General features: G+C 41.4%; 5 protein-coding genes and 1 long non-coding RNA gene across 10 annotated transcripts; 2 read left to right on the top strand and 4 right to left on the bottom strand.

The window, feature by feature from the left end:
* Positions 1–1,165: 1,165 nt before the first annotated feature.
* Positions 1,166–65,211, bottom strand: lrrc75a (leucine rich repeat containing 75A). Of its 2 annotated transcripts, XM_086216033.1 has the most exons (6): positions 64,884–65,211; positions 64,176–64,443; positions 49,525–49,653; positions 34,499–34,611; positions 8,648–8,921; positions 1,166–6,233 (listed from the first exon to the last, which is right to left on the bottom strand). In XM_086216033.1, the coding sequence occupies exons 2-6, from the start codon at positions 64,422–64,424 to the stop codon at positions 5,637–5,639; spliced, it is 1,362 nt and encodes a 453-aa protein (XP_086072159.1). In that variant the 5' UTR covers positions 64,425–64,443; positions 64,884–65,211; the 3' UTR covers positions 1,166–5,636. The 2 variants fall into 2 exon arrangements, with proteins under 2 accessions (XP_086072159.1, XP_086072158.1); XM_086216032.1 differs by having other exon boundaries at positions 64,176–65,211.
* On the top strand, positions 23,793–30,586 carry LOC147254413 (uncharacterized). Its single transcript, XR_015118040.1, has 3 exons — positions 23,793–24,173; positions 30,238–30,419; positions 30,507–30,586. It is a non-coding gene; the product is annotated as an uncharacterized LOC147254413 (long non-coding RNA).
* Positions 65,212–66,260: 1,049 nt separating the features above from the next.
* poldip2 (polymerase (DNA-directed), delta interacting protein 2) lies at positions 66,261–76,791 on the bottom strand. Of its 2 annotated transcripts, none has more exons than XM_086215139.1 (11): positions 76,567–76,791; positions 70,660–70,735; positions 70,292–70,389; positions 70,097–70,196; positions 69,382–69,457; positions 69,081–69,188; positions 68,749–68,885; positions 68,556–68,582; positions 68,327–68,452; positions 67,502–67,581; positions 66,261–67,370 (listed from the first exon to the last, which is right to left on the bottom strand). In XM_086215139.1, exons 1-11 carry the CDS (start codon positions 76,749–76,751, stop codon positions 67,256–67,258), a joined length of 1,128 nt encoding a protein of 375 aa, XP_086071265.1. In that variant the 5' UTR covers positions 76,752–76,791; the 3' UTR covers positions 66,261–67,255. The 2 variants fall into 2 exon arrangements, with proteins under 2 accessions (XP_086071265.1, XP_086071264.1); XM_086215138.1 differs by having other exon boundaries at positions 70,660–70,741; positions 76,567–76,790.
* A 447-nt stretch (positions 76,792–77,238) lies between these two features.
* Positions 77,239–84,492, top strand: vma12 (vacuolar ATPase assembly factor VMA12). 3 transcript variants are annotated; one of them, XR_015118039.1, is made up of 7 exons: positions 77,239–77,648; positions 79,031–79,104; positions 79,491–79,580; positions 80,466–80,551; positions 80,714–80,800; positions 81,017–82,158; positions 82,343–83,724. XR_015118039.1 is itself a non-coding variant. In XM_086215137.1 (6 exons), the coding sequence occupies exons 1-6, from the start codon at positions 77,465–77,467 to the stop codon at positions 84,201–84,203; spliced, it is 600 nt and encodes a 199-aa protein (XP_086071263.1). In that variant the 5' UTR covers positions 77,303–77,464; the 3' UTR covers positions 84,204–84,492. The 3 variants fall into 3 exon arrangements, 1 of the variants encoding a protein (XP_086071263.1); XR_015118038.1 differs by having other exon boundaries at positions 80,463–80,551; XM_086215137.1 differs by lacking the exons at positions 80,466–80,551; positions 80,714–80,800; positions 81,017–82,158; positions 82,343–83,724 and adding exons at positions 83,731–83,773; positions 83,893–84,005; positions 84,108–84,492 and having other exon boundaries at positions 77,303–77,648.
* A 2,722-nt stretch (positions 84,493–87,214) lies between these two features.
* On the bottom strand, positions 87,215–90,076 carry sebox (SEBOX homeobox). Its single transcript, XM_086215136.1, has 3 exons — positions 89,966–90,076; positions 89,125–89,330; positions 87,215–88,524 (listed from the first exon to the last, which is right to left on the bottom strand). The coding sequence occupies exons 1-3, from the start codon at positions 90,066–90,068 to the stop codon at positions 87,832–87,834; spliced, it is 1,002 nt and encodes a 333-aa protein (XP_086071262.1). The 5' UTR covers positions 90,069–90,076; the 3' UTR covers positions 87,215–87,831.
* A 1,319-nt stretch (positions 90,077–91,395) lies between these two features.
* smtnl2 (smoothelin like 2) lies at positions 91,396–116,030 on the bottom strand. The gene is made up of 10 exons (XM_086215135.1): positions 115,929–116,030; positions 114,830–115,739; positions 97,093–97,174; positions 96,576–96,827; positions 96,434–96,496; positions 96,300–96,360; positions 96,078–96,224; positions 95,351–95,474; positions 93,299–93,450; positions 91,396–92,184 (listed from the first exon to the last, which is right to left on the bottom strand). The coding sequence occupies exons 2-10, from the start codon at positions 115,487–115,489 to the stop codon at positions 92,058–92,060; spliced, it is 1,668 nt and encodes a 555-aa protein (XP_086071261.1). The 5' UTR covers positions 115,490–115,739; positions 115,929–116,030; the 3' UTR covers positions 91,396–92,057.
* Positions 116,031–121,896: the final 5,866 nt, after the last annotated feature.

Below are 121,896 nucleotides of genomic sequence, written 5' to 3'. Positions count from 1 at the left end.
TAGGATGAGGTAATCAAGAGCATAGCAACATGGGTGTAGAAATGACTCATCTGAGGAACGTGCAGAGACTTTTCCCAGCTGGGGTCTGAACTGGAGGAGCCGTGCGTGCCCTGAGGAAGCAGCTGAGTGATGGAGAGTCTTTGCAGCGCAGGGTGGTTACCTGAGCGCAATAGTCCAAACCAGGCGGTAGTGGCATCTGGCTCACTTCTAATCCCTCACTTTGCTACATACAGGAGACAATAGCTCCCCGACCATTCTGTCTTTGTCGCCAGTGACAATAAAACTCTGGAACTGCATCCACAACCGAGGATGATGAGCATGTGACCAATCTTTTTCTGGAATCTGATTAATTAAATCAGCAGTATTTCAATTGGTAGAGTCCACCAGATATAAATGTCAGCAGAAACGGAAAATAATATCCCATACTTTGGAGCTACTTCAGTGCCAGGAAACGTGAAACAACTCTCCTCTTCTTGGTGCTGCCTTAGGCAGATGTAGAGGATCACACTCTGGTACTCTCTCTTCAACTTGGCCTCTCAGTCAGTCAGAGAGTTAGTCAGTTAGTCAATCAGTGACCACAGCAGTTATTAAAGCGTGTTTCCTGTATAGCTTCCGTCATAGGCATGCCAGATATTGTATATCCATGAATGGATGGCTATTGGACAACTGTCAGGGGAAAGTAAATGGCTTACAGCTTAGCATGACCACAATGACAGCAAAGATAAATTTTCAACTGCTTTACATCTGCACCTCCGGACCACACACGACCAGCTAGGCAGTACTAAAGAGTAACATTTATGCGTATAGGATACCGGACAATCTAGTGCAAGAGGCAATGTGATAGCAAGGACACACTCAATATAATTAAAGAAAATCAAACAAATGGCAAACAGGATGCATCCATGATTAATTAAATACTGTATATAATGTGAGAATATTGTGAAAAGGAGAGCTTGGTTGAACTGTAGCATGAGCTTCTTGCCAGCTGAACCAGTGAATGCTGATGGCTGCTCCTCCACACTGAGTTCTGCTTGTGGGCCCCCACACTGAACATAACTAACACCTACAATCCCAATGTTCTGTGTGGATAACACATCTCGAACAGCCATGATTTTCCAACACAAAAGCAGACCAGCAGAGTATTCATTCTGATTTTATTGGTAAAGTTCCACAGCATAACGTTTTCATGTGTACATGAATGCACAGAGCATTCATTTTAGTGGCTCACCATAATAACATGGCATGTTAGGATTCATGAAGGCTTGGGGAGATGGGGGGTGAGCGAGGATGTATAGATGCTGTATAGAGAATAATACAGAGGTACATGGTAGATTAAGACAAATATATTGTATAGAGGAAAGATTCGTGGAGAGAAAACATCCAAGGCTATACGTGTCCCCTCTGAATTACATGACCATGTTTCCTGGTGCATCTTAAAACATAACACTGAGGACATACAAAGCATCTTAAAAACATCTTTTTCTTGAAGCATTCATAGTTCAAGGTAATCTCATGTCTTTCTATAGCACACAAACAAACTAGTCCTCTGCCGGTAGATGATGAGCAGAGTCTGCAGATACTTTGCTTGAAACAAGACACACAGGTGCATTTTGGGAGTAAAAACCACAAACATTTAGACATGTGGCAAGTATTAGTACAAGTATTAACACAGAATTGCAGTGAATGCCGTGCAGCTGACTGATATGTGGTTCATGAAACTCAACATCAGCCGGCCTCAGGTTCAAGCATAAACGCAGACAAGTGCATGGCTTCATGCAATTCTGATGTCCAACTCTCTTCCGTCAGAGGCCTGTTAAAAGCGGCAAGCAGAACACCACAGTAAACCTGAGAAAAAAAGTCCCTCCACTCTCAACTTTCCAGAGCTCAACTTGATGCGGTAACGTGCAAGGACTCGAGAACCGAGTCTAAACTTCCAACAGCACTGATAACTGCTCAGTGATCGCTGGCATACACACACTGACTTGAACTCACATTACCACATGCACACTCCGTCATACATGCCATGGCTTCAGTTTGTGGTTTTCAGGGCAAGTCCTCCTCTGTCTCATATGAACAGATGATATAGTTAAACTGTTTAAAGGGTTAATTCGGATGACCTCTGTGTGTGAAATTTTTTTTTTGTAGGGAAAATAGCTTGTAGTAAAGGCAACTTAAAGGGTATCTCATTGCAATAAGCTTCAAGTGCAGTAGCGCGATATATCTGCAGGCTGGTTGGTACATAACAGGTGAACAGGAACTGTGAACAACAGATGATCAATCTTTGAGATGAGTTTAAACGACATCCATAGTTTAAGATAAAACTTTAGGTGTAACGTTTTGAACAACCGCAACTCCAAATACTGTAACTTATGATAAAACCTGCAAAAAAAAGTGCTCTGATGATTAAAAGATTTGTAGCAATAAATAAAAGTTTCTACAAGGGCATGTAGGGTCTCTCTGGCCAACTGTTTTTATATTATTCATCATTGTATGAAATTGTATAAAACTGTATAAAACAGGTGTTGCTTGAGTTTGTCTGGAAAAGAATAGCATTGCATGGTAGCTCTGAGTAAAGTGTGTATTTCCCACAAGTGCTATGAAATACTTTCAAGATATTTCACCTCAATGGAGAACAAAAAATGACATAATCATAAAAATGTAACAATTAAAGATACAAATACATGAAAAATACATACATCTTTTAATGATAAAGGCTATTTTTGCATTGTTATATTTCTTTATTTACAGTTATAGATTTATCTTTTCTTCTTGTTTTTCTTCCCTTATTACATATCTTTTTTTCTGTATTTCTACATTTAATTATGCATTTTCTGTCCATATATTAATAATCAAAAATTCAGAGATAGCCTTTTCTCTTACCAAAATATATTCATCGCTCATTTATATAAGTAACTTATTAATTATTTCAGCATTTATTTGTCCAATTATGCTTATGTGATTTTTGTTCTCCATACGTTCCAGCATTTACTACCAAGCAGGTAGTAAATGCTGCCAGTCTACTTCTCATGAAGGATTTTTAAAGGATACTCCAGCAATGTAGTATTGCTCTTCCATACAATTAAGGAAGTCATCAGAGGCAGATTTAAAAAAAAAAAAAAAAAAGGCAGGAATTGAAGGTCTGAGATCTCCTGGTGTTTTAGTCACAAACACTGGATGATTTTCATTTCTGTGCACTCAAGCTTCAGTAGTTGTTGGACACAGCAGATTTTACTCTCTTCTGCTACAGCGACAGTGCAACGCTGGCTATTGTAGCAGTAATATTCTCTCCCGCTCTCTTTTCAATTGACTGCTTCTCATATTTCAGGTTTGGTTCAGGGGGAAGCTTTTTAACTTCTGTCGCACTACAGGTTGTTCTATTGACACCTGCTAGGCAGCTCTTTTCTTACTTTCAGACAAGAGCTACGTTGAAATTACTCTTTATTCTCTCTGGGAGCATTTTGCAGAAAAAAAAAAAACCATAGCTCACAATCAGAGCTTTTGATCTTATGTGGCACTTCAAGAGGCATCGATTTTGCTAACAAACAAACAGCTCCTCACATTCATCAGGCTGCAACCAGCGATCAATAACTCATTTCAGAATAAGAATACAAAAATATTCATCTGTGAGGCCTGTTGTTTTCATGACTCAGACCGCCTCAGTTCAATACAATAAAAAGAAGTGACAGGCAGCTCTGACACTCAAAACTCTAGCCCTGTTTTGTGACAATATCCATCAAAAACCAATCAACTCTACAGCAGATATGGATTTGTGACTGTGATGTATTTGATTTTTTATACTGTACTGTGTTCTAGCTGGGTTTTGGGCAGATGAACAGCAACTGTACCTTTAAAGGCCTCAATGCTTGACCTCAAACATGTTATTAGCAGCAAAAATGAATATATAGTATTTTACATTTACTGTATCCAGACTAATGAAAACTGGTTCTTCCATCAAGAGTTAAGATCTGACTAATATTTCGTGACCAAAAATATTGTTTGGCTTCTTACAAGCACAGAAGTTACTCTATAAAACTAAGTAATGACTCTCCAAAATGAAAACCTATACAGAGTTTGTCTAACATGAAGTTTTGGAGGCAGATGGAGGGAAAGCACAAACTGGTTGAGAGCTACATGAAGATGCCACTTTTTGTAACAATAGCTGGACAAAAAATTTTAGTTCTTAAAAGCAAAGCTGAATGTGTAAAACCTGTTTTTCTTTCTAATCACCAAAAGGATGTGACTCTCCTGGTTGCGCAAACTTTTTGGTTGTAAAGAGATCAGAACAAGAGCAGTTTATTTTCGGTGCTGCCTAAGTCGGTCAGTTTAGAGTATCCGATTAACCTAGTTCATTTAGTCTCTGTACATTCACTTTGGGAGCGGCTGCTGAATCAAATACAACAGCATTCAGTATTTTGGGGATGTCTGGTGCCGGGTTTTATTGATATCAAACTGGTCCGTGAATTTTAATGCAGAACCCCACTGATAGAATGGCAGAATAAAAATGTTTGAATCTAAATTACTCTTACCGAATCATGGAATTGGAGAATCATGCCACCTTCATGTATTTTAATCTGCACGGCTATGGTGCTGCAGCAGGTTAGAGGTTCTTTGCTATAGCTTCACCATCTATTCAAAATAAAGTCTTCTTTGATTGTAAAAAGCATCCAAAATACCGAGCTTGATGCTTGCGGGAGTCCAAAAACCACAGCTATGTCCACTTGCTTATCCTGTCCAGGGTTATAACTGAGGGGACACCATGCGTGGCTGTGACGAGAGCTGCAGCCTATACAGAAACAGTGCGGCAATCATGTGTTGCCCACATAACTCAGACGACTACATATCTTGAATCCTAACACTCTATGGGACACATAGCAGATAATTACATGCAGCCAAAACATCACATCCAGCTTTTCCTTTATAACATTTCCAAGCCTCTCCTCCATTACTTTTTAAATAAGTTGTTGATTTCTTTTGGTTTCAGCTGACTAATTCCCCCATAGCCCTCTTTCTCCTGTGTCTCATCTGCTACATCTGTTCGTTTCCCATGTATTGGCTGTTCCCACAAATCTGCTAGCTTGACTTTTGAGTCCTGTCCTTCCAATCCATCTGTCAATGTATGTGGGAGGCATTTTATACATTTCTCTTCATTTTTTTGGCAAGAGCATGTCTGAAACTTTTAAGGACCCTGACTTGTTTGTGTATTTCTACATTTTCTGATAGCTCTCAATGTGGCCACTCACTCACACACTCTTAACCAGTAACGGGATGTGTTACAGGCACATAGAGGTATTACCAGGGTTACCGAGAGGAAGGACCTGAATAGACATCACGTTTCCCAGTTATACATAGAAGCATCTTGAAGAATTAGTCTATTCTATATATTTGCATCCTTTAGCTATTAATACTTGAAACCACGGACAGTCATAATAGACGGGCGTCCTGTAGGGGTTTGGCATCCCCCTAGAGTCAGCAGGTCTCTCTGTGTCTGAAGGCTGGTCACTAATCTGATCAATAAAGGGTGTATCGAGTGATATGTTCATGTATCACATTCGTCCGACACATCCAGGTTCACGCCTTCCAGAAATGACTTGACACAGGAGGGGAAATACAAGCAGAAGAGAGAGAGGGAGCAGCAGTCAGGTCAAGGAGTCCGACTGGTCCGTCACCTTGTCTTCCTCCTCCTCTGCTCTCATTGGCTCAGCAGCTGCAGAAGAGTGTTGTGACTGGCTGGAGAATGACAGTCTGGAGGAGTGGCTCTGTGTGTCGTCCTCGTCCTCCACCATCATTGCTTTCTGCCCCGGCTTCTCTTTCCTTTGTGGCTCCTCTTCCCCTGTCCTCCTCATCCTCCTCCTCCCGCATTTCCTCTGTTCCTCCACTGTCCACATACTCTCCTCTTCGTCCTCCCTCCCCTGCACCTCCCGGTCAAAGTCCAGCAACTCCTCCATCATCTCCTCTATTTCCATTTCTCCATCCAGCTCCTCCTCTACCTCCGATCGCAGTTCGCCCATGCTCTCAGTACGGTTAGTGTCATCAGTCTCCTCTTCCTCTCCGAGCCCCCTCAGCTTCTCAGGAGGGTCACTGGCCTGACTCTCACCAAACTCCAGGATGGTGGGTAAGTTGCCCTGCTTGGGACACCGCTTCCTCAGGCTGACCAGGAAAGGCTGTGGCAGTGAGAAGATGTCCACATTGTTACCCAGGTCGATCCATGTCACGCTGGGGAAACTACCTGGATCCTAGAAAGGAGGAAAATCACATTATGAACTTTTGTCCTTTTTATTATATCGATCTCTATTTGTATTTTAATATATATGATGATTCCTCCATGGGCTTCAGTTACTCGTGGAACTTCACAAAGGTCATGCTAACACTAAGCTAGCCCTGGAGGAGCTGCAGTGATTGTTTCAGGATATTCTAATCACACTACGACCATCATGCCTAAACTCCATAAAACATTTAATTTCCCAACCAGAGATTAAGAATTTTTGACCAGGTTCATACAAATATCCTGGGAGAATACAAAGCTGCTCTGCATGCACACCTGGGGTTATCAGACCATAATACACTGAAAGTGACTCCATCCTACAGACTTCTGCAAGCAAAGGTGCATTGATTTACACTGACTTCTGCACTGAGACTGGACTTAGAACTATCATGTTTGTATCGTGTTCCAAGACCAAAAACCATGGTTGTTCTGGAATTTATGATCTCTTTCAGGGCAAGAGATGCTGCCTTCAAATTAGGGGGCATGCTGGCTTACTGTTAGGCACAGAGAGATTTGAAAAGGGCATTTGAAAACCCAATCCCTGATACCAGCAGCACACTGAGGGACACTTTGAAAGCAACAACCCCTGCAGCATGTGGAAAGGTGTTAAGGCAGTAACAGCCTACAAGTGCAGCACCAAGAGAACACCAGACATGATGACGCACTCCCTGAAACTCTGCACAAAATCTTCGTCAGCTTTGACAAACAGGACAGCAGAGTGAGAGCTCAGAATGACACTCATCCTTCAGTGCCACCAGGTGAGATCCACTCTGATGAAATCTGACATCACTGAAAGCAGCAGGATCAGACAGGGCATCTATCAGGCTGCACTCTGAAATCAAAGACTAGACACTAGCTACTATGTAAGATGTTCGAGTGTTGTGAGAGACTTGTGCTATCTCACATCAAGGCCAACAATCTGAACAGCCACCAGTTTGCACATGTCAGGATGCTATTTGTGGACTTAACCCATGCTTTCAACACTACAATCCCCCATAAACCGGTAAACAAGCTTAACAACAAGCCACTACACAGCGTTAATGAATTCATGACTTCCTCATCAAAAGACCACAAAAATGGCAGAAGTTGGCAACCGCATAAGAACCAGGAAAACCACACACACCCATTACCATATTAATGGTAAGGAGGTGCGGCAAGTCGAGGACATCGAAACCCTGGGAATCCACATCATGTCATAAAGCTCAGAGCCTTTTTCTCTGAGGAACCTAAAACAAACAAAGTCTCCCTCTCAGCTACTTTTATCGTGGTACATCAGCTGCAATGGAGAGAACTGGAAAGATGATGCCAAGACAGTTAAATCTGAATGACCAGCCATTTTTCTGTAACTAAACTTGCCATTTTCTTGTTTTATTTTAAGAGGATTACTGAAAAGAAATGCAGTCAAGATTTTCAAGCATCTACCAAGCAAGAAAGAGGTATCTTCTTGGTTTAAGCCCCGTCCCCCATTGTAAAGCATGAAGTCACCTAAAGAGTGTAATTTGTCTGTCAAGCACTCTGTTATGTGTCTTGATTTTATAACCATGTTTTTCCACCTGCATGATTTCTTGATGTCTCCAGAGGTCAGAAAACCACTGAATGTGCGAGCCGGTCACACTTGTTCACGGTCATGTTGAACCCGAGTGCTCTGGTTTGTTTTTACTTAAAATCAATGTTTTAGTGGATTATTGAGTGTGAAGCTAGAAAAAGAAGACACGGAGTGTGTTGGAAAAAACAGCTGAGAGTTTGTAAATGGATGTTTTAGATATCTTTGCTGGTGTTAGTCATCAGTCTCATTAGCTTTAAGATGCGTCTGTTGTTTCCAGATGTCTGCAGTTACCAGGGAGCCTCACAGGAGGGCAGAAATTTGTTAGTTCAAGACACCTAACGGGGAGTCATTGAAAAGCAAATTACACTTTTTTTGACAAAGTATCACTGTAACTAGAAATATCTACAACTTCTTTTATGAAGTGAATTGCTATAATCATGTGTATATTTGTATATGGACAGTTATTCTTAATAGGGCCTCAGCAAAGTGGTTATTTCACATCTTTGAAGTGTTTATTCTGTTTGTTTCTGTTGAAAAAAAACTTTTTAGCAAATTGCTTATCATTTCTGCTGCTTAATTATGATTTTTCAAAATGATTAATTCAAAAATAAAGCATTTATATTTTAAGGAAAGTCCATTTAGAGGCATTTTATATGACTGATCTCTTTTGATTGCTGGCTTGTTTTCCCCAGCAGCAGCAGCAGCAGCAGCAGCAGCAGCAGCAGCCAGGCTTATTTCACTTTGCCAAATTTAAATTATGTTGGTTGCGATAACTGTCAAGATGGTAACATCAGCCCAATAGAATCTATAAATGCTTGTGCAAGCAGTTCAAAGTAGACCTTCAGGGCATCAGTCAGCTCTTTCAGGATCATTCTGGTCAGTCTGTTTCCGTTCAGTGCCAGGGTCTCCAGGTGAGGCAGAGCGGCCAGCGTAGGCAGAAGCAGGAGGAATGCCTCGTCGGTCAGCTCAGTGAAACCCAGCTCCAGGCTGACCACCATGGAGGCATGGCGCTGCAGGTGTGCACAAAGACGCTCCATATCCCGAGCTGCCAGGGGGATACCAGACAGATCCAATGCGCCGCTGGATGGAGGTGCTGACAGAACCGCCTTAAGACTGGAGACAGACATGGGACAGAAGCAATCGCAAGTTTTTATGGAGTCAGCACTAATTGATTTGGCACATTTCATTGGCAAAAATCATGCCACAACAATAGCCTTTGCTGTTAGGAATATTATAGGAATTAGGAGGCACTGAATGTTGAAAATGTGTGTAAAGGTGGAAGGAAGTTTTTCAGCTGGAACATGCCACCAAATTATATTGCAGAACTATGTTGAATAATGTAGCATTTGATTTTCATCAGCCGTGATGGAATGCCCTTCTATTTCCTTTAAATTTGCACATATAAGGCAACATGCAACAGTTCATAGGTGTTTAAATTCTTTTGAGGAATTTTTTAAAAATTTTGCTAGCTACTAAAGGGTTTAGCACTGCTCATTTCTCATTTTTCAAAATTGTCTCAGCTCTACTTACTAGCCTTTCCTGGACTTTGATGCTGAAATCCCAACGGTGCTGTGAATCAAGTCCTAATGGCTTCAACAGACACATCTCCATGACAACTGTCTCTGCTGATGGATGGGATGAATATGGGATGTGACTGAAAACTATATATACTGGTATAGCAGCAACTTTCATTCTAAAATGTTGCAGTCAGGATGGAGTTAAGGATGTGGCATAGAGACAGACCACACAGCAGGAGGAGATGCACACAGAAACTGTGGTTTTAGCTTGGATGCTAATGGAAAGCACATACACAGTATACTTGAGAACACTACAGTGAAAGGGAACTCTAGGGCAGGGGTTCCCAAACTTTTCCACGCCCCCCCCTCCAGCAGCATTAGCTTGCGGCCGGGGACCCCCTTTGAAGACCCACTCACAATGCTACTAAATATGTAAAGAAACATAAACTTTTAGAATGATTTTCTTAGTTTTATTCACTATTCAATATTTTTTAAGTTGTTTAGCATGTGAATATTATTAACAACATATTTTCATCACTGTATTATATATGTATTATTTTTCTTATCTTCCCACCAATTTTCTGAAGCCCCCCTAGTGCACCCTGGTGGCCCCCACTTCGAAAGCCACAGCTCTAGGGGACATGCAGAAGAAGTGACACTAAGGGGATTTAGGGCTTAAGACACTGAAGTTTAGGGAATAAAAAATGGCTGCTGAGCAGCAAAACATTTAAAGCTATACTGTCGAACTGCTCTGAGCTAAATATAAACCCCAGGATTTGGAGAATTTGTTGGGCTGAGCACAAAAGGCAGATCTGGAGTTTCTGATCCATGAAAAGAGCAAAACTGAGATGAGACATTTAATTTTTTCCAGCTTAAAAAGGGAAACAATGGTCATAATAAAGACTAGATGCAAGGGGCAAATATCGCCTACAAAAACCCTACATATGCAAGTGAGTTTTTGGGACACATTCACAAAGGAGCTTATTTAGGATTAGCCCGCCTGCAGTAAATCTGCTTCTCCAGAGGATGTACGTTGACAGTAACGTGAGCTATGATGAAAAGCTGGAGTGCTAAGAAATGTGGGACTGTGATACAGCTGAATTCATTCATCTGTTTCACATACAAGGGAGGACAGACATGAACAAAGATGTGAACATGAGTCAAACTTAGCATTCCAAAAAAATACCCTATATGTTCCATTAATGTTTGGATTTCACTGCAAAGCATGCAGCAGCTTCTCATTCATCACCATAAGTAGTCTCAGAGGTGGTTAAAATCATTAATCATGTCGATTCTTGGGGTAGCACTTTATTCACATGTAAGACATGAGTTAAAGATGAGCAAATCATGACTCTAACTCTATAAAGTCACAGGAGATGTACATAGCTGTAATAATTTCAATAAAGGTGTCAGGGTTGAGGTATTGTGCATTCTGCACTAGCTACGGAAACACCCTTCATTTAACACCTATGCTGTGCCAAGTCAATATGTGGGGTGTGCAGACGGCCAGCCAGCATGCTTCTGAATCCTCTGTAGGAAGAGCTGAGCATGAGAGTGTAACATGAGAGCTGTTGCTCATGGTGATGAACCTACTGAGAATTATCATCCGATTTTGCAACTCCCCTCAGCTTTCAACATCCCATAGTGACTGTCAGCTCATTGGTAGTTGTCTGACTGGAACTTCACAATTCTGGTTAGCGAACGCTCCTCTAATAGGACGTGTAATAGCACTATTTTTGGCCGCAGCTCTCCACTGTACATTAACAAGCTGGCGTGCTTACTGGAGCAATTAGCAGCTAAAAAGCCAGATATTTAGCTCAGGAGAAAAGAACTCAACCAAAACCAGACAATGAAAATTGGTCAGATGGATAGACCTCAAAATATACAATAACATTGGTCTGTAACCAACAGATGTGTAAATAGGCAGCTGTTTTTGCTGGGCATAAAAGAACTGCATAATTCTGGAAGTATGAATGGAGTTTTTAACATATTTTTTTTTCCTGCTTACGCATCACCAAGTTCAAACACACCATCTGGTAATTAGAAAGTGAGCAAATGAATAAAATAGAACAGATGGAAAAGAAAGAAATCCAAAGTGAGGGGGATTAAACCTTCCTTCTTTCAAATAAATTGCAGGGGGCACCTGTACTACTCTAGAGGACTGATAGTACAGAAGTCTGAGAAACTGCCCCTTTTCTCACCTCTGTATTTATTCCAATCGAGTGTATGAGCTCAATCACTACGTTCAACACACAGCGATGCATGAATTAGTAAATTATGGTCACTACCATGGCAACCTGTCTGTGTCTCAGTCAGATCCATCACTCATTTCTCTCCAGCTCACCTTCAGTTGCACAAACCTGAGATGGTGACGGTACTCAAGGATTCCAAATGTAGTCAACAAACTAATGGATGCTTGTGTACTCATACCAAACTAGTGAAAAAACAGTGTTTTCACAGACACCGCTGCCTTGTTTTCACCATCACTGCCCAAACACCCGTGGGTTATATTTAATCACCTGCAACAGCTGTTCCCTCTAACACTGTGCTTGCAAATTCAGCAGATCTCAGTCACATCAAAACAGATTTTTATGTGTAGCACAAAACCCAACAAAACATCATGTGGAGATGAAGGTGTAAGGGAACTGACTAAGTTGATGCAAAAACAGTGGGAAGGTATTTGTACTTGTCTTTAGTGCACAATAGTAAATTGTTAATGTCTTTGAGGTACTTTTTGGATAGGAAAAGTGATTTAATTTTTATTGTGTATTTAAATGGTGATTTAAGTACATTTTAGGGAAATAGAGTCCTATGTTCTTCTTGTCATTTAGGATCAGGCTTCAGCAGTACAGCTGTTTTCTATAGCACCGAAAGTACTAAAGACACCATCAGTGCTGGAGAGAGATAATTGTTAATAAAACATCTGTAATGGCTGCAGCAGGTGCAATGTTAACCAGAGAGACTCCGGAAACAGCAAGCTTTTTACCACTCTGGTATCCCCAAGTATGCGGTCCAGAGAGCAAGTGTTGGTGAGCATGACATTCAAGCACGGTGATGTTTCTTTTCTTCTGAGATCTGAACTAAAACCATTACTGATCAGTGACATGATGCTAATGCCAAACTCTGATGTGTATGTGTCCAGCTGAGGGTATTGGTTAGTGAATAAATGCTAAACCCCCAAAAGACCCAAGCCGAGTTACACCTACTTCCATGGAACACGCCATCATTTTTTTGGTAATATGGTTATCTACTTATTTCCTCAGACCCAGACAAGAAAACAGATCCCCTTTTCTCCTCTATGCGTACATTAAGGAGCTGAGGCCCAGAGTGCTGCAGATCAATACGGGTGTGAATGTGTGTGAAAATGGTTGTCCCTGTATTTTGCCCGTGTGATGGACTGGTCAGTCCTGGGCTGCACCCCACTTCACGCCCCAGTGACAGCTGGGATAGGATTTGCAGGCCCTGGAACCCTGAAGAGGATAGCAGCGTAGACAGTGGACCGACAGTCTCCTGTGACGAGACAAACTGTCACTCATCTAAAGCCCAGTTCACACGAGGCGTTAGGCGTTGGCGACGTTGGCAACTTCCCTCCCCCAAATCGGGGTGAGGCACTAACGACCGTTGCGACAAAAGTAATGAGGTGTGAACAGCTCGAAGACAATGGACTGGGAGGTCGCATGCAACGTCGACGACAAAAAGTGGACATCTAGCACTGCTAGATATCCAGGACTTGTCACAGTGATGTAAACGGAGAAGCAGCCAATGAAAGCAGACATAGGAGGTACCGCGAACCCAGACGAAAAGAGCTCTGGCGAACAAGAACAACAACAAGAACAACAACAAAACGACGAGAGGCATGGATTCTACAAAGGGTTCGCGATATCCGTGGACACAGAAGGATGTGGAAGGCTTGGTCGAGCAACCCTGCCTTTACGCTGTCTGCGTTTGCCAATCCATACCTTCGCCCACACTCTCTTCCTCTTTTTTGTTTTTTTCGCTACATAGCAGCGCACAAACGACCTGGAGTTCTGCTCCGCGTCCATGTTTACAATGAAAGGGGCGTGCGCTCTGTTCAAGAGTTTCCTGCTCAGCAGGGCAGTCGGCCACGCCTACTGACGGGGAAAATCGCGTAGTCTGAACACTCCCGTCTGCCGACAAATCTTGTAGTGTGAACAGCAGCCCGATTGACCGTTGGGTGGTGTGAACAGCAGGGCGTGTCGCCAAAAAAAAAAATCATGTAGTCTAAACAGGGCTTAAAAGATTGCAAAAAGTTCTATTCTTGTAATGTTAGTAACCGAGATGGAGGGTTGATCATAAAATAAAGATTTTCATCACCTGTTGTCACACAAATTTTGCATTTAAAGTGATGTGACATGTCACCTCTTACATGTAAACACAAATGAATTGTAAAAACGGTTGGAAGCTTTCCCTGTCTCTGGAAAATGGTCTCAAACCACTTTCCTCAGAGGTCGTTGAGGTTTCTGCAGCGGCCCATTTCCTCCTCTCAGAGTGAAAGTGTGCTAATTAGCCAACACAGCTGGTGCTGTCGCGGTCTTGCCTCTCCATTACTCGTGTTTGGGGATGGGACTGATCTAATCGTCATGACTGATATTCTCCTCAAATGCACGCCTGCTGCTCCTCCCCTCTCCCAGCCCCGATCCATCTGTCTGTACTCAGCAGACACACAACAGGGTCTACATGATTCCATAAAGTCTCAACCTGTAGACGATCTCCCATCGTGGGATGAGTCATTAGCATGGGGAAACATTCCAGACCGTCTTTCCCATGCTTCACTCCTCCCTTCTAGCTCTCCACCCAGACTATCCACCACTTCTTCCCAACATGATATTGCCCTGCTCCTTTTAAAGCAATAAACAATAGAGGCAAGACTAGTAGTGTGCAAATAGAAAGCAGATGAGATGCTGAGAGGGTTCATGAGATATTTGGCTTCAGACCAAAATCCCACGCTGCAACATGAGGCCTCACCCCCAAGCTGAGGTCACCCGCCTCTGGCTGAAGAGCAATCGAGACTTTGATAAGACTTACTGTTCCTAGATCTGTTCAGCTTTTCCTTTTTTTGCACGTGCAGTTCACAAAAACAACCACTTGAAATTCCTCAGTTAGAAAAAAACAAGTCCTTGAGTTAAGAAAGAAGTTTATAAAAATAGTTTTTGATTTCGAGGAGGCAGATTTTCTCAGTTGTAGCTAATCAAGATAACAACAAGACACAGTGGTCTTCCGCCGGGTCAAGAGGAAAACCTGGCACTTACTCAATTTCCTCTGCTGCTATGTTTTCGAATGCGTCTGTTCATTTGCGACTCTGGAGGATCGCACGCATTTTTACAAATGAATTTCCATCACTTTTATGACTTGTATATCTAACCAAAATTAAAGATGAGCTACATGCTGAGATGCAATATTTTCTCAGTCAATCTTAACAGAACTACATGAGGTATTTTTGAAGCACAATACCCTTTTGAATGGATTTATTTTATTATTTGTTGATGACTCACTTGCATGTTTTATCCGTGAATATTGATAATTTCACAGTTTTTTTTCTCCCTCCCTATCATTTTCAGCGTTTTGTTCTTTTCACTCAGTTCAGCTTTGCCTCCTGCTTATGAAAATTCTGGATTCAAGTTCCTTGTTTTTTTCCTCCACCGCCACCATGAGGTTGACATTTGCCACCTGATTTCACAGAGATAGAGTGCCGTGACATTTGGAAAAGACATTCATGTCCCAAACAGAACAAAGTGCAATGTCAGTGGCGATTTTACGTCGGTGCCATCATCACATCAGTATCTCAATTTCATGACCATCCTCAGCTGGGGTTTTGATTTGATGATAATTAGGAAATGTTTTCACATTATAGCTCTGAGCTAAGATGCTGAAATGAGGAATTATATCGGCCTGTTAGCATTGTCATCACCAAACTGCTCCAGGGAACATCATCAATGTGGACATCACATCCTTATTGAGTTACACTAGTGACATTACAGCCTTACCTACTCCGACAGACAAATGCAGGATGGTCGTCAGTGCATTTGGAAGTCCATGGCAAAATCCACAATCTGTGATAAGTTTATGAAACTTCTCATTCTTTTTATTTGAAGTCCAGCATTTGTCTAGAGCCTGTTGAAAATTTTAAACTTTTGCTCTGTAAAAAGTTAAAATCAGCCCCTCGTTATGGGTTTCTCTGAAGGCATTCCAATAGCCTTGAAGGGGCATAATCGCTATATCATAAACAATTACGGACAAGATGTAGGCACAGCACCTTGGACCTCACCAACCAGGTGCTGCAGGCATAATTATGCTGTGTTTTTATAGTAATATTTCTGACCGAAGGGCTGGAGCTAACATTAATGTTTGTCAACCCAAATGAGGCTGAGCTGGAAGGTCTAAAATGTGGGCTGGAGGAAAACACCTTCGTCAACCTTCAATGTCTCTGGCCCAGAAAGAGCTAACACCCGCTATCTGGATAATTTTCTTCATTTGTCTTTTGTTATTTTGTATAACTTCCTTACTCTGTTATTGTCACTTGTCTCGTTTTATCTCCGATATATTTTTATTTTTGTACGGTCATATAAAAACCACACGGATGATCTATCAAGCTGCACTCTCAGAGATTTACTTGCATACCAAATGAAAACCTCAAGGTAGTTCCTGATGCAGAATCTCTGAAAATCCTCTGTCCAATACATTAAAATTAAAAAATCCATGCTTGTGCTTTTCCTCCTCTGCCTCATCTCACCTTCTCACAGACAGACTGAATACGCTCACTTGCTTTCTGACTCAAAGGATGAAACCAAGTGAAAATGACTGCGTTTCACCAGCAGCTTCCTTTTCCTACAGCGGAATTTAAGGGACGTGAAGAACATGACAGCACACTCTTATACAAGAATAATGATCTTAACAATGTTCGCTCCATTTGTGGCTCCATTTGTTGCCCTGCTGTCTCCTCTACCTGCCTGCGTGTCTCCAACCTCCTGGAGAATTCATTTATCACCCAGTCAGCCAGTGTACATGCCAAAACACAGGAACTATAGGTCTCCCTGTAACTTTAGAATTATATTATTCACATCCATTTTCTACCACTTATCCTATGAAGGGTCACAGGGGGGCTGGAGCCTATCCCAGCAGCCTTCGGGCAAGAGGTGGGGTTCACCCTGGACGGGTCACCAGTCCATCACAGGGCCAACACATAGAGACAGACAACCATTCACACTCACAGTCACACCTACAGTCAATTTAGAGTATCAATCAGCCTCGTCCCCTCTTGATGTCTTTGGACTGTGGGAGGAAGCCCGAGTACCCGGAGAGAACCCACACAGGAACAGGGAGAACATGGAAACTCCACTCCAGTTTCGCGGGACTCGAACCCGGAACATTCTTGCGGTGAGGCGACAGTGCTGACCACTGCACCACTGTGCTGCTCCTTTCGTCAAAGTCTCCGCTTGTATTACTAGCTTCATTCTACTCAGTAAATGTTTCATACTCACACACCGGGCTGCCCATATTATTATTCACAGAATTTCTGTAATTTATTTTTGTCCAATAGGCTTGTGCTATCGCGGAAGCTTGTGTTTATTTTGGATTATTTTATTTTGTGCAAACGAATGTACTTTTATTTCTAAGTCTCTGCTCAAGATTACATTGGTCTCTTCAGGCTGCTCGTGTAATTGAGACTTGACAAGCAAGCAAGCTGTAAGCTATCAGCCGTGCCAATGCATGAAACATAAAGTGTCAAGCCTAAAGTGTAAATTGTGAGTTTGGGTCTTCATCTGACATGAAGACCCAAAGACAATTCAAGTTGCACGCAGCCAACGAGTGTTCACTGTGGTTTTGGGGAGAAATCTTCAAATAAACATGTCGCAAGAAAGCCACTTGTATCTACCTGTGCTTGGGGGGAGTTACACTCCTTTTGCTTTCTCCTTCCATCCCCTCTACTGTTTCCTGACAGCACAGGTGAGAAAACACCTACATCTCCCTCTTCTACCATGTTACTAAACTACCATGGAGGGCGTCAAGTGACAGAGGAGGAGGAAGAGCAACAAGTCTTCTGGGATGCTATCATATCAATACAGAGTCAGTCTCTAATCAGTGCATCTGATTAGAACAGGCAGAAGAGGAGGAGGAGCGAGGGAATGAGCTGCTGGAGTGTTAACAATTTATGACACTGATTGGACACCAACAGCTGCCACAACATCTCCTGCTTAAACATCAAGTCCACTGTTCACTCCTCTCCTGATGACCCGCAATCGTATCACTCTGTTGGGTTTTCACAACCCACAGACATCTGACTGGCACTTAGAAAGATTAATTGGTTTTGTTCTTTCGGGTGAAGAAATTTGGGGCATGTGCACAATAGCAATTTCCTGACTAAGAAAAACCTAAAAAAAAAGAAAAAAAAGTAGTGAAATAGTGAAGGAAAACTTCTGCATGGAATGAAATGACGTGTCATGAAAGAACCATTCGTACAGCAGGTGGCCAGAAACATGACCCCACAGTCGATCCAACCACGTCACAACTTCTATTGGAGTCAGGTTTCCATCCAAATGAATAACACATTTTAACAGAATCAACAGCAGATGGAACACTAATTCTCCTGTCTACTACTGCAGAGAAAGAAGGTGCACCGAAATGTCGAAATTCAAACCTGAAATGAAAACTGATACAAAATAACAGCGTGGAGATAAACCGTGTTCACATTCATCTTTTATTTCTACACCAACTTTACTGCCTCCCACAAAAAAAAGCGAACAAATGACCTGGATGGAAACCTATTGTGTCCTACATATTGCAGGGTTTGCAGGGAATGCTGCTGCTGTAACTAACGTTTTTCAAAAAACAAAAACGAAAACAAAACAAAAAACAATTTTGGCCGTGTTTTTCTGCTTTCTTCCTTTCATTCCAAACCATGACCAACGCCAGTCTCACGTCTCAGCAAAACGCATTAAAAATATGTCATGAATTGGAATAGAATCAGTGTTTCAAATCTTTAAATACAGTGGGTCTGTGTGGTTTGCTTCTGGATCGTGGGATGCGTCAGAACAGCGGCATTTGCTGGTTAAACGTCACTGCGCTATGTCGCTATCTGTCATCTTTCGCCAACATCTGGGAAAAAGAAAAGTAAAACTTCCCGGGAAGACGTTCATCTGGAACTTGGATAGCTGACAGACCCTTATTCATCTTCTATTTAATATAATAATTTTCTTAATATTTTGTGTTTATTAAATAATTGTTCAATTTAGTGCGGAGTCTGCAGTCAATATCGCACAGCATCGCCCCTGCACAACACCGCCACCCAACCTCCTGAACGAGCAAAATTTCTGATATCAGTATTGCTGCTCTGACCAAAAGAGGTACAACAGCGCTACATGGATGACAGGCAGAACATTAGAGCTAACAGTAAAAAACACACAAGGAGGCACGCTGTTGTACTAGTCACAGTGTAGCAACAGCCGTTCTGACATCTCCATATATACAAATTTAAATTAAAAAATTTACAACTGAATCAAATCTTACATAAGAACAACATTATCCATGGTGTAATACAAAACAAGCAATAAATAAATCAATATGTGCACATATTGGGTCACCTCCTTCCCCCTGCACTGAGGAGGCCGACGGCTGAGGGAATGTATGAATGTTTGTATCCGTTGGACTTAACTGAGGGGAATCAGAAACGGGTCCCAGAGGTGAGGGACTGAAACTCCTGATGAAGAGGGTGAGGATGGTCTCATAATAAAATAAATAAAATGTATAAAAATAAAATAAAATAAAATAAAACTGACTTGAAACAAATTCAACCCATTTGTGTTGAAGTGTTCTTTCTATCTCACACAAGGTGTAAGTTGGTGCTCGGTTGAGCATCATTCCTGCCGTCATTTCTAGTTTCAGTCCAGTGCAAATGACCGAACGCCCTTTCACCAGCAACTGAACTTAAGCCGAGCTGTTCTGGCTCATTGCTGTTTTGGGACACTACAAAACAGTTGCACCACAGACCAAGAAAGGCTGGTCTTTGGTCAGCGATGTTTCCAGGCTGCATCGATCAGATGAGCAGATGCATCCATTTCCAGAGAAGAAGTGCTCACTTCTGCCGAGTTGAAATGAGTCTGTTGAAATCACAACACGCCAAGTGCTTGTGCCACCTGTGCTTTTAGAAGGAATGACTTGGCGCACTCTGATTGGTTTGATTGATGTCATTACCTAAACACACCTTTGAGTAATACGACGTCTAATGACTGTTTCTTTGTTCCATGCATTGTGGTCTGCATTCCGATTATGTGTCCTCTGAACACCCCCTATACTTACATACATACATACATACAAATAACGCCATCCTCCCGCCAGGCACCATGGATCACTTAATAAGGGCCCTCAAAGTTGGAAGAACAGACAGAGGCTAAAAATACAACAAAATCATGTCACTGTCCACCATGCTGAGTTTCCTACAGCTATCAAAGATTGTTTATAAGCCAAAGTTGCTCCACTCTTGTGCTGTTTTAATGACATCGTCGACATTGCAGTGCAGTGCAATGCAAGGATACCAAAACCGATACAACTCAGACTTCTGCTTTAATGAGTGTTTTTTGGTTTAGCAGCCGTTACTGTGGGGATATTCCCAGGAGACGGCGCTTGCGGCGCTTAAATTGACAGGAGCTAAAACTGAGCTCACAAACAGCGATGGACAATGTGGAAAAGTGTTGTAAAGCACGTCAACCCAGTCTGAAATCGAAGTGTGAACCTGAACCTACATTTCAGGAGCAGCATATTCTGACTTGTCTTCATATCTCTGAAGGAATGTATGATTATGTCACAGTTTTTTGTTGTTGTCTTGAACGTAAATGATGTGAAGCAGAAACCAAAAGTTGACAGAGGCAGTTGGCTGCAATTCATTCATTCAACTACTTAATACATGGAGAACAATCGAGAATTGCACTGTACACAGTGCCTTTATCTGTGTCAGCCGCAGTGGGGCCCCGTGGGTAATACTATTATTCACACAGCTCTGAGAGGTCACTGGTCCAATGGGAATAAACATGAGTCACACTGAGATGAACACACAAACGGATGACGAGGTTGTACTGCGGAGGAGGCGGGGCCACCAATCTGAATGGAAAGCATCAACCCAATCTAGTAGGATTCTGGCATTTATATATTCATACATTTTATGCATTCAATTTGAGTGGCAGTAAAGTGGCATGTTAAGATCTCACTGTCCAGTTACACACAGTAAAGGTTACATTTGAATGTATGAGATTTATCACAGTAAATGTACTGCAAAATATGAGACAATCATATTTCTAAGCATGTTTTCTAGATGATTGATTTTTGTTCTAAGCTATGGAGCCCTGGTGTCCATGGCCCATCTGAACCATGTCTAGATTCGCTATTGACCTCTAGTTTTGGACTCTTTAGTATATTAGTGACTGTCACGAGTGTTTCTTGTTTTTCACGAGTGTGTTCCTACCTGTGTATTTGTTCACCCTGGTCATTTCCTGTTTAATTTTGAAAGCTTTTCATTCCTGTCCCACAGGAGAGGGTTTTTTTTTTGTGGGTATGAAGAGAAAAAATATATTGAGAGATTTTGAGGCAACAAGATTTAACTTGTTCACTTAATCAGGTTATTTTGAGGCTATGAGATATTAACTGATCATTACATTTATTTATTTTGAGCCCACAGGACGTATAACAAATGTTCTAACTTTTGGGATTATTAATACCAATACTGGTTTTGCTATTATCTTCATAGTAATAAATAGACATGTTTGTGTATTACCTTTTGATAATACTACATGTTTTGTAATACCAATTGTTTTCTTTCTGTTTTACACTTGATAGACGGACACTAAAACATTCTACTGTGCACAACGACGCCCTTTACTGGCCCTTGTGCCCGAAAATCCTCAGGATTCAGACGCAGACGTGAGTGATGATGACCCTACGGATGATCCAGATTATCTGCCCACACCAGCAGATGAGAGCGGGGACACTTCTTTTGATTCTATGGATGAGGAGGCCGTTGCCTCAACGAGTTCATCCTCTAAACCACCGTCCAAAAAGAGGAGAAAGGGGGAAAACTCCCTCAAAACAGTTTCTTTGGCAGAGCTAGGGGACAAACCTGACCCTAAATCACGCCCAGGTACAAAGCAAGGCACAAGAAGACGGTGGCGGTATGAAGACATTGAGGCATTCCAGGTTCCAGGCTCAGGTTTTAACCCCCCGATGCTATGAAGACACCCTTTCAGTATTTAAGACAGTCTTCACTGATGAGATGATTGAACACATCTCTCAGCACACCATAAATAGAATGCATCCCATGGCCAATAATACAAGAGAAGTGCTGTTGCACCTCTGACCACAGTCATTAGCGCGGTTGCTCTAAAGGTCAAAAGCCATTTGTGCTGTTGCACAACCAAAAAACATCTGTACTGTTGCCATTAAGGACATGAGCAAATTCTATTCATTCGCTGGAGAAAATGAGCACTTTATTGACTTGTTCTCAATTTTGTTTTGTATGCATAAAGGTATATGATACTTTTACAATGAACAGACCTCTCAACCGTTTCAGAGGCCTATATCTAAAAAACTGGGGGGTCTGATTTTGGAAAAAACAGTTGATTTTTGTTATTGCTAACCCTAAGTGAATAAAAAAATGCAAAGAAAATTTTTTTCCATTGCTTTTCCTTGGTGTGGACCTTAAAGGGTTAAAAAAAATTATTTGACCCTTATAAAACTTATTTTTGTTGCATTAAGGTGCCTAATTCTGTTCAATAACCCCTCTGAAACGATATGTCCAAAAAAAAAAAGTCCTTACCTTTGAAAAATTCCACCAAATTGTGTCCTCGTGTGTCGATGCAATTTTCTCGTTCTCACTTCCTGTTTGAAGGAATGCTGATGAAGCATATCTACCACCTACACTGTTAGCCCGGATTTCAAATGTAATTACAAAATAAATTACAATCTACTTACATGGTTTAAGTTTTATTGTATTACTTTAAAATGTGAGCATATGATCCTTGCTTACTATCAAATATCAGTTTATGAGACTTAAGTTTGACAGAAATGCATGTGTCAACAACTTTACATTACATCAGCTTTAATTGATCAAGTTTTAGCCGTGATCACTTTCATTCATTGAGTTATCTTTTGACAGGCATTGTGGGAAAGAGAAACACCCCGTTTTTACCGCCCTCAATTTCGTCGCCGTTGGTCAGTTGTTACAATTTGGAAAGACCGAAAATTTCAGGAATTGAAAAGTAGTTGGGAAATGTGGTTTATCGGTTAGTCTGATTATTTTGACCCGCGGAGTTGGACACCGCCTCTCATCGACCGCTGGAGCTGGACCCCGCTGTGTACCCGCGCTTCCGCCGAGGAAAGAGGAGGTTAACGCCGCGACGTCCTTACCACAATCTGGCGGGCGCCATGACGTTACTTTAAGCTAACGTTAGCGACCGTGTTAGGTTTTCAGATGGCCGTTGATTGTAGTCACCTAACTTTTCACAGCTGCGCTCCTGGAGTTTGGCTTTGTGTTTTCCTCACGAACAGTGATTTAAACGGGTGAATTTGAGGTACAGTTGGTGAGAATTAGGAGCTCGTGTTAGCCAGAAAGACATTTTCACCGGCCCCATTTCTTCCTCCGCAGTAAGGACATCAGTGGGCAGCGGAAGAGGCAGTTGAAGTAAGTTTCACCGGTCTTTCTTTGTCTGGTGCAGGTGAAATATAAACTTTTACCGCAGTAAATGTTCAGCTTTGCTCTGAGTAAGTAGTTCTTCAATTTTTGTGAGCAGTGTACTTATAATGTGTAGATCCAGTTATGGCTGCTGTCGAAAAGCCAAATTAAGGCCAACATTATACTTTTCTCGATTACCTTTGCTGTGGTTTCTAATGTAGGATGGTTTCCATTATGAACAGTGAAAGGTACTTTTTTGATGGGCAACGTAGAATTACCAACCGATGTCTTTATTTCTCTGTTAGGATGTGACCAACAAGGACGGGTACAGCCAAACTCAACTGGGAATCCTCTGTATCGATGGAGAAAGTCCTCAGCTCAACCCATCCGATGTAGCCATCATCCTGGAGGGGAGTGTGGTGATGGATGAACCAGCCCACCTGCCTCAGGCTTTCTGCATCCTGTTCGGACTCATATATGCCCTACACCTGCAGTACCCAAAGTGCATGAAACACACATTCCACTTTGTTCAGCAGGTAATGTTGAACCTGGGTAGGGGACAGCTGGCACCCAAAATACAGACTTTGAAAAACCAGCGTGAAACAGGGTTCTGAAGAGTTAGCTACTGTAATTCTACAATTTCATTTAGCAGACGCTTTTGTCCAAAGCGACGTACAACACAAGCAAGAATTTAGACCTAATTAAGGAAAAGTCCATAGTAAGCGCAAAAGTGCTTCAGTTGTGATTTGGTCACAGGTACTGCCATCTAGTGGCAGAAGAAGTGTTGCCCCCCCACCCTTTTTTTATTTTTATTTTTTAAAATGTTTATATAACAAACATACAACATCACACAACACAGTTAGTGCTACATAATCACTAAGTGCTGGGTCCTGGACCCTCTGACTTATTCTACCCCACAGGACAAAGACGAGAAGAGTCAGGTTCAGTGCCTAGGTGCTCTCTGAACAATTGAGTCTTCAATTGTCTCTTAAAAGTAGAAAGGGACCCAGCAGAACGCACAGAGTTCGGTAGTTCGTTCCACCATTTGGGAACAACAGAAGAGAAGAGTCTGGCTAGAGATTTGGAGCAGCGCTGGGCTGGAAGCACCAGGCGTCTTTCGCATGCAGAGCGTAGTGGGCGAGAAGGAGAGTAGACCTGGACCAGGGATTCCAGGTAGGCTGGAGCCGTTCTTGTGATTGTTTTGTAAGCCAAGAGAAGTGCCTTGAATTTGATCCTGGCTGCCACTGGAAGCCAGTGAAGAGAAACCAGCAGCGGGGTGAAATGTGCCCTTTTGGGCTGTAGTCCTACTGCTCCATAGTAAGTATTTTGGCTTTAATGTTGCATGTTTACACTGTTCATACCCTTTAAGTTAGCTGGCAGTAGTGTCAGAAGGGAAGCTCCTGTCTTTGTTCAAGGTTTTGAATGTAATAATGTCCCTATGCTGAAGTACCAATGAGTGCATTTGTTGTCAGCCTCCTTGATAAATGTGACTTTTATCGTCTGGAAGGATATTTCATTTTTGTTGTTCAAAAATTCACTCAGAGAATTGACAAAAGGATAACTACAGATCTATGAGGGAAAAATATAGTTTAAGAGAAATTGTGATTTACCAGAAAAAATGACTGTTTACATTCAGGATGAGTGCACTTGTTCAAACAACAGGAGCTCTGTTCTACTCACCTTTAAAAGTTTCTCAGGAAAATTTGTGGCAAATTTTAAGCCTCCATTCTATATAGAGTTTTATAAGACACTGACTTGCATTCAGTATCAATAAAAGGAAAAAATAATGTTTGGGCTTTGATTTTTTTTGGATTTTTTTACACCAGTTTTGTAGTTGACATATTTTATATTAAAAATATAAATATGAAAATTCATCCACCAAAAATTCTAAGTACAATTAATTGGGCCCAGCAATTCATATTACTCAAGATTTTAAGTTAAATCAGCTTGACATTAAGTGCATTGTACTTAAAATAACACTTCCAGATCTTGACAAATTTAAGTTTAATTCACTCAAGTTTTCATTGTACATTACTTCAATCTTTTAAGGCAACCACTTTCCTCTATTTTTTTGAGTAGATTCAACTTATTCAGGCTTACAGTGTAGAGTTTTTTTTTGTTTTTTTAGCAAAGCGCAACCAAACCAAGTGGCAGAGACGGCTCATTCAGGTTGAGTTAAGCTCAATGCATTATTCAATGAGACAGTGGTTCTCAAACTTTTTTCAGTGACGAACCGCCTTTAAAATAATTTTTTGTCAAGTGCCCCCTGACACGCGCAAAACACTTTTGGTAGAAAATAAAGAGGTACAGTGCTGTGCCATCAGTGTCTGATTTATTAAAGATAAACAACTAATAGCAATGATTTGCTAGCGTTGGCTAATTGCTCCCCGCAAAAAAAACCACAGTGCCATGGGTGCCTACTTCCGGTACTTCGTCAGCTCGCCTTCTTTTTCACTAGTTTCTCTGTATTTTCAGCCACATCACTGCTGCGCTTTAGCCACATCTCCATCGTTACAGTGCGTCGTCATGGCAACGGCAGGTTATCGATGAGTGATGCTGGATCAGTGGATCAAACTAACTTGGTTTTGGGAGAGTCCTTTTTTTTTTTTTTTAAGGATATTACGTACCCCCATTTGAGAACCAGTGCAATGAGATATAGTGACTCAAAGTGTGGTCTACCAAACAGTTGCGCAGAACCTTAAAGGGTTAAAAACGTGCTCTACCAAATGGTTGAAATGTCATTTTATGCAAAAGGTAGAGACGCGAGACAATATCAGTACAATTAGCTATTCACAATGAAATAAAAAACTTCTGATCCTACATTGTTATCAAAATGATGGATTTAATATTTCATCATATGCATGTTTGAATAATTTTACAAGTATATTTTTTTACAGTCAAAAAACATGCTATGACATGCTAACAGTTCAAATGTAGCGATAAAGGTAGTGATGCTAAGGCAATGAGTTATTAAAAAAAATATGAAAATTCACTTTCACTAATATATGTTTACTGTTATTCAATTACATATTCGATGGAAAATATTCTATCAATATGATTTTGCTCCGTCTGACACATTTTACGTATACTTTGTACATGGTACATATCAAGAATAAATTAGTAGAATTAAAAAGGAAATGTTAGAGGACCAGAACATTGTAAAGGGTTGAGAATATTAAGTAAAACTGATATATAGTTAGGACTGTGACCGTCAAGAGCTTTAAAAACCAAACTAATGATTTAAAAGTTAATAAAGTGGACAGAAAGCCAGTGTAGAGACATCAAGACTGGTGGAATGTCTGCTCTTTCTGGTACTCAGCACGCATGAAGCTGAATTTTAAGTTATCGTAATTGAAAAGTATTTTTCAGAGAGACAAGAAAGGAGGGCATTATTGTAATTTATTCTGCAGGTGATAAAATCCTGCATTAGTATCTCTGGGCTGTTTTGTCAATGTTTCTAATGTGTGGTTCAAAACTAAAATTTGGATTGAAGATGACACCTAGGTTTTTCATTCAGTTTCTGTCACTGTTCAAAGGACCAATAATTAAGACCTCAGTTTTGTCCCAGTTAAGCTGGAGACATTTTTTGCCATCCTTGACTAGTTATCTGAGGTATATTTCAAAAGAGCAACACTTGGCCCTGAGTCACGAGGAGGTCTTCTGCATACAGTGGATGCCAGGCCTCCGGACGCAGCACGTGGCAGCATGTAATGATGAAAAAGTGTCTGACCCAAAATTGAACCTTGAAGAACACCAAAGTCTATTTTATTGCTTCCTGGTTCTAATTCCCCAATGGTAACATACAATGTTGTTGGTGAGATAAGACTTAAACCGTTAAAAACAATACCAGAGGTGCCAGTCTGACTGTCAAACAGACAGGCTACGAGATCTAACCTGTTCTTTAATTATTTTGAGACTATGATATAACTTCTTGTGTGGCAGAGTGGAATACACTCTCACCTTACAGCAAGAAGGTTCTGGGTTTGAGCCCAGGGCTTTTCTGTGTGGATTCTGTAAGCGCTCCCACTGTCCAAGGACATCAAGAGGGGACGAGGCTGACTGATACTCTAAATTGACTGTAGGTGTGACTGTGAGTGTGAATGGTTGTCTGTCTCTATGTGTTGGTCCTGTGATGGACTGGTGACCTGTCCAGGGTGAACCCTGCCTCTCACCTGAAGGCTGCTGGAGCAGGCAATTAAACTGCAACTGCAAATAAAGGTCAAATTATATGTTGTGGCCATGAATTCATAAAAACGAGTGAACAAGTTATATCATCTGGCATCGAAACACATACATTGAGGGGACAAGTCATATCTTGTGGACTCAAAACAATTTATTTTTCTCTCCATGCCCCCACCTCCCTTATATTGTCACTCTAGGGTTCAATACTAAACCCTGGCAGATCACATTCCGGAATAATCTGCATGATTATGAATTTCCCGGTTTTGGGATCAGTAAAGCAAATCTATCTATCTATCTACTTATCTACTTATCTATCTATCTATCTATCTATCTATCTATCTATCTATCTATCTATCTATCTATCTATCTATCTATCTATCTACTTATCTATCTATCTATCTATCTATCTATCTTTCTATCTACTTATCTATCTATCTATCTACTTATCTATCTATCTGTCTATCTATCTATCTATCTATCTGTCTATCTATCTATCTATCTACCTTTTCTACTGAATTTTTTATCGGCTGCTAGAGTATTGCTGCTGCACCTGTTTTAATCTCACTTATTTTTAGAAATGGATGTTTCATTGTTTTTCCTGCTCTTCACCACATGCTGTGAACACGTAGTTATTGTGAAACCAGTGAAAGACTCTGGGCTAAGCTAACTGTGCTTTCCAGTGAGGGAGAGTTGAAGTGCACAAGTGGAGGCAGGGACCTGAAGGCAGAGAGAATGATTCAGTCGACGAGTCATGGAAAGAGACAAAGACTAAGAGGAATAACGTACAAAGAGACTACCCAAATGCTTTTCGAGTGTTCAGACTAATTTCTGAACTTCAACATCTACAGATCACAATTACAGTCTGCATTAATATCTAAAAACTGAGGTTAATCTTCCTCCTCGAAATCATTTTGTAACTGTAGGATGTGGAGAGCTTAAATTAAAAACAGACGTTTCTGGAAATAATGAAGTGAAGCAAAAGCAGAAACTGAAGAGTGCAAGACGAAGGAAAAGGAAGGTGAATATGCATAACTCTTTTTCCTCCTACAAGAGCAATTGAAGCAGAGCGCAATTCAGCCAGCAGTGAGGTGAGAAATGTTAAAATTGACAAATAAAAAAAGATGGCTAACTGCTGTTACAAAAGGTGAAAGGACAATTTCCAGATGAATAAGTACTGACACAACGCATCCAGAAGACAGTCTGACGGCACATTAGTGTCTGCAAATACGAAAAACCTACAGCATCACGGTGACAGCTGAGACATTCAATCATCTGCACTTGCTACAGAAGCAAGTAAACAATGCTAGTTTGACTTTCTACAGCACACTTCAATAATGTAACTGACACCTCATTCAGGTCGTTTGAAAATGCTGTTGAAGTGGCAGCAAGTATCGACTTCATCATAGTCGCGGAATATTGCCTTCCGTGTAAATGCAGCCACTGCAAGACATCAGAACAGACCATCATTTAAAATGTCTTGCTTCTTTTTATCCATCATAGATTTTCGTGAAATTCATCTTAGCCAACAAAACATTTTTTCATATCATTCACTCCCACATTAAAAAAAAAATAAATAAATATTAGTCAAATATCCTCTGAGCCCCTGTAGTTTTCCTTGCCGGTGAGATGACGCAGATTAGAAAGCAGAAGAGCTCGTAAGAGTCAGCACCCAGGTGGGATGCAGCCAATAAATCTGTGGGTGAGGTAGTGATGGCCGGCCAGCCAGTCAGCAGGTGGTAGATGTACTGTCAGATTGGTAAACAGACCGGAAGACGGACGGACAAAAAGACAGGCGAGAGGCAGGCGGACGGCAGGACTAGATATTGAATTGTCTGAAAATGCGTGTGTGTGTTTTCATCAGGAGGTTACCATGGCAAACAATGTCCTGGTCAAGCAAATACTCAGCATGACCTCATTAATGCCCCTCAACATCATGAAAATTAAATAGGTAATTTGGAGAAAACACACAGATGAAGAGGTGGAGGACACAGACACACAGTTGTTTGCTCCTGCTTCTCAGTCAGAATCTTGCCTGGTGCAGTTTTTTTGGCGTGTTGTACTGGACCCCCTCCAGCTACTGGAATCATACAACAGACATGATACAACCGGGCCATAACCAAGGACAAACCTGCCCATGAAGACATTTAAGCTGCGCTGATTCTTCATTCTTCATGTTTCACCTCATTTAGTGCCCCTGAGATAAAGTGGCAAACCGCGGCAAACAGAGAAAATAAAAAGATCTAATAAAAGGTTTTAAGGTAAACCAATAATAACATCGGACCAAACCACTGTGTGACATGTGAAAGGCACTGTCTAGTGATGAAAGCGATGACACCGTGGAAGCCGTCTCATTGTGCAATTATGTCTTTCTGATAGTGCAGCTCGTAACCGCGAGGACCAGCCGAGCTTCTGTTTCTGAGTTATCATAACAAACACTCAAATACACTTCCAAGAACAGGTCTGCGACCTGCTTTCAAAAATAATGCTTTTAGCTCCCTCTGATGCTTTCGGAACAGTTGCTTCCCTCCTCATCCTTACATAGCTGGGGTTGTTACATTGTCATCCATTGAGATTATGTTTTTAAAAAAAACTGGAGTGATGTTTGAGCAGGGCTGGGTATTGGCGAGAGCCTCCTGTTACCACACACACAAGGGTCACAGTGCGATTATATCACGTTAATTGTGATACAATGTAATGCAATGCATATGATGGTAATGTAGTTGATTTACTCAAAAATACAACTTGCTAGACCGAACGCTGGGTAAGGATATTGAATAGCATAGCAAAACAAACAAAAAAAAACAGACTGCCTTTCAGTTTATTGCACAGCCCGTTTGTTTGAGATCTGAGGGTTTCTGGCTTCTTTCCTGCCTCCCTCCTCCCATTGGAGAACCAACCAACCAGACATGAACTTATCCAGCAAATAAAGCAAATTCCTCCCTAAAGAGAAATGTCTCATCCATATGCTGCAACATAATGACAAGAAAAGAAAAACAGTAAAACTGCCCTGAGAATATAAGCTGTCTCACTGTTCATCTCACATGTCTCTCTGCAGGGGTCAGGACCAGACCTGGGATGTAGAGCAGTGAGGGGAGCAGGTCTGCTTGCTGCTCCACATATTCAGCTCTGCAGCTGCTTGAGTGAAAGGAGCTGTTGTTAAGGGGCCAGACAACCAGCAGAGAGCCTGGATAATCTTCACTTCCACACTTCCCCTCATTGTCAATCCTTGAGTGTGATGTACTGTACATTATCTCCTAAACAGTCGTAATGTTATTTCCTTTTATTACTAAAACATTTTTTAAACCCCGCAAAATTCTGACCCAGAGCTGCGAAGGCCCAGCTGGATGTGATCACCTCCCCCTTCCACATCCAACACAGTCTCAGTGGGAAATGTGAGGTCATACCTGAAGCTGGAGCTTTGAGAGAAGAACAGAAAGTTGTGTTGATCTAAATGAGTCTATTATACCGAAGTACTGTTTGTACTTTGTTTAACTTCTAATAAATAATGTGGTCTTGCAGAGTTATTCGCATTCGTGTTCAGTCAGTTCCTCCATTCCTGTCGGTGGGTGTCTTCTTACAGATGTGTCGTTTCTTTTTGTGTTTAAGGTGAAGTGTCCCATTAACTACGGACAACAGAGCTGCGCAAAGCAAAACGAAGTAGCCCAATACGGAGGAATACACACACACACACACAACCACACACACACACACGTGCACACACATCCACACACGCACACTTACCAGTTGCATTTTTTTTTGGTTCAAATTCGGTCTTAAAACCACATCTAGTCCTCCTTACAAAGGTACTTCAGATGATTTTTCACATGGAAACACCTGCAGAACTTGGCGTCAGTACAAATAAAGATGGGGAATCATAAAATAAATGTTAGAATTATTGCAAACAAAGAAACACAGTCTCTGCATATATTTCACTTTGTCCAACCTCTTTGGACAACATGCACCTAAACAAGCTTATCAGATATTACACCTCCAACTTCCTGCCTGAGATGTACCGGGTCTGCCCGTGTTGCACCAGGTCAGCGGGGTGGAGCAAGGATTTTTTTAATCACTTCAGACACACATTCATGCTGGTAGACTGCAGTCATCCAGCTGTGCTTACTTAGGATATTCAAGCAGTGTACTCAGTGTTCTGCTGTTCACATCCTCAGTGTTTTCCATACACACAATCAGCTGCTCTGCATGATCACTACGGATACGAGATCATTTGCTATGATGGCTCCTGTTTCCCCCTGTACAATTTTTACAAAGTTCTACAGAGTTCCTGTCATAAATACCCGGAGGTCCATGTCATCATACAACAAGGGGGAAAAAATGAAACAGAATAGAACTGCCAGAAAAAAAGCAATTTGTCACAGAGTCATATTCTTGTTTAAGCGCCCATTGTAGCTGTTTCAACTGATTATAGCAACCATTGTTCCTCTCAGGTTATGTGTCATAGACCTCAGGCCTCAGACCTACAATGTTACATTTGTTCTTGCTCTAGCGTGGAAAATACAAGGCCCAAGTTTATACTCGGCACAGTAATGTGTCTCAGAAATGGTCTCTGTCCATGTTGACACATACCCTGAAAACAAAAGGTCGAAATCTCTTGCACCTCCAGACTAAATTTGATTTTTATATGATTATAGATTTATTTTTGATGCACCATAATGCATCACAATGTTTGATTTGTCATTATAAAATATATGACTTTTTTCTGTGAGTGCCTCCTGTTTTTTTTTGTTGTTTTTTGTTTTAAATTGGCATCATTCATAAGAATGTCCTTGGGTACAATTTGTTCTTACTCTGAATTTAAATCCTCTGTTTCTGTCTGCACAGCCTGATGGCTATGTGTAGCTCCTTCCTCCTGACATCATCTTTCATCCTGTGTTCCTCTCAAAACTGTAAATCATGCAGGCATGAAAAGCCATGATTGTTACAAGGGGAACAGTTATGAGGAACCATCAGGCATGCTCTGTACTCAATGGAGCACATTTTTTTAACAACAGAAATAATAGAAAAAATTGCCCACAGAGTCATTACTATCATCAGCGCTGACTCAGTATATATGCAGACATATGGCTTGGTTTGGCTTGGCTCTTCAACTGCTCGCTCTGAGGAGCCCGGACAGAACTGAACTGTGCTTCCTCCGGCCCCCCTGATATAATATATCCCACCCATGTACAATCCATCTACATCTGCATTTTTGCACGACTGCTTCCATTTGCACTGTTCATTATGTATATTTTAACATTGCACTATCGCTGTATTATATACTTATTTATAGATTTATTTATTTGTTATTCAGTTTAAGTATTGCCACAATATTTGTGGAATGTGTGCTGTGTTTTATTGGTGCTGCCTCTGGTACTGAATTTCCCTCTGGGATCAATAGAGTATCTACCTATCATCTATCTATCTATCTATCTATCTATCTATCTATCTATCATCTATCTATCATCTATCTATCTATCTATCTATCTATCATCTATCTATCTATCTATCTATCTATCTATCTATCATCTTTCTATCTATCTATCTATCTATCTATCATCTATCTATCTATCTATCTATCTATCTATCTATCTACTTATCATCTATCTATCTATCTATCTATCTATCATCTATCTATCATCTATCTATCTATCTATCTATCTATCTACTTATCTATCTATGAATCTATATCTACTTGTCTATCTATCTATCTACTTATCTATCTATCTATCTATCTATCTATCTATCTATCCATTTATCTATCTATCTATCTATCTATCTATCTATCCATCTATCCATCTATCCATCTATCCATCTATCTATCTATCTATCTATCTATCTATCTATCTATCCATCTATCCATCTATCTATCTATCTATCTATCTATCTATATCATTCATAACTAGTGGTGCTGATCTGAACATTTGTGAAAGCTTGGGGTTTTCAGCAGCTTGTACACTAAATTGAAGTTACCACTGTGTAAGCTGCACCATTACTCTTGCTAGCCTCCTCCAATATGTCCATGTCATTGAGTGGATCAGGGAAAAAAAATCAAACTTGATGGATCTTTGAGATTTTTTTTGAGAAAAAAAGCTTCTTTCAGAAAATTCAAAGGCAAAAAAATCCAATAAACTGAAAACAACACAATAGCTGTCGTGGGAAATCCATGTTGAATTAAACTTGCTCCGTTGGTATCAAAAGGCGATAGTCCGTGTTTGCTGTCTTTGCTGTTTCTTAAGTATGCTAATGTTTTTTTTGTCGACTTCAGGCCGGCTGAGGATATTTGCATTGAGTGCACTCCTTGCAAAAAAGGCTTGATGCATAAAGGGAATGGGTTGCATGCATGGTAAAATATAGAATAACACTGGGTACATTGCTTGATTAAAAAACTCGCCCATGTGACACTAGTGAGTTATTGCACCACCTATATTTGAAGAGACTGCCTGTTTACAAAATGCAGCAGTCAATTTGAGTGGCCCCTAGATGAGTTTTTTTTTTTCAAGAACATATCTAGTTATGTGCAGTTGTTTTAATGGAATTATTGTCAGATATCAATTTAACAAATAATACAAACTATTAGCTACGGTCCCCTCATGGCAGAGGAGGCAAATGGGACAATCTCTCTATAAATTCTAAACCTCTAATTTCAGAACTGTTATTCTAAATTATCCAACAAACCCAGCAGTGCTGAGTACTCCAAAATAAAATACACAGGGTAATTGTTGCTATGTTTTACAGTGTGAAACTCCACTTCATTAACGACAACTTTCAATGTTGAAGTTTTATTTGTTTTGAGTGAAACTGATGGTAGAAGGTAAAAGGAGATGGAGTTTTCTGCATACTGCAATACGTCATTTTGACATGGATCAACTGGTGCGGTGAGACAGGCGGATTATAGATGCATTCGATGGATTGCATTTCCATTTTTATTTGGCTGCAGACCTGCAAATGAGGTTTCCACTCAGAGTGGCTGCAGAAAGCTCACAGTTTAGTCTCCATATGAAGACAAATCCCGCACACCCAGGCTTATTATACATTCAAATCACAGTGAAATACTAATTAATTAATACAAAATGTAGATTCCTGTACGACGTGAAGGCTGGCAGATAACAAGGTAATCAGAAAGAGGGAAGGAGCCACAGAGGGAACTGAACACATCCCCAACAGTGAGGGTGAGAAAATATGGACATCTTTTCCACATAACACGCTGAGAGGTTGTTAAAGACACATACGGTATTTTCGACTCACACACACGCACACGTGCGCGTGCACACACACACACACACACACACACACACACACACACACACACACACACTCACCAGGCCTGAGGTTTCCTCTTCAGTAGGCCCTGTCTCCTCCACTGAGAGTGAGGGCTGAGGTGGTACGTTAGCTGACGACAAACCTTCTCCATTGCCCCCAAAGAGTCACCCTCCTGTTGGACACACAGACACAAACCCAAACACTATCAACTCAATTATAAAGTGCTGTAGCTCAGACACTTAAGCAGCTGCCCCAAAAAGAAACTCACAGTACAAATAAAAGAGCAAGACACAGCTACTAAAACACAGGTGTGAATGTTGCAACAGCTCCTGCTATACCAAATAACAAAGTAACAGAGTCTCAACCCAAAACAGAGAGAATGTATTTGCTAAAATAATAAATTCTACGACTAATTCAGTATCAATAGCACTTGATTTATTTATATCTTTAACTGACCATTTGTTGTCACCGTCATTGCCAGCAGACTTATGCACAGGTGCCAGATATCAAGCCAGGGATGGTGTGGGAATCTGACATTTGGAGTCTCTTCAGACACTTTATTTCCTGTATCCCAATTAATGTTTATGCACCACTTTGTGCTTTTTATGCTATAATTTCTATGTCCTCCCTGCTACTCTGAATATAAATGCAAAGGAAGTCAATAAGAGAAAAATACACTTGCATGAAATATATTTTCTGATTTTATTTTCAAATATAACAGCATGGATGCGAGCGAAATAAACTATTTGGTTTATTTCGAAAGAAAGGGAAGTTGAGGAACAGTAAATGACCCGGTAGACCAAAGAGCCAGTGTGTGTTCTTTCACAGTGTCCGACTGCAGTTACTGGATCTGCTGTTGCAAAAACTGGAGGTGACAGAAGCTCATCATCCGCAGGCTCACAGGCAACCATCAGTTTGTGGGTCAAAGGCAAAAGGAGAGTGTATGTTGTATGCATCAATATGTCACCCACATGCCATTATTCTACAGGGCAGTTCTCAGCCTCCGAATGAAAAGAGGATTTACAGCAGAAGAGAGTCATTGTACTGCACTAGTTTGATCGCAGCTGCACGCAGTAGTGTTGTTGTGTACATCTTCGGCGTAACCAATTGTGTTGATGCTGAAAGAGCGTGAACATCAATATTTTCAATCAACACATCTTTACCTCCAGCAAAAAGGAGTAGGTTATGTCACACAACCACCACACTTTGATGGTTCTGTTTTTTCTTTGATCGATCTTTAATATGTTTGGTCTCTTGACTGTGATTTCAAGGTTCTGACAAGTTTGATGTTGATCAGATGAATGGTTGCTTAGTTAATTGTCTCACAGACATACAGAGATTTTTGCATTATATCAGAAAGATATATTACCGTCCCCCAGAACCATTCATTTACGTAACTGCTACTTCAGTACAGTCTTCTGTCTCTCACAAAATATCACAGTTACCTCCAAGGCCACAGTGCTCGATTTGATTGACTCGCGTTCTGATAACGAACCATTGCTAGAACAAAAGACTTGAGGTTATCTTTATGGTTGACTCAAACTCTGTTGGATCTCTGACTCCTACATGATGTCACAGAGCATCAAAGTTATCAAGGCTGCGTCCTGACTGTCATCTCCGTTATTAAGACCCCGCCCCAGACCCTCATGACTCACTCAGTCAGTGAGTGAGTGACCTTAATTTATGACCTGATAGGTCAGAAATCTGTGCATAAGAAATGCGTTGCAAAACTTGGTACAAAATTTGATGGTTGTGCGCTGTGAATGCTCCCTGATGACATCACAGCCTCTGACAAAAACACGCAATATGATAGAATACTGACAAGTATGTTTTTTTCTGCTCAGAAAACATGCACGTGACTTTGGCGCGAGCTACCAAAGGGGTTAGTGAAGTGACTTGTACCCTAGGAGGAGTGGGAAAAGGAGTGGGAAAAGAGAAGTATCATACTGGACAATAAGGAATGCTGGAATAAGACAAGGCAGTCGACCGACAGGAGCAACTACACCAGGGTAGAGTTAATGGATTTTGAGGAGCAAAGAAATGGAATATGTAAAAGTCTAGTCTCCAATATGACAGAGGAACACAAACACACACAAATACACACGGGGTCTGGGGAATTGAATGCTACAAGGTGCACTGATTGGATGAATCGATAATTACAAGTTTTGCTACATTACATTATTTTCGTCATCATGTTTGAGTGTGTACACATGCAGGCAAACATCCACGTGTCTCTCTCACAGGGATCAACCACGGATGAGAGAAATTACAGTTATGTAACATAAGACTAGTTGGTCGTGATGCTACATCACCGTAAATTTAAGTGTTGGTCATTAGTTAAAGCTGCGAACGGAACACTCAGCAAAGGAGGCGATTTCAGACACACGGCTACGCATGCACAGCTTCCACCGCACCCATCTGCCTTTGAGTCACCAGAGGCTGTCACTCATACTGAAATACATTTATTCAATTGGTGAGTCAGGTTTGCAGTCCCCCCTGAATCCAGACTAAAACAGATGGAGTTGATATCAACAAAGACATGCAGTCTTCCCTAAACTGTGAGGTAGTTCAGGTGTGTGTGTGTGTGTGTGTGTGTGTGTGTGTTTCTGCAATAAAAAAGTGAGATGAGTAATACAGCATATATGAAAGTCAATGAAGTGAGAGTAGCTCTGAAAACTTCCATCTCTTTTGCTGCCAAATGAATTTCAACTTTTTTCCAAAGCAATGAAGCGATAATTATGCCAGAGAGTCTGAGAGTCATTAAATAAACCAACCTGTCTCTCTAACCACAAAATGAACATTATATTCTTCATGAAAGAGGCACATATACTGTATATCATAGATGTACTGTAGTTAACCTATGATTTGTCTGACTGGTGTGTATGCTTTTTCTCCATGGGCCCTACTTTCCCATGTGTTTGGGTCGAAATGTTGAGCGAAACCTAAAGTATTGGAATGATTTTTGTGCACCAGTGACAGGCTCAGCTTATTTTCAGTGTCTCATAACATAATTTTGAAGATCTTTCGTTTATATACGTTTCCACATCTGTAGGGGAGCATGCGTTGATTTAAGTAATCCGTTAAAACAATATCTAATCCAAAAAATGTTTTTTTCCTTTCCAGGTCTCTCAAATTCCCTCCTATCAGGCTGCACCAGTAGGTCCCTATTGACTCTCCACTGGTCCAAAATGCTGCTGCCTGCATGTGGACTAGAACTAGTAGAAGAGACCATGTCTCTCCTGTACTGGCCTCTCTGCATGGCTCCCTATCAAATTCAGAATAGAATTCAAAATTCTCCTTCTAACATACAAAGTCCTCAACAGTCAGGCACTTTCATATTTGACAGAGCTCATAGTCCCTTATTACCCAGCTAGAACCCTTCGCTAACAGGATGCAGGGTTCCTTGTGGTTCCTGAGAGTCTCTAAAAGTAGAATGGGAACCAGAGCCTTCAACTATCAAGCTCCCCTCCTGTGGAACCGTCTCCCAGTCTCAGTCCGGGATGCAGACACCCTCTCTACCTTTAAGAGCAGACTTTAGACCTTCCTTTTTGTTCAGGCTTATAGTTGGACTGCTTAGGCTGGCCCTTAGATATGCTGCTATAGGCTTTGGCTGCTGGGGGATCTCCCATGGTGCACTGGGCTTCTCTCTCTTCCTCTCTTTCCTCCTATATTTGTCATACATAAATCATACTCATACATGTTACTAACTCATCTTCTTCTCCGGAGCCTTCAGGCTCCCCACCTCCCAGATCCTGGGTGCTGCTGGAGGAGGCTACAGACCTGAAGAGGCTCAAGCTGCCACCCATAGCTCCACCTGCTCACGTCCCCGTCTGTCCATCAGTCTCTTCCCTTTCTCTCTCTCTTTATCTCTGTCCCTCTCTCTCCTTCTGTATATCTGTCTTTCTCCATTATCTGTCTTTGTCTCTGCCCCGCTCTCCTGCTCTCTTTCCCCCAACCGGTCAAAGCAGAAGGCCGTCCCCATTGAGCCTGGATCTCCTCGATGTTCCTGCCTGTTAAAAGGAAGGTTTTCATCGCTGCTGTTGCAGGATGTGCTGCTGATGGAGAACTGTTGGGTGTAGATTGATTGAAGGAGTGTGGTACTGGACCTGCTCTAATTGTGAAGGGTCATGGGAGAACTTTTGTTGTGATTTGGCGCTGGACAAATAAAATTGACTTGACTTGACTCAAATATATGTCTTTAACTCCCCCCCCAAAAAGATATTCCTCACCATGCACTGCACTTGCAGAAAGAGCGGACCTGTATATTTAGCCTGAAGCTAATTGTGCCACATATGCAACAACTGAGTTAAAGTTGAGCTGAAAACAAACTACAACCTTTCCAAGTAAGGACAAATGTTAGAATAAGGGTTTTTTTTTAATTTTTTTGGCTAAAAAGAAATGTTTCTCTGGATTAATGAACACACAGCTGAATAAAGAAGATGCGCATGATACGGGATGATGCAATTGAGAGTTTGTAAAAGGAAATTTGCTGTTATTTGCTGTTGGTGGTCATGGAGCTCCATTAGCTTCAAGCTAAATGTAAGTCACTGGCCCTTTCTGCATGCAGGAGTCACAAAGAAGTGATGCAAGAGGGAAAAAAAAAAATCTTTGTGAGCTCAAGATTCTTATTAGTGAGTACTTGAGAGGCAAAACACATAATTTGGGTGAAGTATCATTTTAACACATCTGCAGCGTCGAGGAACTGCAGTGATGACAACTTGACACAGCGCTGTTCTTGTGTTGGCCATAAAAAATACATTACCCCTCCACACATCCACCTCTTATAACACAATGTCTTTTCTTCAAATTCTGATGTAACATCATGTAACCCTGCTCAGTCTTGCGTGTCTACACTTCAAGGGTTTAAGTTACTTGATTCACCCAAACAGGCTCAGATATTTAGTTAAAAAACAAATGTTTATACTTGTCAAAAAGGTAGATGCTCCTTTATTATGACAGCTGATCATGTAGTTTGCATCTGTGACACCTTTCAAAGGCTGATAGCATGCAACAGGTGTTTTTTTTAATTTTGTGACGGAACTGTTGGCCTCTATTCTCTGTGGCTGCTTTTTATTCAAGCAGCTGTTTTTTTCCCCTAACACCCTTGGTTTTGCGCAGTAAGAGTGGTTTCATTACGTCCATAGAGCTGCATTAATGGAATTGTGTTGAAATGAAGGTGAGAGAGACCTCAGGTCAATGAGAGCAACACCAGTGTCAGTCTGGGTACACATGACTTCACTCTGGCCTTCTGACTGCATCCTTCTTTCCTTCCTCTCTGTTTTTTTTAGCCATCCCTCCCTCACCTTTCCTCTCTCAGTCTCCTTCTCCCTCTGTTGTCCTTCTTTCCTCATTTATCCTCCCCCTCCTCTCCTTTCCTTACATTATTGATACAGAACACATCTATGAATCTTCCTTTTCTCCCGGGAGCTGATGACCTCTCTTTCTGTTTCCATCCCTCTCTTATTTATCTGCCTCCATCTTTAGTCCTTCCCCTCAGGCTAGCCTGATGATAAAGTTACTCTTATTTGTTACTGCTTGTACAGCTAATTTACTGCTATGCTGTTCCTCAATTCTGCAGTTTAATGCCTCGATGACTCAATTTAACTGCTCCCATTTCAACAATAGCTGATAATAACACCGTCTTCCATATTAAGAGGGACTAGAAATATAGTTTTATTATATAAAATTACAATTTGTAAAAGTGATTACAGTTAAAGCCTTTAGTCCAGAAAAAATAAGATAACCACAATTTTATTATACTTCTTAAGATTAATAGTTTCATATTTTATTTCTGGGGAAGTAATATGACAATGAACCCTAAAAAGACCACTGAACTGAGCCAATTGCGATGACTTACATATGCATGTGAAAGAAAAATCTAACGGATACAGATGGTAAATGGTAGCAAAAAATGTGCCCACAAACTCAGCCAGAAACCTGGGTGTCGTGATTGATGACCAGCTGACCTTAAAGGTTCATGTGGCCTCAGTTTCTAGGTCTTGCCGTTATGCCCTCTACAACATCAGGAAGATCAGACCCTTCCTGACCCAACAGACCACACAGCTTCTGGTTCAGTCTCTTGTCATCTCACGCATTGACTACTGCAACTCTCTTCTGGCAGGCCTCCCTGCATGCTCATTCAAGCCTCTGCAGATGATCCAGAATGCAGCAGCACGTCTGGTCTTCAACCAGCCCAAAAGGGCACGTCACCCCGCTGCTGGTTTCTCTTCACTGGCTTCCAGTGGCAGCCAGGATCAAATTCAAGGCACTTCTCTTGGCTTACAAAACAATCACAAGAACGGCTCCAGCCTACCTGGAATCCCTGATCCAGGTCTACTCTCCTTCTCGCCCACTACGCTCTGCATGCGAAAGACGCCTGGTGCTTCCAGCCCAGCGCTGCTCCAAATCTCTAGCCAGACTCTTCTCTTCTGTTGCTCCCAAATGGTGGAACGAACTACCGAACTCTGTGTGTTCTGCTGAGTCCCTTTCTACTTTTAAGAGACAATTGAAGACTCATTTGTCCAGAGAGCACCGAGGCACTGAACCTGACTCTTCTCCTCTTTGTCCTGTGGGGTAGAATAAGTCAGAGGGTCCAAGACCCAGCACTTAGTGATTATGTAGCACTAACTGTGTTGTGTGATGTTGTATGTTTGTTATATAAAAAAAAAAAGAGGGGGGGGCGACACTTCTTCTGTGATAGATGGCAGTACCTGTGACCAAATCACAACTGAAGCACTTTTGCGCTTCCTATGGGCTTTTCCTTAAGTCTGAATTCTTGCTTGTGTTGTCCGTCGCTTTGGACAAAAGCGTCTGCTAAATGAAATTGTAGAAGGTTGTAGAAAAATGGTAACCAGAGATGGTGAAAAAAGACAGCACGCAAAAAAAAAACAACCTGATGATGAAACAAAGAAGGAGTGGAGACAAAGGAAAAAAAAGTGGAAGCCAGGATAAGAATGGCATTCAACAAACTTGTGTCTATGGGAAACAAAAATCTAATATCAAGCCCTGAGAACTTTGAACTTCTGAGTTGCCCATAAATATAAAGTTTGTAGTAGTAGTTTCTTACAGGGTGACTCTAAATCAATGGAAGCAGCATTGTGTGAGCTCAGTATCTGTGTGTTTAACTCTAAAACAATTATTTTTATTTATTTTACTATACAATAACCTTCTTGTTCATTTGTAAATATATGCACACACACACACACACACACACACACACAAACCTACTTACACCTTTTCTCACAGTGAGATAAGAGTGACTTCTGTTTAGGTTTAACGCAGGTCAGTTCAAACTGTATTTGGTCATTTTTTTCATTGGAGGCCTTTAAATCTTCATGGGTAAATTGCAGCTCTCAGCTGGAATAGAAATCTCACTCGGTCCATCCTTTGAAATGGAATGTCAGTGTGAGTTTGATATGAAAATACAAAGAGAGAAAATTGAAAAAAATGTGGTACCGAACAGATGGGGAGAGACTGGAATGAAATCTGACGTGTGTTTACTACGACAAACAATAATCCCACGGATAAATAGTTCTGCTTCATTTATGTTTTTGTGTGAAGATGTACGATGTACCTGTGAAGACTTGCTGTAATATCGAGCCCCTCCTTAACAATGCATTCACACACCTCACTGTGAAGGCTAAGGTCGTCTGTGTTTCTCCAACAAGTTGCTATTGCCTTCAGGGTCTGAATAAAGGCTGTTTTGTCTTCTGCTTTCCAGAAAACCAGTGTAAAACTGATCTCCGGATGAGTGTAACAACCGACGTGCTCGTGCTTGCTTGTATCTTTGAGAAGAACCGAATTCTTTAACTTGGAAAAATGCAAAAAGGCAACTGTTGCTCCTGCAAATGAAATACGAATCTGCAAGTTTTCATGTCATGATCCAAATACCTATTCTCCTGCACATCTAATAACTGGACGATTGCAAGGATTTGCTAAATATGCATGACAGTGAAAATCTTCTCCTTTCAAAATTGTAATAACTTCGCACAAACGTATATGAATGAATCCAAAACTGCAGCTTATACATGTTGATAACGCTTAATGTATATATCTTATTATATATTATTATGTCTCCAACAGCCAATGACATTTATTTTCTTTTGACATAGTCTTTCATAAGTGGTAAACATGGAGTCTAAGGACCACCAGGGTCCATGAGAGCCCCAGGTTTTTGGGTGCACAATTAATAGTGTTTAATGGGTAAAATGATGAGTTAACACAACAAAAGGGCAAAGGAAGTCCCTGTTTATTATTGTATTGATTTTACCCTGTTTATCTGAGTGGATCTCTGTCAAGCAGGGCCCAAGCTGGGGCTCGGTCAAACACAAACGTCATTGCTACTTTCTATCCAATGCAAATGACTTTACATTTAATTTAACAAGCTTAAATAAACACACAAACTTGCGCTATCCTGCACTGGCAGGTATGCTGATATGTCTGCTTCTTGGCGGTCTATGCACTCTGATCACATGCCCTCTAAATACCAGAGTGAGGCCGAACACACCCTGACCGAAGGCGCACACCACTGCCTGGCATCTTAGATTGCTTATAAAGGGTCCTAAGCTACATGTACTACATTTAAAACAAACAAACAAACAAATAACAATAAAAACCAAAACACTACTACTTAATGTAGTGGTGCATGGCTAGCCCAGCATGTCAAATCTTCCAATGTCCTGAAAAAGAGTCCAACGGTAAGAGGTGCAGCAACTCTGGCCTCCACACCCCTCTTCTTTGGAAAAAAAATAAAAGTTGTTCACACAAATCAAATTTTAAACACAATGCCACTAAAAATTTTGATCCAATACCTCAAAAAGCTGGAGCACAAGAAACAGTGTATGTACCAAAACTCTAAACTGAGAAGAATGACTGCTAGAGGACGGGGAAACAAAAGTAGAACAAAGAACAGGTGAAACTAAGTGGGCACCAAAGTTAAAAATACCACCATCAAGTAAATGAGTTTGTTTATGTCCTTTTAAAGATGCCACTGCAACAGCTGGCCTTAATCAGCCTCAGGGGCAGGGGACATAGGAGGTGAGCTGGGATTGGACGGTGGGTGGACCAATCTGCTCCTCGAGATGGCCCACTCTGATTCATATAATTACACACACACTGATTTAATACAAGGGCAGAAGGTGCAGTGGCTCAGGGCCTGAATGTAACTGCTCCAATTTTATAGACCTTCTTAAATTTAACAAGCTGGCCTCCCACCTGGTGCTTCCATCCCCCCAATTACAGACATCCGCTGTGTCGTTTCACCCAGTCACAGCTGCAACTGAAGATATCTACGATTACATTTAGAACAGGCAGAATGAAAATTAAAAACATCTGTACTTGAGGTGTCTCTAATAACAATTAATTGGATAATATCGACAACTTGAAAAGAGCTATAACAAAATTAGCTATAACTAAATTATGACTCTGATTCCAGTCTATCTACAACACTGTTTTGCCCAGTTGGAACTTCAAATGAGATATCATAAAAGGATGATATATATTAAATCAAGGGGAACCGGAGATATCTTTTAATGGAATTATGAGTCATCAAAATTATGTATATTTTCATTGCAGATATCTATAATTGCATAGTCTATATATGTAATGAAACCCCATACACATTAAGATTCATTATTAGCACCATATTTACTACATTTTTGGTAATACTACATACTGCTTGAGTACAAAGGTTGACAACTGCTGTGGTTGTACTTAGTTTTAAGTGTAATGCCTCAAGCAAATGACTGAAGGTGGCCGCATTGAGCGCTCTGCTTAAAAAAAGGCAGATTTCTTGTAATGTAACAACTTCAGATAAAACAAGTTATTTTCTGAACAATTCAACTTGATAAACAAACTTGGTTATCTCGAGATAATGCATAAATCAACTTATGACCTTGCGGTAACAGTTTTGAAAAAGTTGGAACTTTTTGAACTCGCAACTTCTTGAATGATTTAACATTATAATAAAAGAGGTGAAAGTCATAATTAAAATTGGAAAGAGATAATAAAAACAATTTAATGGGTCTCAGAGAAACGGCATCGGCAGCATCAAACACACACACGCGCGCACACACACACACACACACACACACACACACACACACACACACACACACAGATACTCTTTTTTAGCCGACTAAAGCAAGGCTGTCGGATTCACAGACAGAGAAATGACACAAAAGAAAACTTCAAAGGGTGAGGAAAGGAAGAGTAATGCAACCAGGGAAGAACTGAGAGGGTGACAATAAAACAAGTTCCAGAGAGAGGGAAAAAAGAGAAATACCAGATGGAGGACAGACAGAGAAACACAGCAGCAGAGGAGAGACAGCAGCACATCTTTCAGCTGCTGTAAGTACAGACTCTCAAGCCGCCCTGCTTAGCTAGTGTCACCCAGCAATGACTCTGTGTCAGTGTGTGTCTGTGTGTGTGACAGAGAGAGAAAGAGAGAGAGAGAGAGTGAGAGAGGAAGAATAAATGTCTATGAGCATAAGAAAGAACATGAAAAGGGTGAAATAATGTGCGATAAGCTTTGCCTTTGCGTGTGCGTGCATGTGTATCCTTATGTAGTATGAATGTGCACGTGGGGGTGTGCAAAGATGTTTATTTTGGATAGTGCGGATATGGATAAAGGCATGTAGTACACGCCACTAACTGTACTGTGCGCGTCGTTTGAATTGTGTGTTTACAACAATCTGCTGCTTAAATACATGAAATGAATTCAATTTCAACTGCTTTTTTTTGCCAAAAATTTCAGTCCAAGAGAACAGGAAGGAGCTGCTATTGGAAATATAATCAGCACCTGCCTTTAACAGGTTAAGGTTCAAATGTCGCTGAGAACCCACCTCTGCAAGTCCTGAGTGACCGGCTGTGGGGTCGTCCAGGGGCCTGAACGTGTAAGGGTGGTGGGGCAGCAGTTTCAGAAGTCTCCCTTTGTCTACTTTCAGCTGGATATACAGATCCTAAGATCATCGTCTGTGGGAGCCCAGCCTCTGTTGAACTGGATGTTCTTCTCCAATAACCATCAGCTCATGTTTCATTTTCACAGCACCAGTAGAGGAAGTTTTATCCTTGCCATCATCACTTAAAATTACACTGCAGGCTCCCATCGAAAGCTGGGTATCATGACTGGTGCCATTAGCAGTGCAGCAACTCAATACCGCTTCCTGAACACTTATTTTGACACCGATTGGATCAATTTTAACAAAACAAAATTATATGACCCTTTTTGTCACTAATCTGTGCTTCTAGTGTCAGCTACCTGACTTCCTCACACACTCCAGACACTAAGATGACAAGAAAACAGAGCCAGCCTGACCCAGACACTTAATATAAGTGTTTATGACATGTGATAAATGCCATCGGGCAACTGTGTGGGTCCCTTAGCAGAATTTTGCTTATGCCCTGAAAAGGGGCTCCGCATGAAAATATAAACAACTTTATCAAAATGCATCTTAACGTAATTTATCTGCTTCATAGCTTTCGTTTTATGATTCAGCACATTGGCATTTTTGCAATCAACCATCAACAGTTTTACAACATAAAAGATAAACCAGGTTCCATTTTTTTTTATAGATATATGCAACTGCGGGACATTATAGCCTCATACCTCAAAAATGACTTCCATTTATACCTTTCTGAACCAAAGCTTAGCTCAAACCCAGAGCAGGTAGGATAGTTTCTCAATCGGCATAATTTGACAACTTTCCATCGCCTCAAAAACAAATAGATTTTCATGAATTAGTGATCCGGAAGCTTCATCTGGCATTTGTGGACAAAAAAATAGAAGCAGGAACGGTACCGCCATCATCTTCTGACTTACTGTTCCGTGATTGTTTTCCTTGTTTGTTGCTTGGGAAACCACAGCAATTTGCAAGTTTTTCTAGTGGTCCGCCACCACTGACATGATTACCAATTACACTGAGAGTCAGTTAATTACTATTATGATGATCATAATTATTACTGGATATTACTTTCACATTTTTTCTTAAATTCGCCATCAATCACTAAGGCAATTGACGGCCTGATTGATGATGGCAATCATTTTCAATTGTGGCCCCAATTGTATGTTTTTGTTGTTGTTGTTTTTTACTTTAAGAGAGTAAAAAATTAATCATGTTTGGTTTGGTTAGCGATGTATTGAAGGTCTGGCGGTGGGGACTTTGGATTATTTTTGAATACAGTCTGCTCTATATTCATTATAAAGTGAAATCTCTAATAAAAAGACCATGAGTGAAAAATACCGTAACAGTTAAATGATTGGAAAATTGATAACACCTTCCAATAAATTGGCAAAGGAATGCTTCTTAGTTAAGTGAACAGATAAGTAGATCAGCGTAGGCGTAATTACGCAGCAATGAAAGCATTAGGGACCTATTTGTTGATTACATCAGCGTTAATGCAGCTGTGTGAATATGGATCATTCGGAAAAATGGACAGAGATCTGAAAACATAAAGCAAAATCCCTTTTGCTAATCTTTTACCAATTAATCAATGTCTGCTACATTCTACAAGTGGCGGCACGATTAGCCGGAGTCTGAATATACAGTAGGGAGTGCGTGGCCTTTAAATGAAGAAGTATATCATTAAATTGAAAGTTTGCACTATTTGAGCAGATTTAAGTAGAAAAAGTACATCATTTCCATTTGGACTGGAAAAAAATAAGTATTGTCATGGCTCAAAATTGTTTCAGACATTGGACTTTCCACGATCGTACAAAAGGCCACATGCAGTTCGTCAGATTCAACTTAATAATTCATCTCACTTCCGGTAAAACTTCAATTCCTGTGTAAGGAAGAAGTCAAGTAAAACCTTGATTGTTCCCCTGACAACAGACTGAAGCATATCTCTGAAATTCCATTTCTACGCAGTGTGATAACAACTTATTATTAATAAGGGGTATAATATTTATGTGTGTGTGTATATCCAATATTTATTTATTAATAGTTGCAAGCTGCATGATGCCACACAGCCACCACTGTAAACAGACATCCTGCAGACACCCGTGGGTGACACCTCACAGATACTTGTGCAGGAGACTAAATCAGAGCAGTGATCCAACACAAAGCAGAATGAAGGAAGTGACACGTCTCTCTCTCTCTCTCTCGCTCTCTCTCTGCCTCCTTCTTTACTTCCTCCCTCTCACTGCATTTCTCTCCTCACATAACAACCTCCTCTCTGATGTTTGTTTCTTTAGAGCCCACATTATTCTCAGCCTCTTATCAATGCGGCTCAAACTCATCAAAACTTCACCATTTGTGTGTTTCTCACAGAATTTTCCTGTCCGCCCTTCATTTTGAGACACAACATGATTCTCAATCAATCAATTCTATTCTAATACATATTCTTGTGTTTCATACAACTGTGGTCCAACATACTACTTGTAGAAACTGTATCATAATTACTCCGATGAGCGTCTCCTCTCCAGCATCCTGCTTTATTGAATATCAGATTATGTAGTTTGGATGATCTGTGGACTATAAACTGTCCACAGATCAGTTCTAGTCAGGGATATGTCTTTGGTTTCCTCCTCACCTTCAACTACTTACAGAAAACATTATATAAAATATATATATACATATAAAAATGAGGAGTACGGGGATTAAGCTTCATACCATACATACTAAACTCAAGAAATGATTAGCAGGATTATATTTATAACCACGTTGCAAAGTTTTACTGAGTTACTGACGCCTACGTAGCTACCGCAACAAATTAGATCTCATCGCTTGCAAATAATACTGTGGAAAAGATCTCATTGGGAAAAATGTAATTTGAGAAACTAATAAGATGTGAGTGCCGACTGAACACAATCTAAGAAACGGGATGAGACGTTTTGCTGGAATTGGCTCTCGTCTTCACATTTGTCATTTGCTTTACATGAAGGCAAACCAGTGGCAAGAATTTGAAGAGCGTGTTGTGAGTACATTGCAATGAAAAAAATCGAACTGCATTTTTATGACTGGATTTATGTCCTGTTTTTTTTTGCTTGATGATAATTAAACAAACATTTATTGAAAAAAAAGGTGATTAAGTGGTTTTGTTTTTTTTTTGGAATGACCCACGACACTGATCGTGAAAGAAAACTGATTTTGAACTTTTTAAATTTCTTTTCTCAACCTTTCTATTTTACAGAATTGGGACATTACATAAAAATTTAAAAAAACAAACAAACAAACAAACAGAAAAACAACAAAAGAAGATATACAGACACTTGAAACATAATAGCCTTGACCTTATCCATGTGATATTTAATTATAATGTTACTTTTATATCAATATATCCCTACTTGTTATTTCCAGTCCTATGTTTTTACATTATGTTTGTTGGAATTTTTATTCAAGGCAAATGTTTGTGCTGCGATATAAAATGTAAACACTTATGTTGTTGCAGACATACACAGACATATGCTGACATTACTCTGGGGCCACCCCTCCAATTGAATGACTTCACATTCATTGCTCAATTTAGTGTGAGCATTTGTGTGTGTTTGTGTGTGTGTGTGTGTGTGTGTGTGTGTGTGTGTGTGTGTGTGTTCTAATAAGCTAGCCACACCTGCAACACTTGTTGTTTCAGCCATCAAAATCAACATTACCCTCTGCTTTCCTCTACTGCTGTGCAACATTTGATACCCGCTGTTACCAAAATTACTCTGAGCAGAACGCAGTCTTCATCTCCATCACTCCATCTTCCTCTTCCTGCATTATTCATCCATTCTAGCTGCTGTCATGCTTCACCCTCCCTCAACTACGTAGCGGATTGCATGAATGAACAAACACAAAGCACCGTAGATCCCTCAAGGACACTCACAGCTACACAACCACTTAGAGCAGTTCCGTAATCAAATAATGTCTGACAAAATGAGTCAGAAGATCATCTGATAGCTGTAACACAATGAATCACATCAGACTGTGTGCGTGTGTGTAAAAGCACAGGAGTTTTATGATAAGTGTCAATATTCACTGCACCTTCTTCATGTTTCCTGATTTTTCTGTGTGTGTGTGTGTGTGTGTGTGTGTGTGTGTGTGTGTGTGTGTGTGTGTGTGTACGTGTGTGTGTGTGTGTGTGTGTGTACGTGTGTGTGTCTTACCGTCTTAGGGCAGTGGACATATCGTGCCAGGCTGATTATCAGGTCATGGGTGATGGGGTCAACAAGGTTTCTAAAACTGGCGTAGCGGTACAACACGTCATCCAGGGATGTTGACTCCATGCCCAGGTCCTACACACACACACACACACACACACACACACACACACACACACACACACACACACACACACACACACACACACACACACACACACACACACACACACATTAAATAACACTTCGACAATGTGTGAGTGTGAGTATGTGTACATATATGTAAAGCTTTTATATAGACAGCGCTCCTCTCTGTTAACGTAATGCAACACAGCTCACACACGCATGGGGAAACCTATGGTGCAAACCACGGCAAACACACGCTAATACTTGTTAATTATCACATACATTACATACAATATTTGGGGTTTTAAACCCACAAATTCCTCTAAGGCAAGCAGACTGCAACAAAAAAGCTTTAGCTATGCTGCATTGTAGCCCTCCTGACACCCATAAATAAAAGCCGGTCAATTTACTAGAGAGGGAAATTGAACTTTTGTCACATTTCAAGCTCCACCAAACCTGATGATGAATAAACCTGTTGGCCGATCTTTACCTATGAACAGCAATCTTGCTGAATCCTCAGGGGAATCTATTCGGAGTCCACATCCAGCTAAGGACAGTGCAAATGCCCTGATTGTTGTTCAGGATGCTTTGGGAGGAGACTTTTGTGGATTTGGTGCAACCAAAAATCCCCACATACATGTCACACATGACTCAAATCCCATCAAGCTCATGATCACTGATTTAAACCGTTTGCACCCAACTTCTCTCCAATAAGCAGACTGTGATATGAACTGTGCATGACAAACTGTGTCTGGTTATGTGGAGGAACAAGTCGGATTTGACAACCAAACTTTTTTTTTTTTTTTAATAGAAAGGGAAAATAAACCTAGGCTGATAAAAGGGACTTCTAATCTTGTGAACAGGTAACAAGGTAGCAAGTAACTGACATGAGAAACTGAACCAAAATACACTCTACTAGTGATGCAAATAGAAACAGGCGGAAGAGCATGAGGGCAGGGAAGGAGCTGGTTGGGCAAGAAACCCTGTTTGCTGTCTACTGGATACACTACTTAATACCAGTTTTAAATCCCCAAAGGCATTATTTTCTATATATCATGTGCTGTAACAAAAGGTTTGTAATGTGCCAGATCAGAAAACAAATGCGCAGATGCAATGTATCTGTGATGTATCAATCCGGCTCCAACGAAAATTTGGAAAATTGCATTAATATAGTAGCATAGTAGCTCCCCCGATATACAGTATATACAGATAAAGGATTAAAGTGGGGTGAATAAATGTATTGTGAAGAATGTCACAAAGCTGCTGTTACTGACACTAATACTCGTGCAAATCACAGTGCTGGCAGAGCATATGCAGCCTGATATTTATTTGGATTCACAATTTCAAAGGCATCCAAAACAACTCACTTTGTTACATTTTACACTCTTTTAGCATCCCAATAAATCTGCAGTGTTCTCTCTTATACTAGTAATGGTACAAAAATGAAGTTCCTCCTGAGTGTGGAAGTAAAGGAAAGGCCACAATGGTTGCGGAAGGTGCTCGGTTAATGGCAGTTTGTCAATTAGATTATGAGAAGGACATTTCCTCCAAGCTCATGCAGTGTCCAAAACGGGAAAAAAACTGCCATATAGACATTGCTAACTCTGTAATACACAGTTCATCTGTCCAGTCCAACTGCTGATGGACTGTCATTTGCCATTAAATTTAGTTCAAGTAGTAATTTAGAGGAAGATTATTGCTATGGCCTTCGGCACTTTAATCAAATACCTGCAAAAACGGACATTCTAATCAGCTAGCTTCAATTAATCACTGACCTTACAAATTGGGGAAGCTAAGGTTAGCATGCTAACATGGACAACAACAGCAGCGAGCGCGGAAATCATTACACAGGATACGTCGACTAAGTATCAGCATGTACGTATGTTAGCATGCTGATGTTAGCATTTCGGAAAGACATTGGCTTGTATGGCCTAACAGATTCCCGATCAAGGCTTATCACCAAAGTCCTGACGCTCATCAGAAGTGAAAGCTAGCTGATGGATTAGTTGTAACATCAGCGTGCAGTATTCTTTGATAGTTTGACTGAAGAACGTACGAGAAACATTGGCAAATATTCGGCAACTTGTCAAGGAACCTCGCAAAGCCACTTTTGATTTCACACTTTCTTCTTGGTTACATTCTTTCTTCTTCTGTAGATGCTTTTCTGTACTGTTTCCATCTATTTATTCAGTCCAAAGTGGCAACAGTAGTGTTGTCGAAAAAAGTTGTTGCTGTTCTGTCTCAGGCTTTCTTTATTATAAAAATAACTTCAGCTCACTTCCCTTTTAGCTAAAAGTTAAAACTAAAAAAATCACTTTAGCATTTCATTCCAGCTTTTGTCTAAAATTCCTATTCCTAATTTAGTTGTAAGATCTCAGGTAGCCACCCCATTGAAAGTCACTGTATAGAGTTGACTGATAGTGTGATGGGCTACTGTTACAATGTCTGCTTCCTGTACAAGTCTCTCAGTAACTATCAAGGGAACTATAGCCACTGAGTTATGACTGACCTGTTAAAACACACCCACTTAAGCAGCTGTGTACATCCTGTTGCGTGTCTCAATGTGAAATATTTTTCCACTGTGTATGCATATCTGTGACATTCAACTTTGAATCATAGATTCCTAAAACTTGATTGTATTCCTTGTACTTTTTGAAATACAGATATTTTCTGTATTTATCCTTGTATCTCTGGTGTCTGTAAAGTCATATACTGTATATACTCCGCTCTATGGAGAAGTCAAGAGAACCCTCTGCTGATTACCCCAGCTTGACAAGCATAGATGTGTGTAATCTTTGCAAATATAGTAAAAGTCTGGTATTTAGCTGGTTAACTATAGCTTCTTTTTGCCAGCATGCTATCGACTGTCTATCTAAACTCAAAAGTCATCATACACGAGACAGCTACTGGGGTGAAAACAAGGGAAAGCTTTACAAATACATGAGAGATTCCCAGACATGGTTGCAAATTTCTTTTGTCATATAAAAGCTGGACATCCCTCGAATTAGTTACATTGTAGGTGAAAACATTAGGGAGGAGTTTCAGTATTTTGAAATGGGTCTTCAAATCACATTTGTGGTTATTTTGTGCACAGTTGAGCCTAGAAATGGAAGTTCCAGCTCTAAGTTGTAGGCGTTAACACAGACGATACATAATATCTGCTTTGGATGACACAACGTGTAATATGCAACAAGTCGTCTTTTTCTGTTGGCACCGCTATTTTAGCTGTTAATGCATTTCAATTCGTGGGTAACAGCAGGCTTAGTGTATCTTTTCATTTGCATGTTTGGGTTTGTTTTTGCAGACAGTTCAAAGCCAGCTAAGTGGCAACAAGGCTGCTCATGTTCTAAAAGAGGAAAAGAGAGATGCTCGCTCTCCTATGACTCACTGACGGCTCCATGCTTCCTATTGTTCTGCGTAGGAGGAGCACTAAATAATGACAGGGGCTTTGACTGAATGACACAGACACAAACACACACACATGTACACACACACACAAACATGTACAAACACACACAGACACACACAAACGCACACTAGGAGAGTTGTGATTGGCGACCATCAGATAATGGAGTTTTAAAATCTCCTAGGCAACTGTGAATTCCGAGTTTTTAGGGCAGGTTTTAAGTTGGTTTTATTTGCAAGGTGCATAAAATCAAAAAAACAGTTCGACCAACATTGGCGTGTGCATGAAGGACGTCCAACAGTATGATGTGTTCAAATATGTTCTTGAGTTATGTTGGGACACTGCTAGAGGTACAGTGTAGTTCAGGGTTCAATGATCATTTTTACGACCAGGTAACCAAATGTCGTGTCGCCAGTCATGTTGACTGCTGTGTGCACAAGTCTGTTTACTTTGGATTTAAGAGGAGAAGGGGAAGGATCCAACTGACGTCGTCGTCGTCCTCCGCTTCATCCGGTGGGTCCGGGTCGTGGGGCAGCAGCCTCAGCAAGGAAGCCCAGACTGTCCTCTCCCCAGCCACTTCAAAAAGCTCTTCCAGGAGAATCCCGAGGCGTACCCAGGCCAGCCAAGAGATATAGTCCCTCCAGCGTGTCCTGGGTCGGCCTCGGGGCCTCCTCCCGAGGGAGGCGTCCAGGAGGCATCCTCACCAGATGCCTGAACCACCTCAACTGACTCCTCTCAACATGGAGGAGCAGTAACTCTACTCTGAGTCCCTCCTGAATGACTGAGCTTCTCTCCCTGTCTCTAAGGGAGAGCCCAGCCACCCTGTGGAGGAAACTCATTTCGGCTGCTTGTATTCGCGATCTCGTTGTTTTGGTCATTACCCAGAGCTCATGACCATAGGTGAGGGTTGGAACGTAGATTGACCGGTAAATCAAGAGCCTCGGCTTCTGGCTAAGCTCCCTCTTTACCACTAGGGTCTGGTTTAGCACCCGCATCACTGCGGATGCCGCCCCAATCCGCCTGTCAATCTCCCGCTCCATCCTACCCTCACTCGTGAACAAGACCCAACTCCTCCACCTGAGGTAGGACCTCCCCCCCGACCAGGAGTGGGCAAACCACCCTTTTCCGTCTGAGGATCCAACTGACAACATGGGATTTTAGGTCAAATGCCGATATTAAGGAGTAAAACATCTGTTCACTGATTAATCAGCTGGAAATCTGAATGTGTATATTTAAAAAGATGATTCAAACACTTGTAACAAAGATATTGTTAGGAAGCAGAACATTTTACTGTTTAACAATAAAGTACTTTTATAGCTTAAAACAACATCAGTGAAAGACAGCATATTTTACAGGACAAAAGATGCAAGAACAATTTCAAAATCAAACCAAGCTGCTGTGTTAACGTCACCTAAAATCTGCTCATTGTCGGCTGAATGATCATTGACATTGGCTAAATAATTGTAATATCATCTGAATCTTGCTGATAGTGACTGTGAATATTATATTTAAAAAAATATATCAAACTTTAAAATGTACTATCATCTGCCAATACGAATGACGTGTCAATATTATCGTGCCTCCCTGAGGCAATCTATTACTTAAACATTGGTTCCATCCCTATTTAAAACTCCATCCATCCATCCATTTACGACTGCTTATTCCTGTTAAGGGTTGCGGGGGGGCTGGAGCCTATCCCAGCAGCCTTCAGGCGAGAGGCGGGGTTCACCCTGGACAGGTCACCAGTCCATCACAGGACCAACACATAGAGACAGACAACCATTCACACTCACAGTCACACCTACAGTCAATTTAGAGTATCAATCAGCCTCGTCCCCTCTTGATGTCTTTGGACTGTGGGAGGAAGCTGGAGTACCAGAGAGAACCCACACAGGAACAGGGAGAACATGGAGACTCACACAGAAAGATACCATGTTCGAGCCGGGGCTCGAACCCGGAACCTTCATGCTGTGAGGCGACAGTGCTGACCACTGCACCACCGTGCTGCCCTCCATTTAAAACTAGCAGAATAAAAATAAAACATTATCTTTTTTACCTCATGTGACTCCAGCAAGTTAACTGTCCTTTTTTTATATGAGAGGAGACTGAGAATTTTAAAAAGTGCTACACTGCATGTTTTCGACGAATTGTGATCACACTGGCAGAAGAATAGGAGGCAGTACAGAAAATGTGTGTGCGTGCGTGTGTGTGAGAGAAGGTGAGTCAGAGCAGCTCAGACTGCATCGCCTCTCATTATGTGATAAGGATTTGAAATGATATGCAAATACTGTAGATCGCACGTCACTGGAAATTAATCTTCAACCGCTCTCATCTGAACCCAAACCCTGATAGGCTTCTAAACTAACAATTAAGTTATTTACACAACAGCATGCTGACGATGTGCGTACGTGTGTGTGTGTGTGTGTGTGTGTGTGTGTTGGGCTCTGCAAAGCAACAAATTCATACAATAGCATGTAAAATCATTTTAGGTAAGATGTGCATATATCCAGAAATGTCATACATTATTAATAGTAGTCCCTAATGAAAAATATATGCCAAGCACAAATAAAAACGCAGAGTCTACTTTTATCAACTCCAGGGAGAATCAGAGTACACACATTCACTCAAACCATTTATGGTACAAGAAAAACACAGCGAGCTTTCACAAAGCTCCGCCCACACTAATCAGAGATGGTCAACATCAAAGCGGCAACCTTAACCCAGCTGCGCGTGAACAAAGATGGAGCTGGAGACAGACGTTTCTGAACTCTGCAACTCAATTGGTGGCTCTTTGGTAAATGAGAAAAAGGGTGATGGAGCCATACATGAGGCAGATATTGACCTTTATTAAAGATCCCATACTGCCCGGACAGTGCCATCCATCTCTGATATAACAGCGACTTTCCTCATGCTTACTGCCAGGAATCTACTCCTCTTAAAACAATCATTCAGTCTGAACAGTCACTTCAGGTCATCCATCTTATTAGGTGGCAAAAGCAGGGTAGAGAAATGCAGCACCACCTCATTTCACGAAGCCGATGAATAACCATTGGATGCTGTACTAGATGTCCGTGATTCTTAACATTTGGAAGTTCATACTTAGATGAATTAAAAAAGTACTTCATCAAGGTTCTGTGTAATGCTCCTCACCTCTCACAGGCAAGAAATCTAACAGTGGCACCCCCATACCTGGGAATCTTTAAAGGCAAAATGAAGTCAGATTCAGGGGGTGACTGATAAAAAGTGCTGTGATGAGCAACCATGAACAAAGCAAACAGCTAGTACAGCTCAGCTGAGCTCGGTGTGTGAGCTAAAAAACACCCAAGTCTGTGCTTGGACCTGATCCAGTCGTGATCGCGCTAGTTCCCAGTTCACTCAGGGATATTGAATGATATCCAACAGTAGTTGGAGAATTAGTTGATACCTAACATTAAACTTGATTTGATTCATACTTGTGCGTTACATTGATGGGACAGGTTGCAGTGTAGGTACAAATGACAGCCTACCCTGAGTTGTAGCCTAACTTGCACCTACTTGGCTATGTAATGATGCTTCCAGTCAACGCAGACTGTTTGTGACTGGTCCACTTTATCAAATCACAGTCCTCTCATGCAGTTTCACATCTCACTTCCACACCTCCTCCTCCTCCTCCTCTGCTCTCAGGTCTTTCAGACGTTGATGTTCTTGATTTGTTAAACCTGTGTGATTTTGTAAATAACTGTGCACCATCTCCAGGAACTGGTTGGGCCACCCACCGCCCAATAACAACTCGCCTCCGCTCCTGATTATTTCTCCTTTCTGCAACTCCATCCATCCACCCATCTATTTTCTTCCACTTATTCCTGTTAAGGGTCGTGGGGGGGCTGGAGCCTATCCCAGCGGCTTTCGGGCAAGAGGCGGGGTTCACCCTGGACAGGTCACCAGTCAGTTGCAGGGCCAACACATAGAGACAGACCACCATTCACACTCACAATCACACCTACAGTCAATTTAGAGTATCAATCAGCCTCGTCCCCTCTTGACGTCTTTGGACTGTGGGAGGAAGCTGGAGTACCAGAGAGAACCCACACAGGAACAGGGAGAACATGCAGACTCCACACAGAAAGATCCCGTGTTCGAGCCGGGACTCAAACCTTCTTGCTGTGAGGCGACAGTACTAACCACTGCCCCACTGTGCCGCCCCTTTCTGCAAGTCTCCACTTGTGTTACTAACTTTATTCTACCCAGTAAATGTTTCATACTCTGCCCCTTTGTTGTGCATCAGCTCTGTCGGTTTTGGTGGCACTGTGTTTCAAATGTAAGCAGACAGGTGCTACCCTACTCGATGTGTGCAATTATGCAAATCTGCCATTTCCAGGAGCTGATTGGTCCTCCCACTGCCCAGACACAACTCTCTCCGCCCCTGATTCTGCTAGTCCACTGCTCATCAGCATCACCATAGGATGTATCAGCCATGTATCGCTACACTTCAGGGGCTATTTGTATTTTGTGTTTTAAATGAGTGCATGTACCTTAGTGTACACCTCAGACAGACACTCAGGACACATATTTAGACATAAAAGACTTTAATCCCCCCATAAACACACACACACACACACACACACACACACACACACACACAGTATTTGTTCCTTTGTATGAGTGTCATTAGGTTTAATGATGCCATTTCATCACTGATTGATTTTTTACTTTCCTCTCCCCGAACAAGCTGGGGTCATAACAGTCCTATTTACTAACAGTAAATATAAATGTTCAAGATTTACAAGCCAAAACTATTTCAACCACCATTTTTAAAGTACACACATAAATTCAACATAGAAACACCAAAGCCTCAAAGTATGAAGCAAGAACATCCCAGAAGGAATCTATGTTTAAATGCTTGCATAGGTCATGTGATACTACCTAGAGTCAATTGAAAATATTTGTTTGACAACCTGAGCCAAATCTTACCACAGTGATGACAAATCATAACAATACAGAGTCAGTACGGTGGCTATACAACTAATAATATATAGATGTAAATACATTTTTTAACTCAATTAAATCAGTATTTAGTATCGATACTAGGAAGAAAAACATGGCGTCAGAACATCTCTGGTCTGACTGACCTGAGACCTGTTGATAATACATTGTATTTTCCCCCTCAGCGTCCGCTGCCCGTATATCCTGTCCGTCCTAATGTTTTTACCACTTAAAAATAATGTGTAAGTAATTTGTTAAACCCGATCTGTTACAGTAACAGTAAAATAAAACGTAACCAGTATCACTGACAATATTAGGGCATAACATCACTCAACAATACTTTGGAGTTCACCCCTGACATGGAGACGAAGGTATGCACTTACAACAAAGATTCACTATTTTGAATAAGCAATTAGAGTTAGGGGGTGTTAAATAATGTGTGAAGCTTTGCAGATGCTTTTAGAACACAGACATCACGAGTAGAGAAGGTGTAAATGGAAGGCAGAATTCTTCCACATCAGTACAGTTTTAGAAGAATTCCATTTTTGCCACAAAGACATCATTCTGCTGTGAAGTCAACCTAAACATGACATTTTCCAAATCCCCATCAACAGTTGCATGGAGTTGTAAACGCAAGTGCAACAGTGGCTCGTATGGATCTCAGGACAGTCACTGTAAGGCTGTACACCCAAGGACAAGCATGAACTGGCTACATCCATCATTTTTGGGAGGTGTGGGAAAGATTTCCAGGGTCGTGAGCATGAAGGAGTTTTTACAGGACAATGCACTTAGGAGTTTTGCTGTTGTTATCTATCCGTCACATTAACATCATGCTAAATCTATGTAGCTAGCTCCTTGAGCATTCATTCAACCACAAAGAAGTGATGCAGGAGCAAAAAAAAAAACCAAAGCAAAACAAAACAAACACCTTCCTAAGCTCAAGACTGGGACGAACAAAATACTATTTTGGGCTAAGTAAATTATGACTTAAATTGAGAAATTTATTATAAAGTTGGCATCAGAACGATTTAGGGCTGGGCAGTATATTGATATATAATGAATAATCACTAAATGTGATGCTGTTTCCTGCTTTGTTTTTAGCATACAGAGAAAGATTTTCTCTCAAAAATATTTCAGACATGTCCATGAACTGTATCACACTGATCATAGGAGAAGAATAACACGTGACATATTTACCTACTTGAGCAGATAACATGATATATAATGATATTGAAAAAAGTGCTTCGCCGTATCATATTTTTTTGTAACTAAACCCTTGTGTTATTTGCGACAGTTCTCGGGGCCTAAATACACCAGCTTCACCTGCATCACACAGCATGAGTGGAGTGACAGCTGTTGCAGTCGTCACTGGTAGCAGCTACACCGACCACATCGATGGTGTGACGGGTTGATTTGGGTTTTTTTGAAAGCTGGTCTATTTTTTTCCCTTTGTTTTGCAACAGCGTGGTTCTACAGTCATTTATAACGGTATAATAAGCAGAACAAATTCAGGGGACATGTCACATCAGCTGTAATATAATTTGTAGCACAGTATGACATCATTGCAGCATATGCAGCAATTTGTAACCACAGATGTTTTCAACAACTTGGAGATACTGTCTGCAACTTGGCTGCACATCATTTATATTTTTATTGATATAATGTGCATTATGTTGACTGACTGGTGGTAGCAGTTCACAAGTATCTAAAATCCTGTTGCTACCTCATCTTTCCTGAATTGCAGCCAAGACACGCAGCAGTGTGTGACAACCTACCAAAACTAGAGGTAATCTTTCAGGAAAATGAATCTAAAGAGTACACCGAGGTGATAGATTGCTTTTGAAATGTTCAAATTTAGCTGGTTTTGGAACAGACAGCAAGCAGCTTTAACACCACTGCACCGTGTCATTTGAAGTACATCCAAAACAGAGCTGAATCAATCAAACCAGATACTTGCCTTCATCTGCTGGTACAAGAAAAAACAATTCAAACGCGATGCAAGCAAAAGGTTGTGCTGTTCTATTCTGACTCCCAACTAAAGAGATGGAGTCATTTTGACAACACACATCGAAACACCAGCGGCAATACTTGCTTAATTAAATGTAGGAGAAAGACTAGGTCCTTGTGATGTTGGAAACTGAATTATAATCACTTGTCATTACCAGCTAATGACCATGTGCAGTTAAAATATTAATGGCAACCACAACGTGACAGCTTACATTAATCTGGCAAAACACCAGAGGATGAGTAAAAGAAGGCCCATTGTGCTTATTTCTGGCAATTTATTTTAATTTTGGGACAGCACTAGAGAGGAGATTTAGAGGATTCACAGTTTCAAAAAAAAAATCTTCCACTGGCCCTTTTTGAGGGGACCAGATTAGCACGGCTAGTTAGCATGGTAAAACGGTATGGTGTCCTCTCCCACTGCCTGGCTGAAAGTCCCTGAAGTGACTAAACATGAAACACACCTTAATTTGTTTTGCCTGTAATGTTCAATTTAGTTAAGGCCCCACACCCCAACTAGCGGCTTGTCCTCTCCTCCTCCTCCTCCTCCTCCTTCTAAAGTAAGTAAAGTAAAATAGCACCACCTTCTGTGGTGAAGCGTGGACATCCACTTTTAGTGACGTCACGGGGATATTAGCGCTATCCACACGTATTAAACAACTAGAGCTCAGGGGGTGCATTTATCGGCTCAATGTGGCTTCCTGAGTACTTCATTGAACATTGGATATTGTAGCATTATTAAAGCACCATAGGGTGCCTTCATAAATCCAATGCAGCTGTTAAAAACAAACCAACGAGGATGACGAAGGTGAGGGTAGATGCTTTCTCATAGGCTGGTGGGTGACGTGTAGCTGCAGCAGCAGGGCGGGGAGTGGTTTAGAGAAGCTAGCTTTGGTTTCAAGTTAACTGAGGAGAAGTGATTAAGAAAGCGGCCTCCCTATTGGCTCTTAACGAAGCTACTGTGAGATTAATCAATCTCTATTTAGTCTGAACTCTCCAGCTATGTCTGTAGTTTCCCGGCAAGATGGAGGTGATCCCGGTAACCAAGGAAGAGCGACTCTGATCTCTTTTCCAAACGTTTCTCTTCTTTCTGTCATTTCCTCACATATTGTGATCTCAGACGTCTCTGTCACCTCTCTCCACCTGTAATCACCAAAAGCTCTGTCTCAGTTGAATCCCCTCACCTTCACTAATTGTTTTGTAGTCTACTGTGTATTTTTCCACCAGAGCACGAAGCTCAGATGTGACTGATACTCCTCCAGTTTCCCCATTCATGACCCCCCATGTCACCTGTTCTTATCTACTGGATATTAACACCATGAAACACGAGGTTATAACACTCCATGCTGTTAACCTTTTGTAAACATTTCCTTTTCTCAAGTTCCCAGCACCAACAACAGCCAAGCGAAATCCCACAGAGGTCAGGGGAGCTTGAACTCTTTCGTTCAACCACTGGATCAAAACTGAGCCGCGTGTTTACACAATCCTACCTTGCTTCTCCATCGATAAAAAGGCTCAAACACTGCCGGGTCATGAGAGGACACTGTGGGATGCATCCAGCTCAAAACCAAGATACAGATAAATTGAGTGAAAATATTCCTTGACATGTTGGTAGCAGCGTTGGAGTGCACCGTGAGACTGTGCGTGGCTGTTTGCTGATAGTGCCCACATATGGAGCTGTGAGGCCGGACGAAGACCCCGGTCAGTGTTCTAACAATATGACGCAATGCCATTAAAAAGGCTTTAAGGTGAGGAGGCTCTTTCTGTCAGGACAGAAATGTCTACTTAAGTGAACAACGCCACGTATTTTGAACAATAGGTGGCTTAAGTGCTAGGAGGGTTCATACATAACAGCTCATGAGGACACAAATCGAAAGGATATTACAGGTGAATGTGTATCATAAATAAATAAAGGACAGAAAAGGGTTAATGGTCAATCTCATGGTGATGTGAGGGCAAATGTCAAACACTCAACCACGTCAGTAGAAGGTTCTGGAGCCTTGTGTACTTAATCTGCAGGTCCTAGCTAAGGTATGTAAACCCGGATGGTGTCCCATCATTTCTTTCTTCACGATTCTAATATTATTATTGAAATGATTTTATAGACAGCAGACACTGATGCATCTGAACAGAGAGCCAATGAAAATAAGGACAGTGACACGTCTCATCCCGTATGTGTCGCATCAGATGGGATGTTTGTGAGCCAGTCCCAGTTCTGCTCTAGTTTCTGCCGTCCCTTGTCCACTTCTGCCCCCTGAGTCCGCTTTTCTTCCACATCACAAACATTTGTGGTTTGAGGAGGATCTTAGAGCTTCGTGGGAGTTTTTGGAAAAGCAGCAATATATCAACGGGGAATGTTAATGTCTATACAAAACAGTAGGCTACGCTAAAGCTGAGTTAACAGCCAGGGATGCTCTTGTCTCAACTACAGAAGAAAGACATGAAGTGAATATTTCTGTTTCTGTTCAAAGAAAAAGTGAATGAGTGTGTGGCTTATATTTAACAGAAGCAGCAAGTCAGGGATAAAGGAAGATTCAGCTACTTCAAATGACGTAAGACTGTTATCTAAATTAGAAGTGGGCTATTCGTTTGGCAAACTAGGACAACTAGCACATGACTAATGACTAAAGAGTGTGAATGTGAAAAACGCATAAAGGGCTAGCCAGGTATATTAGCTTAAAGCTAAAGGCGACTGACGGCTAACAAAACAACCATTTACTAACTTTTAAGCACATTGTCCAGTAGAATCCACTTTGTCTTTATCAAGCCTAATGCTCAGTAATCCATAAATGCTTTGAATTAAAACAAATTCACTATAACACCTCCGCTTGATTGCTGCGATGAACAAACATGGAGGGCAACCACCTGGAACATTCAGTTGAACCAACTCTTTAGCAGTCAACCACTTTTGTTCACAAAAGCACTGAACTGAAAGTGTTTGCTTCCATAAAAGTGTTCATGAACAACTCAGCACACCGCTGGAAAAAGAGGACATGGATTATACTGGACAATGCACTTGAAAGTTTGTTAAAGGAGGTTTTTGGGCTGTTTTGCTAGCCGTCAGTCGGAACTAGCTTTAGGTTCAATATAAGTGCCTGTCTCTTTTTGCATTCTAGTCAAGAAGAAGCACCGCAGAGAGGGAAAAAACCTATTTGCGAGCTCAAGATACTTATTTGTGAGTAACTGAAAGACAATATACACTTCTTTGGGTGAAGCATCGCTTTAATATGGCCATTTTTAATGTGCAGATGTTAACGGATGTTTTAATCAGCTGTTATTTGTGAGCCTCCTCTGGAGTTATCAAAGCGTCCTCCAGCTGTGACGGAGATAGTAATCCCCTGGTTTTCCACATGATGAATGGAGAGGTTTCCTGCTTTTAGCAATTGATTCAAGGATTAACATTCTAAATGGGTGTGATCAGAGGACTGTAAATAGTAACAGAGCGGCGCTGACGGAAATCTCCACAGTCCAAACAATAAACTCTAAATGCAGCAAGTGTGTGACTGAACTTGAGGCGCTATATTCTGAGTCATGAGGGGATAAACATTCAACACTGGCAGCATATGGATGCCGTGCATTGTTGACTATAGAGATGACATTCTGTTTGTCTTCCCACTGACTTCTTTTCCAGCTGATCTTATTCCCCGAGTCATAGTCATATCAACATTACATAATTTTACCCTCACATATTCCCTTTCTTTGCCCTCTAATAATTCAGCTGAAGCCATTTCTGCCCCTTTACTTCATTCCTTTTGTTTCTTGCTACCAGGTTTTTCCTTTTCCCTGCAGTAGAAACATCAGCAGCAGTCAAGCACTGCAAATGTCTTGAAAGAAATAAAGAGGCTATAAATTCTGATTATACCACTGCTGCAAAGCAAGGCTGTGCACAACAGGTTGACCTGCCAGCCAGACAGTGTGTGTGTGTGTGTGTGGGGTGGGGGTGGGGGGTGGGGGGGCAATTGGCTGAATCAGTTGAGTCAATATGTCAGCAGCCGATCAAGAGCCTGGTTTCTGTGTCAGCATCAGTGAGACAGTATGAGAAAGCAAAGAAGATTCTGTCTTGTAACCTGTGATCCCTGAAGGTTTGCCTTCCAACACAGACAGACAGACAGACAGACACACACGCAAACAAACAAACAAACATGCTAGCAGCAGCTACCTGTCTGAGTGTCTTCAGCATCTCTGTGGCCTCATCTTGTTTGCCCTGCTTGGCCATCATCATCATCTCCTGAATCATACCAATGCGGCGCTGGTAGGGCGGGGGAGTCCCGCCACGGCTCAGCCGGTCCCCTGACTTCAGCATAAGAGACGCCAAGATGTCCCCTCGTTCCTTAGTGGGTGTCCGCTTCCAGCTGTGCTGGGGACTGGCCCCCCCAGCATCCTGGCCCTTGGTCTGCTTGGCCCCCATGGTGCTGCGCTAGTGTGAACTGTGGTAATAACAAGAGCTGTCCCAGCGAGTAGTCATGCAAAGGCAGCTTGTACGAATGTCTCAGATACTTTCATGAAAATGTCTGCAGATGGTCACATTTGTCTACAGCCTGGTTAGTTTGGGGCAGGAACACTGAGAGAAGCCCCAACTCCTCTGATGCTTATGCAAAATGTCATTGTCGTCATCATCATCATAGGGAGAAGAGAGAAACAACAACCTCGGGTATGAACAACTAGCTGTAGTAGTTTACTGCTTCAGGGAACATGATGAAAGCAGAGCGTGGTTCAAGTGGGGAAGAGGTCGCAGGATGCTGCCTGCAGCATGGCCGCAAAACACGGACACAGCTCGGTCAGGATGCAGGGTCCCTCCAGTGGAGACCGCGGCCCGCTGCAGCTCCTGTCCCGAACACAACTTCAGCACGTCCCCCAAAATATTTACCTTCGACAGCGACGCGATGCGTCTCCTCTGAGCTGTTATCCTCTACAGCAGAGCCTGTCCTGGCCCGGAGCAGCAGGAGCAGGGAGGTGCTGCATGAAGCGGGGCATGGCAATGTTTACGTGGACCGTCTACTCCCCTGCTCCTCATGTCCTTCCTCGGCCGCTGGAAGTCAGGCAGCACCTGCAGTAAACATCGCGCTCCTCCGTCTACCATGCGGGTTTTCCATCTGCAGCGGCGTCCTGTCGGAGCGGGCGTTTGATGGGAGACAGAGACGAAGTGGAGGTTTCCCCTTGGCTGCCTGGGACTGAATTATGGATTGCACCCTCTGTTCAACTGGGTGGGTGCGCGCCGTGCGAGTTCACGTGAGCGCAAGTCTCCCCCCCCCCCCCCCGCGATATCACTCATTGATCAGTCTGGGAAGACGCAGCATTCTCCTTTAACAAATGTGCTGATTAAATATCCCCTCTGTCTCAAACATTTCGGCCACGAATACAGCATTTTTTCGTCTTATTAAATTAATGTCGCAAACTGTTATTTTACTTTCAAGTTGCACATTAAAATACGAAATGCTTTCAGAAGACAAAAAATATTTACACAATTATGAAAGGAAAGAAAGGTACTAATTTAAGCATTAAATGAGGTAGAATACCATCATTGTAAACTGGACATTTTACCTAAATCATTTTCTCTGCATTCTGGCGCAAGGACTTAATTTATAAAAGGCTGTGGTGTCTTTTTCCTTCATATACGCAGAAGTGAAAATGATGTATTTTCAGCCTAATCCATTTAGTGAGAAGGCCAACCTGAATTAGGATGCAATGATGGAAGGATCCGATGACATATAATGCTGTTATACACGAGTATCATCATTAGTACATTATTTCCAGATACACTGAAACACGCATGAGTAGATGAATGTATGAGAGAAGTAAGACAACAGGAAAATAACTGGTTTAACAGCATCCAGTGCAGTACATTTGATCACATGGTACACACAATGGAGGTGAGTTGAGCAGAGTGGAGTGGGACGAGACGAGGCTGCACTGACCTCTAGTGGTGGTGGCTGGTCACACTTCTTGTAGGTATGCCCTGTTAAGTGCAGTATGAAATGTATTTAATAGGTAAAAGTATGTCTTTCTAGATGCATAACAAAACCAGAAATATCGTTTGTATTTTTTTTAAAAGGTTTATTAATTATCATTTGGCCTTTAATTACATCTCTATTTACAGTAGTATTTCAAACATCTGACTGCTTCAAATCACTTATCAAAACAGAGACTTGTTAGTTTATTTCCTTGTTACCAGAGAGCAGTCGAACACATCCCACTTTGTTTTAAACTGGATGAAGACATTCTTCTGGATGTACAGAGAGGAAGGTAGATATTTCACTCAAACACACACACACACACACACACACACACACACACACACACACACCCTATTCAGCCATAACACGGGTTACCCACTGTTTTGTTTTTTTTTTGTTATCCATGGTGTGATGCGTTTGTCACTCAGAGACAGAACTGAGACATGAGCCTCACTTTAGTCATCTACAGTCAAATGTTTCTTCCTCCTGACATTTTCCACGGTCATCCAGCTCATCACAGTTGGCTGCAATTGCTTTAAAAACACTTCACAAGAACGTGTGACCACATCTTCAAACAACTGATGTATGACAAACAAAATGAACTGATGTTGAAGTATTCACTCCCTTTGCCCGGAGGAATATCTGAGCGCACTCACACATACACACACACACACACACACAAAGTGTTTTACATCTGTATAACAGTAAATTAAGTTCAACTGCAAAATAATTTTGATTATGTGTACTTGTCCTCAAGTTCATCCGCTGTTTTAAACTGTCATGAAATGTGAATATTCTGAGCTGAGTAAGACAGAGGCCTGACAGGACTGAACTGAGAAGAGAACTGTCATGAGCAGAAATATTGGTGGGAAAACTGGGTTAAAATGATTTATCTTTCCTTTGTTCTTCTTGTTCTTTAAAAAAAAACTTGGGGGGGGGGGTGAGTACACCACTGCTTCTACGGCTTGAGCAGGAAAAACTCCCATTAACCAAAAAAAAGTTGGTCCTGCTCTGCCTGGCAACATCACCTCCACTAGACTGAGCATGTGTGGTCGAATACAACATGGAGGGGGGGGGGGGGGTTAGAGGGAAAAGCCAAAATTATTTTCTTATATAATTTAATTCCAGCTGTTTGAGAGGATACGGGCTTACTGATCTAGGAAATGTTGTGTATTCCCTTTCCCTAACGTGACCTGCATCTTTGTTACACTGAAGGCTGAGGCAACGATACAGAGGGGGGCGAGGTGTGCCTGAGGTCTGACAACTGGGACACGGCTACTCAAAGTTAGAAGGTGTAGCCTGCAGGGGGAGCTTTATCATCTTTGTTGCTCTCCAGGGAGAAAGGAGGAATGCGAACATCGAAGTGGGAGCCATCGGTCCTTTCAATACGAAATGTCCCCCTGGAAACAAATGTCAGTTTAATCATGATATCCTGAAGTTGGTTACAGAGCAGAGCAGATGATTCCATATGATACAGAGGGAATAACTGAGTAGAAATGAAAATATGCATAGCAGTGAATTGAAACCTCACCACATGTGACCGCTTGGGGCTTGTAGAGAGACATGGCTGCTGTACTGAAATGCTGGCTGTTCTTTAGACAACACAGGCTCCTGTGACACCCACAAACATAAGGAGAGAATGACATGATTTGAGTTTCAAGGGAAAGACATTTATTGTCTTTAAGTGGGTCACTCGAGGTTGTGATTGATGAATCTGGGCAACAGTAAATGATCTACAAAAAGCGAAAACAACTACATGGGAAGGATGGGTATGAGTCAGGTTTTCCTATAATACATGAATAACTGGGAGGATCCATTCCTCGGAAATCTATAATCTAGCTTTCTAGGGAACAGCAAAAATTGAGGGATGAAAAAGTATGTCTGATAGCCAGCTTTTTGTTAACCTACGTGTTAAAAGCATTGAGCGGAAAATAAGTCATCTTTTAAAAAACAGGTGTGTAAAGGGTATGTTAGATGTGAACGCTACTCTATTCCTCAAACCCAGAAGAGTAGTAACGTCTGAGCTTACCCATCCTGCTAGTTTAGCACGTTCTATAACAGAGCAACATGCAAGCATAAATGACAGGAGAGTCTTGAAAAAAAGAGTAGACCTGAGTATTCCATGTAATGTGTGAATTCAAAACATAATTCAAACCAAAAAACTGATGCTTTTATTTTGAAGGTAAGACCACTGCACTGGAAGCGACTTCGCTGGAAACATTAACCCTTTATCAAGCCCCCATAATTCCTCATACAGGTGAGTAATCATGGGCGTGGTTACTTACAACCAGCCCGACTACATGGATTACAAAGATCTGTGTTGTCTGTCTTGGAACGTGTATTTGTGTGTCCTGACCCTGCCTACAACACCGCGTCCTCGGACTGTCTCCAGGGTTCCTGACAGGCTGAAGATTCTCCAGTGCCTCTCTCTGAGCTGAACCACTTCACTGCCCATGTTCTCCAGACGAATACAGTAGCGCCACTGCAGAGACCAACACACAGGCATGTCAACAGTCGCCATGGAATACACCTGTGAGGACGCTTACTGTCGTCATAGAATTTTCCATCTGCCATTCTCTACTCACCCAGTAAACATGAGAGTTCTGGGCTTCCTGAAAAAAACAAAAACAAAAGAACAGGAAACACATTTCGTAAATCACAAGACTCCAGATGCCAAAGCAGGTAATGGCTACAAGAGGCCTGTGACCCCGAGGCGAACCCAGCACCACCAAAACACTGGCGACATGATGAAGGAAGGTACAAATGCAGTTAATTTACCCTCATGCCCATGTAGAAGGGGATGACGGTGACTCGGATGTTCTCAGTGGTCTCCCTGTGGACGTCCGACAGCTCCAACCAGGGGTGGTTCTTCTCCTGCCATGCCTTCAGGGTGTCTCTGGCCGTGAATGGAGGAGCTACAGTGCCAAGAGTAAACCAAAACACACAAATATTTACTGCAGATACTGAATGATGAAGATACATTTGGTAAAAAGATATACAAAGCCTCAGAATTTCTATGCAACATAAAGCCATAACTTTACTTGTTTAAATTCATATGAACAAGTAAAAGGTTTAGGTACTGAAACGGAATGATGGAGATGAGTGTTTACATTTGGCAGGGTTGTACATGAGGAACCGCTCGAACAGCTCGTGCTGGATGGGGACCTGCTCAGCGGAGTTATAGGGCAGGATGTCTTCATGGCTCACATAGTCTAGACCTGACAGGGGAGTGAGAGAAATAAAAACAAGAGAGAGAGAGAGAGCGCGCGCGCGAGAGAGAGAGACGCTAGTAAGACTGGCCAGGATCATTCGAAATGAGCCACTGATATGACAATTTGAACGTCACAAGGTATTCTCATGATGTTCATATCTAGGCTGATGTGCAGGGACTACCATAGGTCAGCAGCATACCTGGGATGGCGTACAGAGCTCTGCTGTCATCGTGGTTAGCTAGGAACGTCACGGCTTCTGTCTGGGACCTCTGCGACTGTCAAACAAAACATGTTTAGTTTGCTTTTTTGTAACCAAAAACTCAAGACAGAAGTATCTTAATCAGCTGCATTAGGCTAAAGGATGAAAGAGAGAGAGGGAGAGGGAAAGAGAGAGAGAGTGAAGTGAGCGGTAAAGTGCAACGGTCGCAGTGCAGTGTGTGTGTGTGTACGTGTGTGTGTGTGTGTGTGTGGTCTGGCTATTTGTCAGAGAATCAATTCAACAATTTGCCTATTTGACTCAGAGCTAATGACAACAAGAGAAGACGACTGGATGAGTGCATTATCTCCTGGATGCTTGACAAAGGCATCATCAGTTCATTGTTGTCTAAAGTCTCACCACTAGATGCCACCACATCCTACATACTAGTCTTAATAGTCATGCATCACAAGACAGTGCAACTACACAAGATATTGCATTCCATTTTAAACCAAATGAGTGCCCTGATATAAAACTGGACACTGGTTCACTTTCCATCTCAACATGAGCATGGTATTTGTCAACAAAATGACAAATTAGCTGAGATTCAAACTATGGTTGCCTGACTGGGGTGTACTCTGATAGGATCTTATTTAGAAGGGAAGGGACAGGCAGAACTTGGTGGTCCAGTGGGAGCATGTGAGCTTGTGTGACTTACTATGTGAGGGCAGTCCCTGGTATCAATCAGGACTTGGTAGTAGGTGTGAGTCTTCCCCTTCACCTCCTTGGAGCCATGAGCTCCTGGGGGCTCAGGTTTGCTAGAATGACATCAGGATGTTAGTCACACAAGAACCCATAAACTCAGAAGTGTTGAGGGCCTTTTGTGTGGAGTCTCCGACACGAGGAGCTGTACCTGTCAGAGATGGGAGGGGTGATGTCTCTGTCGTAGAGGCGGGCGTGCCAAGGAAACAAGACGATGCCTCTGTAGCCAAACACACTGTGGAGGAACAGCTAGAGACAGAACAACAAGGGGCCATGGCATCAATTGCTATGAGATTATACATCTAGGAGATTTAATAAAGCATAATTTAAGATTACATTTCTGTAACATACTGCAGTGTGCTTCAGTGTTTCAAATGTGTCATCATCACAATACAGGCAGACTTACAGCCCGAACAATGCAAATGCTGGACTAGAATCTAATAATTAACCTAAATTAATAATCTAATGAGGGCCGTCCAACTGTGCTTCGATGACTGGAAATGATTGTGTGAGTTTTACCTGGCCTGTTTCATATTTGCCGTGTTGCTTCAGAGCCTCAAACACTCCAACCGTCTCCAAAATCTTCCCTTCGGGCCTGTTCCTGCCAAATACAGGCAACACCATTACACAGTAGCTCCTGAGTGAGTGTGTGTGTGTTCAACTTCGACTTGATCTGTTAAGAGAAGGTTTGTGCAAACATGGAGACTCAGATCAAAATACCATAGCATAAGAACAACACCAACAGCCAGTAAGTCCTCAAGGAAAAATCCTTCGGAAGTGAAGAGAACAGATGAGATTTACATCATCCATAGGAGGGAAAATCCTGCTGCCTTGTTCAGCCTCACCCCTTCTCTTAAATCGTAATCTCAATCACAACTTTGACAGGATTGAATAAAACACCCCAACTTGTTGGATGTCAACAGAAATACCACTTGGTCTAATCTCCCCGTCCCAGCAACAACAACAACAACAACACACACATACACACACACACACACACACACACACACACACACACTTACTCTACATAATAACAGTGACAACAGCTGGTCACTTCAAATAAATAGCACGCATTCTTCTCTGCTCCCTGCAAAGCTAATCTTCCCAACTGAGATGAATATCCGGGGATTAATGAGGTGGACAGTGTTATTGGACAGAGCAATTAAATATTGCACAGAAGGTCACTCAAGTTATTTAGTACACAATGTTTTTTTTTAACATTACACAGGAATAATCAGAGGGGAAGCTGATATTTATTTATGTAAAAGTTAATAAAAACTTTTGAGCAAAAGCTGCAAATGTTTCAAAAAGCAATCCAGGGTTTCATGAAGTGAGTAAAAAATCATACAGGAGATTGTTATAATATCAGTTGTACATCAGAAGCAATTATTTATGCAAACATGACAACTTCATCCCATTAACATGGAGAATTGCCAAAATTTCAACAGGTTTTAAGGGCACCAGATCTTTGCCCAAATGTCTCTTCATTGACGTTCTTGTTTTAAATCACACGGAACACCAAAGAAAAGACGTTTCTGGCTTTCAGAAGGCACGTGCAAGAATCGTGACGTCAGTTAAGAATAGAGATGGAAACTGAGTTGCCAAATGTCTGCTGACAGGCACACTTTTACCACTCAATGATATCTGAAAAAGAGTTATGTTGAAATCTATTCTAAATGTATTTGAGGACTGTGACGACAGCTGCACAATACTTTTCAATGACAGTGCGATGAAAGTATATACTTCAGTACCAGTATTTGGATTGTATCACAAGGCAATTCATTTACAATACGAAACATCTGTGTCACTATACTACAGAATAAAAAACCCATATAGCAGGAATTATGTGTTTATTCACTGCACTGTTGTGTGAAATTGACAGAATTTGTGAACTGAGATGAAACAATGTACAATAATAGTCTTATCTTAGCACGCACTCACATTCTTGTACAGGATATATCGCAATATTGTGTATATTGTCCCATCTTAAATCTGTTCCCTATTTATCTTTTTCGCTACACTGGCCCGATCCTAGGGTTGTATTTTTCACTCCTTTCCTTGGAGGTGTTGCATAATATACATCACTTGACTTGATTTTCAACACACATTCAAAAAGGGCTGCTCTTCTCCCTCTAGCATGGTAGCAATCTGAATAATGTCAATACACAGTGTAGCCAAAGATAAGCTGATCTAAAAATAGACAAGCATTACAAAATCTGGAACAAGCCTCAACTAACTGCAACTCTTGATCAACAGCTCATGTAACTAATAATCACAGCAATGGGCCATTTGATGTCAATTTTTTTAGAGCAATACTTAGCTATACTTACACCGGATGAGTTTCTCTCTATACACTCGGCCCTTAGCCAAGTTCCCTTTGCTCCAGTTAAACCTTAATGCAGCTGGTGGGAAGGCCAAGCCAGAAAGGACTGTAGCAAACATCAGGGCATCAACACCCACAAAAAATAAAGTCAGACTGCTTAGAAAACTTGTTTGTTTTTAAATAGAAATAGACCCTTAAGAGAAACTTCCTGAGCTACATTGGTGGAATGATACCAAGTGAGTTTGAAGACACGTATTAGTAATTACAAGTATTTGGTTGCCATGTTGCTGTTGGAGGCTGAGTTACAAAAAAAAAGAAAAGAAAAAAAAAAGCCAAGTCATTGTGTGTGTGTGTTTTTGTGTGTGTGAGAGAGAGAGAGAGAGAGAGAGAGAGAGAGAGAGAGAGAGACAGAGAGAGAGACAGAGAGAGAGAGACAGAGAGAGAGAGACAGAGAGAGAAAATTCATCTAACTGTCCTGGACTCCCACTCAATATTACATAAGTTCACAAGGCCACATATTCATTTTCTAAACAGCCAGAAAAAGATCCACTGACAAAGTTCTGGTTTGTGGTTTCTGTCTCAGAGAACCCAACTGTGAGATTTTGTCAATATTTTGTCAAAGCTTTAAGCAGTTAGTGAGATGAAAGTAGTGAGTTGCTATTTCTGTACTGGCATTGGTGTCAGCTGATAAGTGAAGAGGGATGGATGAGGAGAAAAACCTCAGAACTGCTTTGAGACATGTTAACACTCTACTGTTTGTCCTGGAGAGGACAGTCACCTGCTTATTTTCAGATCCTCAGTCCAGAGCTTTTCTTGCCTGACACTTATTAAAATAAACACTCCAACTTTTTAGGAAATACGCTTATTGATCATTTTTTAGATGATGCCCTTCACCTCTCCGATTGCTTTCCAGAGCTCCAGACCCCCGCTTGTTAAAACGCGAAGAGTGGGTTGCAGTAGCCTACCATCAAAAAAAGCCATCAATTACACTTTGATCTAAAAAAAAAAAATCTTTGCCTACATTATTACAACTTGTGAGGTTATTAACATTTATTGTGTGAAAATTATGAGACGTTATTTTAGAGTGAGATACATACCCAGAACTACTTTTGGAACAGCTTTAATGATTGGTTGCATTGATTTGACGCAACACAGCTGAAGTCCCATTGTTAATTTTGTTCAACAAAATAAAATATTTGTTGTGGCTGAAAGAGCGACTGCTGCTCCTAGTCATGGCTGACTTTATAAGAGAGGATGAAGAGGATTATTTCTAGCATGAACCAGAATATATATATATATATATATACACACATATATATAAAAAAGGAGAAACTGTCGGGTTTGGAATCTCAAACAGCAAGACAGAATAGGAGGCTGAGGCAGTCTAAATAGTTCTGGGTATGCATGTGATAAAATAACAACAGCTTTTAAGTTATTTCACAGCAAATGTGAAGTACTGCCCTACTTCTGTTGATGCAGGCAAAGACCATTTTGCAGAAATGTGTAATTGGGTTTTGAGGCAGTATGCACCCATGCCTCACCGCTGGCGTTCACTGAAGCAAAGCAAACTCAGCCACCTGGTGGACTTCTGGAGCTCAGTAATGCACACAAAGTATCTATCCATCAGGTTGCGTGGCTCTAAAAATGATGGACAACATACATACGTCACAAAAAGTTGTGTGTTCGTGTTCTTTTAATAAAGTGACAGGAACCAAATCTGAGAGTCAAAGGAACATTATTATGGCTTGGTTACATTCACATCGAAATATTAAATTCGGCGGACTCCACTTTAAAAAAAAAAAAATTCTCCGCTTAGATTTTTAGACTAAAATATGAATAGAATTGCTTTAGCAAAACAAAATTTCTATAATGTCCATCAAAATTATGAGTCAAGTTGGCAGGTATGATGTCAAAAAGTTTTGCAGACTGTAGGGCTGTAATCAACCAAAGAACTTCTTGGTCGACTGAAGCCCTCAAATTTCGACGAAAAAATCGACTAATTTTATATATGAAAAATATACTTTGTCAACTATGACCGACACTATCATTTGTCCTGTGCACAGAGCGAGACTGAACACAGGAGCTCAGCATCGCGGCTTAGACACAAATAGACTTTTAACTTAAAACTTTACTCTTAAGCACAAAAGGCAAGTCCACTGTAAGAATTTTTACAATTAAAACAATTAGACTAAAACATTGAAATGTTAATTCTGATATGTTCATATACTCAAAACTGACGGGGCAACCTAAGGTGGACAAGTTAGCTTACCGTTTCTAGGTGATACGTCGTGTTTGTCGTGGAGCTGTGACATGACAACTGTTGTTGGCAAACTTTGCATTCGACTTTTTTTCATTATCTATTTTCATGAAATGCTGCCACGCTGCAGATGTCTTTGACGTGGTGGACGAGGACTGACTTTAAATGAAACCGTCAAAATTAAGTATACATTCATCAAACCACCACCAGACGTTGGCCTTCTAGTTCTCTTCAGTCTGTCTGTCTCTAGCGGGTCAGGCTAGTCCAAAACAGCAAAAAAAGGGGGTGCTCAAAGATATATTGTTATCTGTGAAACAGGGATGCTTTAAAAAGACCCCCATTAGCACTTGGTACTTTCCTCCTGATGAAATTAACGTGGCAAAAAAATTGACCAATACGAATTTTGGTCGAGCCAGAATGTATTGACTAATAAATAGACCAGTCGACTGGGAGATTACAGTCCTAGCAGACTGTTGACAATTAAGAAAGTACTGGCACATCAGCTGGGCATCAGTGCCGGGTGATATTTGCCTTGCTGACTAACATTGGCAAATAAAATGGAAGCAACCGGTACTTATCACAGTTTTTGTGAAAGGATAAACATTGTTTCAGAAATGTGTACGGTTGAATTTGCGCAAAAAGATGGTGGTATATAGAGGGCTAAATGACTTTAAAATAGTTCTTATTTTGATGAATGACAAAAAAGGAGGACTCCATATATAAAATAAAATACTCAGACTTTTCAGGTGAATTATTTTTAAACATCTGTATCTATATTGGCCTGGGATTTCACAATTGGCACATCCTTCATTATGTTTTTTGTGTGTGTCAACTAAAGAAAGTAACAAAAAAAAGTATTTTAACTGATATTTTAATTACCCCCCCCCCAAAAAAAGACATTAAATGGATGGGCATTCTGTGGATTGAGGACCTTCAGCCAGGCTAAAGTGAACACCTCATTAGTAACTATCTTAACACATCAGCCCAAAAATTAATGTGTCCTTCCTCGGGAAATGTGACACTCTCCACCAAGATTCAAGATCACGGATGAACAATAACCTGTAAAACATTGTGTTTATGTCTCTGTTTTCTAATCGCTGGATCTGCAGGTAGACGTTTGGACACAGGACACATTCTGGTCTGTGATAACAGTAAAAACACACCTGATAACATTTACACCAGTTCTGTTTCATTCCTTATGCAACAAACCAGGGTCAAGGATTTAGACAAGCTAAATGTAGTTCAGCCATACTTGATTGTCTAAATACTTCTATATCTGCAGTGATAAATGTATTGAGCGTGTTGAACCAAGTGTTAGACACCAGTGTAATGACATATTGCCACCACTGTTGCTTGATCTTTGGCTTTTTTTCGATGACAAATAAAGCCTATTAAAGTCTAAAATCACTGCCATTATACAAACCTCAGTAAACAAAAAATATACCATATATATATATATATATAGATAGATAGATAGATAGATATAGATAAATTGCAACAGATTTGTTGACATTAATGTTTCCCAACAGTGTGTTTTAGCAGACCCTGGCACAGCAGTGAAATTGGATGGCGTCAGGTGTTAACGTTACCCAAACCATGCTGGCTAGTCGCGTAGCTAGCTAATGAAGAGGACAACTGCACTCATCTCCTTTGCTCGAGTGGTATGTCTGTTCATGTTTACTACCTGAACTCAGAATGAGTGCATCATCCTGGGACCTCGGTCCAATCAAAAACAATAATAACGTGGCCCTCGAGTTGCCAAGGTGCCATCTTGAAGAGCTCATGCGAAGCTAACGTCTTTAGCCGGTTAGCATTGTCAGGGGAGGACACCGGACGCGTCTCTTACCGTGACGACATGAACCTCCTCTGCTGGACACCGCCGGACAGTCCGCAGGCTCGACATTGTATCCGAGCTCTGTACACCTCAAATCCGCAGCTGGTGTCGGCGACACTCAGTATTCTGTGTGCATGTTTCTTGTTGTATTTACTGACAGAGCTCAGCAAGCCTCTGCGTAGAGCACAGGCCGCCATCTTTACACACGTACACGCTCGCACGCATGCCGTATACCACAGGGTACTGGTGCTGTGTTCAAAGACAACGAGGAAATAATAAATACCATTCCTAATGCGTAATAGGTGAAGTCCTCTTGTTTATTCAACCAGTTGCTATTTGTAAAAAACAAACAAAAAAACAGTTATCGTGGCTTTGTTTATTCTCTTGTAGCATGCAGACGACTATTTATTCCTCAAGCTTCACCAAGAAAATATTATATTTTCCGGGTAATAGAACATGGTTTTTAAAATTAAATGATATTGAACGATATATTTACAAAAAACGTTTCGTAAACAGGACGGGAGAGAAACACTTAAAACTCCAAAATCAGAGTTTTACGATTTTACAGGAAGAATTTTAAGGCAACACAACAGCTCACGTGGACTGAGGCAAGCAATATTTAACGCGAATATGAACTCAAAGAAGAATATTGTTTTCCAGTCATTGAATGAAAATCAACACGATGCAAACATTATCATATCGTTATCATTTCCAAAATTGAATTAAAAATAAATTTATACGCAGGTGGTCACGTGAACAAACGTCACACAGTCACAGGGCAAACAACATGGCGGCTGGCGTGGTTTAGCCGTTGTAAGCCTAGATTTAAACGATAAAATATACGAGCTCTCAGAAAGCAGATAACCTATCTCATCTTTTTCAAACTATTGATTTCAATAGTTGTATCACCATGGCCTCTGCGTTTGTGGTGGGAGAGAAATTCAGGCGAAGGGTCACAGAGTTGCTGGAGAAAACGAAATTTTCTTTACCAGTAGAACTAAAAGCAGAACTGTGTGCTGTTATTGAAAAGCCAGAGCCAGCCACCCTTCCCTTCAGTACCGCGAGAAAACTGAAGAAATACCTGCAAGACGAAGGTAAATCAATGGGACCTCTGTTAGATATGCACTTACTTATCTCAGTTGTAATGTGTCAGTGTGAACTCATCATAAACCCTCTGAAACCATTTGGCGTCATCATTGATTACCAGTATCCGCCTTCGTGTCATTCAAATGATTTCAGAGAATAATATAGTTAAGTAAGGAACAAGAGGTTGCTTAAAATGATCATTTACACAGGGAACTGAAAGACTGCACTATATTTTGGCTGTCACCACTGAGTCCAGGTGGACATTTTAGCAAAATTTGGAGAAAATTCCTCAAGGATTTTCAGCGTCATTACATTAAAATCATCGGATAGAAGTAAATAAAATCCCCCAAAACAGTGCATCAGAGAGTAGGGCCCAACCGATATGGATTTTTTGAAGCTGATGCCGATTATTGGAGGGGAAAAAATCTGGTAACTGATTAATCAGCCGATTTTTTTTTAATACAATTTTTTAATTGTGTTGATTTAGGTGATATAAATATATATACTTCATTTTTATATATGTATAGACCAAATGGCTGCTTTTGAGCCTTTCAGACTTCTACAAAGATGTAAATTAGAGGCAGAAAATTAATTTCAAATCCTTTTTATTGCTGAAGCAAGCAGCATATTAACACAATAACCATCCTTAACATAAGGCCAACAACAATGAACCATTAGCTTTTTTGAAAAAAATAAATAACAATAATAATGTGCAAAACAGTAATTCTAACATCCAACCATTTTGTTCATCATCTCACTTCTTTGAAAACAAACAATGAAAAAAAACAACTGCAAAAGAATGAGGTATTTTGTGTGGGGGCAAGAATTATAAGAACAAAATTAAAATATTCACAAGCCCCCTACTGAAAGTCAAGGCACCACTGGTGGTGGTGTTGTTTTTGTTTTGTTTTGAAAATAAAGAGCAAACAATAATGTTAACGTACAACTCCTTTGCTCATCTTACATCTTTGAAACAAACAATAAAAACAAACAACTGCAAAAGAATAAGGTAGTGGGGGGCAAGAATTATAAGAACAAAATTAAAATATTCACAAGCCCTTTCCTTTCAAAGTGAAACCAGGTCTTATTCCCTGCATTTTATTCCTGAAAAAAAAAATTGGCGATTATTGGCCAGTTCAGGCCGATTACTGATTATTCCCAAACGGGCTATAATTGGCCGATAAATCGGTCGGGCCCTGTCAGAGACTAAGTTTAATTATTGATTTTATTTAAGTTCTATTACAGAAAGGCTTCTTTTGCATCTTGTTAGCAAAGTATCCCACAGATATGTAGTTCATTAATTGCCCAACTTGTTATATTGATCTCTGTGTGAGATATAGATGTAATAAAACATGTTGTGTAACATTATTGTCTGGCTTTTTCCCTCCAGGACATCCTTTCTATTTGCATGAGTTGTTGGAGGATAGCTCACTACATTTGCCTGAAGTTGTGAAGCCTCCCAGAGTGAGTTGAGTTACAGACATGTTTATTTGGTCCAACACATTACTCCTCATCGTTGCTCACAATATAAGGAACTGATGTGGCAGGGGAATTATGCCATCTCTTAAAGTTATTAACTACTTTTCTGCAATTGCTCCTGTTTAACAGCAGTCGCAAATATATCAAAATAGAAAAATGTGATCTTAAAATTAAAATCTAAAGGGTTCCCCGTGAGCCACCTTGATACAACTGTCTTCTAATACACGTGGAAGAAGAAATGCATGGAAAGTTTGCGCTATGTTTTTGTTAATGAAAGGTTTCTGCCGGTACTCTTGTGTGGTTGGAATGTTTGAAGTGTGACGTGAGAAAGCTCTGTATGAAACTGAAGGAAACTTTCTGTCTTCTCACAGAATCCTGAGCTGGTTGCACGCTTGGAGAAGATTAAAGCCAGACTGGCCAATGAGGAATACAACAGGATGACACGCAATGTGAACACTCAGGTGAATGTTCTCACATCCATCACACGTATTTCGGTGTCATCTATTGAATTGTATGGTAGGAAAATTCCTACCATACAATTCAATAGATGCCAGCAGATATTCCTACTAGGAATGTCTGCTGGCATGAAGAGAGCTGCTCGGGGCCTTCCTGTGTTTGCACTGTACAGACATAGCAGGATCCATGTGTTACTCTGCAACATTTTTCCCTTTTGCGTTTATAAGTAGTAAGTATTAATAAAGGGTCATAAAAATTAGTTACTTGGACCATTTTTTTCTATAAATGAAGGAAAACGTTAATTTTCCATCCTCTCTGGAGCTAAACAAGAAGACTGACTTCTCTCCTCTGTGCATGCAGTTTGGAGCTGAGACCCACAGAGATAGGCTAAGTGACAGTTAGCATAGCATACTGAATGGTAGTGGATGGGCAGGTTAGCATTACCTCTGTGTTGCCTGCTTCCAAAGCCTCCAGTTTCTCTTCTGTGTATTCAGGTTGAAATAGATAGGGTTCGGGATCTTGGTTTTGGCTTCTTCCAAAGTCGGCCATGATTTGCAGCTGCAGTTTCTCAGTCATCAACAAACTTTTTTTGTTTGTTTGTTTTGTTGGCTGTACCTGCGCTCCCTAATTGCATGCGCCACTCTCATTACCATAACTCTTGAACCGTAAGTGCTATTGAAAAAATTCCAACAGTTCCTGACAGTAGAGAAGTCACGCTTTCCGACCATATAGTGTTTATTACAGCAACTCTCCGTAATAAAAGGCACAGCGCGTGTCGCGCCGGCTGCAGAGTGTAGGAGATTTGTATAGAGTGGCGGTCGTTTCTGAATGGTAACTGAGCGGTTTTTCAAGTATTTGAGTGGCTTTTTTGCGGTATTTTCATCAAGAAGATGCCAAGAAGGTCACCTAGGTCGAACAAAACATCCAGAAGATTCATCAGTGACGACGATGATGGCGACATTTCTTCTGAACAATGGTATGTAACTTTATTTCCTCCTATTTTTTTTCGCAGTCTGCTGGCTGGGATAGTATTGTTAGCTTGTAAACTGTGTAGTTTGTGTGGTCTTGTAACAAAATCTACCACAGGAATTCAGGATGAATAAAATTACACATTATCATATGGCTCAATAATTTGTAGGATGCTTTCTGCTGACGGGCTGTCAACAGAAAACCAACCCAGTTGCTCTGGAAGGGGCGGTGATGGAGCGATTTTCTCTGAACCAAGGTATGTGACATTTGTAAAAATGCTGTGCGTGTGTGTGCGTGGTTTTTGTATGTTCAGGGGAATGCGTACCTGAACACCTAGCACTTCGGACGCAGGTATAAATACTATCATGCCTGACCACAAACAAGCTCACACAACTGACAACAAGTGGGAGAAACATATTTTTCCACTGTAGGCAGATACTGATATCACTTTTTTAATCATCTGTTTTTTTAGGATGTCTTCTGCTTTCATGGAGAACAGAGAGGGTCGGGGCCATAGACTCAGTCGAGGCGGTGGAGGTGCTGGCGATGCTGCTCGTAGCCGGTCACCACATCACGCTACGGTGGCATGGAAAAGTGAAGCAGACCCCGACATAACCCCTAAGCGACCCAGGTTTTTGCCTAAAAGAAACCCTGGGGTCCAACCACCCCTAAATGTTGGACGACTGTCACCAGGTGAAATATTCTCACATTATTTTGATGTGGAGGTGCTCAAACTCCTGTGTACCAACACAAACAAGAATGCTGTGAGAAACAAACAGAAAGGAAAGAAGTTCATCTGGAAGGCTGTAGAGAAAGAGGAGATGAAGAGGTATCTCGGAATTTTGCTGTACATGGCAGTCCTGAAATTGCCAAGGAGGACAGACATCCGGAGGAGGAGCAACATTTTTCATGTCCCCTTTCCAGCCACTGCCATGGCCCGAGACAGGTTTATGGCCATCTCCGACAACCTCCACACGAGCAATCCTGAGGAAGATAAAGTGAACGATGCAAGAAGGGCACAGCGGAGCATGACCCTCTCCACCGCCTGGGACCCTTGCTGGAGATGATGAGGATCCGCTGCATGAGCATCTATCATCCAATGCAGCACATCTCCGTTGATGAAAGGATGGTTGCCTCAAAGGCAAGAGTTGGCATCAAACAGTATATGAAAGCCAAGCCCACCAAGTGGGGTCTTAAGTTTTTTGTTCTTGCTGACAGCAATGGCTACACCATCGACTTCAGGCTGTACACTGGCAAGAGCAAGTTTGCGTCGGGGAAGGGGCTCTCCTTTGATGTTGTGACAACGCTTGTCAACAAGGAGTTCCAGGGGTCTGGCTACATCATCTACTGTGACAGCTTTTACAGCAGTCCCCTCCTCTTCAGACACCTGAGCCAGCAGGGCTTCGGGGCATGTGGCACATACAGGCAGGGAGGAATTGGCGTTCCGTCCACTCTAGAGAATGCCATTGATAAGAGGTCACCAAGAGGAACGATCCGGTGGATCAGGGATGATGACCTCCTATATGTCAAGTGGATGGACACGAGAAGTCTCCATCTGCACATCCGTCCATCCTGTGTACACTGGGGAGACTGTGTTGCGGTGGAAGAAGATAGGTATTGATGTTGTTTCTGCTGGAATATGATTTGTTTAATTTAGGCTTAGAAACCACTCAGCCTAAACACCTGTGAAGAAGTAGAACACTTACCTAGTCACTCACCTGAGTTATGTAATCTATAGAGTTATGAATATTTACCATAGCCTATGCTAAAACTAATCTCTCTTCATCTCTCTGTCTAGGTGATGGGCAGTACCAGTAGGTCCCCATCCCCAGACCCACAGCAGTGGGAGAGTACAACCACTACATGGGAGGAGTGGACACGTCTGACCAAATGCTGGGGACCAATTCAGTCCACAGAAAAACAATGAGATGGCCCATCACTGTGTTCCAGCACTTCATTGATATTGCTGTGACAAACAGCTTCATCATTCACAAGGAGCGTGCCAAGCAGCTGCAGGAGAAGCCCATGACCTGCCAGGCCTTCCAAGAGGAGCTGTGTGCCCAACTGCTGGGAGTTACAGTGACACACAAGCCAAAGAAGAGGCCTGTCCATGACCACTTCCCTCTTCCCACTGCCAATGTCGATTACCTGGGGAAACAAAAGAAAGCCACAGTGGGACGCCAAAAGTGCAGTCTGTGCAAAAGGAGCACACCCTGGCGCTGTGAGGAGTGTGATGAGGCCCTGTGCCTGCAGCTGGACAGAAACTGTTTCAAGACATTTCACAAAGGCTAAAAACACCCTGACATACATTGACTAAACAGTCCGTAAAAAAAAGAAATATGGCCAAGAGCCACAACATTTTTTGTACATATGCTACACAGTTATGGTTACAAATTAAACATGTCAAATGTTTTGGATGTGTGGAAGAATACGTCTTTATTTACCAAAAACTTGTTAAATCCAATTCCGATTTTGTGTTTTTCTCTTTAAACCGTTATTAGATATTGAAACACACACGGTAATGTTAAGCAACTGACAGATATTGGAAGCTGAACTCATCCTGGTGAAAAGGGGCAAAAGCACTTATTCCTGGGACATTTTCTGACATTTTTACAGTCAAAAGAACAAATTAAATCCAGGCTGAATTTCAATGCATATAATTGAAGTTAAAGCTGGGTTCGAGTCGTCATGTGAAGTCACTGCACCTAGTAAGGAAAGTAGTTTTGATAGTTTCTTATTCAGAATTTACAAAATCTGACAATTTAAAATAATTTCATAGACGCACAACCCTACTTCTATTTTTGGCAGGCAAAGATCATCTGACTCTGAGGATGATGGAGAACAAGCTGATTTCCCCCCAAAATTACTCTTGTGTTCATAGTGGTCTTGAACAATATTTGAGCGATCAAAATGACTTTGTTTCCTATCATTCATTAAAAAAAACAAACAGGAATTCCTCTTAGAGTAGACGCTGGTATACAAACAAGTTAATTAAATACACACTATCAGTCGTGAAACTGAATTGTGGGTAATGTGTCTGTAAGGTTCTGAGAAGACAGAACGTCACGTGTCTTGAGAGCATGATGTTGCGATTCAAAGTTGTACAGTTCTTGAAGTGGTTTTCTTCACCTGACTCTTTTGGTACAGTATACACTTGTGCTAAATATCTCTGTATTTGTTTTCCAGGAAATCAACCGTAATGGAACACTGGCTGATTTTGGGCAGCAAGGTTAGTACGGGGTACCAAATTCATGATGTGCTTTAGGACTTGATATTTTATCACAAGTCCAGCAAAGACAAGTTTACATACACACACTGACGCTTGCTGTTTTCTGTCTGCTTCCATAGTGCGATCAGTCAAAACTGTGCTGGTTACCGTTTTCAACTTCCTGGTGACAGTGGTTGCTACTTTTGCTTGTTCCTACATGGGAAGTCAGTACTTGTTCACAGAGACGACAGCGGTGAGAAAACATTTGACATGACCTCTTGGTGTGTTTTACTGCGTCTCAGAGTGAAAATGTCCACGTTTTTTATTTGTATAAACCTGTACGCTTGTTTTCCAGCGGGTGATATCTGCCATGATTGCTGCATCTGTTGTGGGCCTTGCTGAGCTGTATGTCCTAGTCCGGACCATGGAGGGAGAACTGGGGGAACTGTAGTACATCAGGAATCAGCCGATAGTAACAGACCTGTCTCAAGGATGCATATTTGACTTTGCTTGAAAAGTTTGTGAACTTTTGGGGGGGTATTTGAAATGTTCAAATGACTATCACTTTTACTCAAACAAGTGAAATAATGTGCTGCATTTTCTATTTAATTTATTTTGTTTGTCACAATTTCTCATCCATCACCATGAATAACCCTATAAAAATGACTTTCATTTTCTTGAAATTTCTGCCGTTGTGCTTTCAGATACAGTTGTATTTGTGTTAATAAATCATTGTCCCTTGGGTAAATTCTTGGATGCATACAACTGTTGCTTCACTCTGCTGTCGACTACAGTCAGAAAATCATGAGGCTTTTGTTCAAAATGGGGGGATTGATTAAATGATAGAGATGTGGCTGATATTAAGGTTGAGCAAAATTACAGTGCAATCACAATGCTATTCCCACAGGATCAATTGACAAATTCCTCAAACGGATGCACTTTTTTCGTATCATGCTCTGCATATCCTAACATTTAGACTGCTGCACCTATAGATGGCCAAGACTCAAGAGTTGACTTTGACTTGCAAAGTTCATTTGATTGCATGTGATATCATTTTTTCCTTTGAGGCCTTGTTAAAGACCGATCGATTAGACCTCAGGAACCAAATTCTAAATGAATCCTGAGCTTTTCAGAACGGCACCTCCAACTGCTGCTGCGAGTTTACATGGTACGTAATCTCTGGAAGTCGGCCATGTTGGAGACATTGAACACTGAACAGTGAAACAGAACCGAAATTATGACAGGTACTCATGCGCAATCTTTGATATGAAAACAGTCCATGATGCTACACTCAGGAATTCGCGTGTGTTTGGACACGTTTCTTGTCCGTGTCCTCCCATTCATAGTGACATTTTCTCATACTCATGAGCCATAATGTGGTTTTTAACCCAAAACACAAGTTACTCATAAGGCGTCAATTCCTTCAATGAAATATCTGTAATAAACCCTGGGTGGCTACTGCATGAATCCAAACGACTGCCCGTGCCACATGACTGGGGGAATCTGTCCCTTGTACATGTAGATGCTGCCTTTAGGCTCATGGGACTTTGAAAACAGTTGGCCGTTATTGTAGTGCATCATGGAAATGATAACAGCTCGCTTAAACTTCATTACTAAGCTTAAATGGACACGACTGAGGTAAGCGATCATCAGAGAAGTTGCTAATTTATTTAATAACTGGCAATTAGTTGTTCCAAGATAGGTGCAGGTTCTGACATTAATTTTCTTGTCCATCCTATGTGACATAAAATAGAATTATTTGTCAAATGTCATTTATTATTTAACTGTCATTCATAGAAAATGATGGACTTTTTAACCATTAGCATTTTTAAAGTTGTACTGTTCTCTTTTTTTTTTTAATTTATATGGATATAAGTCATTAGTCAGAATGTATCATGTAATTTGCCTTTAGAAGAAGGATTTTTTTCTGAATATTTTATATACCAATGACTGTTGTCAGTGTTGTTGAAACTGCAACAAAAAGTGTTAGTATTGAATTTAAAGTTTCGAATCGCCCGTCCCTCTCAACAAGCTGTGGCAGGAATCGCAGAATTATTTTCCTGTCCCTCGCCAACAGACGGATGTAGCAACAACTGTAATAACCTGATCTGTGTTTACTGTATCTGGTTTCAAGTGAATCCTAGAGCCGACAACACATCAAAAACAATGGCTGCAGCCGCACCAGAGGTGTAGTGAAGATTTAACTGAATAATAATTTCAAAACAATTCCAACAAGACCCAGAGGATCTGTTGTCTCTGATCCCTTCTTGAGATATGAAGTCCTATTTTTTTGTAAACCATCCCATCGTCCTCTTGTCAAGTCCTGTCATATCAGCAGGAGGATTAAAAGATGTAACTACATCTGGAATACAAAAAATATATATCTTCCTAAAATCTGAGATTTGACACCCGGATTAAAGGTTTATTGGAAGATTATTTGGTATTAAAGATGATTGTGATATGCTGAGATCACTGTCCGGTGCAGTGGGAACAGTGCGCTCTGCTCTATCTGCCTCTGTATTATATTATAGCTCTCATGTAATATTTCCCAAACTTAAATCCAGGCAGAATTACAGAGCCTGTAAGCTGATAGACCCTGAGCTCTGGCTTTAATTCACTTCTTATTTTTCATTTGTTTCTTCCAATAGTCCTGATACTTACAGTACAAAGATATGAAAAAAAAATATTTTGACTTGGAAAATAATTATTCTTGTCTTTCCGCAAGGAATGATTTTAATCAGGTTGTTTTGAAGAGTAATTCCGGCAGCATTAAACACAGCTCAGTTCAGCTTAGAGCAGAAAAACTGGAGCTGGCAGCTGTGAGAAGTATGAGAGATTCTCCAGTTGAGAGGACTGGGTGGGTGAGTCTTTGAGCTGCATTCACCATTGTCCTTGATTTAATTACAGATCATCAAAAGGAAACTGGAAACATGCTGGGACAGGTTCTTAGCATTTATTTTCAAAACTGCACAGAATTCAGTAAATTATCTTTGGCCTTTACATCTGGACCAGAGCACAAGATAAATATATATGCATCAGATAAGTTGCAGTAAATTGAGCACGGTATTGTGTTTGTAGTCCTTTTGTCAATATTGCATTAAAAAATGCAATATTAAAAATAAAATTGCATGAGAGAATAGACCTGTCAGTAGGTCTTTCTGGATTCATTTTCACATGTCAATATCACAATCAGGTTTATGTTCATGTTTATGATGTTTACTGTCATTTTCAAAAACAGAGTAAGCCAAAACATGACCTCAGATAGAAAGCATACATTTGTCTTTCTCTCTCATTGATGTTTGTGGGACCCTAAATATTATTCTCAGGGTTTAGCATTATTATAATACCAAACCCCGAGCGTGAACATCTCAGTAAATGAAACATAGAACTTTTGAATTGAAAACATATTTCTATATTATCCATCCATTTTCTTCCACTTATCCTGTTAAGGGTCATGGGGGGGGGGGGGGGGGGGGGCTGGAGCCTATCCCAGCAGCCTTCGGGCGAGAGGCGGGGTTCACCCTGGACAGGTCACCAGTCCATCACAGGACCAACACATAGAGACAGACAACCATTCACACTCACAGTCACACCTACAGTCAATTTAGAGTATCAATCAGCCTCGTCCCCTCTTGATGTCTTTGGACTGTGGGAGGAAGCTGGAGTACCAGAGAGAACCCACACAGGAACAGGGAGAACATGGAGACTCCACACAGAAAGATCCTGTGATGGAGCCGGGGCTCGAACCTGGAACCTTCTTGCTGTGAGGCGACAGTGCTGACCACTGCAACACCATGCCACCTTAATAATAGTGTTCAGTTTCTTATTTTAGCAAGTTATTCTGGCCCATTTCAACAAACATTTTGTCCATTGAATTTTTTTGTGTAAAAATAAAAGAATTGTGAAACATTTGTCTGTAACAAGGACAACCTAAACTGTGACACGATACACAGGTCTGAGGAACAATAAACTTACACAAGAGACACAGGTCACATTTAAATGTTTAGTCATGTTGGGGAGGGAAAAAGGAGTCTCTGTCACAACTATGCTCAGTTTTAATATGTTCCACTTCAGACTCATCAGAACTCCAGAAAATTGGTAACAATGGCAGCATTGTAAATCAGGTCAGAGATGTACCCCATGGAGGTCTGTGGTCCCATTTGTGGGTGATGATGATGGTGATGGTGGTGGTGTCCCTGTCCCTGAGTTACCTCCCAGTACACCGGCTGTGAATGGGAAGGAACTACCTGGTCTACAGAGGCATGGCCGCCTCCGCCTCCAGCACCACCCCCGTACACGGCCTGATGAGCTCCAGAAAGAGCCAGGTTCTGGGGCTTGAAGTTCCTGAAAGCCTGGTAAGAGCAGGTGGAGGCTGGGCTGTGAGGCTGCCTGGTGATGGGCTGAGCAAACGAACTTGAGAGGAAACTGGGGAGAGCTGACCCCAGGTGCTGGCACTGGTGGTGCTCCTCCTCCCGGAGACAAGAGTCTGGGAGTTTCGGGGAGGCATTAGTGGGCTGCTGGTGGAAGGTTGAGGAAGTTGCTGGTGGGTTGCTATAGATTTGGATCCAATCAGAATAGAATTGTGGGACATCATCACAGGGGTGGCTCTGCTCAGGTCGGAATATATCTGCTAAGGTGGTTGGGGCAGGGAAAGCAGATGTGACGGGGCCAGGGAGCGGGTCTGCAAGACCCCTCCCTCCTAGGACAGCCTTGTTGGACTTTGGAAGTCTACCAGTCTTGATACTTCTGGCTCTCCTGTTTTGAAACCACACCTGTGGACAAGATCAAGGTATAAACCTCTCATATACCTCTGTATAAACCATGATTGTTCTGGTCTTGTCTGCATCATCGCAATCATGACATTATCAGAAACATGTTGTGATGCCTGCAAAAACATTCTATTTTGCCACTCAGGGTGGTAGATACACCAAAACATGAAAGCTGAGGTATGAGAGTGGTGAGGATCAACCAGGATGTGAAAGTTGGGACCAGAAAACAAAAACATCAGGCTGGAAGAGGCTCGATTGCAGATGCATATATCCTGACATTACACTCCAAATATGAGGTCTCACCACCGACTATATTTGTCTAATTTATAGTTACAAAACACAACAATGCAAAAGTCATGAAAAAAGACAGAATTACTAAACAAATAGCGCATCAGTGGATAAGGTGACTTGTGTGAATAATGAATTCTTATTATCGTTCCAAAACGAGTAAATCCTGCTGCTGCAGTGTTAGATTATTTTGCACAGCAAACAAAATCTCAGCAGATTTGGTGAAATGAGAACAAATCCAAGCGTAAAAGATCACGCATTTCTGTACATAACAAGTTTTTGAGTTGCAGTTGTGGACCAGACGGAGACCCTAACCTGTATCTTGCTCTCGGGCAGGTGTGTGTGCGCGGCCAGCCTCTCCCTCAGAGTGATGTCCGGGTAAGGGGTAACAGCGAAGGCCTGCTCCAGCTCCGACAGCTGGGCTCGGCTGAAGATAGTCCGCTTCCTTTTCCTCTGACCCTCCATCAAGGCAGACAGACGGTCCGGCTCCGGGGACGACAGAGCGCTCTCACTGCGCGCCTCTGTAGTTCACCATCGAAACACGAAGAGGGAAAACATTCAAATACAAAACTGAACGAAACAAAAACGTCATTCAGTAAAATGAAGAGAAGTTGGATTTTTTTCAGTGTGACACAAGTGTACAGAATATAATGTATTCATTTATTTATTGTAATGGAATTTTTTTTTTTTCGTGGAAGAAGATATTAGTAACCTTTAAAAATAAATAGGACTCCAACCCCTACTCAATTTTACAGAGGTTCCTGTCAGACCAGTTGGTTTCACGTTATAAAGTATAATATGGTTTCTTGATTTTACTCTTTTAAATTTTCTATTTTTAAATTAGTTTACCGCTCTTTTCTCAAAGCACTTTGAGCTAGAATCTTTGTATGAAGGCGCTCTATAAATGAAGTTGTAATTTATTATTATTATTATTATTATTGTTATTATTGTTATTATTATTATTATTATTATCCATGAGTAAAAGGCATTTGCAAACAAGTTTTGTATTTTCTTTCATTCTCAAATATGATAAATGTATGAAGCCTATTTCATTCAGTAGCTTGGCGTGTTTTTAAGTGAACCCAAGATTCATGAAGGATGTCCGGTTAATGGTTCAAAAAGACATGACAACGGATCGAGTGATTTTTGGACTGACCTTTGCAGTGATCCTCTTCTCCAAATAACGCCTTCAAATCCACCATGTTGCTCTGCTGGTTTTGCTTTAGCAAAGATAGATTTGCGTCCATGAACAGAGCCATGCCCCACACACACGAACACCCGCAAAGAGACTGACGCTCCTCCTGCTAGTGCGGAGGGTTGAAGGCTTCTTATACCCACGGGACAACTCCACACCCATCAAGCAAATCCAGGTGTTCACCTCTGGATTTAATCTCGAGCACAGTTGTTATCCTCAACCTCAACAGGGTTTGGTGATATATGGTCCATCCATCCATCCATCCATCCATCCATCCATCCATCCATCCATCCATTTTCTTCCGTTTATCCTGTGAAGGGTCGCGGGGGAGCTGGAGCCTATCCCTGCAGCTTTCGGGCGTGAGGAGGGGTTCACCCGGGACAGGTCGCCAGTGAGATACATGGTCTTTGTTATAATTTACAATCAAATACTCAAACCACAATTCTGGTATGTTAAATTTGCAAATATCTTAAATATAAATTGCCACTTTCATTTTCGGCAAATATTTTGTCTGAGAATGATATGATGTTTCGAATCATATGAAGACTGTGAAATTCCTAATCAAGCTGACGTCAAGAATTTTAAGAGTGGATCAATAGATAATAGGTTTGTCTTTTACCTCAGAAAATGATTCCTCGAGACAACAAAAAAAGTATTTGACCGAGAAGTGACTTGAAAAATTGAACTCCTCTTATTAAATCTAATATGAACCACTTTGTTTGGGAGTTGAAGGAACCAGATCGTGCGTTTCTATAGGGTTGGGATTTATTTCATGTTGACGTCATATTTTCAAAGACGCAGGAGTTTATAACACTAGAGAACACGAGGGTTCGGGCACCTTTTTATCTGGTGAGGTTGCATTCAGATTCCTTTAAAAAAAAAAAAACAAGTATCATCTAATATCACATCTCTGACCGTCAAATTTAATTAAAAGTGGCTGATAGAGTTTTTGTTTTTACATTTCTCTCTAATTGTATTGTAAAAGTATTTTTATCTGTTCTGAAGTATTTCTGAACCTTTTTTTTTTTTTAGTAATTTGCTAGTGTCTTTTCTCCGAGGCAAATTCACTTAATTCCTGTGAAAAAAAATATAGAAAAGCACCAAGAATAAATTAGTGAGGGAGGAATTATCACAAAAAAAATAGAAACAGATGTATTTAGAATATGTAATTAAAGGGTTGAGAATCTGTGTGGTAAATGAGTTGTTTGAAAATTAGCAAACTGATCAAGGAAATAAATGCAAGCTCAAACTTATTCTCTATAAATAAAATCGATTTAAAAGCAAAGAAAGTATGAATATCCACGTTACAGACATTAAATATTCAGTGAGAACTTATTCCCTTGAAAGATTTACTCCGTACAATAACACAGTAACTACAATTTGGTGTCAAACTGAACAATTTATTGACCTCTTCATCTCAATAGAACAATTAAAACAGCATATGTGGATGTACAGCAACTCCCACCCAGCATTCATGTCCAGAACAGACAGACACATGATACAGTTTTCTTTAAATCTTTTCATTTCAAAAATCAAGCATCTATCAGAGTAGCCTACAGAATTCTTCAGTGACATTTGTGAAATCCCCCCCACGTTGTGTTGAAGATGAACGTAGAGTGTGGGATTAATAAAGATTTACTGCAACCATAGCAACAGAGCCAGTCAAAAATACTATACATCGAACAGCACACGCTCGTACGCACGTACGCACGCACACACACACACACACACACACACACACACACACACACACACACACACACACACACAAAATTACTATTATAAGTAAAATTACTGGATGGGATTCCATACACACAAAAGTCGGTGTGTATCTGTGAGGTGAGGTGCAATCCGCTGGTGAGCCGGAGCTTCTCATGCAGCATGTGGAGGACTATTCACTAATCCACCACAAGAGAGCAGTCTAGTCTTGTGCTGGCTCCAGAGTGCCTCTCATCTGAGAGCCAGGAGACTCAGAGCAGGATCGTCCCACTGCTCAGAGGAGGACTGGAGATGGTAGTGAATGAGAAGAGAGCAGCGTAGTGAAATGTTTGAGTCACTCAAACTTGCGCAGGTGGTTGTAGAGGGACTGGACGTAGGTGAAGACGCACATGGGGTCCGGTTTACGGCCCATGATCATCATGTCGTCCACCTCGATCAGACGGTCGCAGCCTGCCTTCACTCTGGAGAGGCGGAGAATATTATTTGTCATCAAAATAAGATTTCTAAAATGAAAATGAGTACAAAAATGACTCATATCCTATTCAGTTCAAAGTCAGTTGGATGTATCAGTCTAACCCATCTAAAGCATCGCGTCTGATGAAAACAGACTTTCTTTAAAACATGCTCTGAAATGACATCATCTTTGATCTCTTTAAAAGGTCAAATCTAAAGCTGCCACTATACATACGATTGTAGCTGCACAGCAGGAGAATATTGTTTTTGAGTCAAATCAGCTTAATGTTCCTCGAAGAAAAACATATTCAAGTCTTAATGCTCCTGAATGCAACACATGCATGTCCATACATCAAGTCTGATCGACAGTTTGCACCTATAAGAACCTTTATTATCTGTCATCAGCCGTGAGTCAGGACAGAGGAATGCACACCTTTCACTAAACATGTCAAAGAGAAGGGTGATGTGGGGATCAGCGGTACATCACCCCATAACTCTGTCATGTGCGCTTATATAAATTAATAGAGGGCTCTTAATATGGAAGTGGTAAAGACAACAAACCTAGAATATTTCGTCACACTGGATAAAGGCTTCCATTGTTAAAACTGTTCAAGCCCATAAATTCTTTACGAATGTCTCAGCAAATTCAAAAATGGCTCTGAGTGAGAGTCTTTGCTGTTGCATAATGACAATAATGAGTAAATAGGTCATTTTTTTGTCATAAATTGGAAAAAGTAGTCTTAAGGACAATATTTATTTGGTGCCTTGACAAGAGTGAACTGAGAGGATTGGGATAGAGCCGGGATGTTGTTAGCCTTGCTTAGCATAAAGTCTGGAAAAAAAAGATTGAAACAAGCAAGCCTGGCTGTGTCCAAAGTTAAAAAAACAAAACAAAAACTTCCTATCATGATCAAATTAACAAACAAATTAACACACGTCCTGTTTGTTTGTCCAGATGTCAATACTCAAAACTTAAGAGTCTGACATCTTTACTAACAGACTAGGCATAAAACATGCAAGGCAATGAGTATCCAGGGAAAAAAAAACAAAACAGTCATACATTTTACTGCAACCTTTAAAAATACAGTTTCGCTATCATAGTTTGATATTGCTGTCACTCACTCTGCAGTCCCAAAAGCCAATTCAAAGTTGTGCTTGCGGTTAGCAGGTGACAGCAATTCATAGTCAAACTCAGTAGGGAAGAAGGAGTGGACCAGAGCGCAGAAAGCCATCCCATCACTCCAGCTGGACGAGAAGTTCTGGATGTCTATGCTCTAGAGAGAAATGGAGAAAAAGAAGACTTGGTGATAGGTGCCAAGTGTGAGTGAAGGCAAGAGACCTGACCGGCTGATGAAGGCTGAGGAACATGGCTTGTAAAACTGAATGGCAGCTTAATGTAGCTTCATAAACCATCTCGCTGTCTGGCCTATAATTGTGATGGATAAGACAGACCTCTCCTTTCCCTCTTCTATTTGTTGCTTTCTTTCTATTTCATGCATTTTAAACAATGTAATTTCAAGGCTGCCCTTTCTAAAAGACTGAGAAATAGTGCCTGAAATACTTGAATGAAATGCAACATGTCAAGTCATCAGCTGAACATCTCTGTTCTGTGTGTGTTTGCTTCCAGTTAATAAGACTCTTGGCTCTGTCTGGCTGGACTATAACTAAAACCACATGGAGCTGCTGGCACAGGCTGCTGCGGAGAAAAGGGTACCAGAGTTCGCCAATGAAGTCAACTGTGATCCATTGAACCTCAACCACCGTAAACCCCCAGAAACAGACACATACACTCACCATAATTCACACGTTAGCAGCGCGCTGCGTGCTGAAAGGTTGAAGCTACACCAAAGGCTGGCAGAATCATTATAAACGGATCATGTGGATCTTTCATCTGAAGCGCCGTGTGGAAATTTTGCATATGGAAGCTCAATTAGATCAAATAGAAAACACATTTTAGGACAGCTGTTTGTGCTTTCCTCCCTTGTCGAACTCAAGCGCGCTTATGCTACATCATGTGCCCTAACTTTGGTTGATATGCTCATTTACTTTCACTCTTGTTAGACAAGAGCTAAATTCAAGTGTCATGTTTATTTAAGCTAGTTTGTAACAAAGACTCGAAAGGGGAACAAAAAAAAGCCCTGTTCACTCCCAGAACCAACATTTCCTCTTTTTGTCTTGTACAAAAAGAGGTTGGTTCATACAAAGTAGATGTTAGAATGTGGTTGTAAACTTTCCTTATAAGACTCAAGGTACAGTAAATATTCTTATAATTCTGATTACCAGGAGCAGCTAATCAAACATATAATTTACTGCTTTTTTTTTTTTTACAATGGGAGAAAATTATTATTCAGCAGAATGAAGTTCAAGTTATTGTTGGTTAGGCCCTCCAACAATTGTGCTCTTCTTTTGGTGCTGGACTAATTGAAACGTTTGCAATAAACATTGTGCTGTAAAGACTGCTGTAATCACTGCTCAAACACATTTCCGTGGTCAAGACAGAACATTTGCTGTCCTGTTTTTTTTTTTTTTTTTTTTTAAACATACTACACTTTAGCGTGGCTTCTTTCCATGTGTTTTGGTCTTTGTGACATCACAACGTAGTTCGCCAACAATCATGGTCCAGTCTGCATGTCACGTTGGTTGATTCCTCCAGGACACAAACACTGTGCATTGTCTTCACAGTGACATGAACAAGTATCTTCATAATCCTCGATTGAGTCGTTTACAATGAGGCAGAAGCAGGAGTTTCAATCTCTTGTTAATATGCAGCAGCTCAACGGTTGACAAATAACTACACGTTTCCTATGGGGTCGATGCAGACTTTGTAGTCCTGAGAAGAGGGCTACATCGACCATCTAAAGCTTCAAACTTTTAAAATTCATAATAAATTACCTGCTGCAGCTTTATAACATACACCAAAATGTAGCATGAACGAGCTAAAACTTCCATGTACACAAGTAACTAAAACATACAACTTCCATCCATCCATCCATTTTTCATGTGCCTCCCTGTAGAAACTAATTGCCCAGCCTTGGTCTAGAGGGTCATGAATAATCAGGTAGCAAATTAGTATCCCACCCTTGGGTAGAATGTATGTAAATATTGCCTGAATAGGTTGAAAATACACTCAATCTAAAATGTCCACAATAAATGACAGGACACTCAGGGTTCTACCTGGTAGCCGATGGTCTTGGAGCGGCACCACTCCAAAAGGATTTGTTTGATGCTGCTGGCGCTAGAAACTCCGAAACTCTGAGAGCGCTTCAGTTTGGGTTTGGAGTCCACTGGTTTTGGCCGACTGCACAAGACAAAAACAACAAGGCTGCATGAGTATGTTTCAGTTTTAAAGTCTGGAAAACTTTAAAGTAGAATTCCACCCGAATAGTGTAATTTGTCTTTTCATTACTCACCATTTGGTGTCTTGAACTCATGAAGATGTTCTTGGTGACTCCAGAATTCAGTAAACAGCAGCCATGTATTTTATTTGGCTCGAAGATAATGGGGAGCGACTACAAACAGCAGCTATACTGTCTTAACATCAATCTAGAGACTCTCATATTAATCGTCTGCAAAAATCCAAGTTTGATAATGCTCAAGAACCCCCAACACTTTGATTTGAGTTAATAACAAACAAATCAGAATGACCATGATTAGTGCTTCCAGGTGAACTTATTCATACTCCTTTACAATCACTCTGAACCTTAAGTTGGATGCATTTGCTTTCTTCTCACTGTTAGTTGTGAGTTTCCATCAGCTTCAAGCAAAAATCTGTGTTTTTTTGACTTCTCAGTCACCAAGACATCAGCAGGAGGTCAAAAAGTCATCACGAGCCGTGAGTACTTGAAAGGCAAATTACATCTTATTTGGGGTAAAATATCACTTTAATCTTCAGAGTATTTACTTGCTAGTGACTTCCGAGTCCAGTTTTTCAAAGATGGATCGACGAGCCTGAGCGCCGATGTTTCGTGGCAGAGTTTGTGACCTCACCAATTCCCGCCTCCTTTCTCCTCCTGGCCCAGAGTATCTTCCTTGGTTTACATCTCCATCCCTGCAGAACACACAGAAGGCTTTGGTTCAGAAGATGCATTTGTCTCAATGATGACAAGATCCTTTACCCACTCACTTGTCATGAGGATGTAACCCTGAGTACGTCACAGACTTAGCCAGGGCCGAATTCGCCTTTTCTGCAAAAGACACACAGTCAGTGAGTCGTTGTCTTTGAGTGTCTGCGTTCTCCAACAGTTAAACAAGTCTCACCTTGGAGGCGTGGAGATCCCAGAGTTCTGACAGGTGCAGGGGCCCATGTTTTCACAGAAGACACTGACAAGAATTTCAAAGGACACTGTTAGAAAATCAAATGTGAATTATAACCATAATCATAATAACGCCCAGTAGTCACCTGGCTGACTTGGGGACTCAGCTTTTGGTTGGGGCTGGCTGGTAGCTGATTGGCTGAGAGGTGAGAACTCTGAGACTGGAGAGGAGCGGGAAGCGGTGAGGCTGCTGGTAGAGTCAGAAGAGCTCTTAATCTCTGCTGTCTTGGTTGTAGCGGTGATGGGGAGGTGGGGCATCCGCATGGCGACAGGGGCTGTGTGTTCGTGTGGGAGGTCGCTGGGTGGTGAGATCTTTCCATGAGCCACCACTGAATGCTCTGGTTGGATTGAAACATGCAGAATTATCACAGTTCAACAAAGGATCCAGTGTGTTCCTCACAAAAATGAACGCACAGGGAAACTCTTTGCTTTTGCTTCCTATAACTCATTAAGATCCCAGCTCTCATCAACCTGGACTCCAGACAGAATTGGTCTGCTGTTTTCACCAAAGCCTGAGTCAAAGAAGACTATATACCAGCTAGCATTGAAACAGTCTGGTATTCCCCATGACTAGTAAACAGAACTTCCAAATTTTGCGATTACCTGTAGTAGCAGCGTTTCCATTCTGCAGTTCAGAGTGTGTCGGGGCCGGGTCTACTTCTATTGGCTCCTCTCGCTCAATGCTCTGAAACACACACACATATGGAGACACAGTTAACAACACACACTAACAGCCTTCATGGCTCTCGAAGGAGCATGAGGTCATCCATGACATTCACTGGAGACCAGCAGGAGGCCTGTTAGGAAAGGTTTTTCCATGAAAGAGCACACTAGCAATTTAAGCACGTGGTGAAACAACACTTCAGTTTTGATGAGCCCTACTGACTCTATGCCTACAGACATGCTAGTAAAACATGTACTTGCTAATCTCGTCTTGGGTATTGTTCAAGCGGAGCCATCCAGAAACCAATATTGTGAGTGGATCCGGGCATTATGCTCCTCTAGTTTGAGCAAAAATTAAAAAAAAAAAAAAAGTAATCCAGATGTCCATTGCTTATTGAGTCATTGTTGGACCATTTCACTCAATTCATGATTTGGACTTTGCTTCAACATATGGGCTTAAATCAAAACAAAGCAACAAATGAGCCTGACTTTGTGCGCTTCAGAGCGAGCCGTTTGATAAGTGGATAAATGTGGTGTGTTGCAGGGGTGAGAGGCAGCGAAGGCTCTGGCCTGTGTGTCTGTCTCCTCTCCTGTGATAAGACTTTGTTTTAAATAAAGCTCTGCTGTCAACGTGAGCTGCCAACATCTCCACAGCGATCTTACAGCCTGACTGCAAAAGTAATTGAGGTCAATTTTTATTGTCAAACATGATTAGCATCCTCAGCTCACGTTTCTGTGTCTACAGTGTGTGACCCCTTCTATTTCCTGTCCCTTTGATCAGCGTGGATATGCGGCAGAGCGGCTCCATCCGTCCCCTGGAACAGCTAATCGCCATCCAGAGCTGATAGCTCTATCTCAAACTCTCAACCACATGGTGCTGTTGACCCACGTAGGTTGTGGGTCAAGCTGTCACTATCCATGTAGCCCTGTGAGAAAAGAGATGAAGCTTGGTGTGTCGTTAGTCAGCCTTTTGGCACAGGGACATTACTCAGGTCAGTAGTGTAACTAATAGCTGTGCGTTTTCGCTCAAGGTCATCATCAAACCACGTCAAACATTTCAGTGTACCAGACCCTGAAAGGGGCTTTCAGGATGGTGGAGATCCTCATCTTGCTTAACAGCTGTTTTTATTTCCAATTTTGCTGTCATAGTGGAATGAAATACACAGGGTTGATTTGCCCTTGTGTGACCAGGGATATCAGGCTACTTCATCACTGATGCAACAGTTCTGTTTAGATAGCATTAGTATGTTTGGAACCAAAGTACCAGCATCTGTTCTGCTGATATCTGCTGTCTGCACTTACTGAACCGAGGATGTGACTATACTAGGGTTGCCCCCCTGGAAGTCGATGAGCCGTGTCATCCATTAGAGACCCCTTAAGCTGCTGAGATTGTTCACCCAGAACAATCCTTGTGTGTGTGTGTGTGTGTGTGTGTGTGTATTAGTGTGTATTATTTTTTATATAACACTGTGGTTTACAATATCCAAATAAAACAGAATATTTATGTTCTCCGAGCTTGATTTAAATCGCCGTACGTGTGCTTCCTGTTTCATTATTCAAATCATACAATTTACATTTAATTTTTGCATCATGCAGTACGAAGCTGTCTATTCAATGTCCGTTACTAAATGTTCCAACATGGCTGTATGGTGATCTTTCATTAATGTGTGACTGGGTGGATTTTTCTGCAGAACGCAGTGTGTGCATTATTATTATAAATGCATTATTTCATACCGACTGTATTTCCTCATATTAATAAATACACAGTACCTTGTGTTAATATTCACTGCTCTGCTCACATTAAACAGGATTTTGCAGTACAAGTTATAGATATGTCAAACATATGAACTCATTCCAGGACATTAAAGAGATTGTCAGATACATCTGTTTTAGGGGCAACATTAATAGAACGATCACCTCTGATCCAAATCATTTTGTTTATCCTCACAATTAGCCTTAATGTCCTGTTGAAGAGATGGCAACATAATTGCAGTGCATGATGGTATAAGTGCTGGTTTATTGACAAAAGGTTATTTCACAATGCATTATGGAATATGTGTGAAATGCCTTACTCATGTGTTGTGTGTGGTGTGTGACACTTGGACAATCTTTTTGTTTTGGTGAAAAACAGTCTGGCAGAGCAGATGACTAAAACCAAGCTCTATTCTCACACGCACACTCTCTCTCTCTCTCTCTCTCTCTCTCTCTCACACACACACACACACACACACACACACACACACACAGACCACCAGCATTCCTATAAGATGAACTCAGGCAAATACAAACACATTTACACACACCACATCAGTTCCTTAATTCAGCTCAGCATGCCATCTCACAACAAGAACATGGTATTGTTTTGTGTGTGTGTGTGTGTGTGTGTGTGTGTGTGTGTGTGTGTGTGTGTGTGTGTGTGTGTCAAAAAAATCACTTCTTAGTGGCCCAGAGACACACCTGGAAGAAGATAACAGGGAACCTGTGAGAACTCCTGGAGAAAATGAAAGTATTGCATGATGGGATATAAGACAGAGGGACGGGGCAGTGAAGTGGAAACAGCTGGTGATCCAGCAGGCGCAGAGAGACAAATTGCAGAAAGTCTGGCATTGGGAAGGGGAGCTTCCCTGGCTTAAGTAGTGAGATCAGCAGACAAGCAGTATGGGTCAGAGGGAGAAACACGATAGCGGAGCCTCGGAGGTTCCTGTAAACGCTCTGTTATCTCCCGGTCTTATGTGCTGGCAGAACATACTTCTGATCAGCCTGGCCCATACTGACCTCTGGGACCTGAGGACCCTTCACATTTCTGCTCTCACGAGTACGCACACATATAGCAACTCAAATCTGATGGACTGACATTATGGATTTCAAGTTGATCGGAGACTATCAAAATCTGGATGTTAGCCAGACAGCGTCACCATCCTTTAGGGCTGAGGCCTCCATTTTGATGTCTTTCATCTTACATGAAGGGATGTCGAACACTGAGAAAAAACTTGACCTACTTCCTCTCCATAAACGGGATAGATTTTTTTCATCCATGCAAAATCATTTTCTCCATTTTGTTCCAACATGTGCTGAATGTTTGAGATCAAAACACTATTTAATAAGGGAGAAAAGGGAGAGAAAAGTACAGTTGTCAATATTTAATTTACCTTTATTTAACAAGAAGCCATTAGATACAATGTTCTAGCATCGGTCAACATCAGTGCTAGCAGCTGCTACACTGCAAATATTTACACTATATAGTGGGAAGCTGTGGATTTATAAGCACTGAAGACCTCTGTAAATATATCGCTCAGTATAGACAAAGTAACTCTCTGTATCTTTTGCACCAGTGTGGGAAAATCTTATTGCAGTTCAAAAATAGTTTCTCCAAAAATACTTTGAAAGGAGAAAAGTGTTCTCTGTTACAGCTGAAAAAAATTCTCACAACTGAATATTCTTGTGGGATGGTGCAGTGAGATGAGACAAATGTTACATGTTTCAAGTTTTCTATGGCAAAATCTGGATTTGTTTGGCAAAAAATAAAATAAAAAGTTTAAGTAAGTAAAAAAACATTTGAGATCGATGACAGAGTCACAACCTATGAACCCTTGAGTTTTTTTTGTTTTTTTGTGTGAATTGAACAGAAGCTAATGTAACAGATGTATACACAGCATTTCCTGCTAGCCAATCATACTTCTGGGCACTTATTGCATACGCACTGCCCTCACTCGATGCAGCTGGAACACATACATCTTGTGACATGGTGGCATGAAGTAGGGATGCAAGATAATACCAGCACAGCATCGGTATCAGCAGATATCGGTCTTTTTTTAAAGAATGACATTGGTCTCGGTCCGAAAAGCAAAACCTTCTTTTGTAATCAATGTGATAAGTATGATATACTGGCTTTTCAATACTTTTTGGAAAGACAGAAAAATCCCTCTTTTTTTTTTTTTTTTAGAATGTACGAAATGTAAATTTCAAATGAATTTATACAAATCACATCATCAGTAAACATCAGTTCTTGGCCAAATTATTGTAAATCATTGGCAAATCGCATATAGGCAATATAATCCGATATCATGCCTTCCAAGCATGAATAATATAAGCTAGAAATAAATAAATTTGAATGCCATTCCAAACAGAGCCTTTGTCAGACTCTTAAACTACTGCATACTGGGCTGTTTTGGATTGCGGGTAAATTTGACCATTTGCAGCTTTAACTGAAAATGCTGATTGACATCTGGCTGATAGGCCTGCTACAAGCAGACATTTTTATCTCATGACAGTCCCATAAAGAACATCTGCACCAGGAATGAAAGCCTGAATGAAACCCTGTATCCTTGTAAACTTGGATCTCAGCTGGTAGCAGCAGCTTTGCAACCCGTAACCTCTAACTCTAACATCACAAGTCACGTTTGTCTTTATAGGCTAACACATGACTATTGGAGTGTTTGTCCTGATAAGTTGGCTTAAAGTAGGAACCCCTGATATCAAGATGACACTAAAATAGACCAACCGGAGCTGTTTAAGAAACCCTGGCTGGACATGTAGGAGTGTTTACATTTAGCACCATCACACTATGTCCCTGACATCTAAAGTGTCAATCTGACAACGCTGAGTCGTAGAGGGGATCAGCCAGTTGTTTAATCTGGGTTGCGTTCATGTTACTGTACTGCAGCATCTCATAAAAGTGCAGCTGCATGAACGCTCACCCGTACGCACATGCAGTCTTTCCCTTGTAAACATTCTCATAATGGAGTGACACCAATGTTAGCGCACAAAAGCTCACCTTTCTTTCCTTAGACGAACAACAAATCCCCTACTCCCTGACAGTGCGTCATTACATGAGTGAACTATTAAATGTTTGGACCAAATTAGTTAGACGGAGCAGAAAATACGGAAAAGCCCTGGTGTAGTGAGAGCAAAGACAGAGGAAGAGAGAGAATGACAGTGCGGTGAACATCAGTGTGAAATGAGTCCCATGAGTTTCAGATGAATTGACCAAAAAAACATTCTGGCATTGATCTGGCAAGAAATTCCAACAAATCATCAACAGGAAAAAATAAATCAACATTGAGTTATTGGGTAAGAATGCTTCTAAGACAGATTTTTAGCAAACTGTCCATGTTGACACACTGACAGAGAAGACACTAGTGTTGGATTTCCTGTGTGTTCACAAGCAGCCGAGGAGCTGAGGGCTTCATTCTCTGAGGTAAAAGATACACTGAACACCTGTTGAACTAGGAATATCCCACTGGGATGTTTTTGAGAGCTCTAAGAAGGTGTTACATAATTTGACAGTGTTTGTGGCACAAGATGAGAAATGTTCTGGGTCTGTATACAAGTAAATGGAAAACTGGATCAACTATAACGAAAATAGGAACCTTGGTTTATACTTGGTGTGAACCTTCTGGTGGGAACATGCCTCTACTGTTGAGACAGAGTTTGTGTCTTGTTGGTATTTTCAAATGACCAGAGGGAGACATTTACAATAGCAAACAATGTGGCATCTCAGGAATAAAGCCCGTCATTTTTTGCTCATGCGACTGATGGTAATTCTTTAACTACTCATCAATATGAATGACTGATTGACTGACTGAATGCATGAAAGTTAAAATGTTCATAAAAACAAAATAGTCTGTTTCCCTCAAAGTTGGATCAGTGCTAGGAACAAAATCCATCCATCCATTTTCTTCCCCTTATCCTGTTAAGGGTCACGGGGGGGGTGGATTCTATCCCAACTGCTTTCGGGCGGGAGGTGGGGTTCACCCTGGACAGGTCGCCAGTCCATTGCAGGGCCAACACATAGAGACAGACAACCATTCACACTCACAGCCACACCTACAGTCAATTTAGAGTATCAATCAGCCTCGTCCCCTCTTGATGTCTTTGGACTGTGGGAGGAAGCTGGAGTACCAGAGAGAACCCACGCAGGAACAGGGAGAAGATGGAGACTCACACAGAAAGATCCCGTGTCCGAGAGGAACAAAATTAAAAAATAAATAAACAGATAAATAAAACTACCATGTGAAGCTTTTAACAATTAAATTGATTTTATAAATATGTTAAGAGGCGGCACAGTGGTGCAGTGGTTAGCGCTGTCGCCTCACAACAAGAAGGTTCGAGTCCCAGCTCAAGCACGGGATCTTTCTGTGTGGAGTCTGCATGTTCTCCCTGTACCATCTCCCTCGCCCGAAAGGTTAGGCTCCAGCCCCCCCCCCCCCACCCCACCCTTAACAGGATAAGCGGAAAGAAAATGCATGAATGGATGGATGGAAATATGTTAAGAAAACTGAAAAAGTATAAAATAACTATCATACAGCATCATGCATATAAAAAATTGGATTGTGCATGGAAGATTTCAGCTTACCACCAGGTGGTGCTATGACTAATTTGTCTCAAAATTAAATAAATTCTTACTTGGCAAACTCTACACCCCTCAAACAAGTCTGATAAGAAACCATACTCATAGTTTTCTTGTAATTCTGCTGACAAACAAACAAGCAAACATGAACTCCTTGTTGAAGATATTATGTTAATGACATATTCCCTGATCCTTTGGTGTCTTTTAGGACTCTGGCTAAACTATCACAAAGACTATTTCTGATCCACTTCCAGTACGAACCCAGTGGACAGTTGGATGTGTAATGCTACGAAAGAAGGGAGAACTTGTCTGTTTATAGAGGGGGAGGTATGAGCGCTGCGTCCTGTGTTTGGTCAGACAATATTGTTGAGCTGTCAGAGACATCTTCATCATTGACACTTCAATAATGTCAAGTGTGTTTGTGTGTGTGTGTGTGTGTGTGTGGTGGTGGTGGGGAGGTATAGATGGGACAGGCCGACCGTGGGAGGGAGTATTTGGTGAGTGTTCACTGAACTCTGCTGGGAAACGTATAGCACAATGTTGTCTCACTCCAGTGATTCAGACGGGCCAGTCAAACAATGAGCTTGAAGTGTCAACTCTCAAGTTTAAATTAAGGGCGTTCACGTCCCTATAAGATAAGGAGCGCAGGGTATGAAATGTTAACTCTTTCCCAGATACCCAGAATAGGGAGCACAACTTAACTGGACATGTTAAGGGAACTGTTTGTGTTTCTTGACAAACATGTAGTAACCATTTTAACACATCTAATTCTTCCTTCTGTAATTAGGAAGCAAGAGGGAAGAGACAATTGGCTGTTGCAGCTAACTCTACGAAAACGACGTCTTTGTTGCTAGCTTGAGTGTGTCTGTTTCATGCAACCAGGATGGAATGTGTGTCAAATTGCATTTTTATTTTTTGCCTTTGGACACACACTAATCATACTAGCTCTGTCAATGTTGCACAAGCTGCGTGAGAGCTAAATCTATCTATCTCATCCTATTCATTGCAAGAAAGTGAATGAATGAATATTCCTTGCAATGGTATCTCTGACTGTCTTGTTACCTTAAGGTTGACAGGCCACAAAATTGTCTTGCACGTAATCCACCAAAAAAGCTGCAGCTCATTGTTGAAACACTTTGAAAGAATTTCCATCCATCTTTCCATCCATCGTGGTCAGCACTGTCGCCTCACAGCAAGAAGGTTCCGGGCACGGGATCTTTCTGTGTGGAGTCTCCATGTTCTCCCTGTGCCTGTGTGGGTTCTCTCTGGTACTCTGGCTTCCTCCCACAGTCCAAAGACATCAAGAGGGGACGAGGCTGACTGATACTCTAAATTGACCGTAGGTGTGACTGTGAGTGTGAATGGTTGTCTGTCTCTATGTGTTGGATAGGATAAGTGGAAGAAAATGGATGGATGGATGTCCAGACATCTATGTCAAACAGGTGAAAATGGAGTCAAGGAAGCTGTTGATGTATACTTGTGACCACAACATACTAGTGTAACCTACACATAATGCTTATACCATGATGGATACTTGCATCCAGTTGTTGGTAGATGCTGTCATAGGAGACACCTTGTGCAGAGGACTCCTTCTATGTAATTACCTTACAGAGGAGTAAATGAATCTTCTTAGAAAATAAAATCGCTTGTTCTTCAAATGCATTCACACACCCTTAAATTTCTCTTCTGTATATTCAGACTGGAAAATACGCACTGTCTTTGAACCATGAAGATATAAAAAAACTAATTGCAGCCGAGAGCCCAGTGCCCTGGGTGGCATGTGCTGTGTTGGTTAAGAGAACCTTGTCTTTATAAACACAGCGGCACTGGTGGCTGTACAGCTGTGGCCTGTGACAAGACATGAGCTCTCATTTGATTGTCTGCAGAGTTCATCCTGAGAGGAGGATGGCTGTGGCCTCTAACACACACCGGTGACTTTTGAACTTTATCCACTCAAGTGTCTCTCCCTTCAATTCATTGTCAGGTTGATGTATAAGAAATCTTAAACGCTCAAAAAAATAGAAATGTCTACAACTGTGTGACATAATGAACAGTTCCAAACTATCTTTGGAGGAGTAAGAATATTATTGCCTACCTTATTTATCCTGATACTTAGAGATATTCCAATCTGAAGAGCGGACAGAATAGAGGCTGACATCTAATGCAGATACCTTATGTTGAGTTTTTTTCAAATCAACATTTATTCAAGAAGCCATCATCATTACTGTCATTTTGCTTGCCCTGACAGAAAAATGCTCTGGTCCAGCAATTAAAAAATGACAAATTTAAGAATTGCAAAGCCAATAGCGGCGTCTCCTTGCTTCTGATAGATAATGAATTGTTCGCTACATTCAAAAATATTCAAATTTTTGCCCTTAATGTCAGAGTTTCGACTGTGGGAAACCCTTCCACTGCCAATCACCTTTTATCTGAGGTCAGAATCTGACCCAAAACCTGCTGGGCAGAATTTCCACCTTTGCTCTAACCTACACAGTAGCAGCTGCTCCCAATCTCCCATCAGCCCTTGCTTGTCTGCTGTCATGGAATTTGACAGATTGGTAGGACAGGAACTCCTCACTGTCTTTTAGGGCACACATCAATGAGAGGTAGGTCTTGTTAGTTGTGGAGAATTTTTCACTCATCTGGCCCTTTCTATGTAAACTACATTTCCAACATATGGCAACAATAGAGGGTGAGTCCCCTGTCTTCCCTGTCCTCCTCCCTCAGTCCTCCTCTCCTCGGCCTCTTATGTTTCTGGTAGTGAGGCGCTACAACGTGGGGAGACTAACACACTGAACTCCTTTAGGTGAGAGGTCAGGGAACACAGACAGATGAAATCACTCCCTTTAATCTCTTCCTTTCAAACAGCTGACTACACTGGACAGGCAGACGAGTCGTAGTGTTAGTGGGAGGAGTAGAAGTAGTATGACAGATTAAACAACAAAAACCAACACAACATAAAGTGAAGGCTTTGTAGAGTCACCGTTTTTTCCAATGACTTTGCCTGAAAACTTCCAGAAAGTGAGTCCTAATATGATGCCACGTGACCGAGAAAGACTGCCTAGGGATTCTTCTCCTGACAGCTGGAGAAGACATCGTTATTACCACCAGATCTGTCACAGTCTAGCTGCTCAGGCTGCCCACATCACGGCCTGCCTCATGTTTATTCTTGGCCCTGAGGCCGACCCCGCTTGCGAATAAACACATAAACAAAGACATAAGAGTTGGAGGAGCTGCATTACTAGATCTTGTCACCTTGAGTACAGCTGCACGCTTCAACTTTTATCTCTTTACGCACAGCATCTTAAATTAGCCTCTTTCTACCTTCACACTTCAGCAAACATATTACTTCTCCATTCTTTTTTTCCCTTTAACTTGATTCTGACTATGCTGATTTTCCTTAAGACCTTTCTATGTTCTGAGTTCCAGCATTGAATGTCAGCTCTCATCTACATTTCAACTATTTCCCCTGCTACTAATTTTGATTTCTGACAATAAATGCCTCCATTTCAGTGTGAAGGGATCCTCATTGAGCCCCTCACACTGACTGACAGGCAAATAGATGAAATCTGCATCATGTTGCTACTTCTGCTGAACCCCCAAATGCCTTAAGAAGCACTTATATCTGGGTCAACCTCCTGTGGTGGAAGATTTAACATCTGACAAGAGTTGAAAACCACCCGCTGTCTTTCATAACCCCAGACTGTCATCCAAGCCAAGTGCCTTCCAGTTGTTATCTTAAACACTGGATGTGTGTGCAGGTAAATTCAATAAAGAAGCATTCCCCAGGTGGATTGAACTGACGTAGCTGGAGAAGCCATCTCAGAATCTTCTGGTAAGTCTTACTGGTTCCAGAGGGCAGCGAGGGTGATCCGTTCCACCGGCCAGTCAGTTATTAACCTGTTTCCACAGAGATGATGACGGGAACACAGTCTATTGTCTGGAAGTCATTAAGAGAGCCAGGGGTAGCCAGGGAGTGGCTGCATACCTCTGTTAAACCCCCGGCATGTGTGTGCGCACACACAAACACACACTTTCTCTTCTTGGCTGTGCCTTGCTCTTAGTTTTATTCTTTTCTTCAGGATCGATCAACTTTAAGTTCATAGGTTTCAACACAGCAGCATACAAAGTGGTCTTCATCATATTTTCCATGACCAAACCAGCTCTTTAAAACCACAAATAACAGGGAGACTGATAAATAGAGACGTAAAAAATGTAGATTTATGATCCGTACGTAACATATACTGTGTTTAATAGATTTGTGGGTTTTTGTGTTTTGTTTGATCACTGAAGAATACTCATAACCTCATTTTCTGTCTTGTTTGTAGATGCAGTAATAGCAACAAAGGGTGTGTGTGTGTGTGTGTGTGTGTGTGTGCGTGCGTGTGTGTGTTTTGTGTGTGGAAGGAGCCATTGAGACAGAAGAGGGGTAGACGGATGGATGGATGCGTGGGCTTTGGCAGAGTACGTCACAGAATTAGAGACATCACTCTCCGCTCTGCAGGCTGCACTTGACAAAATACACCCACTCTTCCATTCATCTGCAAAAGTGAACGTAATCTGTTGGATGCAGACGAAATAAAACATCATCTTTTTTCCATCTGTCTTTGCTTTGGAAACGTTGAACCAAAGAACACATGAAAAACACTGCAACCACTGTCATTCGAGTTCACTTGAGGGCCAAAGAAGTTATATACACTATAAACAGAATCTGCATTTCATAATAATTTTTTATTGCTACAGAATCTACTGTTTTTATATCATGAATAGCTTGAAAATGCAAAAGATTTGTAAAGTGAAATGAATCCAATGTGAGATTTCATTGTTTAAAGATGGATAGTCAATCTGATCTAGTTCTACTCAGACCAGAACATCTCCAAATATGGAGGAAAAGCACACCAACTTGCTGCTGAGCCACATTTCAGTTGACCAAACACTCACAACAGTACATGTTTCACCTTTTCCGTGACTTAAAGAAGGGTCTGTGCCTGCGTACTTGTGCACCAGTAGTCAGCTGCAATTAAAGAGTCATTTTGGACTGGGATCAGTACATTTAAGTAACCGGACTCTACAATCTCACCGTCAGTTTTTTCTCAGACTGAAACACTGCAGGGTACAACCTGATATCATAGAAATCTGTGAAATGACCACGACCTCTTAACACCGCATTACAGGGTGATGGCAGCATAACATCTGTTAAAATGAGGTAACATTACCCTGGAAACAAATTCGAACTGAAAGCCATTTAGTATCCTTTCATGGTGGAGAAAAATAGTTCATTAATGTAATGCTCTAAATAGTTTTTTGTAGTTTAGAAACTTTATTTCGTCCATATTCACTGATGGCTTCTTGAAATTAAGTTTCCTTTTGGAAAATGTGTCAGCACAGTTTAGGTCTCGTACAAAAAGTTTTGGCTTAGAAAAAAAAGTTACAGTTTTGAAACATAACGCTGTAATCTGAACTCAAGCAGGATTTGAACACATGGCTGCTAAATTTGTTTGGGAACAACAACAACAACAAAACTTGGTTAAGGTTACTAAACCATCATGATTTTGGTTAATGCTCACCATCGACCGCCGCCCACCGTGTGACGTTGTTGAACGCAGGAAATTACACACTCGCCATGAAAAAACATCCTAATTGATTTATACTGGCATTGTTTTTGTGGTTTTAACACATTACTCGCTGACACCATGTAATGCAACGTTAAGAGGTTGTGGCGATGTCACATATTTTCTGTGAGATCATCCAGGAAGGGTGAAAGCAGGGGTCTGCTGTTAGTGTGTGCCGATAAGAAACAGACAGGACTGAGCTGGAGTTGTGTAATGATACTGACATACACAGTGACTAATGGGCGCAGAGGGAGGGAGTGGGAGCATAGAATTAGTAACAACACACACACACACACACACACCTACATACACACACACACACACACACACACGTGTTTTTCTATGTGAAGTAATCATCTCTTCTGTAATAAGCTATGTGGGTCCTGTATGGAGCTATAAATCAAGCTCAGCACTGACATTGATTGAGAACAGTAGATAACCCCTCTGACCTGACAATGCCAATCTGATCTGCTTATCTGCTAATGAAGCTCTGCTTATCTACATACACACACACACACACACACACACACACACATACACACACACACACACACACACACACACACACACACACACACACACGCTAACCTCTGGCTTTTGTCTGCAGTGTTAAAGGTGGTTGCAGCAGTCACAGGTATTTATCAATGGCCACACATGCTAATTTTTGACCCGTTACAGCCTGTATTGAATATTTTGGAAATATTATGTAGACTCGGCTGTATTAAATATTGAAGAAATAACCTGTTAAAGAATGTAAATTCAGTGAATCTGACAAAACATTTCTTAGTAACTACAATCCGGCTGGGACTGGGGAAGACTTTACTTCAGGAGTGTTTCTGACCCCCCATCAAGTTATCAAGCAATTTTCAAAGCAGGAACAAAGAGAAAATTTCTGTATCCACTCAATTGCGATGCTTTCAAACTAATACTCAAACATGTTGAAAGCAGCAGTGTTTGTATAACTTTGTTATACTGAACTGGATAAAACATCTGGGACGATAGAATCGCAGTTGATGTCAAGTCATATTTATGATTTGCTTTCATATTATAACCTGAAGTATGTCTGAAAAACTGAAATCACAACAAATCCATCCATTGTCTTCCGCTTATTCCTACACATTAAGGGTTGCGGGGGGGCTGGAGCCTATCCCAGCGTCAATGGGCGAGAGGCGTGGTTCACCCTGGACAGGTCACCAGTCCATCACAGGACCAACACATAGAGACAGACAACCATTCACACTCACAGTCACACCTACGGTCAATTTAGAGTATCAATCAGCCTCGTCCCCTCTTGATGTCTTTGGACTGTGGGAGGAAGCTGGAGTACCAGAGAGAACCCACGCAGGAACAGGGAGAACATGGAGACTCCACACAGAAAGATCCTGTGATGGAGCCGGGACTCAAACCTGGAACCTTCTTGCTGTGAGGCGACAGTGCTGACCACTGCACCACCGTGCAGCCCATCTTTCAAATCAAATGAACAAAAAGGATTCAAATAAGCCAAATAATTCTAGCACGTAATTGAACATGTCCCAATGTCTAAGGTTGGAAGATAGACAGGCCAATACACATCTCTGTGGGACATATAGCTCGACTGACTGCATTTGAGTGGTTAAGAATCCCTGCTGTGTCAATATGTGTCAATGTGTGTGTGTGTGTGTGTGTGTGTGTGTGTGTGTGTGTGTGTGTGTGTGTGTGTGTGTGTGTGTGTGTGCCATCTCTATCAGCCCTCGTTTGAGCAGCTAAATGAATGTCAGGTACTGTCTCCCACCCCACTCTCTGACAGACAGGTGAGTGAGCTGCATTCAGAAGTGCTGAGATTTGACGATGAAGACTAACTAATTACCATGATGAGAGCAGGGAGCGTTTTGGCTGACAGTGGGGGATCTCCCACACAGGCACACTGAAACAAAGGTGCCCTTGTGACCACAAGGATTTCACAGAAGATGGAATTCCACCAACACATACGTAGTAATTTCAGATAATACCATGGTTTTTGTAGCTCTTGTCTGCAGTTTTGATATATTGCTATAAATGCATGCACAGCAAGTATTTTGACGTTGAGGAAAATTCTAATTAACACTGAAAAGCTGAGCTGCAGCCAATTTTTAAGGAGAAATATCATATGTAAGACTTGGTCAGTGCATGGCTGTAGACTGCATCATTCTGGAAAAGCTGCTTCTCGAGGTGCGCCACATTACACCAGATGTAAAAATGTTGACATGGCCATTCACTGACCCTCAAATACAATCTCAGTATTCATAAAGGATGTGTATCAGTGCGTAAGTTTTCTGTGAGCCAAGACAAGCAGACAGACAGAGAGTCTCAATATTGGCCTCATAAATATAAATATAAGACTGTCTGCAGTAGGAAGGGAAGTAAAATAAAAATAATTCTAAAATAAAATGACATCCTTGGACTAATACTGCAATTACACCTGTCATTTGACCAACCCACCTCAGCTTTGAAGTACCTGTAAAGCTAAATACCAAGTTTATTTCAAGGCAATGAATAAAAAGGACCCTTCTAGCATGTTTTGCCCTATTTTCCCTTTTGTTTGGCTTGAGATGATCAATGAAAATTATTTGAATTGATACAATATTGCATGAGAATTCTATGACTGAAAACTGCAAACTAGCTGAGATTCAAATACTGACATCCAAACCCACCAAGTCTTGCTGTTTCAGCAATCACTGCTGTTTAATGTTACCCTGACAGGATATTTTGATGCTATGCCACTGCACCAGGAGCCAGCTGTTGTTTCCCTGTCGCCAGTGGTGAGCGTCGGCTTTTGGTTTCTGTGAAAACCGGGCTCATTTGAACCCATATCATGATCCTTACAAAAACATATCGAACCTTTAAAATCAATGTTTTTTTGTGTCCAAAAATAATCCTGAAAAAAAAAGTGTCGTATCAGAGGGTTGGACCGAATGGCTTATGTTGGTCCACAGATCTTGCGGAAAGTGGTGGGTGCTCTGATCGGGAAACCATGACTGTGTTGTTAAAAGTGGGACCTGTTATTATATCAGCGATCTGTATAAGATCTCTGATCAACATTGCTGGGCTTGAGACTTTCTTTTATGTGACCAAAATAAATTGGAGAAGACGGCATAGGCCGGAGAGGGATTATGGGAAACTATGAACAAAACACGTGATGATCAAAGCAATCGTCTGTTATTAAATTGTCCATCTGATGCACAGCAAAGAATGTTTCGGAGAGGGAGAAGAGAGACCAGCTGACTGCTAGTTAGCTTCGTGCAATGAACAGTACTTGGGTTGTGTATGAACTTCTCTCTGCTATAATTAGCTTTATTTGCAAAATATTGGAAATTTGGAATCAGCCACATCGCCCGAAATATTTTTCTGTTAGGGTGCGGCATCCCAAAATTTAGCAAACAGAACAAAATATTTGTTGAAAAGTAGAAGAGTGACAATTGCTTTAAATCATGGCCAGCTTTGTAAGAGAGGATGAGGAGAATGAGCATACCCAGGAGCTGACCCTCTATATGTGAACCAGAATACACAACGGAGGAGCTGTGGGCCATGGAAGCGAATTGGGTAAGTGGTATGCTAACCTGCCTATCCACTGACATTCATTGTGCTAAGCTAACTCTCCCTCAGCTGGTCTCTGTGGGTCTCAGCTCCCTTATGCAAACACAGAGGAGAGACGGGACCTATCTTGTCTTGCTCTGAGGAAGATGGGCAATTTCCCCAAAAATTAGCGTTTCTAATTTGTGTTTCTTTCAGACCAGTCGAGGCAGAAGCACACACTAACACAGGCTCGCCCTCCCGTGAACTCGACAAGTGTGTGCATGATGACAAGACTAGGAAGCTGTCTATTTAGCCACTTTTGATCATGATATGACTAGAATATGAAGACAGTGGAATGTGGTAATGTTGACAATGTTCTGGAAAGAATCCAAGCATTTTGGTACTTTTCTACAAACAAAGCTGATCAAATTTACATTCATTCCTGACATTGCAAGATGTCAGATCCCTGAAAAGGTCGAGTTTCAACAAGAAAACATACATTTTGACTCAAAAAGAAAGAATGGGAAGACAAAGGGGAAAAATAAATCTTCAGGCGGCATCTATTTGTGTTTATGTAAATGTTTGGGTACGTAAAACAGAACAAGGAGTTACGAGCAGAGGAAGGCCAGGAAAACTGGCTGCTCATCATCACCTGGCTGACTGATACAGCAACAACAGGATGGATTACAGTCAGGAGATTCTTTCTTTGGCCTCAGCCTGGACAAGAGAAGCCAACAGAGGAAACAAATGTAACTATAGCATGAATGCAGCAAGTTCAGCTCTGAGCTCATCTTTCCATCAGCAGCATCCCAAGGTGACAATAAAATGTATTCATGAGCATAATTCAGAAACCTCAGAGCCCTAAAACTGACACAGACCGTCAGGCAGCAATCAGCTATGATGTATTACAACCCAGACATGAACACAGGTTGTTGGCCAGTAGCTACAGAACAGGTTTCCAGAGGGTTGCTTTCAATGTATTCAGCAGAATCTGGAAAGGGGCTCACAACATCAAGTGGTATTGCGATTATTTTAAGAAAACCACGAATCACTGAAATGTGTATTTCTTCTCAAAACATGAAAAGTTAAACCGCAAATATTTGTGCGGAACTGTTTTCAAAAATGAAAATGTTTCACCATATTACAAATCAATTAATTGTGCAGCACAACACTTCTTAAACCTGGAGTCACAATCTTCCTTACAGGACATTCAGGCAATAACGGCACATCAGAGCCGCTAGGCTTCACAATACTAATTTCATATATTTGACTCAAGACCAAAAAACCACACATTCACCCTAACCTCACCTCCCAGGAGCTTGATTGAGTCATGTTAGTGCACTTCATAACTCTTCCAACATCCTGGTGGAGGCACATTGTCCAACCACAAACACATCCACATATCCACAACCCAACACAGCTTCGGTCAAACTCACATTCACCACAGCAGCATCACAATTACCAGATTACCTCGATGGATATTGTATATGAAATTTCCATCCATCGATGCTATCTGGCACAACAGTGGTATATAGGGGCTGTATGGAAACAGCTTTCTCATGCAGCAGTCCAGGAAGACACAAAGTACAAATCCTGAGATACCTTAAGATGTAAGGGTTCTTTAAGGAAGTGGGTGAAAGCTAGCAATAGTTATAGTATTTGTACAACAAATTTTGCATCTCCACAGCATGCACAACGGCTATGCTATTGTCTTCAGTTTGGACGTGTATATTTGGGAGAGTGCCAAAAGAATAATTGCATATAAACGTCACATTAGTGAATGTTTTTTCTTAAAAAATGCATATGAAGGTTTGTAACAGTTAATCCTTTTGGAGAAATGACGCACTAATTTGTTCGCTTGGTTCGGATCAAATAATGGGCTTAACTGTTAAATTAGCAGACACACATTCATAATATCTGTTGAAGTAATGGATTGATAATTCAAATAAGGAGCTTGAATGATAGCTTGAAGTACTAAAAGAGTAATAAATGTTTGAAATACATACAATTTTCACACATTTTCTAACAAAGATTTAAACTCTATCAACTTTTATATACTTAAACCAGTTCACTAACTCCCTGATAAAAATTCAAAGAGCTGGTGGGGGGGGGGGGGGGGGGGGTTGTGTTGTTGTTTTTGGGGGGCATCAATTAGGGGGCTGCTATATAAATATGTGATACTCACGTTGGTCTTACTTGACACAGCAAATGTGGCTCGGCTGGAGAAACGTGCAGTGGAGGGGCTACTGCTGGTCACTGGGCCCGTCACCATGGAGGACACTCTTGAGCCAACAGGAGGACTGGTGGAGTTGGGGGAAGATGAGAAGTTAGCAGGGGGGGACCCGGGCTGAGTGTGCATCTGGGTCTGGCTCCCCAAGGTGCAGGGTTGGATGTGGAGGTGAGCCTGGCTCTGAGTGTGGGCCTGACCCTTCCCGTAGACCATCTCCGTTATCTCCTGGTGGTTCTCCTGAATATCATTCAGGTGATTCTTCAGGTGGTTCTGACTGTCATTGAGGCTATTGTTCAGCAAGCTGCTGCGATCACACGTCATCCCGCTCAGGAGTTCCACCTGTCGGGTAAGAACCTGCAGCTGACTCCTGAGCTGCCGGTTCTCTTGCTGGAGCTGAACTACAGCTTGTCCAAGAGGCCCACTCAGGTTGGTGGCTTCCTCCAAACGACGCTCCATGCCCAACTTAAAAGCACTGACATCCAAATGGATCTCCCTGATGGCATCCCTCAGAGTGTTCTCGTGACGATTTAGAGCTGCACACACCGTCTCCCCCTCTGGAGAGGAAGACCTTGGATGACACAAGTCTCCCATCTCAGTCAGTGTTGTGGCTTCCATCGGTACAGCTGTTGCCTCTGTTGACAACCTTTCAGTGCGTAAGCTCACGTCTGTGGCCAAAGGAAAATGTCTAGCTTCAGCCAGCGTGCTGAAAGTGAAAGTAGTCCTTCAGGGAGCTCTATGCTTTAGATGCAGATGTCTCTGACTGTCCTCTCGCAGAAGCAAATAAAAAAAGGAGAGAGGTTTGTCCTTTGGGTTGTTAGCAGCTGTCAAACTTCAAAAGTTTAAAAAGTCGATGTCCTGGACAAACCTGCAAGGACACCACAAAATACACAAGCTCTGCATCATCTCTTCATTCAAGACATCACAAATGTCACTGAGATGCCACAGCTCAGTTGAGAACTTCTAAGAATCAGGACAAGAGCGAGAACACTAGTGTGTGGTTAAAACTCTCATAGAACAATGGGGTCCTCTCCACTCACAGCTGCATCAAACCTACCTCGGCTTCACTCTCCGCTACACGGTTTCCTCAGCAATGAACAGCTGTAAGAGTGTGTGTAAGAGTGTGTGTCTGAGCTCTGTTCAACATTGCCGGTTCTGGTTTGTTTAAACTCTCCAGTTGATCACTCCTCTCTTCTCTAGGAGGGAGGAGAAGGGGAGGGATAAAGGAGGAGGGTGGTGGTAGAATGAAGAAACAACACGAGGAGTAGTAAATCTGAGGGGAGGGGAGAGAGGGAGGTGTGCAAGGGACCTTTTATGTCTGTGCATGGTATAAACTATTGGAAAGACCTTTTCTCTTCTTTTTCTTCTCTATTGTATCTCTTATGCAGGCAAAGTATGACATTAATGCACGACAGATGATCTTGATATAAGAAAGTTATGGATATAATACCACGTGTTTAGCACGTCAGGGTCATATCTGTTGGCTGGTGACTCATGGGTTTGCACTGTTGCCCCACATGAAGGTCATGGGTTCATGCCCATCCAAGGTTTTTTTCTATGTGGAGTTTGCATGTTATGACAATATTAATTACCTTCTCCAAAGATGTCATGTAATGGGATAACTCAAAAAGCTGTGGGTGGATCTTGATGAAATTTGGTAGGATGATAAGGTTGTCCATTCCAGCTTGTTCCAGTCAGGCAGTCTCCTCTCTGAGACCCCCCCTATCTCTCTGGACTCTGTAATTCTATATCACTCATTATCTTACTATCCACATGCTTTAGTGGTGCTTTTCTTTTAAGATAAGACTGTAACTGGTCAAAACTTGCCTGGAGGTGTTGTCAAGACTTAAATAATAGTCTGTATCAAAAATGTACATCACAACAATCACCTGCTTCCCCACCTTCAACTCAGTTCTAGTATTTTCTGCTCTGTTCTTTTGGATTGATGTTAAATGGCAGGACAAGACAGTCAAGCTGGCTGCTGACCGCCAACCTCCCTCCCCTTCGTAACTGGACCCCAACAGAGCAAACATTCCACACCAGATAGCGATTGTGTGTATGTGTGTATGTGTGTGTGTGTGTGTGTGTGTGTGTGTGCGTATGTGTGTGGTGTTGTGTGTGCGCATGCAATAGGGAAACACATGCAAATACTAATGCATTCCACCCTCCTGCTTACTGTCAACAGTGTGAGTGTGTGTGTGTGTGTGTGTGTGTGTTAAAAGTGTGTTAAAAGTGTGTGAGACAGAGAACAGGGAGAGTTGGGATCGGGTGCTTGGAGGTGATTTACTGGAATAATGTTCCCCCACCTCTATCTGTCTTTCAGAGTCTGCTGGGGGCAGTACGAGTCACAAACGCCAGCGAACCAGTGTAGGGGTCACAGGTCACAGGTCACATGCAGTATCTTTATTAGTCTTTCAGGGTTCTACTTCGAAGATTTTCTCAGTATATAGCTGTGTTGAGACTATGCCACCGCTGTTTTATATCCCCTTGATCAAAAACGTGTAGTACAACACGCCATAAAGAGAGAGAATACACACACACACACACACATACACACACACACACACAAACACACACACACATATATGTATATATGAATTACAAATTCTGTCTGATGCTTGTTTTTAAATATATTACAATTGGTATGAACATGGCTGGGTAACATAAAACTTTTACGTGTGTAACAATTTCAAATAATTCAGTCAGTATATGTGCTTGCAGAATAAGTGCATGATTCACTCCGTGACAACATGTGACTCACCTAATGTGATTCATCTTTATCATCGTGAAGTGGAACTAGCCCTCGCTTTTGCTTGGGGGCACCCTGACATTCCCTGAAGGACCCCTGCAGGTCCCAGAACAACACTGCTTTCCAGTAACAATGAGTCAGCCGGTGATATGCTTCTCTCTCTCTCTCTCTCTCTCTCTCTCTCTCTCTCTCTCTCTCTCTCCTCTCTCTCTCTCTCTCTCTCTCATGAGGTCCACATTGAGCTTTCTCATTGTTTTGATAATGATTGAATGTGTTGTACTTGGTGGTTCTTAGACTCCCTCTTAACACAGCTGCGAATGTCTTAAATGATTACTAAGATGACGAAAGAGAAGTCAAACATGATTTGGTTTTATTCTAAAAATTCTGTAAAACTGTTTATTGACATTGCAGAGACATTTGGAAACACTCAGCCATTGTACCAGGTGCCTGATTGAACTAATACTTAAGGCTGGATAACATTGTCAAAGATTTGTAAGGTTTTGCCAAGGTTGCATGACTGGTGCTAAATCACTGGAAAAATGGAGACAGACAGTGACGCCGCTGAAGGTGAAGTGGAACTCAAAGGAAATTAAGAGAGCACCTAATTATATTTACGGGACCACTTCGGCTTCAAGTGCAAAAAAAAAAAAAAAGAAAAAGAAAAAAAGCAATAGCTTTATAATGCAGTGTAAGCTGTGTTTACCCAGAAAGACCCAACTAGAAACTAGCAGCTTATAAAAACTCCACATCAAACCTGTGCAAGCATGTAGAGGTAAGTTAATTAATACTTGTGACATTGCATTGGTAGTTAAAAGGAAAATTTCATAATAAGAGGCTTTGCTCAAATTAGCAATAAAGAAAAACGTTGTTGCTAGAGAGAGAGAGAGAGAGAGAGAGAGAGAGAGAGAGAGAAGACTTGATTAACATGAACTAAAAATGACACATTATCGTTTCCTGGGAGTTTTAAATTTTATTGCACTTTGAAAAGATTGTCCTTGAAATTTATATCCCAGTGTCCTTTTTGAACAACACAAGAGAGATCCCTCTCAAAAAAGTAACCCTTTATTTTAGGTACGTTCTAAACAAGCTTCTTTTTACTTTTGCCTGACCACATTTATAGACTGGTAATTTTACTTGTGCTTTGTTGAAATTTAATCCGGACCATAGTACTTTTACTTGTCCAGAATATTTTAGTGCTCTCTTCTCCTCTGAGTTAAGGTTGCTACTTGCTGGCCAGTATGAAGGTTGTTTGAGGGAGAGAGGGGGACGGCAGCAGCAGCAGTCGGAAAGCAGAAGGTGTGGAGAATACCAACCAAGATCCATCCATCCATGTTCTTCCGCTTATTCCTGTTAAGGGTCGCGGGGGGGGGGGGGGGGGGGGGGGGCTGGAGCCTATCCCAGCGACCCTGGACAGGTCACCAGCCCAACTAAGACGATAATCATAAAAATGATTGTTCCAGTAAACCAGACTAGCGCTCATGCACTCTGCTTGTAACCAGCATTGGAAAGAGATCTTGAGAAGAATGCTGTCGAATAGAGTCTATTACAGCTTTTCCCTAACAGAATCACATAAGTCATTATCAGCATGTGTAAAGTTTAAGTTATTATTAACTTCTATCAAAACAAAAACGGATTTGTTAGAGTATGGGGGGAAAAAATGTAAAAACTGCATTTAAAACAGGTCAGGCAGCTGTAAAACACAACGATAAAAAAAATCATATTCATTATCAGTACAAGCCACTTGTTTCTACTTGTTTCATGAGTTGATTAAATTCATAGCTCAGCGATACTGTGACACATTTCTACAGAAATGAGTCACCAGCTGTCTCAGCTGCGATTGAAAAAAACGACAAAAGCTAAATGATGCTGAAAGAACACAGATCTAATCAGTCCAAACACAGATGAGTATCAGGTGCTGATAACTTACTGGAGCTGCATGGAATGTTGCACTGGAAGTCAAAACAAGAAGGGAAGACAGACAGCTGTTAAATGGATGACACACTGATATAAAAGCAGTTCCCACACTCTTAAAGGGAAACATAAAATGTTACCCCAAGATACACATCAGTATATATCGTTTTAGTCACAAGAAAAATGGGATTTAAGAACGTAAAGAGAGAGATTAAAACTGAGTTGAGCCACCATTGAGTAGATTTGTTAAACTCCTTCTGCTCTTTGTCACTTAAGGATTTCTCTCAACACATTTTGGCCATCTGTTTACACACGGAAACATTAAAGGGAAATGTAGTGCTGCATTCAAGCGACTTAGACGGTCATTAGGCGATATGTTGTTTTTAATTAAATTGTTAATTATAGGCCTATTTGTATGAGCAATGTGAAACTGTCCAGACGAAGATACCAAACTCAACCACATTCTTCCTTGCTCCTCTATAATTTCCCCTCCATCACCATCCACATCCCCCTGTATCTCATTCTCAAACGCATACAAAAACCTCTGTGCATCAGCTTTACCCTCATACCACCAGAATCCATCATATTCACACACACACACATGCTTGACTGCTAGTTACCGACTGTAAACATTAACAAGGGGGCTCTGAGTTCAACCCTCAAGAGGAGTGTGCGTCACCGGTGAATAAAACGGAACACAAATGTGTCAGCACTCTCTTAAACTCCTGTAAACACACATGCACACGCACTTAAAGATGCAAACAGAGAGCAAAGGGCTACACTGATGTTTGTCTAAACATGAAAAAGAGCCAGTTTGCATGAGGGTCAGCTTAAATTATGCTGAGGGGAGAGCTGAAGGTAACACCAGTGGAGCCTCTGCTGGTATAGTAGCACCACTAACGACTGCTACTGTACATAAAGCCAGACAAAGCTGGGTGTGCACCGTGGTATTTGAACCCATCTCTGGCTCCATGTTTGAGCCGCACAACTCACTTTGAAGTTTGGTCAAATTTCAGCTTCATCAAACGTTGTCTGCCATGCAGTGTACACCAGTCACGGTCCAATCAGCTGCTCCTGACCAGCTGTCCAGTGGAATTTTCAACATGTCCGAACTTTATTTGGTCATCATCGTGCTCTTGCACAACAGAAGCGGTGTCCCAAGCCGATGCCTTGCATCAATTAAAAACAAACAAACAAACAAACAAAAAAACGCTTCAACAACTTCATAAATTGTTCAACATCAACAAATCGTTCTTCCTTTTCTTCTTCTTCTTCTTCTGCCTCTTCTTCTTCAAGGGAGAAAACAATATCCTTTGGGCTTTCAAAAGAAACTTTATCGACAGCTGTCAATAGCCAGTCTGCAGATTCCAACCAGCAATACTTTCCTTCTGTATATCTGTCTTCCTCCATTATCTGTCTTTGTCTCTCTCCTGCTCTCTTTCCCCCCAACTGGTCAAAGCAGAAGGCCGTCCCCATTGAGCCTGGATCTCCTCGACCTTCCTGCCTGTTAAAGGAAGGTTTTCATCGCTGCTGTTGCAGGATGTGCTGCTGATGGAGAACTGTTGGGTGTAGATTCATTGAAGGAGTGTGGTACTGGACCTGCTCTACTTGTGAAGGGTCATGGGAGAACTTTGTTGTGATTTGGTGCTACACAAATAAAACTGTCGACTTAACTTTGTGAGCACTCATCGTGATCGTGTGTTGGCCCATATGTAAACACATGAAATGTGAGCTTTGGCTTTACATTGCAAATTATCTTCTTGCACCACGTGAGTTGTGAGAGAACAAGATTTATCGATAATACCCAGTTTTAGGAACCATAAGACGGCAACTGCCTGTGGATGCACTTGTAGGTACCTTTATACAGTGTCAGAGTCTGCATTGGTCTAACGCTCAAGACTTGTGAAACCCATTCTAAATTGTCTTTAAATGGGGTTGTAGTGTGCCGTTTGTCATTTCAGTACGTCAAAAATTAGCATTCGGAAATGATTTGCTTTTTGCTTATGCGGAAAAATTGGAGCTAATAAGACAATATAATGTTGGCTAAGGACAATAGGAAAATGGTGCAAGACACGACAACTACTGAGAATCATCTTCTTCTCACTGACTAGCTGCCAAAAGCTGCATATGCCACTGGGATCGATAACACTGGGTCATGCACTTAGCACACTTTCTGTGTGTTCAGTCTGTGCAGTTGCAAATTTTGGATGTTGTGTGTCTGCAGCCCCTTAAGGACATGGGTGAAAAATGACATTTACATCAGGCTTACCAATGCAGATCCATATGGATACATAGATATGGAACATCTGAGAAATATTACACAATATTACTAGGATGCGTGACACAAGTTTAGAAATAATAGAGA

Source organism: Aulostomus chinensis, chromosome 10, assembly GCF_037954235.1.
Source record: "Aulostomus chinensis isolate RoL2024-O1b breed Wild chromosome 10, RoL_Achi_v1.0, whole genome shotgun sequence".
Lineage (NCBI taxonomy): Eukaryota > Metazoa > Chordata > Actinopteri > Syngnathiformes > Aulostomidae > Aulostomus > Aulostomus chinensis.
The sequence above is the reverse complement of the archived record's forward strand: the minus strand, read 5'-3'. Positions and strand labels throughout refer to the sequence as shown.

Excerpts from the sequence above, each read along its gene's own strand:
- poldip2 (XM_086215138.1), bottom strand. The coding sequence starts at position 76,751 with ATGGCGGCCTGTGCTCTACGCAGAGGCTTGCTGAGCTCTGTCAGTAAA. Across the intron at positions 69,458-70,096 it reads CCAGGGACTGCCCTCACATA|TCGCAGAGGTCCCAGACAGA; the intron begins GTAAGTCACACA and ends TTTGTTTGACAG. Across the intron at positions 68,453-68,555 it reads AGAACTCTCATGTTTACTGG|TGGCGCTACTGTATTCGTCT; the intron begins GTGAGTAGAGAA and ends TGGTCTCTGCAG.
- vma12 (XM_086215137.1), top strand. The coding sequence starts at position 77,465 with ATGGCCTCTGCGTTTGTGGTGGGAGAGAAATTCAGGCGAAGGGTCACA. Across the intron at positions 77,649-79,030 it reads GAAATACCTGCAAGACGAAG|GACATCCTTTCTATTTGCAT; the intron begins GTAAATCAATGG and ends TTTTCCCTCCAG. Across the intron at positions 83,774-83,892 it reads GGCTGATTTTGGGCAGCAAG|TGCGATCAGTCAAAACTGTG; the intron begins GTTAGTACGGGG and ends CTGCTTCCATAG.
- lrrc75a (XM_086216032.1), bottom strand. The coding sequence starts at position 64,424 with ATGGGGGCCAAGCAGACCAAGGGCCAGGATGCTGGGGGGGCCAGTCCC. Across the intron at positions 49,654-64,175 it reads TGCTGAAGACACTCAGACAG|GACCTGGGCATGGAGTCAAC; the intron begins GTAGCTGCTGCT and ends GTGTGTGTGTAG. Across the intron at positions 8,922-34,498 it reads AAGAGGAAACCTCAGGCCTG|TCTTAAGGCGGTTCTGTCAG; the intron begins GTGAGTGTGTGT and ends GTCTGTCTCCAG.
- sebox (XM_086215136.1), bottom strand. The coding sequence starts at position 90,068 with ATGGCTCTGTTCATGGACGCAAATCTATCTTTGCTAAAGCAAAACCAG. Across the intron at positions 89,331-89,965 it reads AGAAGAGGATCACTGCAAAG|AGGCGCGCAGTGAGAGCGCT; the intron begins GTCAGTCCAAAA and ends GGTGAACTACAG. Across the intron at positions 88,525-89,124 it reads TGCCCGAGAGCAAGATACAG|GTGTGGTTTCAAAACAGGAG; the intron begins GTTAGGGTCTCC and ends TCTTGTCCACAG.
- smtnl2 (XM_086215135.1), bottom strand. The coding sequence starts at position 115,489 with ATGGAAGCCACAACACTGACTGAGATGGGAGACTTGTGTCATCCAAGG. Across the intron at positions 93,451-95,350 it reads CCAAGACCATCGGCTACCAG|AGCATAGACATCCAGAACTT; the intron begins GTAGAACCCTGA and ends ATTTCTCTCTAG. Across the intron at positions 92,185-93,298 it reads TTGGCTTTTGGGACTGCAGA|AGTGAAGGCAGGCTGCGACC; the intron begins GTGAGTGACAGC and ends CCGCCTCTCCAG.